We start from the raw sequence: 144,179 nt of genomic DNA on the forward strand, positions 1-144,179 counted from the left end.
CATCTAGTGTATTTGTTGAGCTTTCAGTAAATGATACTGAAGGCCATGCCCAAATGCATGATGGGAAGTGGAACCATGACTGTGCGTAGTGCTACCAATTGATATATCTTCTCTGCCTTGGGAAATAACATAAGGTGTTAAGAAAAAGATCAATTGCTACCTTGCTTCCCCACATTGCTTCCCTTGATATTTCTAATCGTAGGGAGAGGGATTGTCAGGCTTTAGCCAATTAAAAAAAGGCTCCAAAGACTGCCAAAATTCACTCTACTCATTTTACGCTGCCTTTTATCTTTCTATATAGGTAAAACGGCGCCATTACAGATTTAGCGCGGCAATGCGTGAGTGAGTCGTGCAGCGCATGCATTAATTGCGTTAAATATTTTAACGTGATACATTTTTTGAAAAATTAATTACCGCCGTTATCGGGATAAATTTGATAACCCTACCTTAAGCCTAAACTAAAGACACTGGATGAGTGTAACATATTATGTTTGTAACGTTAAATACAATTAGAAAACGATTTAATTAAAAAAAAAAAAAAAAATTAAAAAAAGGCATGGCCGATATTTTTTTGCCGATTCCGATACTTTGAAAATGACGTGATTGGGTATTGGGATCGGCATCCCGATCGATCGGGACATCTCTAATTCTTAATATACATTATTAAAATATACATATACTGTATATATACATAAGAATATGCAGTCTCTAATTACTAGGGCTAGGAAACGGTTATTGGATTTAATTGCAATTAATCACACAAGAAACATCTATTAATCGCGATGAATCGCAATCAAATAATGACGTGAACCTTTAAGCATTTTTGTTTGATCACAGCGCAACATAACCACAAGTGGGAAACAATTTTCTATGGTAAATATGATTTATTATAGACAATAGGAGAATAAATATGGTGACAGAAAAAGTATAAAAAGCAGATGAACGTGAGTCAGGTAAAAATTTATTCCGGTCAAAATTGCATACACTAATTGAGAATACATCACGCATACGTCATATTAAAAAAACACATCCTACTGTACAAAACTCAATTGGCTCAGACTGTTGTTGCAACTCTGACAGGTGGAGGAGGGACAAAAGTGGGCGGGGCCACTGAAAGAATGGATGATGTCTGCAAGAAGAGAAAAAAACTGCTTACCGATTGTTGTTTTTTTCATTAAACACAACAGAAAAAGACTAGAAGAAACACCTGACGCAATCTGTTGTAGTCAGGGGGGGACTTGGGGGCTCCAGGCAGCAAATTGTGAGGTGCTTGCATGTGGGGTGTCGTCACCTGGGAATCGCAGTCAGTAAGATGGTACAAATAGGACAAATTTTGGGTATGAAAATTTCATAAACAAACAAAAAGAAGTATTCAGACCTTCTCAGCAGTTCTAGTGACTGGATATCTTGTCTGCCGTCTTTTGGTCTTGCTCCAGTAGATGGCAAAATAAATGAGGCCGCACAGCAGAAGCAGGAAGAGAATACTGCACGGGATACCAGCTGCGATGCCCGCGATTGCCGGGCCGCTTAGACCCTCAGCTGGTTGACACACAGATATAACAATTATTTGTCCGATAATGACTTTTTAACCGATGAACCGATATTGTCCAACTCCAAAAATCTGATAATGATATTAAACCGATACCGATATATGCGGTGCTGGACTGAACATATTCATTATATTTCAATCATTTATTGTTCATTGAATTGTTGCACTATGAATGGAAATGTTCTGCTAACCATAACAAATCCCAATGATCTTGTTTGGAGACATGTATATTTGAGATTTAGTTAACATATTAAAATTCATATAATGTTCATCCATCATGTAATAGAGCTAAAGAAAGATTAATTAACAACATTAATGAATGTGTTAGACAAATATTCAGGACATTTTCCCCAAAAAATTAACAGTAAATAAAGCACATTAAAAATATATTTTTTCCCCGTTTTAAAGAATAAACAAGCATTTTATTTTTTCAATACTTTTTATGGTTTACATTTTTTTTCTACACATAATTACGCACATTAATGTCAAAAATGAGAGGATTGGAATTGGGTGAAAAGGATCGCGTTTTTAATTTAAAAAAAATACATATATATAGACACATATATCTCAAACTGGCTGCCATCACACCCATTATAAAGAAAACTGGTTTAGACCCGATATCCCGACCAACTATCGAATCGACCAATTTCAAATCTGACTTTTCTGTCAAAAATTCTGGAAAGGGCAGTTGCGTCACAACTCCGAACCCTCCTTACTGACAATAAGCTATTTGAACTTTTCCAATCTGCCTTCCGCTCACAATACAGCACCGACACAGCACTTCTCAAAGTAACCAACAACATCCTCCCCTCCTCGGACTCCGGACAACTCACATCCTCATCCTCCTGGACCTCACTGCTGCTTTTGACACAATCAACCACACCATCCTGCTCTACGACTAGAGTCTCTCCACATTACTGGCACTGCACTTTCCTGGTTCCACTCCTACCTCACCGGCCGACAACAATTCATCAGCATTAACAACTGCACGTCCCCTGCTGTTTCCCTACCACAAGGTGTCCCCCAAGGTTCAGTTCTTGGCCCCCTCCTCTTCATTCTTTACATCCTACCTCTTGGTCAGATCATCCGTAAATTTGGACTGCAGTTTAACTGCTACGCTGATGACTTCCAAATATACATCTCCACAAAAACCATCTCACAAAGCACCAAATCTACACTTCACAACTGCCTCAGCGAAATTAAATCCTGGATGCAACTTAACTATCTTCAACTCAACAGCAACAAATCGGACATAATCATCTTCGACCCTACAGCTCACATCAAAAACAGTCAATTCACCCTTACCATCGACAAATGCACCCTCCCTCTCTCAACACACTCCCGCAACGTAGGTATCATTTTCGTCAATAAACTAAGATTCGACCAGCACATCAACCACATCACCAGAACTGCCTTCTTCCACCTCAAGAACATAGCCCGCCTTCACATTACCCCCGCCCTCCATAAACTGCACTGGCTTCCCATCTCACACAGGATATATTTCAAAATCATCCTTCTCACATACAAAGCACTCAATAACTTGGCTCCTCCTTACCTCACCGACCTTCTCTGTCCCCTCACCCCCTCCCGTCACCTCCGCTCATCCAATGGAAACATTCTCGCACTGCCCCCACAAATAACACACCGTACTTGGGGGGGGACAGAGCCTTCTCCGTTGCTGCCCCCTCACTTTGGAACGCACTCCCTAAAACCATCCGCACCTATTCTGATCTTCCCACATTCAAACAATTGTTAAAAACTCACCTTTTAAAATTGGCTTTTAATTTCTCTGTATTGTTTTGTACTGCCCACGTGGTGTAAGCTTTTTATTCATTTATTGTTTTTCCACAACTGTAAAGCGTCTTTGAGCACCGGTAAAAGCGCTCTATAAATAAAATGCATTATTATACATATATATATATATATATATATATATATATATATATATATATATATATATATATATATATATATATTAGGGCTGTCAAACGATTAAAATTTTTAATCGAGTTAATTACAGCTTAAAAATTATTTAATCGTAATTAATTGCAATTAATCGCAATTCAAACCATCAATAAAATATGCCATATTTTTCTGTAAATTATATATATATATTCTGTAAAATAAATTGTTGGAATGGAAAGATAAGACACAAGATGGATATATACATTCAACATACGGTACATAAGGACTGTAGTGGGCATTTCACTCTACTGTCATTTAAATCTGTCTATGCTGTCCTCACTCCGAAGCGTCTACTTTTTCCAAAGCTAGACAGCTAGTGAACGACGCCATAATAATCAGACTTCTTTCTTTTTCATCTGATTTATTAATAAAATGGCTTCAAACCATTGTCCTCTTTAGACCGTTGTAAAACTACAAAAAAAAAGTACACAAGCATTGCATTAGCAACAACGTTAGCTTAGCACGCTATACAGGTTCACTAAACATAAACAAAAAGCGTCTCATACAAAAAATATAACATTTCGCTTACTAACATAATATGTACATTATTTACAACAACCATACTTACGGACAAATCTCGTCCAAGGATCATATAGGCACAACATTACAACGTAGGCGTCAGCCCGAGACGTCGTGCAGCCATATTGAACTGGCAAGACAACAATAAACCATGTCGCAAAGCGACCACAAGAGTTCGCTGTTAGACAGCACAAAAAGCCTTGCTGTAAAACTTACCAAAAGGCAGAATACTGTCTGAGCAGGACAATTGCGTTAATTGCGTCAAATATTTTAACGTGATTAATTAAAAAAATTAATTACAGCGCGTTAACGCGATAATTTTGACAGCCCTAAAAAATATATATATTTTACACTCCGCAACACTCTCAACTAGGGAACTTTTGATCAAATAAATAAAGAACTTTTTTTTGGTATCGGATCAGGACTCGTTATCGACAGCTTCTCAAAATCAGGTGACTCGGACTCAGACGCAAAAATACGCGATCGGGACATCCGGAAAAATAACACCATGAATACTCAATATAGTATGATTTAAAATAAAACCACTTGAGAACATAAAATATTAAAAATGACATTTGAATATAATTCGCATAAAATTATATATTTGCCATTATGACAGTTAAAACTAGACTGTTTAGGCTTACGTGGGCCCGCACGGTCAGCTCTTGTTGGCTGGCCTTCCGTCATCAGCGCTCTGGGAAGAACCCGGAATCGATATGTGGATTTGGGATCCAAGTGGAAGACGTCTGCACTTCGGGCCGAGCCGGGTTTACGCAGGATTGTGCGGAACTCATCTGCGCCCCCTTTTGTCCGACTCACATTACCGTCTACAATCACCAGGGGAGGCCCCTTCATCTGGATGTCAAAACCTGCATTGCAAAATTCTCTTCAAATAACATTTGACGCCTGTGACGTTAACTCTACTTTGCATGTGTTTCTCCCCAAACACAACAAGACACACTATTTACACAAAATATTTATCCTCACGTTGCTTCCTTACACACTTTTGCTGAGATGAACACATCGGAACGAGTCAGGCAGGTTGCTACGGTAACAGATTATTTATTTTTTTACCTGTGACGATGGAGGTAGGTGGGACTTCCCATGTCAAAGTGACGATGGTTCCTTCCTTGTGCGGGAACAGACTGAAATCGGAGATGGATGGTTCTGGAGAGATTGAGTGAAGAGGCGGAGTCAACTTGTTAACAGTTCAGTGCTTTGTTGAAGAGGAAAATGCAACCATAGGTATTCGGAGTTTATCAGAAGCTTCTTTGTTGTCTTTTACTTTGGTCAGGTTAGTCACTGAAATTAGAGGTCGAATACAATAGAAGCCTTATACTGGAAAATGGCTTTAATATTTGCTGATTGACAGATTAGGATTCCAAGTATGCTGATAAAAAGTGAAAAAGGAAGAAAGGAAAAGTGTGGTTTTATTCATTCAGGATAGCTTTGACTCATTGGCTGCAATTGACTGTGACAGGCGTCCAATCCATTTGAACTGGGAGGGTTGGCAACGTCAATTTCAGTGAAGGACTCAAAAAGTGACACTATTATATGAAGTAATAAGAGGGCCACAATGAAATAAAAACGTATAAAACCACAACATAAATGGAGTTTGTGTTTTTTATAGGTGGATACTATCGCGTAAGCAGCCAAATTCAAAGAATCGCCATATTTGGTAGAGTGGGCATTCCCTTTAAGTATAAAAATTTAACTTATCATGTCACCTAACCCACAAATTTGCGTTAAATTGGTAAATCCGTAACAAAAACATCTCAAAATTCCTTTTATGACCTCTGTGACCTTTGACCTTATAGCCCCAAAATTTAATCACCTGTTCTGTTTCATATTACAAATATATCCTGCAAGTTTACCAGTAATCCCTTTATTCGTTCTTCAGTTATTTTGAACATAAACAGACAAATGTAAACTGATACATCACACTGTAGAAGTATTATGAGGTTAGCAGGAATAAAGTTATGACAAGTTTTAATTAGCTGTTTTTAGTTTCCCAAAAAAGGAAAATTAAATTATTCTACCACAGAAATAAAGTTGTACTTGCCCAAATTCTTCAGAAGTTATGATGTAAAGTCATATTTTTGAAAGTCAAACTAATACAGTATACAGCTGGGCGATCAGGCGAAGAAAAACATTTTTCTTTCTTAATATCATCCGATTTTTATATATTTTATACATACATATATATATCTATTAGGGCTGTCAAAATTATCGAGTTAACGGGCGTTAATTAATTTTTTTAATTAATCACGTTAAAATATTCGACGCAATTAACGCAGATGCCCCGCTCAGAGAGATTTAAATGACAGTACACGGTGAAACGCTCACTTGTTGTGTTTTATAGAGTTTTGCTGCCCTCTGCTGGCGCTTGGGTGCGACTGATTTTATAGGCTTCAGCATCCATGAGCATTGTGTAAGTAATTATTTACATCAACAATGGCGGGCTACTAGTTTATTTTTTGATTGAAAATTTTACAAATTTTATTAAAATGAAAACATTAAGAGGGGTTTTAATATAAAATTTCTTTAACTTGTACTAACATTTTTCTTTTAAGAACAACAAGTCTTTCTATCAATGGACCGCTTTAACAGAATGTTAATATTGTTAATGCCATCTTGTTGATTTATTGTTATAATAAACAAATAGTCCTTATGTACCGTATGTTGAATGTATATATCCATCTTGTGTCTTATCTTTCCATTCCATCAATAATTTACAGAAAAATATGGCATATTTTATAGATGGTTTGAATTGCGATTAATTACGATTAATTAATTTTTAAGCTGTAATTAACTCGATTAAAAATTGTAATTGTTTGACAGCCCTAATATATATATATATATAAAATATATATTTTTTTATATTTTTTTTTTTACTTGATTTTATCATTTATTTTTTAAAATGAGTATGAAGATTTTTTTTTGCAACAAAATGCCATAATCTCATGATAAAGGTTTTATTTTTTGGTATGAAAAAATTGTAACACAATGAGATGAACCAATTTTAACTTCCAAAAGAGAAGCATTTCTTTTAAAAGGGAAATAAAGTTGCATCCTCCCAAATTTTAAAAAATAAGATAACATCTCATTTTTGTAAGAAAATGTTCAAGTAGCACAATATAGTACAAAAACGATCCTTTTTTCCCTATCCGATCTCAATTATAAAGATTTTTTAAACGTAATTTTTAACAGATTGTTTAAAAAAAAAACAAAAAAAAACGAAAGTACCGAAAACTTATGAAACCAAAGTGTAATTAAACGTTTTATTAGCATATGGTATAGACATTTTTGAAAATTAATGAGAAAATATGCTCAGGGCTGCTCATAGAAATTGACCTAAAATTTTTCGTGACCAACTATCACGATCATATAATCGCCCACTTCTAATAAAACTATATAAAGATTTAAGTCATATTTTGTTCTGGGGGGAAAAAAAGTCACAACAATAAAAAACTAGCATGACAGAACAGAATATGTTCAAGTAAATAGTGCAGTGGAGTACCTTGCAAATGAATGCCTTTGCTTCGGCCCCCGAGGGGGTTGCGGCTGGTGCAGGTGTAGTTTTGAAGGAGGAGAATGCTGGCGTTGTGATGACGGACTTCGAGGCGGGTGGTGTCATCGCTGATGAGGTTCCCATCGCTGACCGGCTCGCCGCCTCTGAACCACGACACCACGGCGGGAGGCTCAGCACGGCTCAGGCAATGGATGCTGACCACTATTTTGCCTTCAGAGTCTACGTCAGTGCTCACGGTCGGGAGGAAGTTCTGCGGACTCCCTGATTGGAAAAGAAATGCTTTGTGTTTATTATTTTGGAAATGGAGGACCCATCACATGCTGTGCTCAGGAATAATTTGATGAGTAAAGAAAGCCCTGGGGAGTAAAGTGGTTATTAGTTACAACTTAAATGTGGGTAAAAGGGAACGTATAATAACAATGCAAGTAACATTTCACACTTTTTGGGAGGAAAAACTGTCACTGGCAATATTGGAAAAATAACTTTTGAAGAGAAATGTTCGTATATATTAATGGCAATAAGGTAATCCATTACCTCAGAGAAAGAAGTTGCAATTTGACATTGAAATTGTGTTTTGGTACGGAAATTATCAAAGGATTTTAAGAATAAGACATAAAAAAGTCTGAAATTTATTGCAAGATTAATTTCTATTTTCTATTTTTTTTTAAATTACGGTACATTATAATCATAAAAGATGAAAGTTAGATTTTGCGCGGAAAAAGGTTACAATGTTAGAGTCGACTTTAGTATTTGTTATAGTTCCTATTTCAGGATGCATTTATACTAGGGCTGTCAAACGATTAAAATTTTTAATCGAGTTAAATACAGCTTAAAAATTAATTAATCGTAATTAATCGCAGTTCAAACCAGCTATAAAATATGCCATATTTTTCTGTAAATTATTGTTGGAATGGAAAGATAAGACACAAGACGGATATATACATTCAACATACTGTACATAAGTACTGTATTTGTTTATTATAACAATAAATCAACAAGATGGCATTAACATTCTGTTAAAGCGATCCATGGATAGAAAGACTTGTAGTTCTTAAAAGATAAATGTTAGTATTAGAGATGTTGCGAGCCGATATTTGGATCGGATCGGACGTCGATGTGGGCAAAAAAATGCGCATCGGTATCGGATCGGAACACGGAAAAATTCCAATCCTGACATCCGATCCAGTTATTTCCGGGTTTTCCAGCACACCAATTTACATAATCCATTCCAGTTTCTGCTTCGGTTTCCCTAAAATCCGGTCCGCATTTTACAGCACACCTTCAACACACTACATTTACATTACCGTCTCCCAATTTACCGAGAGACATTATCCGTAAAAATGTCAGCTGTGTGGGATCATTTCACCTTAAAGGACGATAAAGACAAAGAGGCAGAGTGCAACGTATGCCATAATAAAGTCAAGCTTTAATACAACCAACCTAATCAAGCATTTAGCGAAATACCACCACAAACAATATGAGGAGTATGTTAAGAAAACCGAAGACAAAAAGAAAGGTCCAACGCAACTAACACTGGCAGAAACTTTTGCTATGCGTGACAAACTGGCACTGGACAGTTCCAAAGCCCAGGGAATAACAAGAGTCATTGCCGAAGAATTCATTCTGAATGACGAGCCATTATCTCTCGTGAGTAAAGACGCACCATCCAACACTTAGGACCACGGTACAACATGCCCAGCCGTCATTACATCCTTGAGCGATTTGGCCGTGGAAGTTTCGAGAACGATTCACAAACATCCAACTTTCGATTATTGAAATATGTCAAGTAAAGCGGAACTAATACACAGCGCGGTCTTCGGGACGCAATGACAAACTGACCGCATTGCGTCCCGAAAGTAAACATAATGCTTGTCATAGACCCAGGTAATGCCAATGCTCAACTCACGGCTTTAGCTCAACTCATGCCGCTGGATAAAAAACACAAGAATACCTGACTGCTGCTGACAGCCGCTACAAACTACGTCAACGTCGTCTTACTGGAGATAATAGATATCATATGTATATAGAACTAGATGCAAAACGACAGACTCGACTGCGTTAGCAACATTGAAGTATTGAAAACCAGATGCGTTAGTAAACAGCCGCCATCTTAAAGCAGAAGACTTCCCTAGTAGGTTGTTGTGAACCTTCCAAGCGAACCTAATTAACTTTTTATCTAAAATACTCCTAAATCTGCAAAATCTTGACTTGAATCTATCTTCAAAACAGTTTTAAAACTTTCACATGTCGAAAGTAGACAGAAGGGAAATTATGGAATAACGGGAGCAATTTTAACAACTTCAACAGTTGATTCGCAAAATTAAATGAACTGAATGTAGTTTAAAGCTGCTGATACAGAGTGGGGACTTGAGTATTTTATTTACTGTTTTAAAATGTTAACTTGATACTGAAATAGTCGTTTATTTAAACCTGAGAGGCTTTTTATACAATTTTTGTAACTAATGCACGAAACATTAAAAGCATCTAATAGCTTGGTGGATTTGTGGGATTTTCCACTGAGGTTGTTGGTGTGTTTTGCTTTTTTAAGACAGTTTACAATATTATTTGCCCGTTTTATTGACTGACTATGCCATTTCTGTTTGTTATTCATAATGTTTTGTGTTTGTCACACAGGTCAGTTTCTTGTTACCAACCGTTGTGTGTTATTCAAACTCACCTAATTCAGCTGGCTAGTCAAGAGTACTAAAACCTTTTTCAACATGAGTCTGACAACTAAGTAAGGAGGCTAAATAACTTTAAACTTTAACACATGCTCAGATAGGTCGGTATTGGTATAGGCCAGTATCGGTATCGGATCGGAAGTGCAAAACAATATCTGTATCGGATCGGAAGTGCAAAAACCTGGATCGGGACATCCCTAGTTAGTACAAGTTATAGAAATTTTATATTAAAACCCCTCTTAATGTTTTTGTTGTAATAAAGTTTGTAAAATTTTCAATCAAAAAAAAAACTAGTAGCTCGCCATTGTTGATGTCAATAATAATTATGGTGCTGAAGCCTGAAACCCATAAAATCAGTTGCACCCAAGCGCCAGCAGAGGGCGACAAAACACCAAAAAACAAGTAACAAGTGGACATGACACTGTGCTGTCATTTTAATCTGTTTGAGCGGGGCATGTGCGTTAATTGCGTCAAATATTTTAACGTGATTAATTAAAAAAATAATTACCGCCCTTTAACGTGATAATTTGACAGCCCTAATTTATACCTGAAACAAATCACAATTTTCCAAGATTAAACTTCTTTTGAAAAAAATATGCTCATTATAGAAAGTGAGAAATACGGACTGATTTGCTGCCATTGGCGGCATAAGACATTCAATCCATTTGGACTGGAGGGACTGGCAGCGACTGAACGATAGCTGCCAGCCATTAATTTTTTTCTTTTGTAATTCAAAATATTAAAAGATGAAAGCACCCAAAAGTCACCTACTAGCCGTGATGTTACACTCGCTATGTTCAACGGGATGCTGCGCCTGGCAGGTGACCATTTTCCCATCCATTTCAACTGATGCGTTGACAGTCAGCAAGAGGTTTTCCAGGCTGTTGCCTTCACCGAAATCAGGGAAAGACAGTCTCGCTGGCGGCGTTCCACCCGACCACCGGCACTCATACTGTAAGCTTCGGTTGTAATTCGACAGCACAGAACACTGCGGACTTCCCGCAGGTCTCTCTGCACCCAGGAACATGTATAAAAAACAGCTTAAACATCTTTCTTATTTTTAATTTTCGATAGAAAATAAAAAGTCAACATACCATAAACAAGCAGTTCGATGCTCTGGTGTCGTCGCACTCCTGTCATTTGGTTGCGTAGCTCGCATGTGTAAATGCCCCCTTGACTGGTCAGCACTCTGCTGAGATTTAGGACGCCCGTGTGACTTTCAGTCAGGGTTTCGCTACCGAATGTCCACTCCACGAGAGGCTGCGGTGACCCATCTGCCTGGCAGGATAACGTGAGTGAATCTCCTGATACATAAAATTCCTGAAGTGGGTTGATTTGGATTCTGGGCTCATCTGGACCATCTAAAATGGAAAACATAAAAAAGATAAAACCTTTTTCTCCTTCTGCAATTAGATCTAATTCAAGGAAAATACATCATACACAAAATGGTGATGTTCAAGTGAAGCGTCACACTGCTGAAGGGGTTGGTCAATGACACCGTGTAACGTCCCGTGTCACTCCGGTGGGGCCCGTGGACCGCTAGGCTGCCGGGCTGCATTGAGTATCGCGGGTCATCTTCTTCTGTGATACGGCGGTCGTTGAAGAACCACAGCTGGTGCTCCACCACGCCGTGGAGCATGCTGTACTGCAGCAGGAACTGTTCGCTGCCCTCTATGATTAAGTCGGGTGACACGGTCAGAGTTACGTTTTGGAAGGACTCTGTGGAGGGAAAAAAGCAACTCAGTTCAGTGCAGATGTAACATTACAAGATTAAATTATTAAGAGAAAAATCTGATAACACAAGACAAAAACTTGCAAACTTATTAAAATTAAGACATATGACATATTAAAACATATCTTTGGAGGGGAGAAGGTGAAAAATTATAAGATTAAGGCTCTTTTTATTGATAGAAAAAGATTACAATTCACTATTTTCAGAATTTTTTTTCACTAGAAAGTAAGAAGAAACTTTTTTTCTAAAATGTACGTACTGGTTGGGTTTGTTTTTTTCTGAAATTAATCATATTCCCAGAGGAAATATATGTTTATTCAAGTTTGTTATATTTTTTTTAAAGAAAGAGCAAGTTCAACATGTACTTAGACATGTGCCGATTACCGGTTTCAAGGTATAGACCCCACTCACATGACGTCACAACTACGCCTCCGCGCCATATTGTCCGTCAGCTCGTTGTGTTTACGCATTACCGCTACGTAAATTCCTCCTATTATGGCATGTTTTTCTGCTCGTTAACATTAATAATCAAAATGGTGAAGGCGTGTGTGGCAGTTGGTTGCAGTAACAGAGAAGATAGACGGAGAGACTTGAAGTTCTACCGTATTCTGAGAGACCCGGAGAGGAGAGCGAGATGGACTGCTGCAATTCAACAAGAAAACTGAGCACCAAACGATCACCACAGAGTATGTAGTAGTCATTTTAGACCTGGTAAGATGCATTTAATAAATATTTAGAGGGTTTTGGGCTGACAACCACAATTGAGATCATTGCGAGGCTAATCGCCGACAACATACAGCTTCAAATTCAAGATGTTTATTTCTTCCGCCATTATTATTTTTTGAATAATATTTAGCTGGTACCAAGTGAAAGAAGCTGGCCTCATCTACGGATCATCAGTTAAACAGGGGTGTCCAAACTTTTTGCAAAGGGGGCCAGATTTGGTGTGGTAAAAATGTGGGGGGCTACCTTTGCTGATTTACGTAGAACAATATATTTAAACAATTTTAGCAAGCCCTTCTGTGTGTCACATTTGCTTTATTATTATTTTTTTTAAATTCATAATTTCAACAATCTCGCCTTTGTGGCATTCTCTTTCAACACTCGGGCTCTTGCGAAATACTGCTGCTGTGAAATTAAACTAGCTTCAAGTTGCTATAATTTTTCGCTGCGTATCTTCCTTGTAATGTTGTCGTACATGTCAGCGTGTCTTGTTTGTAATATCGCGTCACATCGAACTCTTTGAAAACAGCGAATGTCTCTCTGCAAATGAGGCAGACACAGTTGTTGCGTATTGTATTAAAGAGCTAGTCCAATATCCACCTGTCCTTGAAGCGTCGGCCATCGCAGTCAACTTTTTTTTTTATTGATTGTCGCCATTTTAGAAAATTGAAAGTAAAGGGTCACACCGGGTAATGTTGCTTAGAGTGCTGCTCTCAAAGTTTTTCAAAGTTTCGTGAGAATAGGCTGAGTTTCTGTGGACAAGATAGTTGTAGATATCAGGGTAGCAGATGTCAGGCAGAGACGGCGAAGACAGCGGGTCGAAAAATATCGATTTAGGCATCAAATATGGCTCTGGCGAATGGATAGACTGTAGCTTTTCCACATAACGCCTTTTATGCAACGCATCCAATGAGTTTACAGTGTCTGAAATCACCGGGGCTTCCATGAATTGCACTATAAATTGCACGACAAATTGAAACCGTTGAGAATACGGATAAACAATGACGGACAATATGGTGGCCGGATACAGCGACACGTCATTGTGTGACGTTGGTGAGTGGGGTTTATACCGTGGTATGAAAAATTTTCCGTCATACAGTCCCTACGGTATTAGCTAATTTTTATGTCCCAAAAATGCAGGGAGAAGTCCCTCTTTTGCAGCTGCAAGGCTCAACCCTCCCCCACCGGTTGTTACTCAGTTGTGTCCGTGAGTCACGTCCTACACGATGGCTGGACGAGGTGAAACTCCTGAACTTTTTCCCCCATCGAAGAATACTAAATCGCAGGTATGGGAGTACTACAGAAAAGTTAGACGGGCACGGTTTAGAGGAGGAAGGCCAACCGATGTAAAAGATGTTTGTGGAGGGTGGACGCCGAGGAGGCAATACCTCCAATATGATTTCGCATTTCCAAAAATTAAAGGTTAGTAAACACTGTCATAAATGTTTCCTACCAGCTATGAGAGTTAACTCAAGCGTGTTTAGCAGTGGTAAAACGTGGTGTTTTTTTCTCTCTGGCAGCTGTCTGTGTTGAGAAAGAGAGTGTGTGTATAATGTAAAGATACACAATAATATCGGTCGCCGATAATTATCGGCCGATAATGGCAATTATGACGTCACACAGATAATCCAGATAATAAAAAATTTCAACCGATAATGCAATCCGATAATTATATACTTGATTTAGCCTCCGAATGTGCACAACTTAAGAATTCAGCACGCCGCCTCCTCAACCCCTCCCCTCTCTGAAGCCCCTGAGGGAGGAGGGGTTGAGGAGGCGGAGTTACACGACAAGAAATAGTTGAATATTATGGCGGCTGTTACTAAAAAAACGACGCTCTCGCCATCTGCGAAACATGTACCGCAGAACTTCCACGAGGCCGAAAGAAAGCGTCCTCATTCAGAACCACTAACCCAGCATCCATTTAAAACTGCATTACAAAGATTTTTTGAACGAATACGAGGCTGCTGCTGCTAGCGGGAATGCTAAAGCTATTGTAAACACTAAGTTAAACTACGGGGCTTGTGACGATACAGAGTCGGGTTGTTTGCGAAAACAGCCCAAGGCGGGTGGTAAACCCGCATCTAAGGCTAAACACCGGCATGACTGAAGACCGATAGTCGGCAAGTAGCCGTCTTCCGACGTAGCCCGCTGCATGGCGAGGCGGGCACGCCGGGCAGAGCCCGGTTCCCCGGCTTCAGGACCTCCGGCGAACAGCCCGGTTTCGCGAGCGTTCCCTCACGGCGTTTGAGCAGAGCCAGGCCCCGAATACGCCGCGGCGAACCGGCCGGTGCGGGCGGATTATCCGGTACGAATGTAGCCGCCGCCGAGACGAGACACGATTTTTTTTTTTACCGAAATGACCCGAGAGCTAAAGCCCTGGATAAAAAAATAATGCAGTTTATACCACCACCATTCATCATGAAAAACATGCCAATCACATTTTCATCACTACATTTAGAAAAGTGATGTCCAGTAAGCAAGCTTATCATGATGGCACAGTGGTTAGATGATAATTTAAACACGGAGAAAACGAAGTCAGCCAGTCAATAATGCATTCAGTATGTAAAATGACGAGCGGTCAGATGACTTTGTAACGCTGCCTTTATTTTCGGCTTAACAAAACTCAGGCACAAAACAACACGCACGGAGATGCGAGCTCCAACTCCATCCAAATAGTACTGCCATGTATCAGTTTAGCTGCTGTAAAGCAAATGTCGTGAGTGCCGCAAATGTAAACAAAGCGCTGCAGAATGGGTACATGACATCTCGCTCTTTTGAGTCAATCATTTTCACAGTGTGCAACAAAGCATATAACATTAGCAATCACTTTTCAAATTAATTTAACTTATTTGTCTGCTCAATTACAGTTACAGTAGATAATCAAAACTTATTGGCACTTATTAACACTTTATCAATTTTTATATGCACATTCCTGCTGTAATGAAATAACAATAATATTCTGTAGCCACAAATATTCAAAATCTCTCAAAAGTTTTTTTTAGGATTAAGTATAATAATGTATTGCTTAAAATAAGGCTGTTAAGATTATTTTCAGCTAGCTATTTTTCTTCCAAGAAATCTGGAATACACTTGAAGCGCTGGCAGATAATTTCACTTATTTCCAATAGATTTACACTTAAAACTGACTAGTTTTAAGGAAGTGTGTTTTGCAGTGTATTAATGTTATATATGTTAGGAACGGCTTACTTTTAAAGGCATTTTTGTGCAACTTAGGTATTTACTCTGTAAGTAATTGTTGCCAAAAGTTTACCATTACACAATGTCAGACAATCTGTCATTATTTAGATGTTGGAATTGACGACTTGTTCATATTTTATGTTGAAAAAAACAGCAATAAATTATATTTTTGCACAGTAATATTTTCTTTTGTGTATACTTTAAAATTTTACATAATTCTTTTAATAGAATTATCGGCTTGACATTATCGGTTATCGGTTGGAATGAGGAGGAAATTATCGGTTATCGGTATCGGTTGAAAAATGTATTATCGTGCATCACTAGTATAATGTAAACATGATACGAGTCATACACACGTGCTTTTTATGGAAAATAATTCAATTATTTTTGTTCTTATGCTAGTAATGTCTAGCTGTAGCTGTGGGTTTATGCTCATCTATAGGACTGCATATATTTTAATTTTATTTAGAATATTTCAGTTATTTTTTGTTATTTTTAAAATTGATTTTAGCATTATACTTATGTTCCAATTTGCTAATATCTTTTGAAAAATAAAAATCCTGTTCAACTGCTTTTTTTTTTTTTTAACCCTAGATATCTAAAATACGGGGTGAAACTAAATACACCTTATTTTGAAGGTCATAGGTTTTATTGGTTGAATTTACAACAAAAAATATTTGTTCCTTCTATGACAGATTTTCATAAATGTTCAGTATGAGTGCCGCCTGTGACTTTGCACACGTCGAGTCGGTAGTCGAGCTTGTGCCAAACTCGCTGTAGCATGTCTTCAGTAACAATTTCCAGTGCAGCTGTAATTCTCTGTTTCAGTTCAGTTGGTGCCTTCTTTGCAAAATTTCTGAAGAAGGCACGCTACACTGTCTTCGGTGACTGTGTCCGAACATACTTTAACAAGCAAAATGCCTTTTCTTTTGAAGTGAACGGCATTTCTTAACCTGAAAAGATAAAAATGCCAAACGTTACACACAAAAACTTGAAACGTTTCTACACAAGGTGTGAAAAATTGAGGTCATTCCAACGAAAATTGTCAAAATTTTGTTGTCAAAAATTGTTGGTACCACCTCAATGCTCTCTAATTTCCATAAGTTCTTTATTACAATCAACAATTTACCGATCTTTCCTTCGTCTCAGGTTAAGAGTCTGGGTGTCATCCTCGACAGCACACTTTCCTTCCGGTCACATATCAACAGCATCACCAGATCAGCCTATTTCCACTTTCGCAACATTTCTCGCCTCCTCCCTTCTCTCACCCGCCATATCGCTTCCACCCTGGTCTGTAATCTAATAACCTCCCGGCTCAATTATTGCAACTCACTGCTCTTCAGTCTCCCTAACAAGTCCCTCCAGAAACTGCAGCTCCTTCAGAACTCAGCAGCACGCCTCATCACACGAACCCCCGCAACACACCACATTACCCCATCCTCCGTCAACTTCACTGGCTTCTCGTCCAACAAAGAATCAATTACAAAATCCTCATCATCACCTTCAAAATACTCCATGCCCTGGCCCCTCCCTACCTTTGCGATCTTCTCCGTCTAAACAATCCAACCCGTTCACTTTGCTCTACCACTATTCCTCCCCTCTCCATCCCCCGTGTCCGCCTCTCCACCTTTGGTTCCAGAGCTTTTAGTCATTGCGCCCCCCAGCTCTGGAACTCCCTACCCCCTGATCTCTGCAGTAGATCTACTCTATCACTTTTCAAATCTAGACTGAAAACACACCTGTTCACTCTTTCTTACCCACCATAACCTCTAGCTGTCATATTTTTACTTCTTTTTATTGTGCTTTTAATTTTCTATCCTTTTAATACCTTTTTATCGTACTGTGATTCCATGTCTCTTGTGAAGCGTCTTTGTGTGTTTGAAAAGCGCTCTAGAAATAAAATGTATTATTATTATTATTATTATTATTAAAATTACTGGCCTAGGAAATGGAGTCAAGCATTTTGGAACACCCTGTACATATATGGCCAGGAGACATGAAAAGCACAACGGAATAGTGTGAGTGCCGTCTACTGGCCAAATAGGAATCTAGAGGCAACAATAAGTCCAATATTAGTTAATGAAATTATTCGGCACTGGGACAAAAAAATTACGCACTGAGGGTTTAATTGTTTATGTGAAAAATGCATGACGAAAAGAATTATTTTCATTTAGAAACAAAAAGGCGTATAATACAATTTTTAAAATCATACTTTGAGATGAAATATACAGTATTTGTAAAACAAAAAGTGTTGCTAGGTTCAAATGTAGTTTAAAAAAAAAAATCTTTTTAAATTCTGTTTTAATATTTAAGAAATGACACTATACTTTTATGTTCAAAATAGTCAATAAAATTGAAATATGTAATGTAAGAAAACTTGTCTTTGGAGAAAAAATTTTCGATTGTCAGTTTTTTCATGGAAAAAGTTTGAATATGAAGTTGTCAGTTTTAAGAAAAACTTTTTTCAACTGCTTCAACTCACCAAAAACCCTCAGAGTGAAATTGACAGAGGCTGTTCCAAGTCCAGATTTAGTCATCTCCACCGAGTAGTTGTCCCCGTAATCCAGTGGCACGTGGACAAAACTGAGGGACCCGCTGGGTTCCAGCCTCAAAATTTCCTTGTATTCCATTGCCACATCCGGGGGAGCATCTGAGCCGATGGTCCAGGTTACGATGGGCAGGTGGCCTTTGAACCATGTCACCGCTGGGTCTGCTGCCCCGCTGAAGGACACGGCCAGGGTGAGATTGTCACCTGCTGTTGTGTCGACTCTGGTGGCACCTTCTGCGGACACCAGCAGCTTACCTTGTGCTCCTGATGGTATGAAACCAAGTAAAACAATGTTGAAAAAATACAGTCTCAAGTTCTCAACCATATTTTGCAATCCAGTCTAGGCTTGAAATGATCCTCTGTTCTCAATTGTGCAGCCACAAACCAATGTTTTGAGAGTCAATTAATCTCAGAATATTTTTGCGATTAGTCAAGTAATCCGCAGAAATCTGAATATTTGGTGTTTACCCCCCACTAGTGTTGTTTTCGTCAACGATCACGATAATGAAAATATTTCGGCGACAAACAACTTTTTAATGACGAGACAATAACGAGCTAAAAACGTGTTTTGGGAGACTAAAACATAATGAGATTAATGCCGGTTTTCGTCTGACGAGACGACAACGAGACGAAAATACGCCTCAGTTTCCGTCATATGGCGGAAAATACAGACAAGACTGAAAAAGCAGTTTCTGCTCTAGCACTCCTCTTTAAAAGAAACTGCTGTAGTTTAAGCCAAAACAACTGTTGTGTTTGATAGAACAACATGTCTATATGCTGCCACAGCAAATTCATGGCGCATTAAGCCCCCGAACTATTTTAAATTTGTCTGTTTTACCCTGAAAACCCTCGTTTACAGACGTCGTGCAACCACTTTTGTTTCAACCCAGCCATAAAACAAAAGTAATTCATTATTATTCAAAATGTCTGTCATTTTTAGCTTACAATCATTAATTGAGGTCTCATATTTCGTTAAAAAAAAACGACTTGAAAAAAGTATTCATTTTAAACTTTTAAACAAACTATGTCACAATGAAAAAAATGGCGTCTGTAAAAAAGTCACAGATATCTACCTCATAACTATCGCTTAATTTTATTTTTTTTTGTGACTGTCGCATTTTCTCCGATACGTTAGATGATAAATAATCGATCCAAACAAAGCAAAATTGAAAAAAAAAAAAAAACGTTTAAAGGGTAAATATATAAAAAAGAAAATCTCGACCACTCCTTGATGTCTGCGAGTTCTGCATCGCGAGCCTTGTTATATGACCAGGTTTCACCCATAAAATCCCAAATAAATCCAGCTGTGGCCATTCACAGCTGTGTCTTGACAGACAGTAATACATGCTACATGGAGTTTTTGGATCGAAACAAGGTAAGTACGCGATAATATCTCGATAAAGTCATGGCGTCTGTACTTCTGCTGTTGCGTGCTCTCACTTCCAGATAGGGTTTTGCCATTTAAAAAAAAATCTTTTTTAAAAAGGCCCTCCTGTTCAAAAATTTTCTTCCCCCAGAAAATTGAGATTTTAAGCTTTCCAATGATGTATCACACATGCATATCGGACAATTTTGAAAGTTGGCCAAATTGGGGGTGTCTCAGAGCGGAACTTCAAGTCACCTGAGTGTTTTCCGCCATATATTCACAATGTGTGACATTTTAGTTGTTTTTTCAGAAGACATTGTAGTTAGCCTGCATCGTAGCAGTGTCTGGTCGTGTCACTCATGTGACGCGCTGCTGCTCTCCAGTCTCCTGGCTTGCACACACGGTAAAAGATTTTTTCTCATATTTGCCTGGGAGAATATCCAATGTTGCTTGAGCCTGTAATGGTCTATGCTGAGTGATCATTACACACTAAATGTAGCCCCTAGCGCTAGCACAGCATTTGGGTTTAACGCTATGCTATGCTCAAGTTAGTATTAAGCTAATGCTAATGGCAGGCGTCATCGTAAACTCTCTGACAATTTTTTTTTTTTTTTAACATACAGTTTGTGGTATCCATCCATCATCCAAATGGGTATAATTATTTGAAAATAATAATTTTCCTGCCGAGTGTGTATTATCACCAAGTTGGCGTTGTCCTTGTAGATGGTACAATATGTGCTCATATGCCAATGTTCATTGGAAATAGTTGGAAACCTTGATTTTTGTAAAGCAGGGGTGCTTGGCAGTGCCCACCCACGGACACGCTCTGCCCACCCAAAGAAAAATGGATGCAGTACTAACGGCAGTCTGGGCACCGCGTATGGTATCCCCTTCTTATAGTACTGATGTGTGAAGTTTTAACCTTTGCGTTGTTACCTCCTCTTTCACAAGAAAGAAACGAAATTTTGGTTTTGTTCCTAGGGGGCGCTACCCACATTTACGCATATGTTTCTTTGTTTGTTTTTTTTTTTAAGAGTTTTTACCAGTGTTCACCTGGCTGTTGAGTTTGGTGAGTTTTGAAGCATTCTGAGGGGGTCAAAGTAGGGCTCAAAGCGTCGGCAGACAAAGAATTACTGCTAGGGGGCGCTACATAGTGTATTTGGAATTTGTCTTTACACGGTAGCAAAGATTGCACCTGTCTTGACCTGCCTGCCGATTTTGCTGCATTTTGAAACATTCTAAGGGGGTCAAATTGAGCTCAAAGGGGCTGCGGAACAAAGAATAACTATAATAATAATAATAAAACCGAGCAACCACAAAAGGTTACCTAAAAAAAATATTGTCATCTGCATGTCCATACTGTTCAGTTATGGATGTGTTATAAGCAGTGTTGTTAATTTTACTTTAAAAAAGTAATTAATTACAGTTACAAATTACTTCTCCCAAAAAGTAATCGCGTTAGTAACTGTTACCTGAATTTAAGAGTAATTAGTTACTTCGCAAAGTAACTAGTGATAATTTTCATGTTTTTTTGTTTTTCACACAATGTGAAGTTTAAAGGGTTTTTGGGACAATTGGCCCTAGCCCAATTCTTTAGCCTCCACTTAACTAGACACAAGGGTATTGCGATAACTAGATAGTAACCTTTGCTATGTGTGGAAGTCATTTAAAGTTGTGAATCAACAGTTAAAGTTGTTAAAATTTCTCCCGCTTTTGCATTTTTTCCCGTCTACTTTCAACATGTGTAAGTTTTTAAACTGTTTCATCATTTAAAGATAGATTTAAGTCAAGATTTTGCCGATTTAGGACCATTTTAGATTTAAAAAAAAAAAAAAAAAAAGGTTCGCTAGGAAGGATTTCTACAACAGAGCCTTCCTGAGAGGTCTCCTGCTTTAAGATGGCGGCTGTTTACTAACGCATGTAGTCCTTAAAACATGTTGCCAATGCAGCCGTGTCTATCATTTGCATCTAGTTCTATAATAAGTGATATCTACCGTATCATGTGGGCGTAGTTTGTAGGCTACAGTCAGGTATTATTGGAGCCACCTAGCATCGCGTTTGCAACGGCGTCTTCCCGACTCCTGCTCTGCTCTCTCGTCTCCGTGAGTCCATCTCTGACTTTTTTTATTCAACCAACTTAGTAACGCATAGTAACGCACGCCTTTCCCGCCTCAGTAACGGTAACGGCGTTACCAAGATGAGAAAAGTAATTAATTAGATTACTCACTTATGAAAAAAATAACGCCGTTAGTAACGCCGTTATATTGTAACGCCATTATTAACAACACTGGTTATAAGTCAAATAAAATAAAATCAACTTTTATTTGTTTAGACCAAATCACAACAACAGTTATCTCAAGGAGAAAATAAAACATGTTTTAAGGTGAGGTAACCCTACGCTGGACTTCGACTTACTTTAGCATTGTACGAAGATTAAAAGGGCTGCCAAAAACAACACTGCCCCCAACTTTCACACACACACACACACACAAAAATATATATATATATATATATAAATATATATATATATTTACCTTTTTTTTTTTTTTTTTTTTTTAAATTATAAATATGCAATGCAAGGTGGGAAACTTAGAACAGTCATATTTTATTGTAGCAAAGTATATTTTGAATGGAATCATCCATTCAATCGCGCAACTACCCAAAAGGACTAAAATTCCTCCTCCTAAGGACTAAACTACAGTCCGTGCAAGCGATTTCTCCCAGCAAAAACAAGACAATTCAAAGCTATTTTTAGTAATGAAAACAATAAAATTAAAATCTACTCATAAGAGTAAATATAAATCATATAATACACAGATTCTCTTTTAGTTTAAATATGTTTTATCAAGAGACTATCCAAAAGTTGTACTTACCAGGAAGAGTAAAGCCCAAAGTCATAATAATGGTAAGCCCAATTAAGCCATTGTGCGTTTTCATTTTTTAAAAACAAACAAAAAAAACTATTAAAAAATTATTTTCAACATAAAAGTATTTCGCATGTGGGTGAAAGTGTCCTTGAGTAGAGACCGAGGCGTCACCTGAGCATGGGAACCGAGTACCTGTGCTGCTCCATGCTGAAGCCACGCCTCTCCTGGTTCCTCATCCACTCATACACTACTTCAGGAAAAGCACCTTCCTACCAACGCTCTTTTAACTGCGCAAGTGTACCTTGTGAAATTGGCATGCAAAGTGTTTTCAATAAAACAATCACTTTAGTACTTGGAAATTCAATAATAATGTGGAGCAGTGTTTTTCAACTTTTTTTGAGCTATGGCACACTTTCCCCCCTTATAAAATTCCTAAGGCACACCACCAGCAAAAAAATGTAAGAATGAATTTCTGTAGCCAATATAAAGTCATGTACTGAATAGGTATCAAACAAGACACATTTAATCATACTTTTACTGACTCACTGCATGCCCTGTGAAAATTAACCCCACGCAGGGGTGAAAGTGGGCCAGAACGGTCAGATATGCAGTTCTGGTAAAAGATTCAAGGTCAGAACGTAGTTCCGGTACAAGATTCAGGGCCGGAATGCTCTTCCGGTACACGGTGCTTTGATTCCAAAAATATTACGGCAACTGTCAAAACGCTATGTAAAAAAAAAAAAAAAAAAAAAAAAAAAAAATGCTAAGCTGCCACACATGCATTTCATCTCCAAGAAGAAAACAATCTACCAACATCAGATTTACATACACAAGTGTTAACAACAAGCATAATAAAGTGCTTCTGTAGCGTAATCCGTTTCCACCAATATTTATTATTTATTTTATTCCACGGACAGCATGGAGGTTTCCCCAGCTGCTGCAGTAATCTGAGTCTGACAATGAGTCACGTGTATGTGCAAATGCCCGCAGCAAAGCAAAACGCCTAGACTCATTTATCCGTTCAATTGGCTGACATACTGACGTGATCAGCAGAGATAGTTAGCTCTGATTGGTTCCAATGTGCATGTTTTCTGGAAGAGCAAAAAAAAAAATAAATAAAAAGAAAAACAAAAGGGCAATGCAACATAAAATGGATCAAATCTTTGAGAGCAACGAAAGAATTGAGGAGGCTTATTTATCATATTTAGTTTTATTTACTCTGATGGGGAGGTACAGAACATCTTAGCTGTCAATGTGCACTTTGGACTTATATTTGTTCATTTATGTTAGAATACTTATTCATTTCCTTATGATTTAAAAAAAAATGTCAATGTTTGCGCGATCTTCAAAATATATCCCGTTTCACTCTGCGTAATATACTAGTAAGTCATTTGTACTTATTTTTCTGAATGTATGTTACTTATATCTTTATTATTAAAAAAAAAAAAGAGTAAATGTTTACATTAACTTCAATTTTAATAGCCATCCTATGTTCTTAAGTAGTTAAAATTGAGATTTTGCATTTAGTATGTGAGGAAATGAGGGAAAATAAAATTAGGAGATGGAGGTCGGGGTTATTGCTGTTTTGGTTAACTTTTATTTTGTAAATCATTGAAAAATACAATTTTGAATGAAAATCAGTTTTTGTATGTGTTATAGAAATAACTGCTAGTTTTCTATGCATTTCAGTAGTTTAAGAGGTTTGATCCCCCCCCCCCCCAAAAATAAAATAAAATAAAATAAAATAAAATAAAATAAAATAAAATAAAAAAGGAAAAAATTGAAAGGAAAAAAAATAAATAAAATTTCTGGCTCCGTGGCGACCTTCACGTCGGGGAGTTCCGATGTAGGTGCACTGTCCTATTCCCCTCACTATCCACTAGCGGGGGCCTGCGCTTGTCAGTGACGTTCCTTATTCTCGCTATATGTTTATACAACTTTAACATTTGTTAATAATACGCTCTGCGTGGAGTATCATCCATCGCGTTTCCTTTTTAAATGGGCACTTTTAAGCGAACGCAAGAAGTAACAACGGGAACATTTTTAAACAGGCATTTCACGGGACAGCATTTCCTCGGCCAATTATACAGCATTTCCTCGGCCAATTATACAGCGAGAGCGAGTGGATAGTGAGGGGAAGAGGATAGTGAACCTACACCGGCAAGAAATTCTAGCCACTTCCACTCCTGATCCCACGTACATCCAGTTCTTTTTTAGTCTTTGGTAAATCCCAATGAAAGATAGCTTTCGCTGTATTGCCTCATGCCAGAGACTTTCGACGAGGAAACACTCTTTGCTTTCTTTTGTCTGCCACTCATACTTCACCTTTGGTTCAGAAGTGTGTCCGGTGTCCAGTTCTCAGCTTTTTTCCTTCTCAAAAACTTTTCCATCGCTCCCATTATCGTAGTTTTGGTAGCGGCTAATACCACTGTCACCTCCACCTGACGCATCACTAAACAGATTAGCTACCTGTTGCCACCTGCTGACAAGGAAGAGTATTACAAGATTAACGACCATTAGCGCAGACACTCGGCAATAACATACAGTATTTGTGGGTTCATTTTCAAAAAAGTTTTAGAGCAATTAGGTGAAAGTGGATTAATTTCCACTTTATATATGTATGTAAAAATGTGAAAAATATACAAATTCGTCATTTTAAACAGTGATTTGACATTCTTTTAGCAATTTGAGTATTTTCTGAGAGACACACACGCAATTGTCTCTTTAAACCAGATTTTGATCAGGAATAAACCATACCTGGGACATTTTTTGACATGAACTTTCTCTTCATAATACAAAAAAAAAAAAAAAAAAAAAAAAAAAGGAATAAATAAGGAGCCACTTCTTTATGGCTCTTCCAGCTGAAAAGACATCCATTCAAAACAGATTACAAGGAGCTCCATAACACAACTGCACTTCCTTTACCCTTAGAGCAGTGTTTTTCCAACCTTTTCTGAGTCACAGCTTTACATTGGAAAAAATCTCACGGCACACCACTAACCAAAACTGTTCCAAAATTATTTTCTGTACAGTATATTTAATTATGAAATAATTTCTCAGTATTAAGTGTGAAACTTGAGCCTGTTTAGATGAACACAAAGCCAGTATCCTGGCCGGAATCATCATCAACAGCTCTCAGTCTGTTTTTTTTTTTTTTTTTTTTAAATACCAATCAGGCTTGAAAAGCTCAGAATTATCAGACAGGGGTACTTTAGCAATGTCTTTAACCGCATCAGGGTCGAGTATCTCACTGACAACAGCTTTGCATGCAGGTCTCTGCCACAGAGTGGGACTTTTTTGATTTAGCAACACAAGGTTACTGGCTTCGAGGGCTTTCTCATTTACCTTTGTAGTTTAAAAAAAAAAAAAAAAAAAGTTGCCTGTTCCTCTGTTTTTTCACAAGCCGAACAAAATAGTCAATAGTTTGAAGCGACATGTGTTTTGTTTGGACATGACGTTTAAGAAAGCTGCTTGTGTCGCGTTCAAGAACTGCTTGGATTTCTAGCCATTTTGCTGTGCTCGACAATGTTTTGGAATAAAACACAGGGGAAGGATTGATGGTCGTCACATATGGATAAAGTGGAAAGGACACTTGACGAGTCTAATCAAATGATGTACAGTAGACGTGCTGGGGTCGACATTGTCGCGGACAGCAAAGTGGTTGATGGCTAGAAATCCGAGCAGTTATTCAACACGACACGAGAAATACCTCGCTCATCTGCACACAACAGCAATTTACGCCTTCCTTCCTACTGCAACTCCGCCCGATGATGTAAAAAAATGCGATATTGGATCGTTTCTCGCGACACACCTGACGATCTCTCACGGCACACCGGTTCAAAAACACTGCCTTAGAGCAAGTGACTACAATGTTTTTGGTCAGTAAAAACAAAGCAAAAACTTTACCCCATAAAGACCTGAGTCAACATACATCACATTTGGGTCATGAGCAATGGTAGGCATGTGCCGGTATGAGAATCATCTTGAGCAAAAATATCACGGTTTCACAGTATTGCAATTACAGCTCCAAAATGTGTGACTTTGAGATATGTCGGTTAAAGAAAACAAAACCTTTTTCCATTGAACAGGATTTTTATTTTTCAAAACATTAGCAAATTGGAACATAAGTATAATATTAAGTTAAAATAAAATTTAAAAATAAAAACAACGGAATTATTCCAAATAAAATAAATGCAATCCTTTAAGTGAGCGTAAACCCACAGCCACAGCTAAACATTATTGCCATCAGAACAAAAATCATTGAATTATTTTTCATAAAAAGCATGTGTGTAGGACTCGTATCATGTTTACATTATACACACACTTTCTCAACACAGTTGCCAGAGTGAAAAAAAAAACACATTTTACTACCGCTAGACACACTAAACACGCTGGAGTTAATTCTCGTAGCTGGTGGGAAACGTTCATGATAATTAGGGTTGTTCCGATCACGTTTTTTTGCTCCCGATCCGATCGTTTTAGTTTGAGTATGTGCCGACCGCGATATTTCCCGATCCAATTGCTTTTTTTTCTCCTGATCCGATCCCGATCGTTTTAGTTTGAGTATCTGCCGATCCCGATATTTCCCGATCCGATTGCTTTTTTATGCTCCCGATTCAATTCCAATCATTACCGATAATTTTCCCCGATCATATACATTTTGGCAATGAATTAAGAAAAAAATGAATAAAACTCGGACGAATATATACATTCAACATACAGTACATAAGTACTGTATTTGTTTATTATGACAATAAATCAAGATGGCATTTACATTATTAACATTCTTTCTGTGAGAGGGATCCACGGATAGAAAGACTTGTAATTCTTAAAGGACAAATGTGACTTTGTATATTGTGACTAAATATTGCCATCTAGTGTATTTGTTGAGCTTTCAGTAAATGATACTGTAGCCATGCCCAAATGCATGATGGGAAGTGGAACCATGACTGTGCGTAGTGGTACCAATTGATTTATCTTCTCTGCGTTGTGAAATAACATAGGGTGTTTAGAAAAAGATCAATTACTGTCTTGCTTCCCACGATAGCTCTAATCGTAGGGAGAGGGATTGTAAGGCTTTAGCCAATTAAAATAAGGCTCCAAAGGCTTTCAAAATTCACTCTACTCATATTACGCTGCCTTTTAGCTCTCTATATAGATAAAACGGCACCATTACAGATTGAGCGCAACAATGCCTGAGTGGGTAGTGCAGCACATGTATTAATTGCGTTAAATATTTTAACGTGATACAATTAAAAAAAAAAAAAAATTACCGCCATTATCGGGATAAATTTGATAACCCTACCTTAAGCCAAAACTAAAGACTCTGGATGAGTGTAACATATTATGTCTGTAACGTTAAATACAATTAGAAAACGATTTATTTAAAAAAATATATATATAAAAAAAAAGGCATGTCCGATATTTTTTTGGGCGATTCCGATACCTTGAAAATGACGTGATCGGACATCTCTAATGATAATGTTTACCAACCATTAATTTTGTAATAATGCGAAATCGTATCGGAGGTATTGGCTCCTCAGAAGCCAGCCTCCGCAAAAATGCTTTACATGACGGTTGGCCCTACTCCTCTAAGCTGCGCCCACCTTTTCAATAGCCAAAGTACTTCCATACCAGTGTATTCGTTTTTTTTTCAATGGGGAAAAAATTCAGTAGGGTTCACCTCCTGTCATTGTGTAGCACAGCTGACTCACTGACACTGAGCATCAACCGGTGAGGGGGAGTTGAGCCTTGCAGCTACAAGCGAGGGATTTCTCCCTGCATTTTTGGGACATAAAAAAAGCTAATATTGTAGGGATGGTTTGACAGAATTTTTTTGCGGTATTGAAAGAGTGACGTTTTCATACCACTGTATACTTTAAAACCATTATGGGCACATGTCTAGCCATGTGGGCATAAAATTATCAATATTTTTTTATATCCTTTCAAATTAATAAAATTATACGTGAAAACTTAATAAAACTATTTTACTATTAAAATTAAAATGAATAAACAGACACTCTGGTTATGGCCTCCATTAACAGTCTAAAGTTTATTTTTTTAAAGGATCTCTCATAGTATTCAGTTCTTGTTTTCCATTGACGGACAGATGTTCAGTTCATTTAAGCTAGGAGGACTGGCTGCGAATGCTCAAGTTTCAGTGCCATTGACGGCGCAAGACGTCCAGTCGATTCCATTAATTATCTGTCAATGTCTCCCAGTTATAATGGAATGGAAGTCCAGTGCCGTCAATAACAGCCAATGAGTTAATCCTTAGTTGCGTACCCATTTTAAACTGTTGTCCATGCATGCCATACAAGACCAACCACAAATAAATTTGATTATGAAAAAAACAAAAACAAATGCTGCTTTATTTTTCATGATCACGTACAATCGAGGCGCTTGTGGCAAAATTTCAGTTTGCAGGTACTGAGATACACCGTCCTGAATCCAGCTAATATGCTCTGCATGTGCGGCATGCTTGTCTCTGTATATTTTATTTACAATCATTTACAAGCTCGGCATGGCTGAAACGTTTCGCTTCAAAGTTTCGTTTATGAGGCAAAAACCAGGTGGTTTTGTACAGACTCTTTAAGTGGATCCTTAGTTTATAGTCCAGATGTGATGATTTTAAAAAAACACACAAGTTTGTGTGGCTATCCAGCAGCAGTCGCAGGGCTGTGTTTCTCAGTACTTGTCCTGTGAAAGAAACAGGAGAGATGACAGACAACAATTACAAGGACATAGTCACAACTACAAAAACTCATTTGTTACCTTGGGGTAGCAAGATTGAAAATGTGTTTAGTAAAATGATACACGGGCTTACTGCGTGCGCAATAAATTTTCTATCGTTCTATATGAGTGGAACATGATTCTGTTCAATTTTCAGTACAAAATATTGAAAATTTGTGAACCTGAGAACTATTAACGCAGGTCTGCTAATTTCTCTTAACTCCTGTGTTTTCTTCTTATTCTTGGAATAACAACTACGCAAGAGCATACACATTAACAGATGTAGTCAATATTTAACAATTTGATAAGTGTGATTACTAAAAAGCCACTAAAAACAATACTTTTTGGTGATTTTGACACTCAGTGTGCGTATATTGGTAAATAAAATAAAATTTTGCAAGTAAAATGACTTTAAAAAATCTTGTTTAACTTGTTTTTATTTGGAATTTGGAAATAAACTACTGCTAAGATGTTAAACTTATCATGAATGTTTATAAAATGGCATTAAATTTGTCCTTAGTTATATGTTGTTGACATAAAAAGCTTGTTTTCTGTTTTTTGGGAAAAATGACCAGATTTTGTAAAATCTAGCCACCTTGTCCTGTCAATCACTCTGATTGGGGAATAATGTAAAATCTTTGCTTTCCCGGGTAGTTATGTTGGAAAACTATTTTAATCCAGAAATCAGAAAACAGTTATTTTTCCTTTTTAGATGAATAAACATTTTTTATACATTAGTGAAATACTATATTTTAATTATAAAAATGTTAACACAAAAATAAATATGAAGAATATGTGAAAAAACAAAAGATTAAAAAAAAAATAAACATTTCCCCATTCGGTTTTCATAATTTCAAAAAATGTACACACCCCACAAAAAAAAATTTTTTTTTTTTAAATTGCAATTATGAGGCTCCAAAAAAGAGGATCTAGACAATTTTCATGTAAGCAATTTCTCTGATGAATCAAATGAATGAATCAAAATGGTTAAATATAAAATCCATTAATCCTTGAAGCCCTATATTTGGCAGATATAACAGCCCTCCGAGGGAACCCATTATAATGATGTGGCCCGTGACAGATATGAGTTTGACACCCCTGAGCTACACATACAATTTTGAATATGAGTACAACTCCTCTTTGCACATTTGCCATATTAACATTTTATACTTCTGCAATTTACTGCTACTTACCATGTTGTTATCTCCATTGGGTTTTATATGCCCTCAGGACTTTGTTATATGCATCCCGTTTCCTTGAGTTTGCCCACCAAGTCATCCACCGTCTCCACTTTGATGCCAGCTTGCCTCTGTGGGGGCTCGTCTACCTGTAGCACCTCCAGCCGGGACGTCAGCTCCACGCCCAGATCGGCTGGCTTCACGTTGGCAATTTTCTTCTTCTTTGCTTTCTGGAAAAAGGGTGAGGAAAATGTTCAGAGTCCTTCTGTTTATGCCATCTACATACTAAGCTTGAGAACGATAAACCGATGAGACCGGAAATCCGGTTTTACAGGTGGGAGATACAGCTGTATCGATAGTAAAGTTACCATTCGACAGTAATTAGCCATTAAATATTCAATGAACCGATTGTAGAGATAGAATTCGGCTATCGCGAGCACAAGAATCGGCTTCTAATGCCTAGTTCAATGCATTGCTTAATATGATAACATTTTAGCTTTTACTTCACATGCTGCACTTGTGTCATTCACCACACGACGCACTTAGATTGAGACCGCACGCACAACTTCCCCTGCATTTCAGCAGAACTGCTACTAGTCGCCGTCATTACCCGATCGTCACGGGCGTGTCATAACAACGCGAGAGCTAACAAAACCACTGTAACGCACGCTGCATAGCGTTTTGTTCACAGCCCAAAACGAAAACGAAACTAGTAGTGGCAACGAAGCAACATGCTAAAACAATGGACAGTTTGAGCACCGACGCCAGCGATGTGCAGCGATTGATTTTCAACGCACCCAGCAAAAACAAAAGTCGGACTTTGAAGTGAGGAAGGCAGCCAGATCTGTTCGCATGGGACAAAGCTAGTGTGAAGTGTGGAGCGGTACAGAGATCGTGAGTTTCTAACCCTGAAAAATAACCTACTACAATGCTGGAAAGGGCAGCACGACCCTCTGGAGATTTTTTTTTTCCACAAAACGCAGTCTACTTAAACATTAACATGTGGATTAGTTGATCTTCCTCAAGAAAAAAATCTGCCCCTCAAAAAAGATATGGACAGTGATGAGGAATAAAAAAATGTGGAAGCACAGGCATAAGTGAAAGACTCTGCTGTGTATAAGGTTAAAGTAATGATTATTGACCTGTCTGTCTAAAATACCATGTTTTTATTCCCCCAATCATACCAGTGGTAAAGCACAATTTATTATTAATTTATGATAACATTGCAGGTTTAATTCTTTTTTTCTAGAGCTGCTGCATATATTAATATTTTTTTGTTTGTAAGATGTTTACGTTGAAAGTTTGCACTTAAATTACTTACCTCTTGAGTTCGAAACACCAGGAAATGCAGTAATTGAATTACTGCACTTTATTGTTGTCTGTCACTGGAGTTTTATTATCAATCCCATCCAACAAAATGACGGTCATATAGTAAGCCTTACTTTTTTTTTTCCCATAAAAAAATAAAACACAACATTGGTATGAAATTTTGTTGTTTCATTTTGCTATTAGAAATGTGGTCTTTTTTATACGTTTAAAATACTGTACGAACACAAACAACAAATGTTTACTATCGTATCGTTTTCACTCTGTATCAAACCGTATCGTTCTTAAACTGTATCGAATCGTATCGAATCGGTCGGCCTTAAAAATGTATCGTGTTTGAATCAAATCGTAACCTGTTCATCTAGATACATATCGAATCGGCTTCATGCCAGAGATTCCCAACCCTACTACATACCGTAATTTCTGGACTATAAGGCGCACCTGACTATAAGCCGCCGCCCACCAAATTTGACATGAAAACGGCATTTGTTCATAGATAAGACGCACTGGACCATAAGCCGCAGTTTTCCTCATTGTATTATGGGATATTTACACCAAAAGATATTAACTGGTAACACTTCATTTGACAATGGTATCATAAGACTGTCATGAGACCAAATGAACCACCATTAAGCTTTGAACTAATTGGCTGCAAAGCCTATTGTTTCTAAAAGCTTCATTTGGCCATCACTGCTCCCTTGGGGGAGAAAGTCAACCTCTGCTGCCACCTGCTATCAACACTGTTATCATCCAACATTCCTCCTAGCATGCAATGCGGCGCTACAGATGTAAATAACAATCATGTTCTGTGCTAATTATTTCTTCAGTGACAGTTGTTTCATTAATTGCTAGTTATGGTATTTGGTAACATTTTCTTGGATAGTGGTGCCATAATAATGTTATAAGACAGTCATAATTATTACATGACACTGTCATAAGCATTAATGAATGCTTATAATAGATGTCGGTTAGTGTCATCCAGCAAATTATCTCACTTTTGAATGGACGTAAAAGATCTGAGCTGGACATAAATGGAGTTAGTGACATAATATGCCACATGACACATAGGCTACGTTCATACTACAGGTCTTAATGCACGAATCCGATTTTTTCGTGTTTTTCCGACTCGAGTGAGGCATTAACTTGACGGTCTGAACGTGACAAGTCGCATAGAACGGGACCATTTCAAATCCGATCTGGGTCACTTTCGTATGTGGTCTAAATCCGATCTGGGCCACATTTTTCCAGACTGTCGCGGCGGTCTGTACTGTCCAGTCCCGCAAATCGGATTTAATGCAGCAATTACGTCATCAAATAGCCAGAGAGTCGTTACCGTAGCGATGCACCTGTGCGTTATCAGCGCCTAGCTTGCAGTGAACACGGCTTTTGAGGAAGAGCTGAGCTTGACAACAGTCATAAAAAATAAAAATGGGTTGAGGATAAGCCTGAGAATGCTCAGTTTTCTCTCTGTTCCAAGTGAGCAATATTTCAACATTGCCTCCACGGCCGAGAGTCGGGACAAACTGCCCGTATGTGTGTGTGACGTGCACGGACAGTGCGTCCATGCTATCGATCCATATAAACTTTGAATATTTGCCTAAACGGGGATTATTTATGTCTGTTATTTGTGTCCACCTTTTGAAAAGCAAAATATGATATCCCTGGAATGACGGATGACGTCTGTCATTTGTTTTGATGGTTCTGCGCATGCGGGTCTTCTTGCTTAGCGGGTGTCGGACTGCGAATTAGTGCGCATGCGTAATACTTGAACGGTCTCAATGGATAAAGGCAGTCTGAACGGGCACGCCAAAAAAACGGATATGATAAAAAATCGGATTCGTGCATTAAGACCTGTAGTATGAACGTAGCCATATTGACATCCGTCATAAGCATTCATCACCTCCCATGATAGAGTCATGTCATAATTATGATGTCCTTATGACAGTCTTATGATGCCGCTGTCAAATAAAGTGTTACCTATTAACCCAAATAAATCAACAAATAAGCCGCACTGGACTATAAGCCACAGGATTCAAAATGAGGGAAAAAACGTAGCGGCTTATAGTCCGAAAATTAGGGTACATGTATATGCGGGCAGTATTACCTACCATGATATTAGGCAGGGTGGCGTAGCGTGGCGTGTTGAGTCGGAGGTCGGCGGTGACCACAGCAGGCGTGTTGATCTTGATGGTCTCCAAGCCGCCGTCAATCTCACGCACCACTTTCATTTTGTCGCCTTCTAGCGTCACCTCTGACGCAAACGTGCCCTGTAAGAAAAGATTCAAGCTTTGCTGCGAACTTTTGATATCTGTGATAAATTTGAAAATATATCATCAAGTTGTGTGATCGTTGAGAATGTTATTATGTAAAGCAGTGCTCAAGCGTTTGTTATACAGAAATTGAAAATATATCATTAAGTTGTGTGATCTTTGAGAATGTTATTATGTAAAGCAGTACTCAAGCGTTTGTTATACAGAAATAATAGGGAAAAGGAAATGTTTATTCAGCTTGTCCTGCGCTCAATCTATGATCCAGTGCGCCACCATTTGGCCAATCTCTGAACTTCACCCTAATTTGTTTGGAAAACTTTGACCTGCTCTGTGCTGGTTTGCGCAGGATTACTGCAGATCTTTTTTTTTTTTTTGAAGCTCAAATTGATAAGATTGCATGGACTGAGGCAGTGGACGTCAAACATTTTATACCAACTGTACCCTCAAAAACAACTATAGCTCTCAAAGTACTAGCAAAATCTTCCCAAATGCTCGTAAAAACGAAAATAAGGAAGGATATTCAAACTTTTTTTTTTTTTTTTTTTTTTTTTAACTCAAGCCAGTTTCACCTCCTTACCTGAGGCCAGTCCAGTAGAGCTGCTGTCATTTGGCCCGTCTGATTGCAGTCATCGTCGATGGCCTGTTAATACCAAAACCATCTAACACGATTAAAAACAAAGTAAATGGAGGCAAAAGCAGATTTTAAATTTTTGGTCACCTGTTTTCCAAGGATTACTAGCTGGGCCTCTTCCTTCTTTGCCAAAGCAGCCATGATCTTAGAGACCTGGAGGGGTCCTAGGTTTTCGTAGTCCTTGCCAGACACCTCAACGTGTATGCCGCGATCTGCTCCCATGGCGAGGGCGGTGCGAATGGTTTCCTGTGGAGGGGGAGATGAGGTAAATCCGCAAAGAAGTAAGTCTAGGTCTGAAAAAACATTTAAGGAGGCCATGGCTATTGAAAGTCAAGTCAAAATCAATTAATCATTGACTCCACTGTTTAGACATGGATGCAAGACGCCCACCTGTGCCTGCTGAGGCCCACAGCTCACTGCCACAACCTCCTTGATGAGCTTCTTCTCCTTCAGCTTGACCGCCTCCTCCACGGCGATCTCGCAGAAGGGGTTCATCGAGTGCTTCACGCCATCAGTCACCACGCCGCTCTTGTCCGGCTTCACCCGGATCTGAGGGTAGAGGGCAAATGGGGACAGTTTCACCTTTGAACATCTACTCATGCTAGTGACATGAAACAGGCAAAAGTATAACTTTTTAGATGAGACATTTTTCTTTAGTGGCGTGCCATGAAATTTTTGTGCTGTAGATTGCACTAAACACGGTGCTGAGCCCAAGAAAAAAAAAACTGGTTGTTGAAGCTTATCACATTTCATCTCAATGAAGTGGAAAGGACAAGGGGTAGGGAATCTATTTTACAACATTACTACACACTGCAGTGTAAATAATAATGTCAAATAAACTGAATACACATGAATGCTCAGATAAAATCAATATAAACGGTAATGTTTCCTGAAAGGTGATACGCCCATTTGAATGCATGCTTTCCAACATATTGTCATACTTCTGTTAAGCAGTGTTAGCATGGGGAGGCTAGCGAGTAAAACAAATAAGTCAAGCGTGATAAACAAAATATTCATACAAGCTTATTATTTGTATTACCTTAACTGCATAGTCAATGACTCGCTTGACTCCGACGAGAACGCGGCCAGACATTATAGACAAGGTGGCAAGAACTTGTGGACAGCGGACGTAACCGAGTCACCGCTGGTGAACCTTCACCCAAGGAGGAGTCGGAATTCTTTTAGTGTAACACCACGTAGAGTAGCCGGGTGGGCCGCTACCGATTCAACCAATGAAAAGCAGCAATGCTCAACATACGCCCCATTGATTGGCTAAATCTCAGATGTACGTCTCTACAATAAAAAATGTATGATATCGCCGTACTCTGACAACAAAACATAATTGTAGGTTATAAATAGCATTAAGTATTGTTTTCTTGTCTGATATATATTCCAACATGTGTTTTAAATACAAAACTGTTTGCAAAAATTCTGTGGCACTTCTTTTAAATTCTACCGTGTAGAAAACTAAACGAGAAAAGGTTCTGACTTTGTGTGTCAAAGGTCAAACAAATAAAAAACGTAATGTTTACTCATTGCTGTATTTATAGGTACTTTAAAAAAAATTTTTTTTTTTACAGAAAGTTTTTATATCATAGGGCTTAATAACAAAATTATCGAAATAGATACTCATGGAAAAAACTAGGTAATATAATAGCGAAGCATTTTTTAAACCAAGAAAACCTAGAAAATTGTTCGATATTAGTGGTTAATTGAAATTCGTATTATTTTTCGGCATGTTTGACAAAAATAATTTCACTATTAATTTTACCAGGCATTTAAAAATGTACAAGTCTTTGAAAAAAATCAAGTATGCATGTGGCAAATATATGATGTATCGATTTAATCAATCCAAAAAATTGGCAGTTTCCCTCAACGATTATGAGTAGATATACAGAACTTGTGAATACAATAGCAAAGAGTTTATTGTAAAACTATTTCATGCCATCAGGTAATGAGTTTTTATTTACTTGCATTGGACTAATAAACACAGAAAATCACCCGTTCAAAAAAAAAAAAAACCAAAAACAAAACCCAACAACAACAACTACAAAAACCATGTGGCCCCAACAATATAGACCTGCATAGTAAGTAATGTGAACCGTACATTAATATAACACTAATTGTTAACGGAGGCGACCCGTTCAAGTGTCGTGGTAGATCTTGCTACTTTCTAGCAAAGTCATCAATGAACAGCGCTAAGTGATAGAATCACAATGGTAAATATAGCTTTGATGTTGTGTTAAGGGTTGCACATCCACAGTGCGAAAATGTCGAAATCTATTCCTTCACTGAATGTTGTATTGTAGCTAAACTTCCGTATTTGGGCACTACAAGTCATTTTGGGACGATTTATTTGCCGCGGACTTTACAAATTACAAAATAGATAGACAAAATAAGCGAGGTTGCAGTGACACTGCTTACCCAGCCTCAGCGGCCGCCCCGCCGACCTCCATTTTGCCTGCGAAGCCGAGCTGCGTCTCACGTGTCCTGGGCTGTCTCCTCTCACATGACCCGAGTGTTTGTTCCCGTGATCAAGCACTTCCATTTCCATCCGTGGCATTGAAGATCCATTTTTTAAAATTCCGACCCTGATGGATATGCTCGAACAGAGTCTGGACAACGCCAGGTAAAACCGTGTCCCAAAAAATGGCTAACCTACACAAGCTAAGCACAACATGCTAATAATCCTTCCCCGAGTGAAAAAGAAGAAAGTCATACTTTAGAAAGTGGAGGTTGTAGCTTCATACACTTCATCTTTGCGGGAGGCATGAGACTTTCTGAGACATATGGACAATTATAAATGCCACAAACTAGATGTTAATTGCGGATAAGTTACCAAAAAACAGGCTAGCAAAGTTAGCTTTTGCTAGCTTTTAAAACTAGTCTAATGATGGCAAGTCATTTTTTTGAATTCATTTGGCCTGCAATTCCATTGATTTTCATTCTTCTTCTTCTCATTTAAAAAAAATATGTATAAAATCACCCAAAATGACGTTAAATGAAGGTTATCGAATTAAAGTAACAGTGTGTTTATCTGCAGCCAAGATAAACAAGAAGAGGCGGTGCAGGCATCAGACGGTAAGAAAAATTAAGAAAAATTGGAACTTTATCTCATAATTCTTCTTTTTGTTTTTAATTATTTATATGACTTGTAACAGTGTATTTATATAACATTTACATTGCTTACATTGGCCTTTAAGCTCATTGCAGCAGACTTTGCATTCTCCACAAGTTTTTTAGTCAAATTCAAAGTCATTTAGTCAAATCCATTGGCCTTGTAAGCGATTACTGACAACAAGAAAAAAGTGTAATTTCTTACTTTTCCTGAGTTACAAGTTCCGTGCATGTCAAGACAGCTCTGTATTTTCACTGGAGATGCATTATTGGGCAGTATCACAAAGCCTCAGAATTACGCTATTTCAAGTAGTGTGGTACATTCATGTATGTAGTGCATGAAGCAGGCAATACCAACCCCGCCATACTAAGATGACAACATTACCACACAGGTAGTGTTTTTGTTTGTTTGTTTGTTTGTTTTTCCTTCTGGGCGGAAGCATTTAAGTTCAGCGTGACCTATGATAAAGGTCGTTTTGACATGTGGGTATTTGTTTATTCTTGTAGAACTACTAAACTCAGAATAAACAATCCAACTAATATATATATATATTTTTGAGTTCTTTTAGACGGAACTGGAGACGAACAGACAGCCGTCACTATACAGCAGGACACAACGTTTGGGGAATACCAGTTCCGCACTGAGGGTGGTCAGGTGAGTTGAAGCTTGATGCGAGTGGGAACTGATTCTTTTCTGATATAGGTAGAAATGTCAATTTCTTGGTTGTCATAAATTCAGAAAAAACATCACATGTATTTTAAAGTAACATTTTTAAATGTAAAAATAATCTGACACCAATGTCGCTCACCAAGCTAGGCTCCACCTTTCAAAGCCCTTCACACTTAAAGTAAAAGATATGTGTGGAACATGAGGTAGGCGACCCCGATTCGGGAAACGATAATACTGAAACCATTTTAGTGCATTAATGTAAGTCATTTGCTTCCATTGACAACTATTCCCTTTTGACTGGGAAAGGCTGGCGGCAGTAGCGGATCAAACCCTGCCACACAAAAAAACACTACAAATGTGCTGACTGCTTTACGGCATACGTCACTTCCCCCTTTCCCCATTCATTATAAAGACAAAAGTCGATGTGGCCGATTTCGCGCGAATTCTGGAAAGATGGCAGAGCAACAAAGAGACAAAAAGTTTTTGTCTGAGGAGGAAAAAAAAGAGATGCTGCCAGGATATACAGAATAAACATTGGCCCGGCTTTCACTCACTGGTGTGACTCCCCCCTCAATCGAACTTGTCAGCACTAACGAGTTCGCTTGGAGTGGGGGGGGGGTACCCACACTTTAAGCCACACGGTTGCTAACCGTCATATGCTATTGATTGGCCACAACTGGATTCAATACCTTATTACCAGTGTTGGGCACGTTACTTTTAAAAAGTAATTAGTTATAGTTACTCACTACTTCTTCCAAAAAGTAACTGAGTTAGTAACTGAATTACTCTATAGTAAAAGTAACTAGTTACCAGGGAAAGTAACTACTTCCGTTACTTTAAAAAGAAGTTGTTGTATGTCAAAGAATTGGAAATTTTCTGAGCAGTATTCGAGTCAGTTGAATAGAGAAAAACAGACAGGTAGTTGTGTTATAAAACCTTGTAATATTTATTGCACCTCACCAGCAACAGATTTATCCTACACTTGAAGTGCAACAAAAATAAACAGATTTGAATTGCTTACCACAGATGTCGACAAAAGCTTTGCCCCTGGACATAAATTATACTTTACATGCACGTTCTTTTCTTTAATTTCGGCCAACTTGAAATAGTGTTTATATCTCCACCTCGTAAAGGACAAATTTTCGTCTGAATGCTCTGCCATCATATCCCTCTGCATCTGTTTTGCGTGTGTGTGTTTGCCAGACGCGCTGTTCCGGTTTGTGTGTGAAAACACCGGCTCTGAAGTACGTGCGTTATTAGGTTCGAGCGTTTACGTCACAGAATGGGGGAACGTGAGATTTGACAACAACGCAGCCATATTGGAAGCAGGTCTGGCTCGCGGGACATTAAACTTTAAACTGCCAGTTCGATAAAGACACAAGCTCGTTACTTAGGGGAAGAACAGATATTGTGATCAAACTTAAGGATGTGAACAATGTTGACCCTGACGAGCAAGCCGAAGACAAATGGAGTAAAGATGTCGACGGGCTTCCACAATTACGCCAAATGGACATTCTGCTATATTTATTGTTTGGTGTATGTTACTAAACTTATCAGCGATTCCGAAATTACAAATCGCTACAAAGCTACGAACAGTTTTGCTGGGGATGGGTGCAGGACCTGTACATTATGACCGTATCAAACGGCAACTCCATCGTTCTTGCAAAGGTAGGCTAGGAGTGTTTACTATTTTCATTGTCATGAACCTGAACGCACCCCAAGTTTTGGATGACAAATAAACAGAGCAGAGTAGACTCGCTACGGCTGGTAATTTCTTGAATTTATTCAAAGTAAGTCATGCACCGCTTTTGACCGTCAGTAACGGTAAAGGCGGAAAAAATAATTAGTTAGATTACCCCGTCACGGAAAAAATAACGGCATTATTCCCAACACTGCTTATTACTTATTCATCCTTCACATAGCCGCTGGAAACAGAAATGTTGTTTAATCCATCTGCAGGCAACCGGGAGATAAATTTTTGATTGATTGATGATTTTACGATACTGTGCGGGTGTGCGCTGGTGCGCCTCAATGGAAACGCAGCGCTGGCCCTCAAGGGAAACAGTCTTCATTAAGGCAAAACATTACCGCGCTTGTCCACTGGCGTTGCTAAAACCGGCCAAGTATTGCTTTAAACACTTTATTACAGCTGTGCGCATCATCTTGCTTTTCTGTTAGACGCTCCCCTCGCCTAACCACACCCACTTTACGCCCATAAACTGGGGCCATTAGAGGCCCGGGCCCAAAAGGGGTTGCACCCCTAGCACCCCTCTGAGTTCTGCGCTGCCCAGTCAATTTGGATTGGATGTCTAGCGCTTTCAATGACACTGAACATGAGCATCCACAACCAGTCCTCCTAGTTTAAATGAATTGCATATACAGTGTATTGTTTCAATGGCAGGACTGAGTTACTCACATTTAACTCAACATAAAAGTAATGATGTCAGTGCATTGCCTTTGATGGGAATGTCGACCCTACCAATATGGCCGCCACATAGGCTTGTCATTTTACTACAGAGTGCTCACTTATCTTGTTGACGTCTGAGAAAGGTGATCATTCACTATCATGACTGATGATGTGACATTTAGTTAAAAAAAAGATACACTTTTTGTAAAATAAAAAAATAAAAAAATCTAATTATTATGGCCATTGGCCGCCTTACCCTTCTCAATAGTAGTATAGATCAATTTGTACTAGTAAATTAGTGTGGCATTCGAGTTGTTACACGGTCATCTGGTCCGTTTTGGCGTAAACATGGTTTGAGAGGGAGAGAAAAAGCATGAGCAGTATCATGTGATATCAGTCCGGGCCGGGATTGGCATGAGGCCGCCGTCACATGTTTGTCAGGGGAGGGTGAGAGTCACATGACGTGGGGTAACAAATTGGGTCTCCCTTGCAAACAAGGCCATTTTCAGTTTGTGTGAAATTCAGTCTGAAGCATTCTGTGTTGGACCTTGTGGGAGATGATCAACAAATCTACCAGCCAGGTATGCATTGTGTAGACACAGTACATCTTTTACTTTTTTACTTTTTTTCTTTGCACCTTTGCAGGTGACGTACCGGGTGGTCCAGGTCACTGACCAGCACCATGAGGGACGGGACGACAGTGACGGAGCGGTGAGCGTTGTTTCCACGGCGGCCTTCAGTGGTGCTCCGCAGGCTGTTGCTCAGGTACCAACGTTCTTCCTTTATTAGTATTTATTTTGCTATTTCTTTTAATTGTATTTAATATTTTATGTTTCAAATGTCTCACCACATGTTGAATCTTTTAATATCCTCCTGAATATTGAATGCAAACATGAAATACTGTGCTGTACCATGTATTGGGACTTTTCGAGTGAGGATTCATTGTTATTGTATAGGCTTCCTTTGGCCTTTAGAGGGCGTCGCTCACCTGTGCGCTGACAGCACATTGGACAACCACTTTATTAGGTACACCGACGTAGTCAATGAGGTAGATTTAAAAAAAAAAAAGTATCCATGTAAGTATGTAAAATAGGTTATTTTGCAAAATAAATATATTTAATCTTGTTGCAAAAAAATACTAAACCAGCTATTTAATATGTGAAATTGATCGTTCATCAATGTTCTTTTACTAGAGTGTAAAACAACCATATTGAATGAAATAATGAATACATTTCATTCTTTTCATGCACAGATTAGTTTTTTACCCCTTAAATTTTTAAAAATACATTCTCATAGAAGAAAGCAACTCTTGAATAGATGACTACTGTTCCTGAAGGGGTTAACTATCAATTTGGTCTGAAAAATAAATAAACAGCAGGGTCTTATAAAGTCTTAAAAGTCTTAAAAAGGCTTTGAATTCTTTCTACTCTGTCATACTCAAATTTTGGACGGCGCTGTCTGGCAAAATTTTCAGACATTCTTGTAGTATTATTCATATTTTGCAAATTGGTTGGCCTTGAAATTTCCTCTTGGATTGAATCTGTTCTTGGCGAGCTTAAAAAATCTTAACTTTCACTTGATAAAACCTGTAGGAAAACTGCTACTGAATCTCAGTATAAATGTTAGGTGGGTTGAATTGGCAAACAGCCATACTTGGCCAACTCATGGTTTCATCAGAATTCTGCTCATGCCCCTGCGGGGACAGAACTTATTTACATTTAAAAAAACAAAAAAAAACAACAACTTTGTTTTTAATCAATGTACAGGTAGTATCTGGGTTTCAACGTACCGTAAATGTAATAATTATGACATAAGAGAGATATATATAAAAGAAAACAATGATTTGTACATGTGTATACATGCATGTATCTTAACATTTTTAAATACTGTATTTTTTTTTAATTTAAAAAAAAATCTACTATGGACTGAGGGCGCGAAGTTTGAAACGCGAACTACCGCAGGATCACTGTATTACATATGTACGGTGGAAATATGTGCGTCTGTTGTGGCCAAAACTGCACTGCATTTTAATAAGAATACACTGAATATACACTTTAAAACAGAGTGTTATCTTGTCAAGGCGAAATGTTCTGTTTCCAACCTCTTGTTAGATTGCGTAGGTGTACCTAATGACATAGCCACCGAGTGTATAGCTACAGAGGCACTTTAATTTGGAGTGCTCTACCCTTGAACATTCATACGAGGAAGGACTTAATGAGAAAATGGATTCCTACTGACCTTGAATGTAGGCAAGGCATGCTACCTCAAAATAGGTACCCCCACACATCTAATTTAGGCCCTGCGAAGGCTTTCTCAGAATTGCTGTTTATTTGATGGAATAAATAGCTTTTTTTAAGGCGGCACGCCTGGTGAAAATGTATGTATTTTAGGCCTTGCAGGCACAAATGTATTACTTTGCTCGCTGCCAGTGACGACGATGAACACTTAATCCATTTGACCCATTACAAATGTGACATGCATCAAGTCGTGTTGCAACGTAAAGGTATTCAAAGTTAAGCGAAGCGGCACATTTGCATACCTATTTGTGCAAAAATGTGAAAATATTAGGGCTGTCAAACAATTAAAATTTTTAATCGAGTTAATTACAGCTTAATTAATTGTAATTAACCGTAATTCAAACTATCTATAAAATATGCCAGATTTTTCTGTAAATTATTATTGGAATGGAAAGATAAGACACAAGATGGATATACACATTCAACATACGGTACATAAGTACTGTATTTGTTTATTATAACAATAAATGAACAAGATGGCATCAACATTATTAACATTCTGTTAAAGCGATCCATGGATAGAAAGACTTGTGGTTCGTAAAAGATAAATGTTAGTATAAGTTATAGAAATTTTATATTAAAACCCCTCTAAATGTTTTCGTTTGAATGAAATTAGTAAAATTTTCAATCAAAAAATAAACGAGTAGCCCGCCATTGTTGATGTCAATAATTACACAATGCTCATGGGCGCTGAAGCCCATAAAATCAGTCGCACCCAAGCGCCAGCAGAGGGCGACAAAACTCCAAAAAACACAAGTAACAAGTGGACATTGCACTGTCCTGTCATTTTAATCTTTTTGAGCGGGGCATTTGCGTTAATTGCGTCAAATATTTTAACGTGATTAATTAAAAAAAAAAAAAAACGCACGTTAACACGATCATTTTGACAGCCCTAGAAAATATATAATTATCTACTAGTACTTGTAGTTGATTTGAACTATTAAGACTTTAAAAGTGAATGTGACATGATAAAAAAAATCTTAAATCGCATAACAATTGGAATAAAACCATATTTTGAGACTATTCGACTACGGACAACAATTTGGCAAAGCGCAGATGACGAGAAATGAGTCTTTAAATCTGCCGTTTAGCTCCTATCTTTATAGCTCTCTGGTGCCTCCATCTTGGTGATGATTTCAGAGAAAGCGATTTCAGCGGATTTAGCATCGAGCCCAATGGGGGAGGACGTTTTTCAGCGATTCTGGTTCAAGTGTGGATTTTTCAAACGATACTGTCGATCCAGAGGAAGTTTGTGACATACAGCCATATATTGTTTGAGGCATATTTAGAGGAGGAAGAAGTTCAGAATGAGAAAAAGATGACAGAGACAACAAACATGAGGCTGATGATTAGAGTAGACTGCAAAATGTCATCATTGTTTTTTATCGCTCCAATATTTTTCCAGGATGTTCTTTGTATCTTAAGTATTTTCCCTAATTGTTAAATAAATTGCGTGGTCATGACACATAACATTTCCCTGCCAGGGACTCGGGGACGGAGGAAAAAGTGTAAACAAAAGGGGTGGATGAGAGCTAGGCTACATGCTAACCCGAACCGAGAGGTTCTTTGAAGTCTCTTCCTCGCCTTTCGAACACAAAAAAAATCACACAAAACTACCCTGACTCATGTCACACACGGCAGCGGGGATGATTGCCTTCACCGATCGGCCAGCCCCCGGCGGCAAGCAAGTTTCGGCTCATCGTTCCCCTGCGGCGACCCCGGCAGTCAGGCAGTACTCGTCGCTGGGGACGCAGCAGGGGAATGAAACCTGAAAACTGCGTATTCTCTAGGAGTGGGAACCTCTTGGTACCTGACGATATGATACGATTTGCGATACAAAGCTCACGATGACGATAATCTGACGATATGGCAATACAACGATTATCGATACATTGGTCAGGAAATCATTCTAGGATATTTTACAAACAACTAATAAAAAGAAAAACAAGCTTCTGCTGTGAATTGCAATGAGTTTATCACTAGTAGACGTCCAATCCATTTGAACTGGGAGGGTGGCAGCGAATGAACATTAGTTCATCCATCCATCCATCCCTCCCACTTCAAACGGATTGAACGTCTATGGCTGTCAGTGGTAGCCAATGCCAGGCAATGAGGTAATTTTGGGCCATATAAGGTCATTTACCTGTTGATTTTCAGTTACTTCCTGTTGATTTTGGGTTACAGAACAGGAAGTGACCTGGGAATCACCCAAATGAATAGGCAGTGACTCAAACTCAACAGGAAATGACCTCTAAATGCCCTAAAATGAACAGCAAGTGACCTGTAAATGCCCTAAAAATCACAGAATGACTGTGAATGCTCTGGTTTCGAATCAACGAACGTTCCTAGTCTAAATGGATTGGGCGTGGAGCACCATCAATACAGCCTTAGTTTTAACTGAGACACTATTATGGTGGAAGATTTTTATTTTTTTAGACATTGACAGCTTTTTAAAGCAATATCTCAATTCTTGTCAGGAGCATATCGATACGCTTTTGGGATACAAAGTATCACGATATATCACCATTTTGATATTTTGTCACTTCCCTAGTATTCTTGGTGTACAAACCGGTCGATGTCAGACCGGTCGGGTGCTTGAGCCCAAGCCGAGTATAGCGCTCTCTAGGCGGGCATGTGAAGAGCGGGGTGGAAGTCTCGACACAATCGAGAACTGGAGACGAGAGTGGGGTGCTCCCCGAGCCCAAGTGGAGTAATAACGCTCTATAGGTGGGCACGCAGAGAATGCCAAGCTGGTGGAAGTCTTGACACAATCGAGAACCGGAGATGAGAGGGCGTGGCTGCCTCAGCACGGGCACGCCCGCCTACATCGGCCGGTGACCAAGGTGTGCGACAAGCCGGCGGTCGTCGGCCGAGGGTGTCTCGGTGGACAGGGAGCATTGTCACCCACAAAATGCAAGCAACCTCTTTTTTAAAAAATGTGTGCCATGATCCCAGTATTTGACATAATATAAAGCACCTAGCTTACTCACTTGTTCGTCTGTCTAATGGTCCCTCGCTTGTCAGACTTGTTTTGGCCATTCTTTGCGGTGAACGGGATCTTTTGGAAACCCAGAAAGGCTCACACCACTCTCCTTGGTGTAGCAACAAAAGCCTGCATTGGGCTGGCGTGATATGAAAAATTAGTGAATTAACCCGCAAAATCAGATGAATCCGCAGTCCTTTTGCGTACAATAGTATGGCTGTATAGTCAAGATGTCTCCCTTTGACTTCACATCCACCATCTTCCTCAATCCGAGTCTTTGGCCGAAAGTCTCTCATTTTCATAGCGCCGGATAAAAAAAATTGAATAAATATCTCATCTCAATCGCTTCAGCACACATCCAACTGGTCTATTTAATTCAGGGGCATAAAGTACCACGTGTAATATGAAATAAACATGTTTTTTTGTGTCACAGGCACTTTAAACACAATGTTGTCAATTAAATTGAATTTAGGGCTGCAGCTATCGATTATTTTAGGAGTCAAGTAATCTGGTAAGGAACATAAAAAGTTAAAATACCTGAGTTGAGCCTCAAACGGTATAAAAAATAAATGAGGATCTATGTACAGCAAAAGAACAATTGGCTAACTTACGTAGCAAAAGTCAGCTAGCTTAAATGCTAAAAAATGCTAACTTTTTTTTTTTTTTTTTTACATTGCTCTTAACAAATGGTTCAAACACATATGCCCACAAAAACGGCTAAATATACCTATAAAGTAAATTACATATACATTTACAAAAACATTAGCTCAAACAAAAACCTAGCTTATGTTGGTCTTAACAGGGAGCAGCTGCATTCAGCCATGTGAAATGAGGTGGACTGGAGGGCAGTGTATCCACCCAAATCAATACAACTAAATGCAAACACTTTCAAAACAAACCAATACAACGCCACTTTAACTAAACGAATACTTGAAGCAGCAAAATTTAATTTGATTCTTTTTTTCGAATCGAATCCTCGAGTTAATCGATTAATTGTTGCAGCACCAATTGAGTTGTCTGTTTTTTTTCTTTGGGTTAATTTTCCTGCGTTGTTTTGTCTTGAATGCATCACATACTGCATGTTTTGCGAGGGAGAGTGGTCAAGACTCCTGGCATGCATCGCCTTTTGTAAAACTTTATCAATAATTAATTAAATTAATTAATTGAATAATTGTATTACGGTATTTTTGTTAGTGGCTAATTCCCACTCAGTTTAGTAGGAGTGGCTGCCACTTTTTGTGATCACACATCTCATAATGTATAAATTTTTCCATTAGCTGTTTTATTTATGCACCATTAGTTTGAGTCGTGTGTTGCCTGATGAGACTGTCAACAATTGACTACTGACATTTATGGATTCAGAGACATCTAGTGGTTGTTCCTCACTATTGCTGATAGACGTACTAACTTTTTAGTATATTAAATGGTCGGTGTACATAGCCCATGCTTTAAAAAATGACAATAGTAACGATAGAGGGGAAATATGACTAGAGTGAATTATAATTAATACCAAGCACTTAAAATGGGTTTGCTTCCTCTTTAAAAATGGGTCAATTTGATCTGCCACATAGCAGGAGGGTTAATGACTTGTCAAACTCGCAAAGTGGAATGGAGGGTGAAACATTTGTCTGCCAAGGGTGAAAATTCTAAATTAACTGTTGGGTTTGAACCAGATTTGTTCGGCAGGAACGGTGCTTATTTTAGCTCTAGCCCACTTCCTTTTTTCCACTTTATCGCAGCTGTCAAACCACTTTGCCGCGCCAGGGATGGGCGGGGGGTCTCGCACAGCACAGACTCGCATTTGGTTTGACAAGAGAGCGAGGCGGTCTTTTTACCTGCCGCCCGCTCATGCTCGCCTCGTCCGCCGTCTGTCTCTCTTTTATCTGTCACAGGCGGTGATCCAGAACCCTTTCAGTAATGGAGGAAGCCCAGCAGGGGAGTCGGCGGGAGGTGAGGCGCGCTTCGCCTACTTCCCTGCAGCGGCGGTGAGCGACGGGACCGTCTCCGTGCAGGCCTCCGCCGCCGACCCGACCCTCACACAGGCGGGAGGTGAGTGCCTGAGGGGGTCTCACGCTCAATTTGGGGAGAAGCACACTAAAGACACTGTAACATGAGGCGGGGTGGGGGTGGGGTGGGGGGGGGGTTCTTTCATTTTATGACATTTCAAGTTTTTTTCTTGCCTTTCTTAAAGACCAAATGTGAAGTAAGGTTGGCCAACCATGTTTTTGAATAATATCAATTATATATAATAACAATTATAAGCATATTTTCGGTATTTTTTTTAACGCAACCCTTCCAGATTCTTTGTTTAACCCATTGCAAAGCCCTTGACAGCGAAAATGCTTTTCTTCGACAATCTTCAGAAATCACGTCACACAGAGAACTGCAAGGGAAGTCAGCCATAGAACAGTATTGTTGCATTGCTTCTCGGTAAGATGCCACGGCGGTGTGTGGCGATGTGTTGTTCTCAATCTTAAAGAAAAGTTGTATGAGTGGCCAAAGGCTAGTCGAGCACGTAAATGGACATCTTTCGTTCGCACGAAGCGAATTAATTTCTCGCCATCATCGAGTAGTGTTCTCTGCTACAAACACTTCGAAGATGCCTGCTTCCTCAACCGGTCTGCTTATGATCAAGGATTTGCAAAAACGTGTGATTTTTGGATAGATGACTGATTACTTTGTCAAAGCAGAGCTGCTAGCTGTTGTGGAATGAACAGTAGAATGTAGCGACATTAGCCGAAAGGTAACTTGAGGCAAAACCCCGATCGTGTTGTTGAATGAACAGTAGAAGCTAGCGACGTTAGCCGAAAGCTAACTCGTACCAATCCCCGATCATAGTTGTATTGAGTTCATTTTGCCTCACTTATAAATTCGTCAAAACTTTTGTTTTATCCCAGGCAATAGTAGGTGGTTTATTTACCCGACATGTTTCGGCGAACACTTCCGCCTTCGTCAGAGTCCGAAGGCGAAAGTGTTCGCCGAAACATGTCAGGTAAATAAAAGCTAACGTTGCTAGCTTATACTGTTCATTACACAACATGATCGGGGATTCGTCAAAACTTTTCTTTTATCCCAGGCAATAGTAGGTGGTTCATTTACCTGGCATGCTTCAAATCATAAAAATAATAACAGCCAAATCTTACCAATCTTGTAATCTCGATGGGTCTTGTCTCCATTCCATGTCAGGTAGTCTGGGCACATTGTTTGCATCCTGATTAGCGTCTGGCTAATACATGCACGGTCCAACATAAAATTCCAACCTCCTCCTCTTCCTCCAACTCTTCAAAATCTTGGATCTCCTCACTTGCACTCGATTTTTCGCTTATATCGCTGTTTGAATTATTGTTTGAAGGGCTTTGTATGGCGGCCGTATGGAGCGCTGCCATCTCTCTTCTCGGTGTGACGTATCACTTCCGGGTTCGTCTCCTTTCAGGCTTGAACTTGGGAAACGCGATTATTTTGTCAAATATACAACATATAAATCATTTTTTCATGCTTTATTTGTTGGACAATATTTAATTACATTAATTGTGACCCTGTTTGGCATTTTAAGAAATTACTTCACATTTGGTGTTTAACAATTTATTTCCTCTTGCAACACCATTCTTTTTGCATTCTAGCATTCTTACATTTATCGATTTATTAAGCATCTTCGAATGGAAATTGATCAAAACGTAAACATTGATTCATATCGTCATCATTTTGAAATGCTGTTTTCTTAAAAAGAATTGTTTTTATTTGAATATCTGAAAAGAATTATTAACAACATTGTTGAAATATTAAAATTGCCTGGCTTGTATTTTTTATTTCTTTAGGTGAAATGGATCTGATTGCATTAAACGTGTACATAATATTGTATTGACTGAAGGGCCTTGAATAATATCGAATCTTTGCAAAATGTAATACTGGAAATTTCTGTATTGCTCAAAAAAAAAAAAGAATATCGTATCATCATAAAACTTGTGATTTACATGCCGAGTTTGCACCCGCTTTTGGCCCACCCATTATTCCTATTCTACAAAGTTAATTGAGAATTTATAGACATACAAGGATAGTGCAAAATCTTAATGAGTCACTCTGAGATGTGTGTCTGTGTGTGTAAGCCAATTCAGCGTACAATTACTTTAGATGTGGTATGATTTATGATTGACAGTTACGCTAATCCAACCGTCTTAAGTAGCAATTTACAACTATGAGCTAATTTCATTACAGGCGCATCACATAAATACATCACTGATACACTCGCATATTTGTGAAGTGACATATAGTGGGACATCTAGTCATAGGACATCATGGATCTAAACTTCTATAAAGTTACGTTCAGTTTTAAAACGTGGTGCCAAGAAACTGATTAAGTGAATTGAGTAGCTTTGTTGAAAGGACTAAATTACACGCAAATTTCCGCTATTTGTGGCAGAGCTCAGCCCCTTTTCCAGGTAAATAGTGGGACATTACTGTATCCCATATACTTAATTTAATTCACTACACATGCTACGGTGGGTTTCCGCTTTTTTAAGTTCTAATCACATGTTTACTTGGCATCACATGAGTCCACATTGCACGGCTCACCAATTGCTCATCTTCTGTCTGGGATCAGATGCATCCAAGCTTCAAAACTAGTGATGTCTGGATCTGGTACTCCAGTTTCTGCGCCCAATACAGCTATTTAAGGAGTATCAGACAGTTTCGGATTTGGTGACAAGTAGGGGTGTGACAGAATATCGAAATGGTGATATATCATGATAGAGTGGTACCTCAACATACGATCGCTACGACACACTATCTTTTCGACATCCGTTGTAAAATTTGACTCGCCATTTGTTTCTACATCCGATGACATGCTCGAAATACGACGATTTATGGCAGCGCCGCAAGACGGACGCACGGCAGATTTTCTTGTGAGAGAAATCAACTGGGGTTCCAAAAAGGTTAGTGCAGGTGGTGAAAAAAGGAAAAAGCTGACGCTTACCATTGAAATGAAGATGGAAACGATAGAAAAACATGAGCATGATGTGCGCATCCGTGAACTGGCTCGACAATATGGCCGTAGAATGTCTACGATCTCGATGGTCTTCCTCCGACCTCCGTTCGCCAGTCCTTATAAGCTAAGGTGACAATTACAGTGGGGCAAATAAGTATTTAGTCAACCACCAATTGTGCAAGTTCTCCTAGTTGAAAAGATTAGAGAGGCCTGTAATTGTCAACATGGGTAAACCTCAACGATGAGAGACAGAATGTGGGGAAAAAAAAACAGAAAATCACATCGTTTGATTGTAAAAGAATTTATTTCCAAATTAGAGTGGAAATTAAGTATTTGGTCACCTACAAACAAGCAAGATTTCTAGCTGTAGAGGTCTAACTTCTTCTAACGAGGTCTAACGAGGCTCCACTCGAGTCGTTACCTGTATTAAGGACACCTGTTTTAACTCATTATCGGTATAAAAGACACCTGTCCACACCCTCAGTCAGTCAGACTTCAAATTCCACTATGGCCAAGACCAAAGAGCTGTCGAAGGACAGCAGAGACAAAATTGTAGACCTCCACCAGGCTGGGAAGACTGAATTTGCAATAGGTAAAACACTTGGTGTAAAGAAATCAACTGTGGTAGCAATTATTAGAAAATGGAAGACATACAAGACCACTGATAATCTCCCTCGATCTGGGGCTCCATGCATCCTGTTTTTCTGCAAAGGGACCAGGACGACTGATCTGTGTAAAGGAAAGAATGAATGGGGCCATGTATCGAGAGATTTTGAGTGAAAATCTCCTTCCATCAGCAAGGGCATTGAAGATGAGACGTGGCTCGGTCTTTCAGCATGACAATGATCCCAAACACGCAGCCAGGGCAACAAAGGAGTGGCTTCATAAGAAGCATTTCAAGGTCCTGGAGGTCTCCAGATCTCAACCCCATAGAAAATCTGTGGAGGGAGTTGAAAGTCCGTGTTGCCCAACAACAGCCCCAATGCATCACTGCTCTAGAGGAGGTCTGCATGGAGGAATGGGCCAAAATACCAGCAACAGTGTGTGAAAAGCTTGTGAAGAGTTACAGAAAACGTTTGGCCTCTGTTATTGCCAACAAAGGGAACATAACAAAGATTTGAGATGAACTTTTGGTATTGACCAAATACTTATTTTCCACCATGATTTGCAAATAAATTCTTTAATAATCAAACAATGTGATTTTCAGTTTTTTTTTTTTCCACATTCTGTCTCGGTTGAGGTTTACCCATGTTGACAATTACAGGCCTCTCTAATATTTTCAAGTGGGAAAACTTGCACAATTAGTGCTTGACTAAATACTTATTTGCCCCACTGTATTCTTGTGGTGAAATCACCAGCTTCATCAGGTTTTAATCATTTATTTCAGAGCTTGTGCAACACCCATTCTGTATGCCACAGTTGACACCAACAACAAAACATTAAAAGAGAAAGCGAAATCTCTTTAGCACTTTTCTCACTCTGTGACGTCAGCCACGTGGTGCGTTCAGGTACAGCAGGCAAAATACGTCCGGGACATTAGAACCCGATTTGTTCGCATTATTACAATAATTATTATAGTATATTATTCTGATTTTTATTTATAATTTATTTGTTTTGCTCTGTGTAATCGCCATTTGTAATAGTACCAGCAGTATTTATTAAAGATTTAGTGTAGGTTTTATGGTTGTGGAACGAATCAATGGAATTATAATGTACAGTATTCTTATGGGAGAATCCTGCTCGACATACGACCATTTCGACTTACAAACAAGGTCCTGGAACAAATTAACTTACTATGTAGAGGTACCACTGCACTTGATATCCCAAAAGATTATCGATATGCTCCTGCCAAGAATCAATATATTGTTTTTAAAAAGTGCCACTGTTTAAAAAATAAAAAAAGAACGAAAAAGTTGCTATCAAGATCTTCCACTAGAATAGTTAACTCAATGGCTGCCATTTACGGCGCGAGAGGCCCAGTCCATTTAGAGTGGGAGTGGTGAATGAATGTTCCTTTATTCAAAACCAGATCATTCACAGCAAGTCTTTTAGATATTGGGGGCATTTATAGGTAACTTTCTGTTCAATTTAGGCCATTTACTGGTCACTTCCTATTCTGTAACCTAAAAACAATAGGAACTGACCCATAAATGTCCCAAAATCAACAGGAAGTGACTCAAAAATGCCCAAAAATCAACAGGAAGTGACTGAAAACCAACAGCAAATGACCTGAAATTCCCCAAAATTAAACTCATTGGTTGCCATTGACTGCCATAGATGTCCAATCAGTGTAAAGTGGGAGGGATGGCAGCAGATGAACCCAATGTTCATTCGCTGCAACCCTCTCAGTTCTAATGAATTGGACGTCTACTGGTGATAAAACTCCAATTGACTGGTGATAAAATTCAATTCACAGCTTAAGGATGAAAACAGTAAAGAGTAAAATATTGAATAATTATTTCCTGACCCCTTTATCGACAATTGTTATCGTGAGCCTTGCATTGCAAATCGTATCGTAATGTACCCAGAGGTTCCCACCCCTAGTGAAAAGATCGGATCCGATCCAGTGTTTTCAGTACCAACGTGCTTTTCGGCTGCAGAAAATCAAACCACTAGGCAAATATGTCCACTGACTGAGACTACTGCTGTATAAAACCTAATGAGACTAACAGGGCATCATGTAATATTGATGAGGAAGTACCAGTAGAGCTCGGTTCATTACAAAAAATGTTTTTTTTTGCATTGCTTTTACTGGTTTAAAATATAGGTTTCATATTGGATCAGTATCGGCAAAAGCATATATTGAAAAAATTAGATTGAAGGGAAAAAAAAATCAACATTGAGACATCCCTATTCTAAACATAATGATAAGCAAATATACTGTGTCAGGAATCTTCAATTTGGTTCAGCACATGATATAAATTAATTTAATCAAAAGGCTCTTTTAATTTCAGATAAAATTACTTTCCACTGAAGTCTATTACTAATTTCCGCAAATGAAGTCATGATTGAAATATAAATATTTGTCTGCTAAACACTAGTAGGCTAAAAATGACTTAAAAATACAACAATACACGAGTTTCGGAATGTGACGCAATATTTTTGAGGTCTCTGTTTTGACCGTTAAAAATGTTCTCAAAACTCTCTAATTTGATGTCCTTTAGCCCACAGACACTCGTCTTTTGGCACATAGCGCTGATAAACGACACTCGAGCTGCCCATTGTGTCTCTAGTACATATTTTTTAGGACCGCGTGACACACGCACATGGAGAGGACAAATGAAAAGTGAGTAACGGCGGCAAGCGATCCACGTGAATGGATGGGCCTCATTTGTCACAATTGTAGCGCCGAGTCATGTGAGAGCGGCCGGCTGATGTGTCATACTTAGCAGTGAATTGTTGCTCAAACGGCCGACAGGTTTCTACTTGTTGATTTTTTTTTTTTTTTTTTGGGTGAAAACACATACCACTTTAAAAAAAATTAACAGCAGCATCTGGATAAAAACACGAACTAGGAACTCAATTTTCTTTCTAGTTTTATTCAACAGTGGTTCACTATTTTTAGACCTGTGTGACAGCCAGGATTGTTATAATGTTATTGAAAAAAACATTGCCATGAGAGGTAATAAATGTTATATGATGATAAGTGTGTACTCAGATACCGAGTGTCAGTGTGTTTGATGGGAGCAGATTAACTGATGCTATGCCTTCCATAGGCCAGTTCTACGTGATGATGACGCCTCCCGACGTCATTCAGACGGGCGCCACGAGAAGCATCGCCCCGCGCACGCAGCCCTTCCCTGCGTGAGTATATCACATTTCATAGAAACGCATAACAACATGACATATTTAGACTGGAATATATTTTTATTTATGTTTTTAAAAAGATTGGTGTATATTTTAATCAGCATTCTGGATGCCTTATTCTTTTCCAAAGATATCAAATTCTAACACATTTTGCTCCTATTTAAGATGCCCTGCCATTTATTTTTTAAAGAGTGGAATTTTTAAGCAATCTACTACATACACAGCAACAGTCGCTTGATGCACACTCCAAATACAAACAGAATGAATGAAGGTTGTTTTACACTGCTGGCATAAAAATCTAGAAGAGCACAGCCATATTTTTATATTTTTTAAGGTAACTCATAATATTTTATTATATGGGCTGTTAGTCAGGTATAGAGCTATAAAAGCAACTTATTGCCTATATTCACGACAGTTTCCTCGCACCATCCTACTTTTACACCCAATCGTGTTTCTGCTTTCATTTCTTCCTACTGTTGTTTTAGCTCTAAACTAACCTGATGCATCACGACAGTGGCTGGAACCTCTAAAGCAGAATGAAACCCGTTCCATCAAGATTGTTTTTCCACATAGACAATAATCTCAGGGAACTGGTTTCAGGGTCAAACGCTCATGGTTATGGAAACCTTTATTAACTGTGCAAGTAAGTGTCAAAGAAAGTAAAAAGAAATATTCGTTGGTTTTCTTTCCTGCTAATAGAGCAATTCCCGGCTGATTTTGGGCGACAGCCTTTTATATTGATGTTCACTCATTGTTTAGAAAGCCTAACATACAAATGATGTATGGAAAAGTTAACTAGAAAACTAGATAAAATCCAATCCTGCCACAGTTACTGTTAGCACCTACTTAACAATTATTTTGTTTATTCCCACTGTGTATTTACAGTGGGGCAAATAAGTATTTAGTCAACCACTAATTGTGCAAGTTCTCCCTCTTGAAAATATTAGAGAGGCCTGTAATTATCAACATGGGTAAACCTCAACCATGAGAGACAGAATGTGGGAAAAAAACAAAAACAAAACAGAAAATCACATTGTTTGATTTTTAAAGAATTTATTTAAAAATCATGGTGGAAAATAAGTATTTGGTCAATACCAAAACTTCATCTCAATACTTTGTTATGTACCCTTTGTTGGCAATAACGGAGGCTAAATGTTTTCTGTAACTCTTCACGAGCTTTTCACACACTGTTGCTGGTATTTTGGCCCATTGCTCCATGTAGATCTCCTCTAGAGCAGTGATGTTTTGGGGCTGTCGTTGGGCAACACGGACTTTCAACTCCCTTCACAGATTTTCTATGGGGTTGACATCTGGAGACTGGCAAGGCCACTCCAGGACCTTGAAATGCTTCTTACGAAGCCACCCCTTTGTTGCCCTGACTGTGTGTTTGGGATCATTGTCATGCTGAAAGACCCAGCCACGTCTCATCTTCAATGCCTTTGCTGATGGAAGGAGATTTTCACTAGAAATCTCTCGATACATGGCCCCATTCATTCTTTCCTTAAAAAAACAGCTCCAAAGCATGATGTTTCCACCCCATACTTCACAATGGGTATAGTGTTCTTCGGATGCAATTCAGTATTCTTTCTCCTCCAAACACGACAACCTGTGTTTCTACCCAAAAGTTCTATTTTGGTTTCATCTGACCATAACACATTCTCCCAGTCCATCCAAATGCTCTCTAGCGAACCGCAGATGGGCCTGGACGTGTACTTTCTTCAGCAGGGGGACACATCTGGCAGTGCAGGATTTGAGTCCCTGGCGGTGCATTGTTTTACTGATAGTAGCATTTGTTACTGTGGTCCCAGCTCTCTGTAGGTCATTCACTATGTCCCCCCGTGTGGTTCTGGGATTTTTGCTCACCGTTCTTGTTATCATTTTGACGCCACGGAGTGAGATCTTGCATGGAGCCCCACATCGAGGGAGATTATCAGAGGTCTTGAATGTCTTCCATTTTCTAATAATTGCTCCCACAGTTGATTTTTTTTACACCAAGCGTTTTACCGATTGCAGATTCAGTCTTCCCAGCCTGGTGCAGGTCTACAATTTTGTCTCTGGTGTCCTTCGACAGCTCTTTAGTCTTGGCCATTGTGGAGTTTGGAGTGTGACTGACTGAGGTTGTGGACAGGTGTCTTTTATACCGATAATGAGTTAAAACAGGTGCCATTAATGCAGGTAACGAGTGGAGCCTCGTTAGACCTCGTTAGAAGAAGTTAGACCTCTTTGACAGCCAGAAATCTTGCTTGTTTGTAGGTGACCAAATACTTATTTTCCACTCTAATTTGGAAATAAATTCTTTCAAAATCAAACAATGTGATTTTCTGTTTTTTTCCACACTCTGTCTCTCATGGTTGAGGTTTGCCCATGTTGACAATTACAGGCCTCTCTAATCTTTTCAAGTAGGAGAACTTGCACAATTGGTGGTTGACTAAATACTTATTTGCCCCACTGTTTGTACCCATCATCGCATGCACCTGTGCTCGTCTATCGGCGTGTATGTACGTGGGTATAACTGACGCCACAAAATGGCTGCGCTCATAAACAGTGCAATGTTTTGTGTTTAAACTTTGTTTAAAACCATATTTTCTCCATTAGCAAAGGTTGAATAAATTTTCTATCCGCATACTTGAGTACTTCAACTGTCTTTCACTTGAATGTCATTTATACTCGGGGTTGTCTGTCCCTTTAGCTAGCAAGATAAGTATTAAAAAAAATGAAAAAAAAAAAAAAAAACAGACATCTTTTTAAAGATATTTCTAAAGAGGAAAAACACCAGCAAGGAGACAGAAGAGCCTATGACTAACAAAACGAAAGCTACATTGAACAGACACATGAGACCTTTTCCAAATATGAATTTATCGCGATGGGTGATTCTCACGCACTAACCCTCTCAGCATAGTACGCAGTGACCACCTCTCCAATGAGGCAATAAAGCCTTCAAAATTGCTTGGTCTTCAAGTGTCAAAGTAATCTGCATTAAAAAAACAACCCCTTTGGGCTATTTATAAATGAAAAAGAAGGAACACGAAGTACAAAAACAATTACTGAGGTTCTCTACAAATCTACTTTTACAAATAAGAGCATCATACCTGGTGGCGACCCGTATTGCTAAGTAAGAAATTCATGTTGTATTTACAAATTATCATTTTCTGTGTTAGTTGTGTCATTTTTTGGGCAGGTATACTGATTTACATCACCCTAACTACTAGTCGATGAAAATATCTGACATTAATCTGTTATGTAGCGCAAAAAAGTTGGGGACCATTGGTATTGCCCTAAAAGTAATCGCCACAAAAGTGGATTAAAAGTACTGCTCCCATGCTGACCATGTCTGGCAGACAATTTATAGAGAATTTTTCAGCAGTGTTAACATATTTAAACTTTTCGGGCTTTCAACTTTGGAGGTTCCACCGCATACTGTATTTTGTTACGTATACAGCAAATCTATTCCGACTTAGTAGCGCTTCTCACGTGAAGCAAAATTAGCTGCCTTAAAAGGAAAGTTTTCCCCCGTCAGGGCAAAGCCGCTTACCTCGGCAACAAGCACATGACCAATTTTCAAATCGAGTTAAGTCAATATCGCTAGTCGTTAGCGTTTAGCTGCTACTAAAAAGTGCTGTTGTTGTTTGGCCACAAAAGACTCATTGTTCTGCGTTAACCACATGACAAACAGGAGGCACAGCATACGACAAAATGATATTTAAGGGTGTGTTGTTGTTGTGTGCATGATTGTTCCCGCCCGAGCGTTTTCCCGTTTTTGAGTGTGAACTAATCAACAGTGACATTCCCGTTTGCCAAAGTGAAGTAAAAACCTCCCCACCCTATGTGCCATCCGCAGAGATGAAAACCAGACGCTGCGGCACGAAGGTTTAAACTGGTGAGGAACGCTTTCCACATTTCCCCCTTCCTCCTCTTCCTCTCCTTCCTCTTTTTCCCATCACCACCATCACAGCAAATTCCTGTTTGCCGCAAATGAACTAATCAAATTAGATCCCGAGCCGAGAGAAGCAGCCTCCTCTCCTTCCCTTCCATCCCTCCCCTCTCCACCAATCCCCGGTGATTCTCCTCGCTCTTGATGTGTGAGACGCAGATGTAGCGTTCCCTCAGCGCTGACCCTCATCCATTGTTGTTAGCCCAGCAACTCATTCCCCCGTCAGGAATTAGAAATTAGGTCGCTGCGCTGCGTCTGGAAACAACATCTCCAGACTCGCTGCGCTTTGGCCTCGCACGTGTCTATATCGGCTGTATTATTTGTCCTGATAACGAAATGATGCACACTCGCCAGACAATTTATTAGGCTGGCAAGCTGATGGGATTCTGTTAAAAGCCTATTTCACATAGAGATCCTACAAAACGCCCATATTAGAGCCGTAACAAAAGACTGAAAAAGGGGATGTGAAAAGAGCTATACATAAAGTACCGTATTAGTTGTATTTAGAGTGTAGGCAAAGAACAAGCATTAAACACTATAGTATTTATAATCACCATATAATCGAGAAGAACAGGCTAGATACACTGCTGGCCAAAAGTATTGGCACCCCTACAATTCTGTCAGATAATGCTCGATTTCTTCCAGAAAATGATTGCATTTACAAATGCTTTGGTAGTAATATCTTCATTTATTTTACTTGCAATGAAAAAACAGAAAAGAGAATGGGGGAAAAAAATCAAATCATTATCATTTTACACAAAACTGCAAAAATGGGCCAGACAAAAGCATTGGCCCCCTCAGCCTTATACTTGGTAGCACAACTTTACAAAATAACTGTGAACAACCGCTTCCGGTATCCATCAATCAGTTTCTTACAATCTATTAGCACCCTTTGAAAAATCATGTGATTCTTCTCTAATTTGTGTAATGAACAGCACCTGTTACTTAACTGTGGCACATAACAGGTGGTGGCAATAACTAAATCACACTTACAGCCAGTTAAAATGGATTAAAGTTGACTCAAACTCTACCCGAGAAAGCCAAAAACGTTTTGGAAGAATGTTCTCTGGTCAGAGACAAAAGTAGAGCTTTTTGGGATAAGGCATCAACATAGAGTTTACAGGGGAAAAAAACGAGGCCTTCAATGAAAAGAACACAGTCCCCACAGTCAAACATTGCGGAGGTTCCCTGATGTTTTGGGGTTGCTTTGCTGCTCTGGCATTGGACTGCTTGACCGTGTGCATGGCATTATGAAGTCTGAAGACTACCAACAAACTTTGCAGCATAATGTAGGGCCTAGTGTAAGAAAACTGGGTCTCCCTCAGAGGTCATGGGTCTTCCAACAGGACAATGACCCAAAACACACTTCAAAAAGCACTAGAAAATGGTTTGAGAGAAAGCACTGGAGACTTCTAAAGTGGCCAGCAATGAGTCCAGACCTGAATCCCATAGAACACCTGTGGAGAGATCTGAAAATGGCAGTTTGGAGAAGGCACTCTTCAAATCTCAGAGACCTGGAGCAGTTGGCCAAAGAAGAATGGTCAAAATTCCAGCAGAGCATTGTAAGAAACTCCTTGATGGATACTGGAAGTGATTGTTCGCAGTTATTTTGTCTAAAGGTTGTGCTACCAAGTATTAGACTGAAGGTGCCAGTACTTTTGTGTGCCCCATTTTTGGAGTTTTGTGTAAAAGTATAATCATTTAAAAAAAATAATCCATTCTTTTGTGTGTTTTTTTATTGCAAGCAAAATAAATGAAAATATTAGTACCAAAGCATTTGTAATTCCAATCATTTTCTGGAAAAAAAATGAGCATTATCTGACAGAATGGCAATGGCAGGGGTGCCAATACCTTTGGCCAGCAGTGTATGTGTCTGTTTATTTGACATATTAACAGTAAAATTGTTGTTGTAAAACTTCTGTTGATAAAAGAAAAACCCACAATGGTAACTGAAATCACTTGAAACTTACAAAAGTAACAATAAATATGTTTCAGGTCTTTCCACAGATGCTCAATAGGGTTTAGATCGGAGCTCATAGAAGGCCACTTCATAATAGTTCACTTTTTTTTTTCTAGCCTTTCTTGGGTGTTTTTGGCTTTATTTTTGATCATTGTCGTTGAAACACCCAGTTTAGGTGGCTCAGACCAAGCTTTCTGACACTCGGCACTTGCAGCACGTTTCTCTTAATAATGCCTTGATAGTCTGGAGATTTCATTGCACCTTGCGCATATTCAAGAAACCATGTGTCAGATGGAGCAAAGCAGCTCAAAACATAACCGAGCCTCCTCCACGTTGTGTCGTTTTTCTGGTAAAGCACATTGACAGATGGGCAACTAAAGCAGGAAAATACCACTTTCACACAAAACACGGCATACCATACTCTATTAGTTAAATGATTTATCCAATAACTTTTGAACAGAAACATTTGCTTTCCCTTAGACGTCAAAACTCAGTTGACATTTTCACCCTTAAAGTGATCCTCTAACTTAAATACATGTAGGCTCTAATAAACCACAATTGTTCTCTTGTACTAAAATATGTTGTTAGAAACACACAAAATGTTAAATCAATGTTTTTTTTAATAATATTTAGTCCATATTTTGACCGTTAGTTGGCGCCATGGTTTGCGGGCTCGCAGTGATGACGTCATTGGTACCTTTCGTGTTCAACAATTGCTTATTGCTGCCTAAACTCGCGAAGTAAAATGCCACGATGTGCTGCTTTTGGATGCAATTTCCAGTCAAATGGAAACAAGGGAAGTGAAGTGAGTGGTCAAGGTGGAATTATTATTTTTACTGAATAATGTGCATAAGTGGAAGCTTCTCCCCCTTTTTGGTCCCTGTATGCACGCATCCTACCCACCACGCGTTACAACTAGCGCCCGAACATTTTCCCTGGATCCTCAGTCAAGTAAGGGATCCGTCTATTTTCTGGATCCGACGGTCCAACCGCGTCTGCAATATTGGTTTCGGACCTGTCCATTTTTTCGATTCGTCGGTCCCACAGCGGCTTTTCGGATCAGTCTATTTTGTGGAATCAACGGCCTAATCGCGGCTGCGACATTGCCATGGTATCGGTGTAATTCCTGGATCTTCGAGTGAGTAAAAAAACGCAGATTTGGATTACTATTGCTATCTTTTTTGTTGACTATTCTTTTTGGGAGTTTTCCCCAAATCATACTAAATAATTAAAGCTCTATGGCACGCTACAGTGACGACAGTGACTCTGACGTGGACCTTACAACAATGTTGGGAGTTCGTCAGGGAGCGCGTGTTTGCGTACTGCTGAGCTCCCGAGTGAAGAGTGGTCAAGGTGGAAATATTATTTTTTGTGAATAAATGTGCATAAGTGGAAGCTTCTCCCCTTTTTGGTACTTTTATACACATATCCTAGCTACCACGCGTTTCAATGTACAAGACATGGATTACACAAGGTGTGCTTTTTGGCCTGTACTGTATGTAAAGCGCACGACAGCTCTGGATGCTAACAAATGTACATAATTATATTGGGATAAGTTTGAAAACGCAATATGCTTACCTTGAATATCTGCTAATAAAACCGGACATACACTCTCGCTCCCAACCGGACTTCCCAACAGGACTCTCTCGCATCACCAGTTTTGCCCAACTTTTGTCTTATCAGGTATTTGGTGCACGCATTTTACCCTGAAGCTCGTCTTGTGAACGACCGACAGTGCTGTTCTGCTCTTCACTTTTCAGATCTGGTTCAAATAGGAAGGGTAGAACTGAAGATATGTTGGGAAAGCTAACGAGTGACCCGCTGGAATTTCCGCAACGGGACCAGTGACGTCACGCACTGCGACGTAACAAGAATGGCGACCTATCACTCAAAATAATTTTACAAACTTTATTAAAACAAAAACATTAAGATGGGTTTTAATATCAAATTATTATAACTCATACAAACATGTATCTTTTAAGAATTACTTGTCTTAAAAACAGAGGAACAGAATATCCCTTTAATTCTGTAACGTTGCCTTTTACACACACCGGTGAGGTCGTGGGTGTAGTAATGGTGGCAAGGACAGCAACTGTGTGAAAGAGAATACTAGCCTTACTTTTACTGAAATATGTTGAAATCAATTGTCACTGTCCATTAAGTACTTTATACCTCACACTAGAACCTGTTGTCACCTAATTATCTGATTGCAGGATCATGTGTCTCTGAATGTAAGGACCTACAAAATACAGCAACGTCCCGCTTGGCTGAGTTTTGTGTGAAAGGCAGAGTTTGGCAAATCCCCCGCTACTTTTTTCAAAATTAGTAAAAGATAGCGAGCGGGGCTTCGTCAAAGAAATAGGTCATTAATATTTATACGCAGAGGTGTTACCAGACCCCTTCATGGTTTGCTGCGCGGTTGGAAACGGTTTCATTGCCGCGTCTTAATTAACGGAATACCTGAGGGAAGACGCCCAGACGAGAGACAGTTGTCTCATTAGCCGGCAGCTCAGGATGCCAGCAGACGGCTCACTCTATCGTCACCGTTGTTTTACGGCACAGTAAAACGGTGCGCTCCCCTTCAGGGCCACACCTGGGAAGTGGAAAAGGTTGTTGGCGCTCCAGGCGGACATTTAGGACAGCTTGATACAAGCCAGGTGTAGGTCCTGCGATTAGAAAAGACATTGTCAAAGATAAACAGCTGAGAACAGTTGTTAATAGTCTCGGGGATTAGGTGAAAGTGAGGGCTGCCTGTGTGTGTGTAGGACAGAGATGTGCGATATTGTGGCGTGTGAAAAACAAGCGCGTGTGTTTTGTTTCTCTGAAGGAAAATGGAAGGCCCGCGAACACCGCGAGATGAAAGAAGGAGAGCGCAGCATAATGAAGGTTGGTAATTAGCCGTGATTGCGGCCTTTTCACTTGTCTGACAGGGCAACACAATACAGGCGCCGTTTAGAAATTGATGTGTGTGTTGCTGTGACAGGCTTGTTTTCAATAAGAGCACTAGAGGTTGCTGTGGAGCTGTCAACCACCGGGATCTAATGATGCCTTTTTCATTTTTTTTCCTAAGTTGAAAGGCGGCGGAGGGACAAAATCAACAACTGGATTGTGACACTCTCCAAAATCATCCCTGACTGCAACATGGACAGCACCAAAACTGGAGCAGTAAGTTGTCATTTCAATCACACTACTCCAAGATCAGATTCAAAGGGTCTGTAGATGCTTGAAAAGAAAAATAAAATATTTAGGATATGAGTTATATCTTAGTTCAAAATTGATTGGTAATTTAAATTAAACTGTCACTTCAGCAGTAATCCCAATTAGACCAAAGTTGGAAAATCCAATAAAGTGAAAAGGAACAACAAAAGCTTCAAGTGCAGCATTTGAGGTTAACTCAAAGAAATATACATCTGATCCCAGCAGGGAGAAAAGACCTGGCATACACATATGTGGACATAACGTTTGGGGTGTGGCCTGGACTCAAAATGTAATTTCCACATTAGTGCTCCAACGATTAATCGATTAACTCGAGTTATTCGATTAGAAAAAAGCTTCGAATCAAATTTTGGCGCCTCGAGTATTTGTTTTAGATTGGTATTGTAATGGTTTGTTTTGACAGTGTTTGCATTTTGTTTTATTGATTTGGGTGGATACACTGCCCTCTAGTGGCAACAGTGAATATGACATAACTCATTTAACATGGCTGAATCCAGCTGCGCCCTGTTCAGACCAACATAAGGTACATTTTTGTTTGAGCTAATTCGTAATTTAGTTTATAGGTATATTTCGCCATTTTTTTGTGGTAATATGTGTTTGACCGATTTGTTAGGAGCATTGTAAAAAAAAAAAAAAAAAAAAATTAGCATTTTATAGCATTTAAGCTAGCTGTCTTTTGCGATGCAAGTTAGCCAATTGTTCTTTTGTTGTGCTTATATTCTCGTTTATTGATTTTTAAATGAAAGTGCAATTCAGCATAGTTTGAAGAAACACTCGGGAATTTTATTCTGTATTTGCATTTAATTTTGAAAGTGCAATCTTAGTTTTACATCTCCTAAAATTGATTCTGCAACGCATTAAATGTTCCTAATCCCATTACTCGATTTTTCGAACTAACTAGCTGATAGATTAATCGACTACTATAATAATCGATAGCTGCAGCCCTAGTCCACACAAGTGGGTACCAGGTCTCAAATATAATTACAGTTAATTAATTTTATTTAATTTTTATTGTTAATCAATATTGGAGTTTTAGTATGATTTATCCAAACACAGCTTATTATGAAACAAAATAAAATGGTAAATTGAGAAAAAGAAAAAAAATCAAATTGAAATGAATAAAAACAGAAATACACTCTGGTTACGAACCCCAATAACTTTAAAGTGAATATTTTTAATTTTCATAATATTTAACATTTTACCTGCCATTGACAATAACAATTCATTTAAACTAGGAGGACTGGCTGTGTGAATGCTCATTTTTCCGTGCCATTGACGGCACTTGACGTGCAATCCATTTTGATTTGGAGGGTTGGCAGCGATCATTTGTTGCCTTACTTGTCAATGGCAGACAATAAGTTAAACAAGTGGTCTATAAAGAGTTAAGTTTTTTTTCCCTGTTCGTAGGCATGTAATGAATAATGCCAGTAATAATTACAATACACTTATGGCGTGGTGGTATCCATGCAAGAGGGAGTATGAAACTGACAGTGATATAAAATGACATGGTGATGACTTGCATATGAATCACACTGTAAACATTATTTTGTGTATGCATTATGTCCTCCATTGAAGTCATGTGTACACTATATATTAATTTGCATAACATTGCTTGTACATGAATAATACAGTCTGTAGATATTATTGCACACTGTGTTCATCACACCCAAACGGGAATTTCTGCATTATGTAACTGAATATAGGACGATATGAAATGATGTTCTAAACCCAAAGTTATGAACTGATTCTGACCCAGATGTTGATCCATGCGGACCTAGGCCTATAGCCAAAAAAAGAAAGATTAAAAATGTTCTTCTGACTTATTTATTGAGTGGTACAGACATTGTAGGTTTTATGGTAGTGGTTTAACAAATGCCAGAGTATGCAGACCATTTACATGACAGTTAAAGTAATAGACAACACCTTGTATCATTGACCTTCATGTTTAAGTCTTAAGAATGCAAACTGTGTATTTCTTAGACCTCTAATAATGTTTAAACACAAAAAATGACACCGATTGTTTGATGAACGTGATGTTAGTCATGCCACGTGTTTAAGGCACATGATCGCTGATATGCTTGAAACAGGTAAAAAGTACCAAAGACAATAGGCACACATTCTTCATATAATCTGTACCTGTTCATTCAGTCGCCGTCTTTCGCGTGTAAGCTTGTCAAGTTGCGTGTAGCACAGTGGGTAGCCAATGCGTGACAAGTCGGCGGGACAATCTGAGATATTGACATTGTAGTGGCATTTAATAGTTATTTTTGCCGACTTCAAGGGAAAATCAACTTTTATTTTTGTTTTTCTCCATTATTACACATCGGGAAACTGAAATTCTGTCTTTTCACTTTATTAAACAAGATTCTTTCCCCTGGGATGCATATGATCAAGGTGTTTTCTATCCCTTTAAGCAATCCAATTTAACAGTGGCAGTTTCCTTCTGAGAACATCTCGATTAAAGTGCTACAGATGTTTGGTACTGTTATGTTGGTAGGTGTTGTCTTGGTTTAATGTTTTTGAAATGTGAACAGCACCGAGGAGTGTTGTATTAGCAATTTGTGTTAAAGCAGGTAATGTATCTTTCCATTTATCAAATACATGTTGTCAATTTGGCCATTAAGCTTCTTGTTAGAGGACAGTAATTTCACCCGAAAACTCGATATTGCCAACTTTTTGTGTTGTGTTTAAGTGTTGTATAAGAGCAAATTGACTTTTTGTTTGTACACAAATAAGTCGGTTTTCTGGAGTGACTACTCACCCATTAAGTGTGAAATTAAACAACTAAGTAAATCTGAAACATGCCCAAGCACTGTTCATTCATTTTAGTCTGGAAACAGAGTTGAACAATAATTCCAATTACTCCACTTGTTTCTTTTAAGTCAGTGGGTAACATTGACAGCGATAGACGTCCAAACCACTCGAACTGGGAGGTTTGCAGTGAATGAACGTTCATTCACTGCCAAACCCTCCCAGTTCAAATGGATTGGACGTCTACTACTGATAAGCTCATTTCAAATCACAGCGGAAGGATGAACATCTAGCACTGTCAATGGCAGCCAGTGAGATAAAAATTGAGTACCCTAATTTTGGCACTATAAGACGCACCTACCTGACAATAAACCGCCACCCACCAAATTTGGCACGAAAACAAAATTTGTTCATAGATAGGCTGCCCTGGACTATAAGCTGCAGCTGTTTTCACTGTATTATGGGATATTTACACCAAAAGATATGAACCGGTAACACTTTATTTGACAGCAGCATCCTACGACTGTCATAAGACCAACTTTGAACCAGTTGGCTGCAAAGCTTTATTCAAGAAGCTTCATTTGGCCATCATTGCTCCCCTGGGGGAGACAGTCAATCTCTGCTATCACCTGCTGTCAACACTGTTGTTGTCTAACATGCCTCCTAGCATACACTGCAGTGCTACAGGTGTAAATAATCAAAAATCATGTTCTGTGATAAACATTTCTTTAGTTATTGTTCCAGTTTTTTCAATAATTGCTAGCTATGGGATTTGGTGACACTTTGTTTGACAGTGGTGACATAAGACTGTCATTAGACAATCATAATTATGACATGACACTGTCCAAAGTAGGGGTCCCCAAACTACGGCCCGACTCCACATTTGGTCTGGCCCCCTGAACAATACCAGAGAGCAGTTTGACTTTTTTTTTTTTTTTTTTTTCAATAGCGTTATTTATTTCTTGGCTTTCTTTCTGTGAAGAACCCAGAGAGGATTATTTGGTTATTATCTATTTAATTAATAGTGTTATTATTATTTGTTATAATTATATTATATTATATTATATTGTATTATATTGTTATTATTATTTTATTTACTTTTGTTCTGTGAAGAATCCAGAAAGGGTAATTTGATTGTGACTTTCTGAAAAAACAATAAATTTTTACATTTCGGCACTCCTGCAATCGTCATACTTTTTCTGTTACAAACTGACCCCGGCCCCTCATCAGAGAAGGGAAAAGTTATGTGACCCTCACAGGAAAAAGTTTGGAGACCCCTGGTCCAAAGCATTAATGAATGCTTATAACAGATGTCATTTAGTGTTAACCGGCCAATTATTTCACTTTTGAATGGATGTAAAAGATCCAAGCTGGATTTAAATGGAGTTAGTGACATAATTTGCCAGATGATACTAAATGACATCTGTCACAAGCGTTTATTAATGCCCATTATAGCGTCATGACACAATTATGACGGTCTTATGAGAGTCTTATGACACCGCTGTCAAATGAAATGTTACATATTAACCCAAATAAATCAACAAATAAGCCGCACTGGACTATAAGCCACAGGTATCCAAATGAAGGAAAAAAGAGCGGCTTATAGTCTGAAAATTACGGTATATTTCATAATACTAAACTTCTTTAAAACATATTTTTATTACGTTTAAAAAAAAAAAAAACTAATTCAATTTAAATACTTTTAATGCTGCGCTGATATTGATTTTTGTGTGATGTCGTTCCAAAAGATTTAACATGTACTGCTGAAAGCATAAAGCTAGCCAATATAGCCTCTGGCCAGTGGCTGAGCTGCACTGTGTTTGTTTACAGAGCAGATGTGTGACGGTTGAATTTCCCCTCCCATATCTGTGTTCTGTTTTGGATCTCAGAACATCACTGAACTGTTTTAAAAGTTCCGTACTGAAAAAAAATCTATTATATTTTGCTATACCATTAAGACATTTTACTAGAATGTTTATTATTCTTTTTTTATCGTCACTTATAAATAGTGCTATATAAGAAAGGGCAAATGTATTATGCAAAATATTAAGTCCATATTACCCATATTAGTCAATGAGATCCCCTAGATTTAATTAAAGGGGCTTTTAAAAAAAGGTCTTAAAATATATTACATTAGGCTTTCATAAAACTGCAGTTACCCAACCATTATAATCAGTGATGGGGAAACTTGAACTCAAAACGCGAATGTTTTGTCATTCCAGAGCAAAGGAGGCATCCTGTCCAAAGCGTGCGACTACATTCGTGAGCTCCGCCAGGGCAATCAGCGGCTGCAGGATAGCCTGAAGGAAGTGGAAAGAATCCAGGTGGACAATGAGCTGTGCAGGCAGCAAGTAAGGCAACGCTAGATGGAAATGGCGTTTCAGAATGTTTGAGGGATTAACCTCCATAATAAAATATATTGGTTATGACTAGGTGCTGTTGTTTTGACATATAGTAATAAATAATACCAAATTTACTAATACAATGACAAATATTAAATCTTCTCTTGACTGACGCCAACGTAATACATCACAATTAGTGAAGCACTTTGCAAGAAACTACCCATTACTACCCACAGGTGTCAAACTGAAGGCTGACAGGGCCATTATGGCCCGCCAAGTCATTTTGTGTAGCTCGTGAAAGTACCGTATTGGCCCAAATATAAGACGGCCCTGATTATTAGACGACCCCCTCTTTTTCAAGACTCAAGTTTGAAAAAAGACTTTTTGAACACCAAATTAATTTTTATGCAGAAAATAATTACAGTACATCCGAAACAAATGATTACAGCAATATATTTGAGAGAAAATGCATATTATTTTGCCTCATTCAAATCTTAATATCTGAACATTTAAATATGTAAACTAAAGTGCAATCACATTCGTAAATGAATGGCTTCCGTTTTTGAAATGTAAGTAAACCAATCTATTGTGATAAAACAACAAAATTACAATAACTGCATTAACCATCGAAGTGAAGTCTAACTATAACTGTAGTCTTGAAACAAATCTGAATAAGGAAAAGCATTGCAATAAAATAATGCAAACTGGTTAAACACATCTGAATAAGGAAAAACATTGCAATAAAATAATGCAAACTGGTTAAACTTGAGAGTAGCTGAGATCTGTCATGACAGAACATCGCTTCAATGATATCTGGTGCCATCTAGTGTCGTGAAAGGGTATAATGTCGAGACCGCGAATATAAGACGACCCCCTCTTTTTCAGTCTTATTTCAATGCAAAAAAAAACAACACTGTTTTATATTCGGGCCAATACGGTAAGTCATGGTCATTGACTTTGTTTTTTATCTAGAATATATTTAACATTTCTGTACTCCTCAATCTTTCATTGTTAGAAATTAACAAAGAATGTTTACTGTTTTTTTTTTGTTTTTGGTAAGAAAAAAAAAATGAATAAAGAAGCGTTTTCTAAGGTTAAAATAAAAATAATATTTTGTCCCCCCCTTTTTTTAAATAAAAGAAAAGAAAATACGTTATTTTCGGACAAGTTGCAGTTTTTTTTCATAGTTTGGCCACTTATGTGTTAAGTTATTAACACACTATTACATTATGTTGCTTGTTAGCATGTTCTTTATGCTATAGTTATTTGAATAACTCCTAAAAGTTATTTTACTTTAACATACTGGGCACGTTCTCAGTTCGTTGTTTATGCCTTATGTACCGTTAGAATACCGTACACTTATTCAGCCTGTTGTTCTCTATTGTATTTTTATTATAAATTGCCTTTCAAGATGACATGTCTGTTCTTGGTGTTGGATTCTATCAAATAAATTTCCCCCCAAAATGCGATTTATACTCCGGTCCGAAAAAAACATGTACTAGTATGTTTTTTTTTTCCTCTTCATTGCCCATTTTTCTGGTGCGACTTATAGTCCGAAAAATTCGGTAATTTATTTTTTTTAGAAAATACATTGAAAAAAAAATTAAATATAAAAATGACTATTTACTGTATATTCTTTTTTTCTCAATTAAAAAAAAAATAAGAAGAAAATATTTACCACCGGTCCCCTTTTTGTGAATAGATTAATTAAAAAAAAAACAATGTAAGAGAGAATATTTCCTATCGAAAGGGTCCTAGAAGAGCATTAAGACAATATTTAACATGACGACATCTCAAAAAAATGAATCATCCACCAAAATAGATGTTGATCCATTTCATCATCCGTTAGTTGTTGATTAGTTAACTCTGGTTGGAAGACCCTCCAAAGAAAAGAGAAAACACAGTTTGCCTGATATGCTTTTCCCCTCCTCCAGCACATACTACTATGTGTTTTAGGGTTGTTCCGATCATGTTTTTTTGCTCCCGATCCGATCCCGATCGTTTTAGTTTGAGTATCTGCCGATCCCGATATTTCCCGATCCGATTGCTTTTTTTTGCTCCCGATTCAATTCCAATCATTCCCGATGTTTTTTCCCGATCATATACATTTTGGCAATGCATTAAGAAAAAAAATGAATAAAACTCGGACGAATATATACATTTAATATACAGTACATAAGTATTTTATTTGTTTAGTATGACAATAAATCCTCAAGATGGCATTTACATTATTAACATTCTTTCTGTGAGAGGGATCCACGGATAGAAAGACTTGTGACTTTGTATATTGTGACTAAATATTGCCATCTAGTGTATTTGTTGAGCTTTCAGTAAATGATACTGCAGCCATTCAACCCAAATGCATGATGGGAAGTGGAACCATGACTTTGCGTTGTGCTACCAATTCATATATCTTCTCTGCGTTGGGAAATAACATAAGGTGTTAAGAAAAAGATCAATTGCTACCTTGCTTCCCCACATTGCTTCCCACGATATCTCTAATCGTAGGGAGAGGGATTGTAAGGCAAAGCCTATTAAAAAAAGGCGTCAAAGGCTGCCAAAATTCACTCTACTCATTTTACGCTGCCTTTTATCTCTCTAAATGGGTAAAACGGCGCCATTATGGATTGAGCGCGATAATGCGTGAGTGGGTCGTGCAACGCATGCATTAATTGCGTTAAATATTTAACATGATACATTAAAAAAAAAAAATTACTGCCGTTATCGGTATAAATTTGATAACCCTACCTTAAGCCTAAACTAAAGACTCTGGATGAGTGTAACATATTATGTCTGTAACGTTAAATACAATTAGAAAACGATTTAATTAAAATATATATATATTAAAAAAAAGGCATGGCCGGTATTTTTTTGCCGATTCCGATACTTTGAAAATGACGTGATCGGACCCGATTGACAACTCTAATGTGTTTATTGCCAAGTTAAAATCCATCGCAACAGTTTTGATATAACAAACATTTTATTAAGTAACATGCAGAAACATGCAAATGTTTCTCAACATTGATTTTGAGTATGAGAACAGTCGAACATTTATTAGTATTTTCCCCCTAGCGGCAGCGAAGATAAAACAGGTTAAATAGACTCGTTTGCTCCGGCGAGCTTCTTCAAGTCTCCTCCCCACAAGAGTGAAATCCACCAGCTCCCTGGAGTGTATCTTCATTTCTTTTCCGAGTGGATCCCTGAGTGGTTTTGGTGGTTAGAGCCTCAATCGTATCCTCCCCAACTATCAAAGCGCTCGCTACTACCGGCGAGAGGCGGCAGGAGTGAAAACAGTCAGGCAGCCAACTTGCATTCTGATCTACTCGCAGAATACTGTATAGAGTTTGGCTGTAGACCCCCTAGACACCTCTCACCCACTTCTTAAAGCTTAACATGATCTTTTTTGGAGTCCTACTCAAGAGGTAGGAGGTGAGTTGACACCCAGCGGAGTTGACGCACCGCGTCATTCGGTAATCCCGTTGCGGGTTGCCTTGATTCTTATGGCCCACTGTGTTTAATCTCTGTTTACGTCACTGAACAGAGGTAATGGGCACATAGAAGGAGCAGCTGTAAAGATTTATGAAGACTTACTTAGCTCTAAAGAGAGAAATGTGAAACGCCATTGACTCGCTGAAAATATCAGATAGGGCTGCCATGATTGATCGACAACAAATCAATTATCAAATTAATTGACTTTTTTTTTTTTTTCTAAACAGTTGAATAATCAATTAGTGACATTCACCTAAAAATTGTCCAAAATCTCAATTATGCAGCCTTTTAATAGTACGTATATTCTTATATTTTAAAATTTATTATTATTAGTAATAGTAGGCGGCACGGTGGCTGAGTGGTTAGCACATCTGCCTCACAGTTCTGAGATCAAGGGTTCAATCCCGGGCTTCGGCCTTCCTGTGTGGAGTTTGCATGTTCTCCCCGTGCGTGCGTGGGTTTCCTCCGGGAACTCCGGTTTCCTCCCACATCCCAAAAACATGCATGGTAGGCTGATTGAACACTCTAAATTGTCCGTAGGTATGAGTGTGTGCGTGAATGGTTGTGTGTCTCCTTGTGCCCTGCGATTGGCTGGCAACCAGTTCAGGGTGCCTACTGCCTGTTGTTAGCTGGGATAGGCTCCAGCACCTCCGCGACCCTCGTGAGGAATAAGCGGCATGGAAAATGAATGAATGAATATTAGTAGTATTATTATTATTATATTTTTTTTTTTTTACATTTTTAAATGCAGAAGGTAAAACTATTAAATATTTTCAGATACTTGAAGTATAAAGTAAGGGGAAAAATACATATTTTCTTAATTCCTAATGAAACATTTTTTTCTAATATTTTTTCATTATTTGTATTTAATCAAAATTTGATATTTGCAAACATATGCTTTTGTTTTGTATGAAGTAGTTACATAGTTGGATAATATTTCAACTATTGAAACTATTGGTTGTAATGCACATTTCCAGCTAAAATGTAAAACCCAGTTAATTTAGTCCACTATTTGCAAAATTAATCTGTGAATAGTCAAGCAAAAGATACTTGAATACAAACAGTGCAGCAACACAGACAGACAATATTGAGAAACACCTGCATCTAAAGCTTATTTCGTAAATGGTACACTGTAAAAAACAAACAAACTATAGAATTTACTCAATAAAAATGAGGTAACAATTTATACTCAGTTAATAGTGTAAAGTTTAGCCAATTTGATTTAGTAAATAGTACCTTAATGCGTTAACAATAATATCCTCAAATGATTTCGGTAAGGTTAACTTAACCTTTTGAAACAGATTATATCACTTAATACCTATTAAAATTGAGTATTATTTACCCATGGTTGTAGTGTATTGGATTGTATATTTAATTAAATGTTTTTTTTTATTTTTATTTTTTTTAATAAATATCAATTTAAATATCAACTTAATTATTACTATTGTAGATTAGGTTTGTTTTACCCTGAAGTCATTGTACACAAGAAAAACATTTGATTGTCAACTGTTTTTATCGACAATTTGCTCATTAAATTTAACATTTAACCAATTGTCTGCCCAACATAAATTGCATGGAAGCAATTTTTCATCATAGTATAAGTTCAAGTACAGTATTCAATTCAACTGATGAGTGAAGAACACGAGGGCATCAGTCCAAAATAAGTAATGTGCAAACAACATGAGTTTTGGATACGTTTTAACTGAACAGTGAACAACACGAGTGCAACAAGCATCTTTCAGTTTGAAATACAAATAAGGCAAAAATACTGTACCATAGATGTTTGAACCTAACAGGGGTGCTATGTTGTAACATGTTAAACATGTTAGAGCAGGGGTCACCAACTCCAGTACTCGAGGGCACCTATCCAGTTCGTTTTCCACGTCTCCTTCCACCAACACACCTGAGTCAAATAAGCAGGATCATTATCAGGCTATTGGATAGCTGGCTGATGAGTTGTTCCTTAATACATATTGACTAATCAGAGCTGTGGTAGCCCCCAGTGGTTGCCGCCATTACTGCCATTTACACGCATTAGCAGCCCAGCGTCACTCAATTATACTGAAGGGTGAAACGTTTGACAATACTGGACGCTGTAACTGAAAAGTTAATTAGAAAATAAGGTTAATGGTTCAAATAGAGCCACATTATTATCAGCAACTCATGTTGCTATGCTCTGAAAAACAGCTAGACTTTAGCTAGCTCTCAGGAATGACTGTCGAAAGCCAGGAATAAAATATAAAAATGTTTTCACTATGGGGCTTCTTAATTTAACATGAAGCGTATCAGGCTTGTTAATGTTTTCGCATTGTCAATTTTAAAAGAAACAGTAAGTTCACACTTACCTGTTACTGTACGATGCCATCCAAGTTGGAGTCTCTCGCCAAATGAAGTGGCCTTCCGTTTCAGTTTCAACGAAGACGCGCCTTGAGCACACACCTAATATTTTTGAGTAGATATTATCTTGTTTGTTCAAGTTAAAGTTTATACTGATTAAATCTGGGTAAAGGGAGTTAATTTTAATCAATTTAATACAGTTCACTTGCTTACCGAAATACTTTTAGTATAATTTATACAATCTACAGTATATGGATCATAATTACCGTATTGGCCCGAATATATGACGGTCCTGATTATAAGACGGCCCCTCGTTTTCAAGACTCAAGTTTGAAAAACCTTTTTGAACACCAAATTAATTTTTATACAGAAAATAATTACAGTACATCTGAAACAAATAATTATATCAATATATTTGAGAGAAAAAGCATGTTATTTTGCCTCATTCAAATCTTAATATCTGAACATTTAAATATGTAAACTAAAGTGCAATCACATTCGTAAACGAATGGCTTCTGGTTTTTGAAATGTAAATAAACCAATCTATTGTGATAAAACAACAAAATTGCAATAACTGCATTAACCATCAAAGTGAAGTCTAACTGTAACTGTAGTCTTGAAACAAATCTAATACGGAAAAAAACTGCAATAAAATAATGCAAACGGGTTAAACTTGAGAGTAGCTGAGATCTGTCATGACAGAACATCGCTTCAATCATATCTGGCGGCATCTAGCTTTGTGAATTGGGAGAGTAGCTGAGATCTGTCATGACAGAACATCGCTTCAATGATATCTGGCGCCATCTAGCATCGTGAATGGGTATAATTTCTAGACCGCGAATAAAAGACGACCCCCTCTTTTTCAGTGTTATTTCAATGCAAAAAAACACCGTCTTATATTCGGGCCAATACGGAATACCTACAAAAATCATTTTTTATAGTGTACAGGAGAAATATGCGCCTAACCAAGTCCTTCTGTCTTGTCCGTCAAGATCGAAGAACTGAAGAACGAAAACGCCTTGCTGAGAGCGCAACTTCAGCAGCACGGCATCGACATGGTGGGGGAGACGCCGCCGCAGTAGCGAAGTCGGAGCCTCTGCCGCCGCGCTACTTGGGAAAACTAGGACTTGTGAAGAATCACGTTCGGCGAACTTGCCAGAGATGCCCTCCTCTCGGCCTCACCCAGGCTAAGCTCGACTCTTCCGAAAAGAGGCACCCGCCATGGAGGCAACTCACTCAAGGACGATGACATTTAATTTCATTAAGTCTACCCCGCCCATTCCCACCCCTCACAGGATGTCGTTATCATTACTCTGGACTATTAGTTGACGCTTTCTGACTTCTTTATTAATGTCCCTTTTTAGCTTCTTTAATTTATTAGTCTGCTTGGCGACAGATTGCTAGCAAGGATAGCACTTACGCCAGCCAGACCACCCCCAAATAGTCTATCACTCACTCGCTATCATTGGTGCAGGCCTTTTCTCAGCGTGCAATCGTGAAGCTCGACCGGGACGTGGGGAGCAAATACTTGAAATGTTGGGCATTTTGCAGAGGAATTCCGCTGTGGATGACACGCTAGGAAAATGAGGTGTAAGCATAGGAAGCGTGGATGTGCGCCTCAAAAGACATGCAAAACATCTCGCCTTCGCTCAGCCACACAATAATTGGTTGAATACGCAGTCACTGCGAACCAGTTTTTTCTCCCCGCGTGAATAAAAATAACAGCATGTCTATTTTTTATTTTTATTTTTTAAAACGTCTCCACTGACAGTTTTCATTACTATGTAGGACTCCTGAGCCAAAGCAGAAAAGATGGATGCTTCCTGCAGAACGTGAAGTCAAGACTAAGAATGCAAATGCTACACAGACATTCACTAATTTGCTAATCATCAAAAGGTCGTATTGTGGCTGATTGGTCCCCACCGCCTGCCCTCAAATCTTCTTCTGAAAGGGCAAAATGAAGAAGACGAACTATCCCCAATACACCCCGCTCTGTAGCAGGCTCACTGTCTCTCAGGTTAGATTGTAAGACATCTTTTCTATGTAAAAATGGTTGAAAATAAACCTTTACCTAGCTATTATCTTTAACATGGCTTGGTTGTCACTTAGCTACGCACCCTCCGAAATGCTGACAAGATAAGGAATGAACTATTTGTATCATCTGTAAAATATTGGTAAGCTTTTGTGATATTTTTAAACAAAATACAACTAATTTGTTACATCTTAGCAAACCTTCGTTTGATTGCGTTTCCTCCTCATTTGTTGCTTGGCAGAATTTGTTGGGGACAATGATTTGTGGACAGCAGAGAAAGGACAAGGAAAGTCAGTGGGGATAGTCAGAGTCAGGTATGCATTAAGGATTTTATAGTTGTAGGGTTTTCTCAGATAATTTTGGTAAACTCATTCACCGCCATAGACAGTTAAATCCTCCCAGTCAGAATAGATTGGAGGCCTATTAGGACCGTTTACATGGTGACACTGCAAAACCAAGACGCAACAATTGTGCTGCGGAATGACCTCGCTTTTATATGGTGACAGCAAACACGGAAGGCGCACACGGAAAGCTTTGGGGCCGTTTACATGGTGACTCTCCAAGAATACGAAAAATTTCAAATTTGCATTTGCGTCTCCATTTGAACAATGTCACAATTCCGCAGGAAAACGATGTAGTATTCATGCCAGGCCCTAGGGGGCAGTGCAGATTTACAGGGCGACAGCGAATGATGCACTTTGACTCCACTAAGCGCCCTCAGCCCGGAAAAAAATATGCCCGCCCACTCGACGCAATGGCATTTTTCTTTTGTTCAAAAAGGCACAAAAATTGAAACAGTCAACATATTTGATTTAAAAATATTATTAAAACAGTAAATTAAAGCCGACATTCTGCCATATTTGCTATTTTTAATGTTTAGTAGCACCGCTGCGCACGCCCAATGTGACGTGTGCGAGGGCTGACGTTAATGGCGTGGTCTCGCGCCGCGGGAGCCTTTGATATGCATGCCGAGGAAGCCCCCCTCATTCCCCCGCAATCGGATTCTTCCAATTTGGAGGCAGGATTCAGAATTTTTCGTCTTCGCCGACACCATATGCACGCGACGCGAGTCCGCTGCTCAGTCAGTGCGTCTTTTTGTCACAGAGTCGCCATGTAAACTGCCCCAGAGTCAGGTATGCATTAAGGATTTTGTAGTTGTAGTGGTTCTTAGATTATTTAGGTACTTAACTCATTCACTGCCATTGGCAGTTAAATTCTCCTAGTCAGAATAGATTGGAAGTCTATGCCGCCGTCAATTGCCGCTTTTGGACTGTACGAACCTGAGTACTTTGAGATCTGATCTTTGTCAAAATCGCAGAGATGTAAAAACTGTGTGCTTTAACTAAAACCGCCCAAACATTTATTTATAGGTTTTCCTATTTTAATGAGGATAGCATGCAAACAATGTCAGAAGGGGGGAAATAAATAATTGAACCCTCTGCCCAAGGCGACTTAAAGAGCAATTGAAACCAATTTTTACCAAACAATTAAAGTCAGGTGTGTGCCCAATCACTGATGAGTGGTTTAAAGCTGCCCTGCCCACGATAAAACACACACCTGGTAAGAATTGTATTGATGAGAAGCATTGCCTGATGTACAGCATGGCTCTGTCAAAAGAGCTGTCTGAAGACCTGCGATCAAGGATTGTTGATTTGTATAAAGCTGGGAAAGGATACAAAACCATCTCTTAAATTCTGGAATGTCATCAATCGACAGTCAGAAAAGCTGTCTACAAATAAGAGTTTGGCATTGTGGCTTCTCTCCCAAGGAGTGGCCGTGCACTAAAGAGTTCAGCGCAGAAGCCTCAGGGAGGTAAAAAGAACCCTACAGTGTCTGCTAAAGACTTACAGAAATCATTGGAACAGACCAGTATATCTGTGCACACATCAACTATATGGAAAACTATGGCCAAAAATGGTGTTCATGGAGGAATCGACTGCTGTCTAAAAAAACATTGTTGCTCGTTTAATGTTCGCAAAAAGGCACTTTGACACTCCACAAAAGCTTTGGCAAAATATTTTGTGGACTGATGAAACCAAAGTTGAATTGTTTGGGATAATATTAAATGTGATGGTTCACTTACTTATTTTTTCCTCCTTCTGTCATTGTTTGACAGTTTTTTCCATCGGTGTGATTTTCACAAAGATCAGATCACGTTTGATGGTGAATATATGCAGAAATGTTAGAAATTCCAAAAGGTTCAGATACTTTTTAATACAACTGTACTACTTTCCTTCGCCAGGCAGTCGTGCCCACACATGGGTCCCGCGCCTGATACGAACTGCTGTGGCGTTGCAGTCTGCGCCAGTGATGGATATTTTTTTACTTGCCACACCCACCAATGAAAAAATAAAACCGCAAAAACTAAGCTGAACGCAAAACAACAAATAGATCATCAAGGACACAGCAGCACTTCTTGCATGTTTGAAGGAAATACAGTGGGGCAAATAAGTATTTAGTCAACCACTAATTGTGCAAGTTCTCCCACTTGAAAATATTAGAGAAGCCTATAATTGTCAACATGGGTAAACCTCAACCATGAAAGACAGAATGTGGGAAAAAACTAGAAAATCACATTATTTGATTTTTAAAGAATTTATTTGCAAATCATGGTGGAAAATAAGTATTTGGTCTATACCAAAAGTTCATCTCAATACTTTGTTATATACCCTTTGTTGGCAATAACGGAGACCAAACGTTTTCTGTAACTCTTCATAAGCTTTTCACACAATGTTGCTGGTATTTTGGCCCATTCCTCCATGCAGATCTCCTCTAGAGCAATGATGTTTTGGGGCTGTCGTTGGGCAACACGGACCTCACCCCGTGGCGTCAAAATTATAACAAGAACGGGGAGCAAACATCCCAGAACCACACGGGGGGACCTAGTGAATGACCTACAGAGAGCTGGGACCACAGTAAGAAAGGCTACTATCAGTAACACAATGCGCCGCCAGGGACTCAAATCCTGCACTGCCAGACGTGTCCCCCTGCTGAAGAAAGTACACAGCCAGGCCTGTCTGTGGTTCGTTAGAGAGCATTTGGATGATCCACAAGAGGACTGGGAGAATGTGCTATGGTCAGATGCAACCAAAATCGAACTTTCTGGTAGAAACACAGGTTCTCCTGTTTGGAGGAGAAAGAATACTGAATTGCATCTGAAGAACACCATACCCACTGTGAAGCATGGGGGTGGAAACATGCTTTGGGGCTGTTTTTCTGCAAAGGCACCAGGACGACTGATCTGTCTAAAGGAAAGAAAGAATGGGGCCATGTATCAAGAGATTTTGAGTGAAAATGAGACAATGAGCCCAAACACACAGCCAGGACAACAAAGGAGTGGCTTCGTAAGAAGCATTTCAAGGTCCTTGAGTGGCCTAGCCAGTCTCCAGATCTCAACCCCATAGAAAATCTGTGGAGGGAGTTGAAAGTCCGTGTTGTCCAACGAAGCCCCAAAACATCACTGCTCTAGAGGAGATCTGCATGGAGGAATGGGCCAAAATACCAGCAACAGTGTGTGAAAAGCTTGTGAAGAGTTACAGAAAACGTTTGGCTTCCGTTATTGCCAACAAAGGGTACATAACAAAGTATTGCGGTGAACTTTTGGTATTGACCAAATACTTATTTTCCATCATGATTTGCAAATAAATTCTTTAAAAATCAAACAATGTGATTTTCTGCTTTTTTCCCCCCACATTCTCTCTCATGGTTGAGGTTTAACCACGTTGACAATTACAGGCCTCTCTAATATTTTCAAGTGGGGGACCTTGCACAATTATTGGTTGACTAAGTACTTATTTGCCCCACTGTAGTTTCAATTGACGAGGAAATCCAGCGTCTTAACTACGAGGCTAGTTTTTTTTTTATTTTAAATATGGCAACTCCTTGAGAGGAGAATCACCAAACACCTACGTAATCAAGTTTCTACAGTCCCACTGAAATTCCTAAAAAGTAGGGACTAAAATAATTATCGGAACTCAAGTTCCTGGTCCCTAGTTCCAATATCTGCGAACACAACCCAAAATGACATCATCTTCCCCTTCCCAGTTCTAGGAACAGCAGATAGTTCCTACTGTGTGAAAGCGGCTATTGGCAGCAAATGAGACAATTACAGGGTATTTTTTCCCAATATGGTTGTTTCCAATCAAAGGGTGCAAAACCTTTGATAAAATAATTTATTAGCAGCTTAATGTCCACAATCCCTGTAATTATGTAGTCATTATGATTGGGTCTTATATGGCTGATGATCAAAAATGAAATGAACACCTGTGCTTCTCTTATTTTAACCTGCCTTTTGAGCTAAACAAGGAATTTTAGATATTAAGAAATATAGTAAATATTTTCTATTTCATTGATAAAATATTTTTTCCATTCATGTAATTATTAATATTTTTATAGATTGAGAAATTAGATATTTTTAAGTGCGTCTAACAATGAATATTAATTAGAAATGAATATAATACAATATGAATGTTATGTTGTTGTTTTTTTTTTTATTTTAAAAAAAAATTCCTTTAGGCAATAATGCATAAATTAAAAAATATACAAAAATAAACATTTTGTGGACAAATTTAAATGACTACTACTAAAAACTCATTAAACAAAATATATTAATTTAATTGGATTTCCTATTATTATTTAAGTCAAATCTGCCTCCACTATTAAACTATTAAAACTAATAGATATTTAATGTTCAAAAATATTTGATGAGGTCTTGTTTATCGTTATGTATTTTAGTTTTTTTTTTTGTGAAGCAAAACTGACACTATTTAAAATAAACACATATTCTAATAATCCAAATATAATAAACAAATACATTGTATGTGCAGTAATTCTGTTTTGTACATGACCCCATTTCGATTTATTTTTATCTGCCTCATTTCCATTGAATAATTGTTATATATTATGATCATATTTTATTTTACTTTAAAAAACTACCCCCCCCCCCCCCCACACACACACACACAATTTTTTTCTGCTTCTTGTGCAGTCTAAGGGAACTTTGCTTTCATTTTCTTGGAAGTGATGCTAACAATGGAAGTTCCACATTGAAGAACAAAAAGTGTTGCAACATCGTGGGACCCTCTAAAACTTTCTGGAAATTCCTCTCATGTGCACTTCCTTTTACCCCTCTCCCTTCATTACTCCCTGCTTACCGGAAGCATCCTACTGCATTTTCTTTCACAGATTGACCTCCTTTGCCTCGCTTTGTGTTTGACTGACAAGGTGATGCAAAGTCAGAGTGGAGGTTTTTTCGGGGTAAAAACAGTGAGGGTTTGCGTAACCGACGGGGGCGACGGCCTCAATGAGAAGGACCACTGTGGCGCCTGCTGAGGTGAGTCTGGCCGCCTCCGTGGTGCCTGGCTCTGTTTGGCCCTCTTGCTGATAGGCCACCTGCCAACAAAGCACAGGTCCAAATGTACACCCCAGTAGACGGTCATTAGCTACACCAAAGCAAACTCGTAACATGTACTGAACTGTATTTGATCCTTGATGATTAGGTCTTATAAGACTAGTATAACAACAACAACAACAACACAATTTTTTAAAACTATTTTGGTACCCAATGTAATATGGGGGCCCCTCCAGATAACTGGACAACACACTATATTATAGTATAATCTTATCTTTCTGTTTGACCCTCCCCTTTGCTTAACCACGCCCACTCTACACCCGGTAATTCCACCCTAATTTCGTTAAATTTTTGTCTTTTTTAAAATTAAAACTAGCACATTATTAAAATGAGATATGGCACCCTTTAGCTACCCTATATGTATTTGATCAATTTATTTGTGTTATTTTCACAAATGATTTTCGAATACACTCTCACCTCAGAAACTTTCACTTCATAGTTTATATTCTAAACCAGGGGTCCCCAACCTTTTTTGCACCACGGACCGGTGTGATTTGGGTCTTTTTTTTTTTTTCACGGACCGGCAATGCGCGGCAGAAAAATATAGCAAATATAAAATAACACGACAGGGCTAAAAACAAATGTTAAGTGCAGGGAAAATATAACTCATCCACTAAATCAGTGGTAGGCTTGAGCTTGTTTCGTTGAAACGAGATGGTCCCATCTCCAGTGGGGCAAATAAGTATTTAGTCAACCACCAATTGTGCAAGTACTCCTACTTGAATACATTAGAGAGGCCTGTAATTGTCAACATGGGTAAACCTCAACCATTAGTGACAGAATGTGTGGGAAAAAAAATCACATTGTTTGATTTTTAAAGAATTTATTTTCAAATCATGGTGGAAAATAAGTATTTGGTCATTAACAAAAATTCATCTCAATACTTTGTTATGTGCCCTTTCTTGGCAATAATGGCGGCAGAACGTTTTCTGTAACTCTTCACTCTTCGCTTGGTGTAAAGAAATCAACTGTGGGAGCAATTATTAGAAAATGAAAGACATACAAGACCAATGATAATCTCCCTCGATCTGGGGCTCCATGCAATATCTCATCCCGTGGCGTCAAAATGTCCCGTGGCGTCAAAATGATAACAAGAACAGTGAGCAAAAATCACAGAACCACACGGGGGGACCCAGTGAATGACCTACAGAGAGCTGGGACCACAGTAACAAAGGTCCTTGACAAAGGTCAGTAACACAATGCACCGCCATGGACTCAAACCCTACACTGCCAGATGTGTCCCCCTGCTGAAGCCAGTACATGTACGGGCCCGTCTGCGGTTCGCTAGAGAGCATTTGGATGATCCAGAAGAGGACTGGGAGAATGTGTTATGGTCAGATGAAACAGAAATAGAACTTTTTGGTAGAAACACAGGTTCTTGTGTTTGGAGGAGAAAGAATACTGAATTGCATCCAACGAACACCATACCCACTGTGAAGGATGGGGGTGGAAACGTCATGCTTTGGGGCTGGTTTTCTGCAAAGGGACCAGGTTGACTGATCTGTGTAAAGGAAGGAATGAATGGGGCCACGTATTGAGAGATTTTTAGTGAAATTCTCCTTCCATCAGCAAGGGCATTGAAGATGAGACGTGGCTGGGTCTTTCAGCATGACAATTATCCCAAACACACAGCCAACGCAATGAAGGAGTGGCTTCGTAAGAAGCATTTCAAGGTCCTGTAGTGGCCTAGCCAGTCTCCAGATCTCAACCCCATAGAAAATCTGTGGAGGGAGACGAAAGTCCGTGTTGCCCAACAACAGCCCCAAAACATCACTGCTCTAGAGGAGGTCTGCATTGAGGAATGGGCCAAAATACCAGCAACAGTGTGTGAAAAGCTTTTGAAGAGTTACAGAAAACGTTTGGCCTCCATTATTGCCAACAAAGGGTACATAACAAAGTATTGAGATGAACTTTTGGTATTGACCAAATACTTATTTTGCACCATGATTTGCAAATAAATTCTTTAAAAATCAAACAATGTGATTTTCTGGTTTTTTTTCCTCCACATTCTGTCTCTCATGGTTGAGGTTTACCCACGTTGACAATTACAGGCCTTTGTAATATTTTTAAGTGGGAGAACTTGCACAGTTAGTGGTTGACTAAATACTTATTTGCCCCACTGTAGATATAAAAAAAACAAGATGTCCTGCTAGGGATACTGGTGCGTTAAGGGGCACAGGCCAAAGTTAATTCGACCAGAATAAAGTCGTTAATAAATTATTTATTATTTCTGTGCGGCCCGGTAGCAAATGCGCCACGGACACGTACTGGTCCGCGGCCCGGTGGTTGGGAACCCGTGTTCTAAACGTCTAATGTGCTCTTGTAAGAAGACTTATCATAACCATGGAGAAAACCGCTCAAAATAAAATTTCAAAATATGATCATAATTAGGGCTGAAAGCCAGTTCATTTGAATAAAACACAGTTGAGAAATATAATTTGCCAAAATTTCATCATGTTTTATGGTCACTTTATTAACATTTTTAAGGTGAATTTTCAAGAGTTTTGAGAAAATCGGCAACAATTTTTTCCCACTATCTCTGGGTTTGGTGAAATGAAAAATCTTTAAAGCAATGATGTCACCGGCATAAGTATATACACAAAACTATGTTGTTATACTTTATACTTAAGTACTTGATACTAAATTCATCATGGGAACTGGATCATTTCCAAGTACAATTTATGAGTATCACTGTCCTAGAACATCGTATCATGACATCATCATATTCGTCAATTGTTTATGGCCATGAAAACACGGGACGTTGCGTGCTACGTCTTGGCGGTCAAAAGTCCTAGAAAAACGTTTTGATGTATGACGGCGGGCCGAACACATGTTGGGAGGCCCCCTTGGCGCTTTGTTGACAGTGATGCAACCTCGGCCGCGAGGTTATCAGTAAGCGAGACAGACCGGCGCGCGGTCGCCGCCGGCGCTCGGTGGCCACCGCCACAGCTAATTGAGTCTCTGCAGGCAATTTGTGGGCACTTTTAAGGTGAAATGAAAATTCAAACGGCCACTGATTCTATCTATGCTTTATCTTTAGTTACCCCCTCCTCACCCAGCAATGCCCATCACCCCCTCCATTTTTTGTTATTTCACTTCCACCTTTATTGATCTTGGTGTTTATTCCACTCGCAGGTTAATTAACCATCGGTTGTTTATCGCTCTCACTCTGATAAGAGGAAATAAAATAATCCTTTTTGATTTGTTTGCGCCCCAATCTACCTTATTATGCTTATCTTTTGTCATAGGATCCGGGCTGTTTTTATGAAGCGATGAATTATTAGCCGTGTGTCATTATTAAAAAACAAACACTAACACACAAAAGAAAAGACTGCACGAACACTGCGGCATTCTTCAAATTTAATGGATGTTAAAAACCACACAGAATTCCAGAAAAACTTCACAAGGTCATAAATACAATATCAATAAATATCACGAACCATGTGGAAATACTGTACGAACTGAACTGTATCAAAATATTACTGCAAATATGATTCCAAGCCATGTTGTGGTAATCAATACGATAATCAATGATACAAAATAAGGAACGTAACCATGTATAAATTATGAGAAATTCGAAGGAAATGTGTAAACATAGATAAATTAGGTGTGGCACTTGATTTAAAAAAAAAAAAAAAAAAATCAGCGGCTTTGTAATTAATTAATTTTAATTAAAAGCCTTTTAATCACACAACGCTATTTGCCCCAATATCCAGTATATACAGTGGGACAAATCAGTATTTAGTCAACCACCAATTGTGCAAGTTCTCCCACTTGAAAATATCAGAGAGGCCTGTAATTGTCAATATGGATAAACCTCAACCATGAGAGACAGAATGTGGAAACCCACCCCAGAAAATCAAATTGTTTGATTTTTAAAGAATTTATTTGCAAATCATGGAAAATAAGTAATTGGTCAATACCAAAAGTTCATCTCAATACTTTTTTATGTACCCTTTGTTGGCAATAACGGAGGCCAAACGTTTTCTGTAACTCTTCACAAGCTTTTCACACCCTGTTGCTGGTATTTTGGCCCATTCCTCCATGCAGATCTCCTCTAGAGCAGTGATGTTTTGGGGCTGTCGTTGGGCAACAAGTACTTTCAACTCCCTCCATAGATTTTCTATGGGGTTGAGATCTGGAGACTGGCTAGGCCACTCCAGGACCTTGAAATGCTTCATACGAAGCCACTCCTTCGTTGCCCTGGCTGTGAGTTTGGGATCATTGTCGTGCTGAAAGACCCAGCCACGGCTCATCTTCAATGCCCTTGCTGATGGAAGGAGATTTTCCCTCAAAATCCCTTGATAGATGGCCCCATTTGTTCTTTCCCTTACACAGATCAGTCGTCCTGGTCCCTTTGCAGAAAAACAGCCCCAAAGCATGATGTTTCCACCCCCATGCTTCACAGTGGGTATGGTGTTCTTCGGATGCAATTCAGTATTCAGTATTCCAAACACGAGAACCTGTGTTTCTCCCAAAAAGTTCTATTTTGGTTTCATCTGACCATAACACATTCTCTCAGTCCTCTTCTGGATCATCCAAATGCTCTCTAGCGAACCGCAGACGGGCCTGGACGTGTACATTCTTCAGCAGGGGGACACGTCTGGCAGGGCAGGATTTGAGTCCCTGGCGGCGCATTGTGTTACTGATAGTAGCCTTTGTTACTGTGGTCCCAGCTCTCTGTAGGTCATTCACTAGGTCCCCCCGAGTGGTTCTGGGATTTTTGCTCACCGTTCTTGTTATCATTTTGGACGCCACAGGGTGACATCTTGCATTGAGCCCCAGATGGAGGGAGATTATCAGTGGTCTTGTATGTCTTCATTTTCTAAAAATTACTCCCACAGTTGATTTCTTTACACCAAGCATTTTACCTATTGCAGACTCAGTCTTCCCAGCGTGGTGCAGGGCTACAATTTTGTCTATGGTGTCTTTCGACAGCTCTTTGGTCTTGGCCATAGTGGAGTTTGGAGTGTGACTGACAGAGGTTGTGGACAGTCGTCTTTTATACAGATAATGAGTTAAAACAGGTGCCATTAATACAGGTAACGAGTGGAGCCTCGTTAGACCTCATTAGACCTCGTTAGAAGAAGTTAGACCTCTTTGACCGCCAGAAATCTTGTCTGTAGGTGACCAAATACTTATTTTCCTCTCTAATTTCGAAATAAATTCTTCTTTAAAAGTCAAACAATGTGATTTTCTGTTTTTTTCCCCCACATTCTGTGTCTCTCATGGTTGAGGTTTACCCATGTTGACAATTACAGGCCTCTCTAATCTTTTCAAGTAGAACTTGCACAATTGGTGGTTGACTAAATACTTATTTTCCCCAATGTATATATTTTTTTAATTTAGAGATACACTGATCCCATTTTTTTTTTTACTCCTGATCCAATCTCGATACCTGAACCAGGATATTTGTCTGTACCGGTACGACTCCGACACTAGAGCTCATCTTTCTTAAATAGTTTTCAGAACTGGCCTTTTGAAAAATCCCAGGTGAGCCATCAACAACTCTCCTGATGAATATGCTTAGGATAGCAATTTATTCTCCTTCAGCCCCCTCCAAATACAGTACGTTTAATAAATAAATAAAATAAAAATAGTCAGGCCTTGTAATACAACTTTAATTTCTTCTGTGACTTTGCTCGTAACTCGAGAAACACCTATCTCAATTACAAATACAGTCATGTGAAAGAATTAGGACACCCCATTAAATATTCAGTTCGTTATTAAGAAATGTTCACATATCAATGTCTGATTTTTTTTTTCTTATCTCTGGAAAAGAAAGTGATTTAATTGCAGGTAACCAAACATTGTTTTATTCATTAAACCAAATATATAAACAAAAATGCATATTCTAACTGAGGAAAAAGTTAGGACACCCTACCACCTAACAGCTAGTGTTTGCACTTTATGCTGAAATACAGTAACTTCAGTGGGACGCTTTTTGTAGCCATCTACCAGTCTTTGACATCGGTCTGAAGAAAGTTTGCCCTACTCCTCAACGCAGAATACTTTCAGCCGTGAGATGTTTGAGAGGTTTCTTGTATGTACAGCCAGTTTCAAGTCACCCCACAGCATCTCAGTGGGATTAAGATCTGAGCTTTGACTCAGCCATTCCAGGACTCTCCATTTCTTTTTTCTCAGCCAGTCTTTGGTGGATTTACTGGTATGTTTTGGGTCATTGTCATGTTGCAGGGTCCAGTTTCGCTTTAGCTTTAATTTTTTTCACGGATGATCTCACATGTTCCTCAAGCACCCGCTGGTACACAATAGAATTCATGGTGGATTCTATGATGGTGAGCTGGCCAGGTCCTGCTATAGCAAAGCATCCCCAAACCATGACACTTCCACCTCCATGCTTCACAGTTGGTATGAGGTTCTTTTCCTGGAATGCTGTATTGGGTTTTTGTCAAACATGTCCTCTGTTCTAGTGTCCAATTAATTCCATTTTAGATTCTTCTGTCCAAACAACATTATTCCCGAAGTCCTGGTCTTTGTCTACATTCACTCTGGCCTCCATGTTCTTCTTGGAGAGCAAATGTTTCCTCCTTGCACGCCTCCCATGAAGGTTAAACTTGTCAAGTCTCTTTCTGATAGATTTCTGATCACATCAACAGTAGCAAGAGCCTGCTGTGGGTCCCGTGACGAAATTTTAGGGTTTGTGGGAGACTTCTTTTCGCATCCTGCGGTCTGCTCCCCAGTGAGACAATATCGGGATATCGGTTAAAAAGTCATTATCGGACAACTTTAGGCAAGGCAAATTTATTTGTGTAGTTCAATTTAACACAAGGTAATTCAAAGTGCTTCACATCACAGGAACACCCACAAACGGATAAAATGATATGGAAAAATCACATTAAATCATCAAGAAAATTAAAAACAAGACAACTGAAACATAAATAAAACTAGAAAATGAATACCGTAATTTTCGGACAATAAGCCGCTACTTTTTTCCTTCATTTTGATAACTGTGGCTTAGAGTCCAGTGCGGCTTATTTGTTGATGTTTTAGGTAACACTTTATTTGACAGTGGTGTCATAAGACTGTCATAAGATCATCAAAATTATGACATGACACTATCATGGACATTACTGAATGCTGATGTCATTAAGTGTCATTTGGCAAATTATGTCACTGAATGCTGATGTCATTAAGTGTCATTTGGCAAATTATGTCACTAACTCAATTTTTGTCCATCTTGGATCGTTTGCATCCATTCAAAAGTGAGATAATTTGCCGGATAACACTTAATGACATCTGTTATAAGCATTCATGAATGCTCAGGACAGCGACATGCCATAATTATGATTGTGTAATGACAGTCTTATGGCACCACTGTCAAATAAGGTGTTAGAAAATACCATAACTAGCAATTAATGAAACAACTGGAGCAGTAACTGAAGAAATATTTAGCACAGAACATGATTTTTGATTGTTATTTACATCTGTCGCGCTGCAATGCATGCTAAGAGGCATGTTGGATAACAACAGTATTGACAACAGATGGCAGCAGAGGTTGACTGTCTCCCCCAAGGGAGCAATGATGGCCAAATGAAGCTTCTTGAATAAAGCTTTGCAGCCAATTGGTTCAAAGCTTCATGGTGCTTCATCTAGTCTTTTGACAGTCGTATGATGCCGCTGTCAAATAAAGTTTTACCGGTTAATATCTTTTGGTGTAAATATCCCATGATACAGTGAGGACAGCTGCGGCCTATAGTCCAGTGCAGCTTATCTATGAACAAATGCCGTTTTCGTACCAAATTTGCTGGGCTGCGGCTTATAGTCAGGTGCGCCTTATAGTGCGAAAATTAGGGTATATATATATATATATATGTATATTAAAAATTGAAACAGGACATAAAATGATACATAAAAATCACATTAAATCAAGAGAGTTAAAAAACAATTGAAATCAGAAATAGAAATAAAACCAAAAAATGAATAGAAAGCAAATAACTTGAAATTTTAAATATATAGGCAGTTATGACTATGCTGTGTTAAACGTTTTAGCCCTGATTTTAGGAGCTAATAGTTTGACCACATTTCAGACCTTAAAGGTAACCTGCTCCACAAGTGAGGAGCATAGTAACTTAATGCTGCCTCACGTTAGCTATAACCATCAATGGCAGTGTTTTAGCACTTTATAGTACTGTACTAATAGAATCACACGCAAAAAAAATAGGTTGACATGTCATGAATTCAGTAGTGAGACAAAGAAATATTAAGTCTTTATACTGAAAGAAAAAACTGCCGGTTAATGTTTGCGTTTTATGCAATAAAACAGCAGGGTTGACGGCTCCCTTAGATTAGATTACATTAACTGCGGTCTAATGGATCAACAATAACACTGAGTGTGTTAGCACCCTGCTGGGATGGAATGCTGGAATTCTTTCTGCAGGTTTGCTGAGTATTACGCAAGGAGGAAAAATTCATATCCTGGTGCTAATTATTTCATTTGAGATGGGCTAATTACGTCATTTCGAGAAAGCAATGGAGACTAGGTTATGGGAGAGATATTGCATTGAGCAGATGCACCAAATGATTGAAGAATTGTGGGGTGGCGTGGCTCAGTGGTAGTGTAATTGTCCCCCAACCTGGAGATTGTGGGTTCTATTCTTCACCCTGATGAACTCGTCTAAGTGTCCTTGAGCAAGACACTGAACCCCACGTTGCTCCTGGTGCTGTGTCATCAGTAGGTGGATGGTGAGATAGTGTAAAGCGCTTTGAGCGCCTTGAAAGGTGGAGAAGCGCTATATAAGTGTAACACCATTTACCAACAATGTTGTTCTATTGCATGGCAGCCTTGTAACAAAATGTTTGGGACTGAGCGCCACTTGGCGTGCTAGGGCGTGGTAGTGTTTAAGTGTTAAAATATCTCTGCCAGCCGCGTTGCCAGTTGTCTGGAGGGGGCAAAAAAATGTCCACTCTTATCAAACAAATACGCAACCACATACACAGCGGACAATTGTCTTCAGAGGCCTGCAAAAATGTGGAGTGGCTCGCGAATTATTGTCCACTAGCAACCCCCCAGACCCCCCACCCCCCACCCCCCCAAGACTGAAAAAGTAGGGGTCGTCTTATATTCGTGGTCTAGACGTTATACACATTCACGACGCTAGATGGCGCCAGATATCAATGAAGCGATGTTCTGTCATGATAGAGCTCAGCTACTCTCAAGTTTAACCAGTTTGCATTATTTTATTGCAATGTTTTTCCTTATTCAGATTTGTTTCAAGACTACAGTTACAGTTAGACTTCACTTTGATGGTTAATGCAGTTATTGCAATTTTGTTGTTTTATCACAATAGATTGGTTTATTTACATTTCAAAAACCAGAAGCCATTCATTTATGAATGTGATTGCACTTTAGTTAACATATTTAAATGTTCAGATATTAAGATTTGAATGAGGCAAAATAACATGCTTTTTCTCTCAAATATATTGTTATAATCATTTGTTTCAGATGTACTGTAATTATTTTCTGTATAAAAATTTATTTGGTGTTAGAAAAGTCTTTTTTTCAAACTTGAGTCTTGAAAAAGAGGGGGTCGTCTAATAATCAGGGCCGTCTTATGTTCGGGCCAATACGGTACTCCACACGAATACTCGTTTGTATTTCCTTTACATGTGTTGATTTTCAAATGCATTTAGGTAATTTTTATATTTCCTTGGACTTCTTCTAATACCGAATTCTTCTTTTTTTTTTTTTTTTTTTTTTTTTTTTTTTAATTTTCAAAATTATTAGATTTTTTTTTTTTTTTTTTTAAACTAATTGACTTAGTGAGAAGCCTTTAAAATATTATGAATGCTCATAAGCAGTTGTTGTTTTTTTAACATAGTATCATTTATTTAAACATTATTTTTTTCATTTTTCTGTTTGTTTGTGTATTTGTTTGTGAGGAAAAGAAGTTATTGAATTTTAGTGTATAATTTTCTAATTATTTTATAATTTAGCATTTTTATTCATCCAAATAATTTGCTAGAGCAAATTTTAATATGCACATCAATTCATTTTGTCTAATAAATTGTTTTGATCTTTATTATTTTAATTCAAAGCTATTAAACTTAGAATACTGAACCAACCCATGCTTCTGCCCGCCGGCTGTGGCGCAGTTGGTATCACCAGTTATCCTGTGACAGAAGGGTCGGTGGTTCGATTCCTGGCTACGACTGCTCACTGTCGAAGTGCTCTTGCGCTATATAAGTACACTCAATTTACTATTTTAGGGGAAAAGCACTGCAAGATTTACACCCAGAAGAACCTCTTTCCTTGTAGTAATTCAAGCATACAAGTAGACTTCACCATCAGTTGACAAGACAGCTCACACAGACATTGTGCCCCACCTTACCATAGGGGGCTGACCCAGGCACAACGCTGAGTTCGCTTTCAATGTGATAAACTCAAACAGTGTGTTCTAACGCTTGATTTAGGTGGAAATAGGACGAAGGTTTTACTGCATACAAGCAGGTAGGAGTGTCTCAAGAGGGATTTGGTCGAGGATTCAAGGTAATTATCATATTAAATGGCACCATGCATGCACTTTGAAACGTGAAAAAAATTAATGGATAAAATTAGTGTTGTTGTTGTTTATTGTCATCATCATCGGTATAACGGTGTAACTTTGGCTTGAAATATTTCCATAAAATGAATGATAACTGCACTTTCTTTGTGTGCTTTTAACCAAGAATCTAGACTGTTTTACGTTCATATTTATGGAAATTCAGCTATTTAAGCATTTATTTATAAGAATTTTCAACTTAAAAAGCTCTGTTTTGTGACGGCCGCCATGTTGGATTTCACAATACTGTAACTTTTGCTTGAAATATTTATGTGAAATGAATGATAACTGCCTGTTTTTTGCTTTTAACCAAGGATCTAGATTGTTTTACGTACATTCAGAGAAATTCAGTGATCAAAGCATTTATTTACAATAATTTTCAACTTAAAAAGCTCTTTGTTTTGTGAAGATGATTGTGAAGATGATTCTGTATGCTTTCCTCAAGCATTAAGTTTCTGATATGAAAATTGAGTGATTTATTAGCTGTTGAAAAGTAGCACTAAAGTAAAAAAAAGTTTAAGTTGCTATTTTGGGAAAAAGAACCTGATATACATACATATGATATGTTAAATATTTCTATTGATCCTGAAACTATAGGTGATTATCTAGCATTTGGTGATTTTTGTGCATCTAGCGTGAAATTTGACAATTTTATAGCCATTTTAAGTTTTGGGATACCTGGATAAGAAAAATAATAATAGGGATTTTATTAAGGAACGATTTAAATTTTTTGATGTCGCTGCTCATATACAGTGGGGCAAATAAGTATTTTGTCAAGTTCTCCCACTTGAAAATATTGGAGAGGCCTGTAATTGTTTACATGGGTAAACCTCAACCATGAGAGACAGAATGTGGAAAAAAATAACAGAAAATCACATTGTTTGATTTTTAAAGAATTTATTTGCAACTCATGGAAAAAAAAAATATTTGGTCAATACCAAAAGTTCATCTCACTACTTTGTTATGTACCCTTTGTTGGCAATAACGGAGGTCAAACGTTTTCCGTAACTCTTCACAAGCTTTTCACACACTGTTGCTGGTATTTTGGCCCATTCCTTCATGCAGATCTCCTCGAGAGCAGTGATGTTTTGGGGCTGTCGTTGGGCAACACGGACTTTCAACTCCCTCCACAGATTTTCTATGGGGTTGAGATCTGGAGACTGGCTAGGCCACTCCAGGACCTTGAAATGCTTCTTGCGAAGCCACTCCTTTGTTGCCCTGGCTATGTGTTTGGGCTCATTCTCATGCTGAAAGACCCAGCCACGTCTCATCTTCAATGCCCTTGCTGATGGAAGGAGATTTTCACTCAAAATCTCTCGATACATGGCCCCATTCATTCTTTCCTTTACACGGATCAGTCGTCCTGGTCCCTTTGCAGAAAAACAGCCTCAAAGCATGATATTTCCACCCCCATGCTTCACAGTGGGTATGGTGTTCTTCGGATGCAATTCAGTATTCTTTCACCTCCAAACACGAAAACCTGTGTTTCTACCAAAAAGTTCTATTTTGGTTTCATCTGACCATAACACATTCTGCCAGTCCTCTTCTGGATCATCCAAATGCTTTCTAGCGAACTGCAGACGGGCCTGGAGGTGTACTTTCATCAGCAGGGGGACACGTCTGGCAGTGCAGGATTTGAGTCCCTGGTGGCACATTGTATTACTGATAGTAGCCTTTGTTACTGTGGTCCCAGCTCTCTGTAGGTCATTCACTAGGTCCCCCCCATGTGGTTCTGGGATTTTTGCTTACCGTTCTTGTTATCATTTTGACGCCACGGGGTGAGATCTTGCATGGAGCCCCAGTTCCAGGGAGATTATCAGTGGTCTTGTATGTCTTCCATTTTTAAATAATTGCTCCCACACTTGATTTCTTTACACCAAGCGTTTTACCTATTTCAGATTCAGTCTTCCCATCCTGGTTGCAGGTCTACAATTTTTTCTCTGGTGTCCTTTGACAGCTCTTTGGTCTTGGCCATGGTGGAGTTTGGAGTGTGACTGACTGAGGTTGTGGACAGGTGTTTTTTATACCGATAATGAGTTAAAACAGGTGCCATTAATACAGGTAACGAGTGGAGCCTCGTTAGACCTTATTAGAAGAAGTTAAACCTCTTTGACAGCCAGAAATCTTGCTTGTTTGTAGGTGACCAAATACTTATTTTCCACTCTAATTTGAAAATAAATTCTTCTTTAAAAATCAAACAATGTGATTTTCTGTTTTTTTCCCCCCACATTCTGTGTCTCTCGTGGTTGAGGTTTACCCATGTTGACAATTACAGTCCTCTCTAATCTTTTCAGTAGTAGGAGAACTTGCACAATTGGTGGTTGACTAAATACTTATTTGCCCCACTGTATATGCCTAAGTGAGGTGCCTGTTTTGTTTTTTTGGTAGCTCGCGGCTTTGGTTTAGAAAGTATTTGAATTTTTAAGTTTAATTTTAAGTTTTTGGAAATAGGCCCCCTCCAGATCGGCCCTGAGCCCCGCGTCCCGTCAACTGATAGTAAAGTCTATGATTCAAGGTAGGACCCTCCCAGTTCAAATAGCCTGGACGTCCATCACCGTCACTGGCAGCCATTAAGTGACCTCAACTGTGCATTGTGCACCGATCACTTGACAGGTGAAATTCTGTGCTTCCCAAGTAGCTCAAAGACCCCCCCCCCCCCCCCCACCCCTACACTTCTTCTTTTAGCTTTTATAGAAGTAAAGAGGTCAAAAACTTCCCCTGGTGGAGGTTAGATAACGCCTACCAGGAAAGAGGCCAGACGGACCCCCCCCGGGGGCTGATGAGGCAACAACACCAACCCTCCACCCCTCCTAGCGTGTGCGTGTATTTATACCAGCCACTACATCCACACAGACACATTCTAGAAGCGAGGAAGCACGAGAAAAAGCATCCTTACTGGACATTTGTCGGTGGCGCCCCATGAGAGAGACCACCGCTTCATTTTTTAGGATTTCCAGCACCATTTAAAACAAAGACCACCCACCTACTACTTAAAGATGAAGGCATTTAGCATTGCAGTTGCAGTGACACTCGTGCTCGCCTTTATTTGCATCGTGGAGAGCTCGGCGCTCCCCTTTAATGAGGTAAGATCAGTAAAAATTTGCTTTATTTTTTTAATAGCATTGGCTGCCATTGACAGTGTTAGACAAAATTGCTGCCAACCTTCCCAGTCCAAATGGATTGGTCATCTATCAACATCAATGGCAGTGATTGATATAAGTATAAATGTTATGTTACTTTTAATATTACATTTAATGGACATTCTTTTTTGTTTACAGGGGCAGCAAATGGAGGAGGCGATAGGAGGCGACACTCCAGTTGCGGGATGGCAGGACGATGGCGCCGAGCTTTGGACACCGTACCACGTGCGTCAAAAGCGGCAGAGCAACCTGTCGCTGTGCCGCTGGTGCTGCAACTGCTGCCGGTCCTACAAAGGATGTGGTTTCTGCTGCAAGTACTAAAAGAAAGATCGAAAAGAAAGAAGGCCATCGAATCATGTAAAGCAGCATAGGAAATGATAATTTATTGTGCTTTATGAGTGAGCTGTTTTTTTGTTTTTTTTTTTGTAGAGGAAAATTTCCAGTTGCACATGCTCTTTGTCATCAAAAGTGGTATTTATTTGTTGTTTTTAATAGTTGCAACAATTTTGTAAATTTTTTTTTTTTAAATTTCAAACTTGTATTCTAAATTAAGGCTGCCATCTTCATGTAGTGATGAATAAATGGATGTTTAAAATTCATTGCGTTCTTTAGATTTATTCTTCCAGATTTGTAAAATGTGGATTATAACAAAATAAAAGTTTAAAATATATGTACATACTTTATATTTGATCATTATTGAACATTTCTTCTTGAAATATTTAAATTAGGGCTGTCAAAATTATCGCGTTAACGGGCGTTAATTAATTTTTTCAATTAATCATGTTAAAATATTTGACGCAATTAACGCATACACTGAATGACCCGCTCGCATATTGCCTCAAACAGATTACAATGAGGCCGTTTATGGACATTAAGAGTGAAGAGAATGCCACCGGCCGCTTGGGGGCAGCGCCGTTCCATACTCATGTTATTTCTTCTAAACGTGGGAGAATTAGTAGTTGTGAGACGTTTATGCTGTATTCACAATGTAATGCAAATTGCTATTTGTGCTCCACACATATTTTGGTAAGTTTTCTTTCTTTTAGTGGCAATTATGTGTCTCTTGTTGTATTTTGGGTAAGATATGTACAGATATATGTTATACAGTAAAGGCGAGTGGACACAGGTGTTCTTTGGACCGCACCATTTATTGGCATTCAGCAACTCCTTCACAACAAACATAAGTATCGTTTTGTGAAAGCACAACAAAAATAATATTCCTATCTCACCCAAAAAAAATTCACAAAACGTTCACAAAAGAAAAGCACTTCAGTCTATAGTAATGAAGCCCTATTCTGACACACAGTTAAACAACAATGCAAAATGAACTGGAATTCCATATCAAAATAGCTATGCAAAATACATGTAAAACTTAGACTTTGGTCACTCTATTTTTATTATTGTTATTTTTATTCTTATTATTATTATATGACCTCTACTGTTGATTGAAAATGTTACAAATTTTATTAAAACGAAAACATGAAGAGGGGTTTTAATATAAAATTACTATAACTTGTAACTATAACATTTATCGTTTAAGAACTACAAGTCTTTCTATCCGTGGATCACTTTAATAGAAAGAATGTTAATAATGACATTTGTGGATTTATTGTTACAATAAACAAATACAGTACTTATGTACAGTATGTTGTATGTATATATCCTTCGTGTGTCTTATCTTTCCATTCCAACAATAATTTACAGAAAAATATGGCATATTTTAGAGATGGTTTGAATTGCGATTAATTGCGATTAATTACGATTAATTAATTTTTAAGCTGTAATTAACTCGATTAAAAATTTTAATCTTTTGACAGCCCTAATTTAAATGTTTTAGAGAAATTTTCAATCTGACTTGTAACTGATAATTCCTTTTTAAATACGATTTTATTCACTGATGATCATTAAATGTTTGTTCTAAAATGAGGCGGAAAACACAGACAAAACTGAAAAAGCAGTTTCTGCTCTTTAAAAGAAACTGCTGTATTTTAAGCCAGAACAGCTATTGTGTTTGATAGAACAATATGTCTATATGCTGCCATAGCAGATTCATGGCGCATTAAGCCCCCGAACTATTTTTAATTTGTCTGTTTTACCCTGAAAACCCCCTTTCACAGACGTTGCACAACCGCTTTTGTTTCAACCCAGCCATAAAATGAAGGTAATTAATTATATTTATTATTCAAAATGTCTGTCATTTTTAGCATAGAATCATTAATTGATGTCTAATATTTTGTTTAAAAAAAACAACTTTTAAACAAATTACATCACAATGAAAAAAATGGTGTCTGTAAAAAAGTCACGGATATCTACCTCATAACTAATGCTTAATTGTATTTTTTTGTTACTGTTGTATTTTCTCCGATACGTTAGGTGAAAAATAATCGATCCAAACAAAGAAAAATTGAGAAAAAACATTTAAAAGGGTTAATATATGAAAAAGAAAATCTCGACCACTCCTTGATGTCTGAGATTTCTGCATTGCGACCCTTGTTATATGCAGAGGCCTCACGTCCCATTAGGCAAACCAGGCAATTGCCTTGGGCCCCCAGCCAGCAGGGGCCCCCAGAGGGCCAACAGATATAGCACATGCAGCTTTACTGCACTGTCGCAGCGACAAGTGTAGGGAGCGTTTCAATACCATGGAATCATTTGGCATATTATCTAACGATTCTGTTACCAATCCCAATCAGCACTAACTATGTTACGTAGATTATACATGTTTAAGAAAGTCCAATCAGCTATTAATACCACATGATTGTTTAAAGAGTGACTCACCAAGAACTCTCTGTAAAGTCCTTGCCGAGTTGTTTTACGTTGATTTTCACAGGCCACCTCATTATTCTTGTAGCTACTTAAAAAATTGGTGATTTTTCCAAAAAAGTCTATTAATTGGTCTATCGTAGTCCTCGTCGAATACTCTATAAGAAAAATATAACATATATGCACCTAAAATAATCCAAAACGATTTTATTAGCAATTTTTTTACTCCTTTTAGCAAGGTTCCTTGGTTATGCGTACGTTCCCATACCAACCAGTCCTGTTATTGTCCTACGTCACAAGCGCTGCGTATTCTGGGAGCAAGAATAGGTGTAAGGTGCGCATTTCGGGCAGAGGACGGCCACCTGTTAAAATGTGTGCATCCATGAACGAATGTAAGTACATCTATATGAGTCAGTGTAAAGTGCTTAGTTTTCGCCACTTTTATGGCCAAGATGACTGCACGTGCACGCAGCGCGCACTCGCACCCCCTCACCTTTGTGTTCATTATACTGCGCGAGTATGTATGTGAGTCACGTGAAGGGCCCGATGTTGCTTGTTCCCTGGGGCCCCCGGGGACCCTTGCAACGCCTCTGGTTATATGACCACGTTTCACCCATAAAATCCCCCCAAAATCCAGCTGTGGCCATTCACAGCTGTGTCTTGACACTCAGTGATACATTCGACATGGAGTTTTTTGATCGAAACAAAGTAAGTACGCGATAATATCTCGTTAAAGGGCAACTGAAGAGCTTTCGGATTTCGTTCTTGAATGTTTTACTCGGTTGAATTGTATTAAATGCATCATTCGCTGTCTCAAAAAGTCACATAAAAAGAAAAAATAATAATTGACCGCGTAGTTTTTGAGTTATGGCCATAGCAACACCATAGCAACGAGGGAGGCGCCGCCCTGCCGACCACTACCTGATGACGTAACTTCCAGGGAGCGTCGCCACCACTCTGAACACGGAAATATAGCACTCGCGAGATTTGTCATGCCACCTCGATGTGAAGCGATGAATTGCTCACAGGAAGACTTGAGACTCCAGGAGTGGTCCAAAAAAACTTCTCCTGCAAAGGTTTGGACTGTTTTTGTGAGCATGCATACAGGTCCCCAATCGGCTCATTGTTTTCATCATTTCAGCGACGACAGCTTTGAAAACCTACAACAATGCAACCTTGGTTTTACTAAGACGTAAGTAGAGACCATTACTGGCTTTTCTTGAAAAACGAGGGGGACTCCTACTGCCTGTTTGTTAAAGTGCGACATTTTTTGTTGTTGCTGTTGGCCTGTCCTAAGTAGATAGGTTTGCTGACAGACTGATTTTATTACTATATCAATAGGTATTATGTAAATTCAAATGTCCCCAGCACCAAAAAGGTCCTTGGCTCGTTGTTTTTTGGCCTGTCACAGGGTAAATATAAAGCCTATATATAAAACAATCCACCTGCCAGGCCCTAATGTACCAAATACATCAACATCAAGGTCTGCCTATTTGAAGAAGGAACAATAGCATCAAATAGATGCTGTTTTGACTGTGGCATTATTATTTGATCACTAAGAAATTATTATTAAAAATTATTAAATTAAAATTAGGATTCATCCAATATTTTCATGCTGCTGTGATTTTTTTTTTTTTTTTTTTCTTTCCAGGAAGCCACACATAAAAAGTTAAGCGGCGGAAACCCTCAACGCGATGAAAAAAGCGTTGCAAGTCAGTCGCCACCCAGTTTCCCAAAATCAAGAGAGAGTGGGTCGAGCATATGATGACCCAAGTGATGCGGTGTCCAGCAATGACGACTGAAGAGATCCTATGAGGCCTGCCAGATGCTGAATTTCTTCCGTCTGCGACATCAGATGACGATGATTTAGGAGAAATAAATGTAGCAAATTTTGATGAAATTAAATCATAAACTACTCATATATACAGAACACATTTTTAAAAGAAAAATCTAGTTACCTTCATATTTTAATAATAATGATTTATCTTTGTATAGAGAATACTTAATGCTACAGAAAAGAGTAAATACATATTTCCCACTGCCATTATCATTTTTCAATATTGCGCTAGTCCGTTGCTATCCTAACTTTGTGTTGCTTACTAAATTTATGTTCTTTGATGTGTGCCATTGTTTGCTTGGTATAACTTGTTAACTTTGTTGTGTCCCAATCTGACAGCGAAAGCTGATGCTGATTCAACATAAATCTGGTATCACTTATTATTTTGGCCTATTGAATATTGTTTAGAATGTAATATAATTATAATATATTATATACCAAAAGATGCATTAAACAGTCAACAAAATACTGTATGTCAATTTTGTTTACAATTTATGTTTTTATTTTTTTTTTATGTAATTCATGCCCCTGTCAGTGCTTCAGCCTCCTCAAGTTTGGCTCTCACGTCTGGGATCTCCTGACGACACAGGCATACTCTTGGAAGGGTAATTACTTGAAGGTTTACAGCAACACCTGGAAAATAAAATCGTTTTGTCATTTATTTTGAAAAATCAATAACATACAGTGCCTTGCAAAAGTATTCGGCCCCCTTGAACCTTGCAACCTTTCGCCACATTTCAGGCTTCAAACATGAAGATATAAAATTTTAATTTTTTGTCAAGAATCAACAACAAGTTGGACACAATCGTGAAGTGGAACAAAATTTGTTGGATAATTTAAACTTTTTTAACAAATAAAAAACTGAAAAGTGGGGCGTGCAATATTATTCGGCCCCCTTGCGTTAATACTTTGTAGCGCCACCTTTTGCTCCAATTACAGCTGCAAGTCGCTTGGGGTATGTTTCTATCAGTTTTGCACATCGAGAGACTGACATTCTTGCCCATTCTTCCTTGCAAAACAGCTCGAGCTCAGTGAGGTTGGATGGAGAGTGTTTGTGAACAGCAGTCTTCAGCTCTTTCCACAGATTCTCGATTGGATTCAGGTCTGAACTTTGACTTGGCCATTCTAACACCTGGATACGTTTATTTTTGAACCATTCCATTGTAGATTTGGCTTTATGTTTTGGATCATTGTCCTGTTGGAAGATAAATCTCCGTCCCAGTCTCAGGTCTTGTGCAGATACCAACAGGTTTTCTTCCAGAATGTTCCTGTATTTGGCTGTATCAATCTTCCCGTCAATTTTAACCATCTTACCTGTCCCTGCTGAAGAAAAGCAGGCCCAAACCATGATGCTGCCACCACCATGTTTGACAGTGGGGATGGTGTGTTCAGGGTGATGAGCTGTGTTGCTTTTACGCCAAACATATCGTTTTGCATTGTGGCCAAAAAGTTCAATTTTGGTTTCATCTGACCAGAGCACCTTCTTCCACATGTTTGGTGTGTCTCCCAGGTGGCTTGTGGCAAACTTTAAACGAGACTTTTTATGGATATCTTTGAGAAATGGCTTTCTTCTTGCCACTCTTTCATAAAGGCCAGATTTGTGCAGTGTACGACTGATTGTTGTCCTATGGACAGACTCTCCCACCTCAGCTGTAGATCTCTGCAGTTCATCCAGAGTGATCATGGGCCTCTTGGCTGCATCTCTGATCAGTTTTCTCCTTGTTTGAGAAGAAAGTTTGGAAGGACGGCCGGGTCTTGGTAGATTTGCAGTGGTCTGATGCTCCTTCCATTTCAATATGATGGCTTGCACAGTGCTCCTTGAGATGTTTAAAGCTTGGGAAATCTTTTTGTATCCAAATCCGGCTTTAAACTTCTCCACAACAGTATCTCGGACCTGCCTGGTGTGTTCCTTGGTTTTCATAATGCTCTCTGCACTTTAAACAGAACCCTGTGACTATCACAGAGCAGGTGCATTTATACGGAGACTTGATTACACACAGGTGGATTCTATTTATTATCATCGGTCATTTAGGACAACATTGGATCATTCAGAGATCCTCACTGAACTTCTGGAGTGAGTTTGCGGCACTGAAAGTAAAGGGGCCGAATAATATTGCACGCCCCACTTTTCAGTTTTTTATTTGTTAAAAAAGTTTAAATTATCCAATAAATGTTGTTCCACTTCACGATTGTGTCCCACTTGTTGTTGATTCTTGACAAAAAAATTAAATTTCATATCTTTATGTTTGAAGCCTGAAATGTGGCGAAAGGTTGCAAGATTCAAGGGGGCCGAATACCTTTGCAAGGCACTGTATATCATTTATTTAGCCACATTTGGGCTAGCTTTACCATCTTTAGATCGGTAGGAGCTATCCCATAACCTAATATCCAGTTTTAGCTATGTGGAGAGCATGGAAAATATATACAACCATGTAATCGCATTCTCTCAAATAGAAAAATCACGATGCTGGACTTGGGCTCACCACTTTCCCGTTCGTGAAGTGTCGAGCTGTCAGTTGGCGTCATGACAACATCTGTGTCAAGTACATCGTCGTCATCTGATGCCTCAGGTTTAAACATGTAGGGATTAATTGTATATCATCTTTCCTGGGAGCCTTTGCCATCGGTAGCGTCACGAAAGAGCGATCCTGAATGGTTACCTTTGGTGGAAATATCACTGATATAGTTGTTGCTGCTATGCTAGCTGTGGATACTAGTCTTCTGTTGCGTCGGGGAATCTACGTCACACATCCGGGTTTGCGAAGGGACATTTAACGGAGTGCAAAAAAACTAAAAAAAAAAAAAAAAACGCAAATTATCCTTGCAATTACGTGTTGATAATGTCATGGTTGTTTTGACGAACTCATCCAAAGTTTATTTTTGAAAAATACACCAAAATCCAGAAAGCTCTTCAGTTGCCCTTTAAAGTCATGGCGTCTGTAATTCTACTCTCGCGTGCTCTCACCTCCAGATAGGGTTTTGCTGTTTAAATTTTTTTTTTTTTTTTTTTTTTAAATGCCCTCCTGTTCAAAAGTTTTATTCCCCCAGAAAATTGAGATTTTAAGCTTTCCAATGAGGTATCACACATGCATATTGGACCATTTTGAAATTTGGCTAAATTGGGGGTCTCAGGGCGGAACTTCAAGTCACCTGAGTGTTTTGCGCCATATACATTTGCACATTTTCAAAAATGTTTATATTTTAAGTTTTTAATTCTTATTTAGCTCAGTTATTTAATTTTTTTCAGATTTATTCTGTTTAAACCGTTTTTAAATAGGAATTCCAACTTGAATTATAAATTAATGCACAACTCTTAATCTTAACATATTATATTAAAAATAAACTAAGACATTTTTGTCCATACAGTAATATAACCTACATTTAAAAAATATTTTTCATTTAATGTATTTAATATACTAATGTATTCGGTTTATAAAATTAAAACTTTAAAGGATTAAACCATGTTACAAAATATTATTTTAAAATGAAATTCCTATTGCAATACTTTCTTCGAAAGAGTTCTTGCATAATCACAAGAAGCAATCTGCTCTACTGTCGCCCAATTACTAGTTACATAATTCTCATGAGTCAAATCCTCGATGACTCTGGCTCAGATATTTGGGATCCCCATTTTTACTTTCAGACTTTTATTTTTTCTTGCTATATTAATTTTTCATCCATGCAAACTCTCATACTTTGCAGTTCAATATCATCCAATTGTCTTACCACAGCCTGTCTGAATAGGAAAGATATCCAATAATTCCTCACCAATTCAAGATCTGAGCTTCGTATTTCATGGCCAATTGTCAGAATGATGAAATCTCCATACTTTCGCTATTAAGCCGCTTCCAATTCGGTTGTGATCCTTTGAATCCCTTAGGAAGTATTTGTTCATGCTTGTCACACACTGTATTATATAAAGTGCAAACACTGATAGTGGGAAACAATTGTTCAATCATTGTGTCAATAAACAATTTCCATGGTAATCAATAATTCATTACGCAGTCTTTTTCAATCTACTTAATTATGTTTTTCACCATCACATACACTGCTGGCCAAAAGTATTGGCACCCCTGCAATTCTGTCAGATAATGCTCAATTTCTGCCAGAAAATGACTGCAGTTACAAATGCGTTGGTAGTAATATCTTCATTTATTTTGCTTGCAATGAAAAAACACAAAAGGTAATGAATTTGTTTTAACATCATTATCATTTTACACAAAACTCCAAAAATGAGCTGGACAAAAGTATTGGCACCCTCACCCTATTACTTGGTAGCACAACATTTCGACAAAATAACTGCGATTTGAAGGGTGCCTTCTCTAAACTGCCATTTTTAGATCTTTCCACCATAAGCGGATTTGAAGGGGGGGGGGCAGGCCCCCCTGGTGGCCGAAAAGTGTCATTGCATGAAACTGACTTTCCTATATACTGTACATATATATATATATATATATATATATATATATATATATATATATATATATATATATATATATATATATATATATATATTAGGGGTGTCAAACGATTACAAAATTTAATCGAGTTAATTACAGCTCAAAAATTAAATAATCGTAATTAATCGCAATTCAAACCATCTATAAAATATGCCATATTTTTCTGTAAATTATTGTTGGAATGGAAAGATAAGACCGAGATGGATATATACATTCAACATACGGTACATAAGTACTGTATTTCTTTATTATTACAAAAAATCAACAAGATGGCATTACCATTATTAACATTCTGCGATCCATGGATAGAAAGACTTGTAGGTCTTAAAAGATAAATAAAAATAATAGATAAAACATATAAATAAATAAAAAATATAAATATTTATAAAAATGTATAGAAAATAAATAAAAGATAATAACTAGTACAAGTTATAGAAATGTTATATTAAAACCCCTCTTCATGTTTTCGTTTTAATAAAATTTGTAAAATTTTCAATCAAAAAAATAAACTAGTAGCCCGCCATTGTTGATGTCAATAATTACTTACACAATGATCATGGATGCTGAAACCTATAAAATCAGTCGCACCCAAGCACCAGCAGAGGGCGGCAAAACTCTGAAAAACACAACAAGTACACCTTTCACTTTGCTGTCCTTTTAATATGTTTGAGCGGGGCATTTGTGCGTTAATTGCGTCAAATATTTTAATGGGATTAATTTTAAAAAATTAATTACCGCTCGTTAACGCGTTAATTTTGACAGCCCTAATATATATACATATAGATACATAAGTTGTAAAGCAATAAAACTGCAACAAAACTGAATGAAATGAAAAAAAAAAAAAACATTTTATAATGGGTCAAAATGATTTTTCGAACAGATCATGTGACTAGCACCTTAGACGGGCATATTAATGATTTTAATTTTATCTTTCAAATGATTTTTTTTCCTTTGATTGAAAATATTTTTTTTGATTGAAGCAACTTTTTTGGGGATTGAAATAATTTATACACAAACGTCCTACCCATAATATGGCCCAAACACAAAAAGGATTGCTTCAATCAAATAAAACATTTTCAATAAAAAATTAAGTGTTCAAATGCAAATTTTTCGATCTCAAATAATTTTTCGCATTCAAAAACGTTTTCTATGGTTCAAATTTTTCTTTTTTTTTGATTGAAGTGATTTTTCTTTTTGAAAATATATATTTTTTTGAAGCAACTTATTTTTTGATTGAATAATGAAGACAAAAACGTCCTATGACATATGCCGCCGTAAAGCAGTCAGCACATTTGTAGTTTTTTTTGTGTGTGGCAGGTTTCCTGCCACCCTCCTCAAAATTAATTAGTGCTGGTGAAAGCGACACAGACCCCCTCAAGATAAAAGTGTTGCTTTAAATGTCCTCAAAATTCATTGTGGCAATGTTTTCTTGTTTCATTGCATTGTAAATGATCTCGTGTTATTTGTACATAATTTATTTTTGTTTTTGTGAAGTTCTTCTTGTGTGGTTTTTGCATATATATATATATATATATATATATATATATATATATATATATATATATATATATATATTAGGGCTGTCAAAATTATCGTGTTAACGGGCGTTAATTAATTTTTAAAAATTAATCACGTTAAAATATTTGACGCAATTAACGCACTCCCCCCGCTCAGACAGATTTAAATGACAGTACAGTGAACTGCTTGTTAATTGTGTTTTATGGCGTTTTGCCGCCCTCTGCTGGCGCTTGGGTGCGACTGATTTTATAGGCTTCAGCACCCATGAGCATTGTGTAAGTAATTATTGACATCAACAATGGCGGGCTACTTGTTTATTTTTTGATTGAAATTTTTACAAATGTTATTAAAATGAAAACATTAAGAGGGGTTTTAATATAAAATTTCTATAACTTGTACTAACATTTTTCTTTTAAGAACTACAAGTCTTTCTATCCATGGATCGCTTTAACAGAATGTTGATAATGGTAATGCCATCTTGTTGATTTATTGTTATAATAAACAAATAGTCCTTATGTAATGTATTTTGAATGTATATATCCATCTTGTGTCTTATCTTTCCATTCCAACAATAATTTACAGAAAAATATGGCATATTTTATAGATGGTTTGAATTGCGATTAATTGCGATTAATTACGATTAATTAATTTTTAAGATGTAATTAACTCGATTAAAAATTTTCATCGTTTGACAGCCCTAATATATATAAATATATGTTACAGTTTTTAGAAATATTTTAATAATAATTTTCTCGACTTTATTTCTGTTTTTTATTTTATTTATTTTTTATTTAAGGATTTTTTTTAACCTTTCCCTATCTACTGTATTTTATCTTTGTTATTTTGTTGTTGTTTATTTACAGTGATCCCTCGCTACTTCGCGCTTCAAACTTCAACCTGATCGCGGATTTTTTTTCAATTAAAAAAAAAGTTTCTCCTGACCCAATCGCGTAGTTGGTCAGGCAGTGCATTGGAGTTGCTCATTAAAGTTCACGATGATTGACAGACGTTTAATGTTTGATCTTGCCACAGATGCCTGGAAGCCGAAGCTTCAAAGTCACGCATGCGTCAATAATCGTTTAACTTGTTAAACAGTTGCTGTGGCAACTCATTGTGTAAGTGTACAGGTTGAGTGGATTTGAGTGGACTCACTCAATGAAGCATTTAATAAAGATGACCATTTTTATACTGTATTCTTGTTTACAAATAATTCGGTGGGACAGTAACATGTTTAAAACTTATAATTAGTACATTTGAAGTGCTTAAAACATTTATTAAATATGATTAATAACATATATTTTTTAAATTATAATTTGGGGTATTTTTTTTTTTTTTTTAAACTTTTTTTCTTGGTTAATTATGGACAGCTTAGGTAAGAGGTGCACTCCCCTACTTTGACACATTTGTGATGTTTAGTTTGCCGGGCTTAAATGCAAAGTCAACATTTTCACAGCTGATATTCATGAAGCGCGGGAAAAACGTAATTCAATTTTTTGTTTGTTTGAGCCTTACAACCATGCATGACATCATCATCTATTGTCCAGTGCTGGCACCCATTTTACAATCCATCATGTAGAAAATTAAAATTCTGCTTCCAGCTATGCTCATTTTTTCCCGCCTTGCTTCAAATCCATTTTTACTCAACCATATTTTACACAGCAATAGAGTATCCAAACTACCAATTTGTCATAATTATGACTGTGTGCGTGTTGAGTTATGAGTAGATAACGAAGGTGGGAATGTCGGGAGGGAGGTCTTCCCCATTGATTGGAGGAAAAGGAACATTTGCATTTAGATGGGCCCCTTTGCTTCCTTGTGTGTGTCAATACTGTGGTGGTCTTCCTTGAACATAATGGATCTGTGTGGGTGTGTGGGTGGTTATGAAGCCAAACAAACCGGCGCAATATGCCATCGTTTTTTTACCCGGCGACAAGCGACACTGCCCGTCGTTAGTTTTAATTACACGGAGGTGAACCAAACATGCGCCACATGCCCAGTGCCACAGACTCAGTGGCCATAATTTTTTGTTAGTGAGAAAAAAATCCTCTGAAGTTTATATACTACTGTATTTGGGGGGGGGGGGGGGGGGGGGGGAATAGATGACAACATTTCATACAAAAGCAAAAATAGTATATTAAGGTGAAAAAATAGAAGGAAAAATTCAAACGGGATGCAAAAATATGAAGGAATATAAATAGCATTATTGGACATTAATTACAAACATATCAGATGAAAAATATTGGCATATAAGACGCAAAATACATTAAAAAAATAAAAGTTTTCAACATTCATTAAACATATTCTTAACTTTGTGATTAAACATGGACCTGTTAGGTTTTGTGTTGGTTCCCACCTAGTGTGTCCCTGTGATTGCCCATTGATTTCACCTGTTGTGCCTGCTCCTAGTGTATCCTCCAATCTGCATCCTTCTGTGTCACCCACCTGTTCCTCGTTGTCTCGTTACCCCTTGTCTCTATGTGTATATAAGCTCCCAGTTTCTTTTCACTCCTTGTTGCGTCATTGTCAATGTCCATGTGCACATCAGAGTCTGTTCTCGTCGGTTTTCTCCAAGCCCTCGCGCTCCCCTCAGTAAGTTTTTGATAGTAACCTGTGTTTTGTTCTTCTGTGTTTTTTGGGATCTCCACAGTATTTGTTGGTACTTTGTTTTTTTTGTTTGCCTTAATTAAATCATTTTTGCACTGCCGGTCTGCATCACCTCTTTTCCAGCAATTGGGTCCACACCGCATGCCTGCCCGCAAACCCTGACAGGACCAGTGTTTTTTTTTTTTTTTTTGTCAATAATGACGATAATGAAAATATTTTGTCGACGAACAATTTTCTCATGAAAATGACGTGACGATGACCAGCTAAAAACGTGGCTTGGGAGACTCGGACATAACGAGACCAATGCCAGTTTTCGTCTGATGAGACGTCAACAATACGAAAATGCGACATAGTTTCTGTCATTTGTTCACAATGCGTGTCAAAACTACTGAAATGCAAAGAAAACTGTTTTTGTCAGTTATTTCTATAACATACAAAAACTGATTTTCATTCAAAATTGTATTTTTTCAATGATTTGCAAAATAAAAGTTAACAAAAACAGCTATAACACCAAACTCCATCTCCTAATTTTTATTTGCCCTCATTTCCTCACATACTAAATGCCAAATCTCAATTTTAACTAAAGAACATAGGATGTACCAGTATATTAAAATTGAAGATAATGTAAACATTTACTTTTGTTGTGTTTTTAATAATAAAGATATAAGGACCATACATTCAGAAAAATAAGTACAAATGACTTATATTTCACAGAGTGAACTGGAATATATTTGGAAGATCGCACAAACATTGAATTTTTTAAAATCATAAGGAAATGAATAAGTAGCCTCACATAATTGAACAAATATAAGTCCAAAGTGCGCATTGACAGCGAAGATGTTCTGAACCTCCCCATCAGAGCAAATAAACCTAAATATGATAAATAAGCCTCCTCAACTCTTTCCCTGCTCTTAAAGATTTGATCCATTGCATTTGCACATTGACGTGACTCGTTATCGTCAGACTCCTGATAACGGCAGCAGATGGGGAAACCTGCATGCCGTCCGTGGAATAAAATAAATGATAGATACTATTGATGGAAACGGATTACGCTACAAAAGCACCCCATTATGCTTGTTGTTAACACACTTGTGTATGTAAATCTGATGTTGGTAGATTGTTTTCTTCTTGGAGATGAAATGCATGTGAGGCAGCTTTGTATTTTGTCTATTTTTTTTTTTTACATGGCGTTTTGACAGTTGCCGTCATATTTTCGGAATCAGAGCACCGTATAGACCCTACCCACGTGACGTCACAACTCCGCTCTCTTGAATGGTACCGCCCAATCGTCCGTCAAAACATAGTGTTAACCTGTTACGGCTACGTACATTCCTCCTATTTACGGCGTGTTTTTCTGCTCCTTAACATTAATAATCAAAATGGTGAAGGCGTGTGTGGCTGTTGGTTGCACTAACAGAGAAGATGGAAGGAGAGACTTGAAGTTTTACCGTATTCCGAGGAATCCAAAGAGGAGAGCGAAATGGACGGCTGCAATTCGACGTGAAAACTGGGCACCAAAAAATCACCACAGACTATGTAGTAGTCATTTTATATCCGGTAAGATGCATTTAAGATATACTTAGAGGGTTTTGGGCTGACAAATAACCACAATTAAGATCATTGCTAGGCTAATCGCCGACAACATACACGTATGTATGTAGTGAGAGTGCTATCGCTAAACCATATAAACATTAAAAGCCTTAACTCCATTGACAAACGACATGAAATACATTAGACTTGACAGTGGATGTTAGCAATAACAAAAGATTTTGAATTGAAAATTTCGTAACTCACCTTTCCAAGCACAAGATAGATTCCTGCCGAATTTTCGTGGACGAGGACCTGTTTCACCCAACCAGCAACGAAGTATTTATAAGCCTCCAAGCTCTTGAAGTTTTTCAAATTTTCGTGAGAATAGGCTGTTTTTGTGTGGACAAGATAATTGTAAATATCAGCGTAGCAGATGTCAGGCAGACAGGGCGAAGACAGTGGGTCGAAAAACATCGATTTGGGCATCAAATATGGATCTGGCGACTGTATAGAACGAAGCTTTTCCACATAACGCCTTTTATGCAACACATCCAGTGAGTTTACGGCATCAGAAAGCACCGGTTGTTCTTCCATGAAATGCATTTTAAATTCCTCGATCAATTGAAACCAATGCTAATACAGAGACAAAATGACGGACAAGTGGGCGGAACCATACAGTGAGCACGTGGTTTTGTGACGTCGGTGGGTAGGGTCTATACCAGAACAGCGTTTCGGGCCTGAATCTTATACCTGTACTGCGTTCCGGCCCTGAATCTTATACCGGAACTGCGTTCCTGACCGTTCCCGCCCACTTTCACCCCTGGTGAAAAATGATATGATTTCTAAGGGCTGATGCCCTGATGGCTCCCACAAAGAAAATTAGATCATTAGGTAATCGTTTGCAAATTTAAATATTAATCGTTATAATTTCAATAGGAAGAAAACAAAGGGTTTCTTTTTCTTGGTTTGTTTTTGGCAAAAAGTAAACACCCAGAGAGCTTATGTATTTCCAGCCACCATCACCCCCCACCAACCTAAGTATTTTCATTAAATGGTTTGGTCTGCCCTTCCTTCGATCAGACCGGGAGCAGCGGTGCGCCATTTACACCATTCAATGACTCGGAGCTGTAGCCTGTAGTGGAGATCGCGAGTTTCCAGATGGGGCTAAGCCTACTCCATAATGAAATACTGTAATTGTTTGCTAGCTAGTGTTCGCTCCACTTTTAGCTTACATTTAATCAGTACAGCAGGCAAACCCTTAGCAAGCTCTTCATACTAAAAAAGTTGTCTCTGCCCTTGCCCGTTGTAACAGGCACAACTCCTCTTGCTGCGTATGGCTCAGCAGCCCTGTCTCCTGACCCCCTTTATGAACCAGCCTCATCTTTAATCCCAACTGAAGGAGGTGAGGAATTAATTCGAACACTGCCAGGGTTGTTAATAACGGCGTTACACTGCCACGAGCATTAATGATTTCTTATGACAGATGTCATTTTGTGTCATCTGGCAAATGATCTCACTTTTGAATGGATCTCAAAGATCTGAGCTGGACATAAATGGAGTTAGTGACATAATTTGCCAGATGATACTTAATGACATCTGTTATAAGCATTCATTAATGCCCATGAGAGTGTCATGTCATAATTATGACGGTCTTCTGGCAGTCTTATCACGCGCCATCAAATAACGGGTTGCCTATTAACCCACATAAATCCACAAATAAGCCGCACTGGACTACAAGATGCAGGATTTAAAATGAGGGAAAAACTAGCGGTTTATCGTCCGATAATTATGGTATTAGTTTCTCTTAGTCATGTTTTAGTTATTTCAAAGTGTGTTCATCTTCGTCTAGTTTTAGTCAACGAAAAGTCAGGCAAATTTCGTGTAGTTTTAGTCAACAATTCTCAAAATGTTTTCGTCCTTCAAGTTCAAAAGTTTTAGTCCAAGAATAAATAAATAAATAAATGGATACATAAATAAAAGGTTTCCAACAATTTTGAATGAATATTGACAGACGAGCACATAACTAGAGTCTGTTTGTTTTGTGGCAAAAGGTGGGTTTTTCAGATGAATATTCCATTGTGTTACACCACAATCACCGCAAATATTGCAGGAGACCTACTGGAGCCCGCATGGATCCGAGATTCAATCAGAAAACAGTGAAGTTTGGTAGTGTCAAAATCATGGTCTGGGGTTACATCCAGTATGGGGGTGTGCGAGAGATCTGCATGGTGGAAGGCAACATAAATAGTCTGAAATATCAACAAATCTTAGCTGCCTCTTACATTGCTAACCATAAAAAGGGACAAATTCTGCAGCAGGATGGTGCTCCATCGCATACTTCAATCTCTACCTCAAAGTTCCTCAAGGCAAAGAAGATCAAGATCCTCCAGGACTGGCCAGCCCAGTCACCAGACACGAACAGGATGAAAGGGGAAGCATAGAAGATGAAACCCAAGAATGTTGATGAACTCTGGGAGGCATGGAAGACTGCTTTCTTTGATGTTCCTGATGACTTAATCAATAAACTGTATGAATCCTTGCCGAACCGCATGGATGCAGTCCTTCAAGCCTTGCCAAAATTTGACCTTTATGTCTTTATTAAATGATAAATGTTTTTTCAGTGATATAATAATGTAATATATTTTTGTACATTCAACATCATTTGGGAGGGTCTTATCTCATATGAGCCATTTTGGAAACCAATTGAATAATTAAAAGTCAGGTTATTATGAGCAATTGTTTCTACAAAATGGATAAGCGACAAGACTTTTGTCAGGGACTGTACAGCGCAGAGGTTGCGCTAGACATTTTCGTTGTCTGTCATTTTGACTAACAGGGTCATAAAAATCCGGTCATAATCTATTTTTACCCGTCACTTAAATTTTTAAAATGATAACGATGACATATTCAATAGTATTTAGTTTTCATTCATTTTTAATTAATATTGTAACGCTTGCTTGGCGGCGAAAAATTAGACACGGAAGTCGTGGTATTTTTCTCCCTCTTTTTACTCTGCTTACCGCCAACAACACCAACAAAACAACAACTCCGCCCCCAAAGAAAAAGAGGCAACTATATAGACCCCAATCACCAACGTCACACAATGATCTTAATTGTGGTTGTCAGCCCAAAATCTTCTAAATATATATTAAATGCATCTTACCAGATATAAAATAACTACTACATAGTCTGTGGTGATCGTTTGGTGCCCAGATTTCTTGTCGAATTACAGCAGTCCATCTCGCTCTCCTCTTCGGGTCTCTCAGAATACGGTAGAACTTCAGGTCTCTCCGTCTATCTTCTCTGTTACTGCAACCAACCGCCACACACTCCTTCACCATTTTGATTATTAATGTTAACGAGCAGAAAAACATGCCGTAATAGGAGGCATGTACGTAGTGGTAATATGTAAACACGACGAGCTGACACACAATATGGCGGCTCCAGTCAGGGGGGCGGAGTTGTGACGTCATGTGATTGGGGTCTATACACAGGCGGCAATCTAGTCCACCAATTGGATGACGCGCTGGCCCACCGGGTGCACCAATAAGAACCTCGCGTTGATGTGTCAATCACGGTGCCGCCGCCAGACCCCGGTGACGCTACAATATTCTGACAGAATAGCCAACGACGTCATGCATTAAGAGAGACAATAGCTAATTAATATGCTCACTCGCCACCCTGTGGTCTGGGGTGTGAATTGCAACCTGTTAAAATGACGGACGGACTTCAGTTTTTTCCGTTACCGTTTTATAAAACCGGTCAACGACGGAAAATATTCGGTTAACGCGACCCCTGGTACAGTTTACAGTTTCAAATGGATTGGACGTCTACTAGTGATAGACTAATTGAAATTCGCTACAGAAGGATGAAAGTAGCCATGTGATTTGACGTCTATCATCATCAATGGCACTGAATGTGTTTTTTGTGTGTACTTATTCCGATTGTGCGAGAGTACCCAATACTTTTGACTGTAGAGGCGTTTCAAAGGCGTATCATTATGCTGCTCGTGTCATCTCATTGTGTATTAGTGACACGCTCAGGCGGCGAGGCGCTTTTGTGTGAGTAACGACGTGCACGTGAGGAGATACATGGCCGCCGGGCAGCCCGCTCGCTCACATTTGAAAAGATAACACCTCAAGGCAGTATTCGACACAAGATCTCATTGGAATTTAGTAGGATTTTGTACAAAAAAGATGTTTATATGGTAGCAAATGAAATGCTTTTTTGGTTTGTTTGAAAGACAATGTCATCTTATTATTTGATGGTGGTGTTGTGGAAGTAACCCCATGTTTTTGAGGGAGGTTTGGAAAAAACCGCAAAGGTGTTTAAAATTTGGTCCAATGTAAATTGTAAGGTTATTTGCAAAAGTAATACAAATAAAAACGAGTTTCATAAATGTACAAAATTAACATAGGATTGATAAGAAAATATATAATTTTTCCAAACTATAAAAAGCTTTTAAAAATGTCAGTTTTTTTAAATATCTCAAATTTTTCATTCATCATTCCTTTGTATAAAAAAATCAAGATATACTCTAACGTAACACGTTGTAGATCTGAATGAATGGGATATTTTTGTTAATTACTTTGTTCTTCCCAATGCTGAATGTGCTGAAAACAATGTCACACAAATATTATCTATGAAAATCAAATTGTATCAACTAAAGATGTCCCGATCGATCGGGATCGGGTCCGATCACGTCATTTTCAAAGTATCGGAATCTGCAAAAAAATATCGGACATGCCTTTTTTTAATATATATATATATTTTATTTAAATCATTTTCTAATTGTATTTAACGTTATAGACAAAATGTCTTACACTCATCCAGAGTAGTTTTGGCTTAAAGTAGGGCTATTAAATTTATTGCGTTAACGGCGGTAATTAACTTTTTTTACTTAATCACGTTAAATAATTAACGCATGCGCTGCACGATCCACTCACGCATTGTCGCGTTCAATCTATAAAGACACCGTTTTACCTATAGATGGCGCTAAAAGGCAGCGTATAATGAGTAGAGAGGATTTTGACTGCCTTTGGAGCCAATTTTTACGTGGATAAAGCCTCACAATACCTCTCTCAGCAATTAAAAATAATGTGGGAGACAATGTGAGGAAGAAAGGTAGAAGTTGAACAATTTCTTAACACCTTATGTTCTTTCCCAACGCAGAGAAGATATATCAATTGGTGCCCCTACGCACAGTCATGGTTGCACTTCCCATCATGCATTTGGGCAGAAGTTAAATGGCTGCAGTATCATTTACTGAAAGCTCAACAAATACACTAGATGGCAATATTTAGTCACAATATACAAAGTCACATTTATCCTTTAAGAATTACAAGTCTTTGTATCCGTGGATCCCTCTCACAGAAAGAATGTTAATAATGTAAATGCCATCTTGAGGATTTGTCAGAATAAACAAATACAGTACTTATGTACTGTATGTTGAATGTATATATTAGTCTGAGTTTTATTCATTTTTTTTTTAATGCATTGCCAAAATGTATATGATCGGGAAAAATTATTGGGAATGATTGGAACTGAATCGGGAGCAAAAAAAAAAGCAATCGGATTGGGAAATATCGGGATCGGCAGATACGCAAACTAAAACGATCGGGATCGGATCGGGAGCAAAAAAACCATGATCGGAACAACCCTAGTATCAACCAAGGGCGAAAGTTTGGTCATAATATTGGTAGGGGACAATATAACAGCATAACCTGCATGTCCACTTTTTGCTGGGGACGGGACATTACTGTATTGGCCCGAATATAAGACGGCCTTGATAAAAAAAGACGACCCCCTCTTTTTCAAGACTCAAGTTTTAAAAAAGACTTTTTGAACACCAATTCATTTTTATACAGAAAATAATTACAGTACATCCGAAACAAATGATTATAACAATATGTTTGAGTGAAAAAGCATGTTATTTTGCCTCATTCAAATCTTAATATCTGAACATTTATATATGTAAACTAAAGTGCAATCTCTTTCGTAAATGAATGGCTTCTAGTTTTTGAAATGTAAACAAACCAATCTATTGTGATAAAACAACAAAATTGCAATAACTTCATTAACCATCAAAGTGAAGTCTAACTGTAACTGTAGTCTTGAAACAAATCTGAATTAGGAAAAACATTGCAATAAAATAATGCAAACTGGTTAAACTTGAGAGTAGCTAAGATCTGTCATGACAGAACATCGCTTCGATGATATTTGGCGCCATCTAGCGTCGTGAATGGGGAGAGTAGCTGAGATCTGTCATGACAGAACATCGCTTCAATGATATCTGGCGCCATCTAGCGTTGTGAATGGGTATAATGTCTAGACCACGAATATAAGACGACACCCTCTTTTTCAGTCTCATTTCAATGCAAAAAACACCGTCTTATATTCGGGCCAATACGGTAATTAGACCAAACATATTTGAACGGCTAAATGATCAATGCAAAATAAATCTTCATTGACCTATACTAACCCTTACACGGCAAATTTATAACGTCTTAATCTGATAATTTTTAAAGTTAAAGGCTAGTTAACAGATTATTGTGTCAGATTCTTCCACTTACATTAAGTAAATATTACTATTTGTTCATATTGAGCCCATACATCTAAAAGTTGGTCATTTTTCACCTATATCAAGAAAAAAATTCTTTGAAATTATGTTTTGAACAATATTCTTGAATTAAGAACATTTCTGACGAACAAGTTTTTCTTTTAAGATTAAATATACAATTTTTTTGCTTAAAGTAAGTCTGTTAAGCTTATTTTCAGCTAGCTGTTATTTCAAGAAATCTAAGTGAGTAAAACTGACTTGAAGCACTGTAACAGTAGCAAAATTAGTGCTGTGTTCCCCACTTCCACAACATTGACGTCTTTTTACATTACTTACAGTGGCTGCTGCTGGCGGGAAAAAAACTTCTAATATCCCTCAGGGTCGGGGGAGGCAGCATGTTGTATTTCTGTCAGGCTGTGAATGCGTGTGTGTTTGTGGAGTGGGGGTGGGGTGGGCTCAAGTCATCAGCCAATCAAATGTGCGTTTGAGTAAAAAAAAATGGACTGGCACATTTAGCGAGTGAAAAGGGGTCAGCATAAGTCTGAACATGATGAAAGTACTGTAATTCACTTAATCATGGTAGGGTCAATTCTATCCTTAAGTTATATAGGAACACAGATCTAATGACCTGTATAACTGAATTCATTATATAATGCAAATAAGGTTGCTTAAAAGTTGGTGCGGAAAATTTGAGCATCCTGAAAAGTTGGTAGTGTTATGTCCCTACCGTCCCTATGCAAACCTACGCCCTTGGTATCAACACATGGAGGTCCGTATTTACACTACAGGCTGATCCAATAATCCATGTAATGTCCTTTCAACAAGTCAAAATAAGGCTCAATAGTGTGTGTGACCTCTGTGTACCTGTATGACCTCCTGACAACGTTTGGGCATGCTCCTGATGAGTTGGCGGATGTTCTCCTGAGGGATCTCCTCCAAGATCTGGACCAGGGCATCCATGGCTCCATAAGGATGGCCTGAAGGCCTGACATCCTGTCGTGAGCCCCGTTCTCACTGCCAATCACTGTAGAGGTCGACTGGAATTTGCAATGGACCATCAGAATTTGCAAGTACGCCACTGACTCTGTGCTCTTCACCAATGAAAAAAGGTTCAACATGAGCACATGCGACAGACATAAAAGGGTCCGGAGATGCCGTGGAGAACGTTATGCTGCCTACAACACAAGGGCGTAGGTTTGGTCTCAACATTGGTAGGGACGATATAACAGCATGCAGACTTTTTGCTTGGGACGGGACATTAAGGAGACCAAACAGATTGGGTGAACGGGGGTCAGGGATACATTTCTCACGAATATGAACCTAATAAATTAATAGGCTAAATGATCAATGCAAAATAAATCTGTATTGATTTATACCAACTTTCATACAGTGGGGCAAACAAGTATTTAGTAAACCACCAATTGTGCAAGTTCTCCTACTTGAAAAGATTAGAGAGGCCTGTAATTGTCAACATGGGTAAACCTCAACCATGAGAGACAGAATGTGGAAGAAATCCCAGAAAATCAGTTTGATTTTTAAAGATTTCCAAATTAGAGTGGAAAATAAGTATTTGGTCGCCTACAAACAAGCAAGATTTCTGGCTGTCAAAGAGATCTAACTTCTTCTAACGAGGTCTAACGAGGCTCCACTCGTTACCTGTATTAATGGCACCGGTTTTAACTCATTATCGGTATAAAAGACACCTGTCCACAACTTCAGTCAGTCACACTCCAAATTCTATTATGGCCAAGACCAAAGAGCTGTTGGAGGACACCAGAGACAAAATTGTAGACCTGCACCAGGCTGGGAAGACTGAATCTGCAATAGGTAAAACGCTTGATGTAAAGAAATCAACTGTGGGAGCAATTATTAGAAAATGGAAGATATAAAAGACCACTGATAATCTCCCTCGATCTAGGGCTCCATGCAAGATCTCACCCCATGGCGTCAAAATGATAAGAAGAACGGTGAGCAAAAATCCCAGAACCACACGGGATGACCTAGTGAATGACCTACTTAGCTGGGACCACAGTAACAAAGGCTACTATCAGTAACACAATGCGCTGCCAGGGACTCAAATCCTGCACTGCCAGACATGTCCCCCTGCTGAAGCCAGTACACGTCCAGACCCGCCTGCGGTTCGCTAGAAAGCATTTCGATGATCCAGAGGAGGACTGGGAGAATGTGTTATGGTCAGATAAAAGCAAATTAGAACTTCTTGGTAGAAACACAGGTTCTCGTATTTGGAGGAGAAAGAAGTTTTATTGCTTTAAAATGAGTTTTGAGCATTGTGCATTACAGTTTAGGTGCAACAGAACCTAGAGATGCCTCTTGTAAAAAAAAAAAAAAAAAAAAAAAAAAAGACGTATAAATACGTTTTTGGGACAATGAAACAATTAAAAATAGAACGTATTTATACGTTTTTGGGAGCAAATGAGTTAAGGACCCGCGCTTAGTTATGGACATTACAGTATGATCAACATGTGTTGTTCAATGTTGATGAGCTGAAGGTCCAAAATCAAGCAATCCAGCTTCGTTGGCATTGTTGTGTAACCGGAAGAAAACTAGAGGAAGTCGACAAGAGTCCCCCCAAACTATACAAACACAACGCCACACCCCTCTAGTGGCTTGGCGGTGAATAAGAGATTTATGCGTTCCCTTGCCGCACAACTATCGAATGCTCATTGACGCCGTAGTCGCTATGCCGTCACCGCAATGCAGAAGCATAACTCAGGCTTATGCAAGCAGTTTCTGAAGGAAATAGGAATTGATAAGATTGACTGGCCCCCACATTCGCCTGACCTAAATCCAATAGAACACCTCTGGGACAATATGTTTAGGTCAATCCGGCAGAGCCAGGTTGCTCCTCAGACTGTCCGGGAGCTCAGTAATGGCCTGCTCCAGATCTGGGAGGAGATCCCCTAGGACAGGGGTTTTCAACCCAGTCCTCAAGGCACACTGTGGGTCCTGGTTTTTGTTCCAGCCGATCCAGCAGAGACAGTTGAACCAATGAGGCTTCTGCTAAAACAAGCCACACCTGACTGCAATCAACTGATTGCACTTGTAAAACACCAGATTGGGGAAAAAGTGTTGTCATCTTGTTTGGTAAGAATGAAATCCTGCACCCACAGTGTGCCTTAGTGGAATAGGTTGGGAACCCCTGCCCTAGGACACCCTCCGTCATCTCATTAGGAGCATGCTCAGGCGTTGTAGGGAGGTCATACCGGCACGCGGAGGCCACACACACTACTGAGCCTCATTTTGACTTGTTTAAAGGACATCACATAAAAAGTTTGATCAGCCTGTAGTGTGTTTTTCCACTTTCATTTTGAATATAACTCCAAATACAGACCTCCATGGGTTGATACATTTGATTTTCATTGATATTTTTTGTGTCATTTTGTTGTCAGCACATTCATCTATGGAAAGACGTATTTAATAAAATATTTCATTCATTCAGATCTACAATGCGTTACTTTAGTGTTCCCTTTATTTTTTTGAGCAGTGTATTATCAATGTTATTTTCATATTTATTTAAAAAAAAAAACTTACTTTTTATTCATTTAAAAAATGCATTGTTATTATTTAAAATTTTGTACATTTATTTTACCACTTTTTCCCTGTCAATATTACTTAAAAAAATAAAGGGGAAAAAGACAAAAATGCCAGAATGTACTGTAATAATAAATAATAACAATGAATAAATGTCAATATATATTTGCAATAAATCAAAATTAAATTATTATTAGTATAAAAACTAAATAACTCATTCATATGATTTATATGCATTAAGCGATTATAAACTAATTCAAATATTTTTCATTTAATTAAATTTTTTTTTAATTTAAAAAAACAACTTGAGAAAAAGGTCAAATTTCTTGATTTTATTTTATTTTTTTAATGAGTCCAACTAGAGAAACCCTAACCTGATTGATCGGCATTCCGATCGATCATGTCCGATCACGTCATTTTCAAAGTATCGGAATCGGCAAAAAAATATCGGCCAAGCCTTATTTTAATATATATATATATTTTTTTTAATTAAATCGTTTTCTAATTGTATTTAACGTTATAGACATAATATGTTACACTTATCCAGAGACTTTAGTTTAGGCTTAAGGTAGGGTTATCAAATTTATTCCAAACATGGCAGGAATTAATTTTTTTAAAAAATGTATCAAATTAAAACATTTAATGCAATTAACGCATGCGCTGCACGACCCACTCACGCATTGTCGCGTTCCATCTGTAATGGTGCCGTTTTGACAATATAGAGAGCTAGAAGGCAGCGTAGAATGAGTAGAGTGAATTTTGGCAGCCTTTAGAGTCTTATTTTAATTGGCTAAAGCCTTATAATGCCTCTCCCTACGATTTGAAATATCATGGGAAGCAATATGGGGAAGTATGAGAACAACTGATCATTTTCTTAACACCTTGAATTATATCCCATCGCAGAGAAGATATATGAATTGGTCGCGCTACGCACAGTCGTGGTTTCACTTGTCATGGTTCCACGTCCCATCATGCATTGGGCATGGCCTTCAGTATCATTTACTGAAAGCTAAACAAATACACTAGATGGCAATATTTAGTCACAATATACAAAGTCACAAGTCTTTCTATCCGTGGATCCCTCTCACAGAAAGAATGTTAATAATGTAAATGCCATCTTGAGGATTTATTGTCATAATAAATAAATCCAGTACTTATGTACTGTATGTCGAATGTATATATTCGTCCGAGTTTTATTCATTTTTTTCTTAATGCATTGCCAAAATGTATATGATCGGGAAAACTTATCGGGAATGATTGGAATTGATTCGGGAGCAAAAAAAAGCAATCGGATTGGGAAATATCGGGATCGGCAGATACTCAAACTAAAACGATCGGGAGCATAAAAACATGATCGGAACAACCCTAATTCCAACAATTGTTTTGGCCCTATAAAACACATTTTTAATATTAAAAATGATAATCAAAGAAAGTTAATGACTTATGAACTAAAAATACAAGAATGAATTTAAAATCAATGACAATAAATCTCACTGGTTTTAAACGTTTAAAAACTGATTATTATTATTATTATTTTTTACTTCAATTTATATTTTTTTTAAATTGTAATTTTATTTAAATAATTTCATTCAAATAAACTAATATGAAATTGAAGTCAGTCCATGACTGAATGTTCATATTCAATTTACCTTAACCTACAATGATTTTGAATTCTTTCTTTTCATTGTATTGAGGAGTATTTACATCATGTTCATTTCCGTCCAAATTCCTTGGAATATTGTGAAAATGATGAAGTCGCGTCATGTAACATTGCAGTGAAATCCTGTCTGCCTCTGCAGCCCACTCCTTTCTTTTGTGTGTTTCACTGCAGCGCATCTTACTCGCTCCCTCCCCGGTCCATGTCGATTATATCAAACAATATGCAGCATGAGTGGAATGCGTAAGGAGCGAGCCCGAGCGTCCTGTCATCCCGGAGAGAAAGAAAGGCGGTCGGGCTTTATCTGTTCGCTCTCTCGGTATGGAGCCACCCTGAGGTGGCGAGATTGTGGGCCGACTTGGCACGAAGCTGCCCGGACTCCCCGCTGCGTCTCCTGTTGGCGTTGCGACTCCAAATAATCGTAGTGCCGGCGATTTGTCATGCTGGCTCACTTACGCAGTTGCTGAAGCTTGTTTACTGCGTGAATAGATCTGAATTGGAACACTACAGTAAATGACAAAACGGCATCATAGGGTTACTTCAAAATTGACACGTTTCACTAATGTAAAAAAAAACTCAAGCAAACAAACAAGCAATCTCAAACAATGTATACCATCCATCTTTAATCGCTTATCTGAAGTCAGGTCGTGGGGGCAGCAGTTCTTCCCTTTCCCTGGCCACATTAGCTACCTCTGACTGGGGGATCCTGAGGCGCTCCCAAGCCAGTGTCGAGATACAATCCCTTCACCTGGTCCTGGGCCTGCCCAGAGGTCTCATCCCAACTGGACGTGTCAGGAACACCTCCTGAGGGAGGCGCCCTGGCGGCATCCTTAGCAGAAGCCTGAACCACCTCAACTGACTCTTTTCTAGGTGAAGGAGCAGCAACTCGACTATGAGTCTGTAAAGGAGACGCCAGCTATCCGCCTGAGAAAACCAATTTCGGCCGCTTGTACCCGCGATCTTGCTCTTTCAGTCATGACCAGTGTTAGTAATAACACCGTTATAAATAACGTCGTTACATAATTGTGTTATTTTTTTCAGTAATGGGGTCATCTAACTAATAATTTTTTCCGGCGCTACCGTTACTGACGGTCAAAAGCGGTGAGTTACGTACTCTGAATAAATTGAAGAGTCTACTCTGCTCTGTTTATTTGTCATCCAAGACTTGGGGTGCGTTCAGGTTCATGGCAATGAAAATAGTAAACATGCATAGCCTACCTTTGCAAGAGCGATGGAGTTGCCGTTCGATACGGTCATAATGTGCAGGTCCTGCACCCATCCGCAGCAAAACTGTTCGTAGCTTTGTATCGATTTGTAATTTCGGAATCGCTGATGAGTTTAGTAACGTACACCAAACAATAAATACAGCAGAATGTCCATTTCGTGTAATTGTGGAAACCCGTCGACATCTTTACTCCATTTGTCTTGGGCTTGCTCGTAAGGGTTAACATTATAGATGTCCCGATGTCCCGGGATGCCGATCGATCGGGTCCGATCACGTCATTTTCAAAGTATTGGAATCGGCAAAAAAATATCGGACATGCCTTTTTTTAATATTTATATATTTTTTAATTAAATCGTTTTCTAATTGTATTTAACGTTACAGACATAATATGTTACACTCATCCAGAGTCTTTAGTTTTGGCTTAAGTTAGGGTTATCAAATTTATCCCAATAATGGCGGTAATTAATTTTATAAATCAATGTATCACGTTAACATATTTAACGCAATTAATGCATGCGCTGCACGACCCACTCACGCATTGTCGCACTCAATCTGTAATGGTGCCGTGTTACTTATATAGAGAGCTGAAAGGCAGCGTAAAATGAGTAGAGTGAATTTTGAAAGCCTTTGGAGCCTTTTTTTAATTGGCTAAAGCCTTACAATCCCTCTCCCTACAGTTAGAAATATCGTGGGAAGCAATGTGGGGAAGCAAGGTAGTAATTGATCTTTTTCTTAACACCCTATGTTATTTCCCAACGCAGAGAAGATATATCAATTGGTAGCACTACGCACAGTCATGGTTGCACTTCCCATCATGCATTTGGGCATGGCTACAGTATCATTTACTGAAAGCTCAACAAATACACTAGATGGCAATATTTAGTCACAATATACAAATTCACATTTGTCCTTTAAGAATTATAAGTCTTTCTATCCGTGGATCCCTCTCACAGAAAGAATGTTAATAATGTAAATGCCATCTTGAGGATTTATTGTCATAATAAACAAATACAGTACTTATGTACTATATGTTGAATGTATATATTCGTCCGAGTTTTATTCATTTTTTTCTTAATGCATTGCCAAAATGTATATGATCGGGAAAAATTATCGGGAATGATTGGAATTGAATCAGGAGCAAAAAAAAGCAATCGGATCGGGAAATATCGGGATTGGCAGATACTCATACTAAAACGATCGGGATCGGATCGGGAGCAAAAAACATGATCGGAACAACCCTAGTCAACATTGTTCAGATCCTTAAGTTTGATCACATATCTGTTCTTCGCCTTAGTAACGAGTTTGTCTCTTTATCAAACTGGCAAGTTAAAGTTTAATGTCCCGCGAGCCAGACCTGCTTCCAATATGGCTGCGTTGTTGCCAAATCTCACGTGATCCCCCCTTCTGTCACGTAAACGCTCAAGCCTAATAGCGCATGTACTTCTTATGCCTTAACCCTAACCCTTTCCAACGCCTGCTAACATTTCTGTGTTTGCTACACCTGAATGCTAGCCTCGTTCCCATCCCCCACTGTCAGCCAGCAAGAATGCTGCTTCCATCCTGACGGCAGACGCTTTGAGGGTGACGGGAGGAGTAGGGGGACGAGGCTACCTGAATGCACCCCCTGGATAGATGCGATGGAAGTGATTGTGATTGGCTGAGGGTTAGAGCCATGTGTGTAAGCCAATCAGAGCCGGTGTTTTCACACACACAAACCGGAACAACGCGTGCGGCAAACACACAGACGCAAAACAGATGCAGAGGGATATGATGGCAGAGCATTCAGAGGAAAATTTGTCCTTTACGAGGTGGAGATATAAACACTATTTCAAGTTCATCGATATTAAAGGAAAGGACGTGCACGTAAAGTGTAATTTATGTCCCGGGGGCAAAGCTTTTGTTGACATTTGTGGAAAGCAATTCAAATCTGTTTATTTTTGTTGCTCTTCAAGTGTAGGATAAATCTGTTGCTGGTGAGGTGCAATAAATATTACAAGGTTCTATAACAAAACTACCTGTCTGTTCTTCTGTATTCAACTGACTCGAATACTGCTCAGAAAATTTCTAATTCTTTGACATACTACAACTTCTTTTTATAGTCACGGAAATAGTTACTTTCCCTGGTAACTAGTTACTTTTATTATAGAGTAATTCAGTTACTAACTCAGTTACTTTTTGGAAGAAGTAGTGGGTAACTATAACTAGTGTTGCACCGATACCATTTTTTGGCCCTGATACCGATACCTGGCTGTGCCGTATCGGCCGATACCGATACCATACCGATACCACCCCGTTTATATATATATAACCCCCCCCCAAGAACTACATAATTGGATGTGAAATCCTTGCTATCAAGGCTTTGTCAGGCTGTTGCTTACCTTTGCAAAATAGGAAAAAGACTAGTACAAAGTATAATACTAGCCCAACAGTTAGAAAGTAAAAATAAGTTCATAATAATAAACTCTGAATGAACTGAGTAAACTTTTTTTAAACCTCTCAAAGGCCAATCAGTGCAACTTTCATGAAATTATTGTCACATTCTGCTGCTGGTTAGATCGTGTTTTGTTGCTGGGCTGTTAGTGGGGGCGTTCCTGACGTCGCACCTGAATCCAATGCGGGCTCATCAATGCAGCATTTAAGCACGGGTGAGCTCAGAGAAGGCTGCCGAGATATTTGCTTTGCTGATCGCCATTTGACATCTCGCACTATAGTCTCGCTACATTTGCTTGTTACGCCCCTGCATTGGGTTTTTTCTGTTAGTGTGCTGCACTCGTTTGTAACCTCTACCCTGTGCAGGTATTTGAGTGTTTTTATTTTGGCTTTTTGGCTCGCTGCCTATCGTCTTAGTTAACCTTCGAGTTTGTAGTATTGAGCTCCGTCGACCTGCTGCCACGGACTCCTTTTGTTATTTCTACTATCCCGCGTTCGCGTGTTATTTTTTGTTTGCAATCATTAAACCCTTGTACGTATCCCCCGCTTGTTGTCCGCTTCGAGGTCCAACCTTGTTTCCGCATTTGCGGACGCTAACAATTATAAGTAATAATAATTGACCACAGCATGCCGTCTCTCTATTAGCCTCCTTTTTTCGGAAGGGGGGGGTCCCTTATTTCTATTTCTGAAAGGTGGCAACCCTACTTTGGAAACAGTTCCCAAATTACTGCAGCATTTCTTTAAGTAAAACACAAGTAAAGTTGACGTAGTGAACTTACCAGAGATTGTTGCACCTATCCAGCGCCCTTCCTCTGGATAGCAGTCCTGCTCTTGCAGGCTCAAACTCGTTGTGTTCGTTCACGTTTCGTCTTCAAACGTTTTATCAGGTTCGAGGTATTGAGACTGGCCGATTTAACTCCACATCTCGAAACTTTCAGGCCGCGAATCTTGCGTGCAGCCATTGATTTTAATTGACGGGATTTCTATTTTGAAATATTTTCCGAGCGCCGCCATGTCGGCGCAGCCAAGCGGCCTTGTCATTGGTCAGGCGTGGCTATTGGCCCGTTCTCATTGGTCTGGAGCAGGCCAATAGCGATAGCTGCTTGGTGTTCACGTGTCATCACACAACACAGAGACAAAGTGTAGTGAGCGCCAGGAGAAAAAAAAAAAGGCTGCGGTCAAGTGTTATAATAATGGACGGGTAAATGGTATCGGTGCCGTCTTTGTTGGTACTCGCCGATACCGATACCACCATTTTGGGCCGGATCGGCGCCCCCTACCGATACTAGTATCGGTATCGGTGCATCTTTAACTATAACTAATTACTTTTTAAAGTAACGTGCCCAACACTGGTCATGACCCATCGCTCATGACCGTGAGGGTAGGAATGAAGGAATCTATGGACTAACTATTGGCCAAATCAATAGCGACAACAGCAGTTCCCCTAAATCATAAATGAGTTTGACTCTGGTGGGTGGGGGGGCTTGTTGACAACCTCAAAATGCAGTGTCAGCAATAAAATTACAAGATATTTGCCTTGTTGCTTTTGGACAAGATCGTTGTTGTTCATTGAATATGGCAGGTTACATGGTTGCTATGTTATATAGTTAACGTCTACAGTCCCTGACAACAAAGTCTTGTCGCTGATCCATTTTGTAGAAACAATTGCTCATAACCTGACTTTTAATTATTCAATTGGTTTCAGAGATGGCTCATATGAAAGCTAAGACCCTCCCAAATGATGTTGAATGTACAAAAATACATTTGTTTCACTGAAAAAGGATTTATCATTTAATGAAGACATAAAGGTCAAATTTTGGCAAGACAAAAGTTTTGTCGCCTACAGAAAGTAGTGTGGAAATTGAACAAAAAATGTACTTCAAATACAAAAATATGTTACATAACATAAACAAATTAAGTAGTGGTGCTGTGAGATCCAAATTTAATATTTTGTATGACTTCCATGGGCTTGAAGGACTGCATCCATGTGGTTCGGCAAGGATTCATACAATTTATTGATGATGTCATCAGGAACTTTGAAAAAAGCAGTCTTGCATGCCTTCAATAGTTCAGGGTTTCGTCTTCCATGCTTCCTCTTTCATCCTACCCAGACATGCTCAATGATGTTCATGTCTGGTGACTGGGCTGGCCAGTCCTGGAGGATCTTGATCTTCTTTGCCTAGAGGAACTTTGAGGTAGAGATTGAAGTATGCGACGGAGCACCATCCTGCTGCAGAATTTGGCACTTTTAATGGTTAGGAATGTAAGAGACAGCTAAGATTTCTTGATATTTCAGATTGTTTATGTTGCCTTCCACCCTGCAGATCTCTCTTTTGCTACCACCAAACTTCACAATTTTGTGGCAAAAGGTGGATTTTTCAGATGAATCTTCCATTGAATTACCCCACAGTCGCCGCAAATATTGCAGGAGACCTACTGGAGTCTGCATGTATCCGAGATTCACTCAGAAAACAGTGAAGTTTGGTGGTGGCAAAATCATGGTGTCCCATGATCACTCCGGGCTCACGCAGCCAGATTTTGGGGGATCTAACGTAGCCCATCTAGGTTGCTATTTGATGATATCTAGTGCGCTTGTGTTGTCGGAGCATTAAAAAACTTTAACATATACCGCAAAAGTCACATCTGCTTATTACTGCACAACACCAGCGTATGATTGGTGACTGTCACCGTTTCGCGCAATGCGCAAAGGAGTATAACGAAACTTTTTATTTTTTTAAAGATTTGTCTGTAAGTCAGATGCAGCTGTCAAAAGAGCCAGATATGGCTCACGAGCCATAGGTTCCCGGCCCCTGCCCTAAAGTGTAAAAAAAAAAAAAAAAAAAAAAAAAAAAAAAAAAAAAAGGTGACCAAATGTATATTGCTGTGTGTACCTGTCATTGACTAAATATGCGCTACAACATGCTCAACTTTTGTTTAGAATCAGCTTCTTATAACTGGTTACGACGCAGCTTTCTTTTCACACATTTGCGCACCTTCACAGTGCTTTAAACAATGTGGAGGTAAGCTGTCTGCACTGATGAAAGTGGGTTGCTCCAAAGTAGACATGTGCCAATTACCGGTTTCAAGGTATACCGTGGTATGAAAACATCAAGGTTTCAGAACCGCAAAAATTTTCCGTCATACTGTCCCTACTGTATTAGATATTTTTTATGTCCTAAAAATCCAGGGAGAAATCCCTTGCTTGCAGCTGCAAGGCTCAACCCTCCCCTACTGGTTGTTGCTCAGTGTCAGTGAGTCAGCTGTGCTACACGATGGCTGGAGGAGGTGACACTCCTGATGGTAATAATGTTGAGCTGTGGCTGTGGGTTTAGCCTCACCTAAAGGATTGCATTAATTGAATATTATTTAGAATATTTGTTGTATTTAAAAAAAAAAACATTTTAACTTACCATTATGCTTATGTTTCAATTTGCCTTTAAAATGTTTTTAAAAATAAAAATCCTGTTAAATTGATTTTTTTTTTTTAACCCCGATATCTCAAAGTAAGACATTTTAGAGCTGTAAATGCAATTCAGTGATTTAATTTAAAAAAAATTTTTAACCCAGATATTTCAAAGTAACACATTTTGGAGCTGTAAATGCAATACCGTGATACAATGAAACCATGATATTCTGGTTTAAGATTATCATTTTGTCAGAATCTCATACCGACACATGCCTAAATCAATGAAACGAGACGAGTCATCGAATTAATACATGGGCTTGTCCCGCCTATAGAACGCCAGACGTCTCTGGGGGGGGTCAATGGGCAGTAGGCGCTTGCACTTATTGAATGATGATTGGATGATCTGTCTGAGGCTGAGTCCCTTTTTGATTGACAACGAAATGAGCGAATCAGCGATATTGTGATGGAAACGTCTGTGGTAGCACTTTTAAGCTTTCATTCTGACAGTTGAACTGGAGGCTTTCGTAATCATCTTAGCAACATTTTCTTTGTTAAAAACGACTAGTGAAAATTTGAGCTAATTTATGGTGTTTTTTCCTATGGTAGTTGCTGTGTTTTGAGACTTGACTTCTGGCACTCTAGTTTCTTTCCTTATGGAGCAGTGGGTGCTGCTGAGCCCCTCCACCGCCACAAGCACTCACAGGCGGGCACACTTTGAGCTTCCCCTCATTGTAAAAACCAGCATTTGCTGATTGCAGAACACAAATTTGGAAAATAACTAAATAGATAAAGAAAACTGCAATCATTTAGTTTAAAATAAATACATAAATAAACAAAAGAAAGACCGCTTGTGTTGAAAAATACAGAAACCTGAAATTATTTGGAACATAATTTGGAAATAGAACGAAAAGTTCAACATTATATTTTTTGTTTGTTTGAGTAATCATTAAATTAATTATCTAAAACAAGAAATATAACAATAGTCAATGCCAACTCCAACAATACAAAACATAAAAAAAAAATTGCAAAACACAATTGAAATTTTTAAAAATCAAATAAAAAATTCCAATATTTAAAGGGAAATACAACAACACATAGCCTGAAATACTCGTAAAAAATATACAAACATACTGTTTATTGAGAAAAACTGTTTGAAAAGAAGACTAACAAAAACACATAACATTTACCGTATAAAAAGAAAATATTCAAATTGGGGAAAAATAGTGTTTAAAAAAAAAAAAAAAAAGTGTTTAAAAAAAAATAAATCTTACAAAACCAAAATGCGAAAATGTAAAAATATATAATAAAAAAAAACAACAACAAAAAAAACATGAAAAATACAAAAATGTTTTGGAAAAAAATATTACAGACAAAAATTAAATACTAAAGACAAACTATTAATGTTAAGATGAATGAATGAATGAATATTAAAAGGCATTTAACTTCATTAAATTTTCAAATAAAACAAAGTCAGTTGCAGTTTGTTAAAAAAAAAAAAAAAAAAAAATCAAAATCAAAATGTGAAAATGTAAAAATATGTCATTTAAAAAACATGAAAAATACCAAAATGTTTGAAAAAAATTAAAAATATTAGACAAAAATTAAATACTTAAAAAAAAAAAAAAAAAAAAGATACTACAAGGCATTTAACTTAGTTACATTTTCAAATAAAACAAAGTCAGGTGCAGTTTGGCTTCACAGGTTTCCCCATATTCAATTTGAATTTAAATTCCCTGAGGCTAAAATCGAAGCGGTAAAAATCCTCCTCCAATTTAATTTTCTCCAAGCAAAGTCAAGGGATTGGATTTTCTCTTTGCGTCCGTGTTCAGACTTGAGAGAGTCAAATAAGTCCACAACGTATCGCCAAATGTATACACAGAATATAGATTGCACTCAAATCATGCATGGCTGCATTTTAAATGAATACCATAATGCTCTAAACGACTTGCTTAATGCGCTCCCACTCTCCTTTCGCTTTCATTGGCATCCGTCAGCGTGATCGGCCTCCGGCCTGAAGCAAGCCTGCCCTGCCATAATGGATGGTCCCGATTAGCCGGCTCTAGACGCTCGCCACGCCGGAGAAGCGGAGCGCCGGCAGTCTGGTGATTTGTAAGGTCGTGTAAGGTGCCGCGAATCCGCAAGACGGATATTGGCGTCTTGTCCCTGGGGGGAGCCGGCCGTGTTTTGTGCTGATGTCATCGAAACTGAGGCTTATGAATGAGTCTTTAGTCATGGGGCCCATTGATTCCCCTGTCTCTGAATCCAATAGGGGAAGAAAAATACATAATGTCTAGAAAATGACACATTTTTTTGTGCAAAATCCCACCTATTTTTAGGTTCTATTTAACATAATGGCTGCGGCATTGGCTGCTATTCACTTCGTATTTTCCAAAGTATAGTCGCACTTTTTGTCATAGCTTGGCTTGGCGAATTATATGCTGATACTTATACTCCACGCGTGCCCTTTACTTCGAGTTGGTGTAGTTGTTCAAACGTTATCCTGTAGATGAAGACTGAAATGGATTTGGGAGTAATTTTGAGTGAGATAGGGAGTTGGTTTTGTTTATAGTTATCTGAGTAACTGTTAAAATGTCTACAGATACAGTGTATCACAAAAGTACACCCCTCGCATTTCTGCAGATACAGCGGGGCAAACAAGTATTTAGTCAAACACCAATTGTGCAAGTTCTCCTACTTGAAAAGATTATAGAGGCCTGTAATTGTCAGCATGGGTAAACCTATACCATGAGAGATAGAAGGTTGGAAACTTTTATCTATGATAATTAAAAAAAAAAAAAAAAAAAAAAAATTATAGAGGAAAACACATGTCAAAGAAGATGAACTAGAAGACAAACACATTTAGAGGTGATCAAAATATTAAAATATGACTAAAACTAATGAGTATTGCCAAAAACAATGCTGCTGCATACATAAAATAATTAAGGCTGTCAAACGATTAAAATTTTTAATCGAGTTAATCACAGCTTAAAAATTAATTAATCGTAATTAATCGCAATTCAAAACATCGATAAAATATGCCATATTTTTTGTAAATTATTATTGGAATGGAAAGATAAGACACAAGACTGATATATACATTCAACATACTGTACATACAGTAAGTACTGTATTTGTTTATTATAACAATAAATCAACAAGATGGCATTAACATTAACATTCTGTTAAAGCGATCCTCGGATAGAAAGACTTGTAGTTCTTAAAAGATAAATGTTAGTAAAAGATAAATGTTAGTACAAGTTATAGAAATTTTATATTGAAAACCCCTCTTAATGTTTTTGTTTTAATAAATTTGTAAAATTTTCAATCAAAAAATAAACTAGTAGCTTGCCATTGTTGATGTCAATAATTACACAATGATCATGGTGCTGAAACCCATAAACTCAGTCGCACCAAAGCGCCAGCAGAGGGAGACAAAAACACAAGTAACAAGTGGGCATGACGCTGTGCTGTCATTTTAAAATGTTTGAGTGGGGTGTGTGCGTTAATTGCGTCAAATATTTTAACGTGATTAATTTAAAAAAAAAAAAAAAAAAACGCCCGTTAACGCGATAATTTTGACAGCCCTATAAATAATTAACATGGAAAAAAATTAATGTCCAGCATGAAACATTATAGTTTATACAGTTTGTTAGAAAATTAACTGTCCATTTGCCATGAATTCAGGGAGTTAAGAATAGAATGAGAAAGTATCTCAAAACCTTTGACTGCAGCTGTAGATTTGGTTTGTGCATAACACTGGGGGACAATTAAAATGAAAATCTATTGAGTTGGATTTGTATTTTGAGCAAAGGTAAAATTGCCATGCTGATTCTAAAATTGCAGTCAGTTTTTTCTCCACAGGTGACCTACTGACTATTTTGTTCCGACTTGCACACAATTATAATTACACAACACTTATCCTTTGGAAAAACAGAGTTATACTAACATTGCAGTTGAGTCATGCTTATTTTTTTCCGTATTTGATTGTATGCAGGTATTTAAAAATTCTTTTTAAAGTGCATATGCTAGAGGGACAGACAACACCTGGTATAAATAAACTTTATGTAAAGAGACTAAAGTATTTAAGTATACAAATTATTATTATATATTTTTAGCTCTGTTTAACCCTAGTGACAAAAAACAAACAACAATATAAAGACCCGTTCATCCACGCACATGGAAATCACGTTTTGGGTTACGTAAGCCGCAATATTATCACTTGGTACACAAGTGACCCACATCACCCCGATGTAGATGTCAGGTTTCAATTATATTATTATTTTTTTTACTTATTATCAATGAATATTGTGGTTTTTAATGTTATTTTTTTAAAATGTATTTTTTATGAATAAATAAAATGATAAAGTAATAAAATGTTAGAAATAACCACGTTAAATTAAAGGCAAGGCAAGGCAAACTTATTTATCTAGCACAATTCAACACATGGCAATTTAAAGTGCTTTACATCACATGAAGATCATAAAAATCACACTAAACCAATAGAACGTGAAAACAAAGACAATCGAAACAGGAAATGAAATTACACATAAAAATCGCATTTAATCAGGAGTAGAATAAAAAAAAAAAAATTGCTACTACTAATAATAATTGAAATCAGCAATGGAGATAAAGCACAAAAGGAATAGAAGACAAATAGATTGAAATATAAAGACAATTATGGATATGCTGTGCTAAACAAAAATGTTTTTAGCCCTGATTTAAAGGAGCTAACAGTTTGAGAATTCTTAAGAAGTAAAGTAAAGTATTTCTAGTTTTATTCAATTTATTTTAATTTGTTACGACTGCATTAAAATTGTATTAAGTTGATTCAGAATTTTTTTAGGTAGTCCCCGGGTTATGTACGAGTTCCATTACTACACTGGCGACGTAACCGGAATTTCTGCGTAAATCTGAATTAACCCTTTAAAAATTCAAAATAACTGTCCAAAAAGTCAAAAAGTATTGTATTTTGTTTAATGGTGGAGGGTACACTTCCCTCTGGTGGCAGCGTTGGGTCTGGCTGGACTGTTGTTCAATGATTCTTCCATACAGGAGCACTCAGACATCTCACATGGATAAAGGACAGCTGCGCTCTAGTTTGGCCCACATAAGGCTGTAAGTTGCTTGAGCTAATATATGTTTCAGTATGAATTTGTCATGAAATTGTGGAGTTAAGTGTGAGCAATTTGCCATGAGAATTGTAAATACGTTAGCATTCGTAGCATTTAAGATAGCAGACTTTTGAGACGCAAATTAGGATAATTTAATCTAATATTGATCAGACTAGATGGACGTGACAAGTATTTTGTCAAGCACTAATTGAGCAAAGTTCTCCCAATTGAAAATATTAGAGAGGCCTGTAATTGTCAATATGGGTAAACCTCAACCATGAGAGACAGAATGTGGGGGAAAAAAAAAACAAAAAACAGAAAATCACATTGTTTGATTTTTCAAGAATTTATTTGCAAATCATGGTGGAAAATAAGTATTTGGTCAATATCAAAAGTTCATCTCAAAACTTTGTTATGTACCCTTTGTTGGCAATAACGGAGGCCAAACGTTTTCTGAAACTCTTCACAAGCTTTTCACACACTGTCGCTGGTATTTTGGCCCATTCCTCCATGCAGATCTCCTCTAGAGCAGTGATGTTTTGGGGCTGTCGTTGGGCAACACGAACTTTCAACTCCCTCCACAGATTTTTTATGGGGTTGAGATCTGGAGATTGGCTAGGCCAATCCAGGACCTTGAAATGCTTCTTACGAAGCCACTCCTTTGTTGCCCTGGCTGTATGTTTGGGATCATTGCCATGCTGAAAGACCCAGTCAGGTCTCATCTTCACTGTCCTTGCTGATGGTAGGAGATTAGATCAGTCGTCTTGGGCCCTTTGCAGAAAAACAGTCCCAAAGCATGATGTTTCCACCCCCATCCTTCACAGTGGGTATGGTGTTCGTCGGATGCAATTCAGTATTCTTTCTTCTCCAAACACAAGAACCTGTGTTTCTACCAAAAAGTTCTATTTCTGTTTCATCTGACCATAACATATTCTCCCAGTCCTCTTCTGGATCATCTAAATGCTCTCTAGCGAACTGCAGACGGGCCTGGACGTGTACTGGCTTCAGCAGGGGGACATGTCTGGCAGTGCAGGATTTGAGTCCCTGGCTGCGCAATGTGTTACTGATAGTGTCCTTTGTTACTGTGGTCCCAGCTTTCTGTAGGTCAATTTTGTGAATTGGTACCAATTGTGCAAGTTCTCTTTTTCACAATTGGTGAATTGGCACCAATTGTGCAAGTTCTCTTACTTCAAAAGTTTAAAAAGGCCTGCAATTGTCAACATGGGTAAACCTCAACCGTGAGTGACAGAATGTGGGAAAAAAACAGAAAATCACATTGTTTGATTTTTAAAGATATTATTTCCAAATTAGAGTGGAAAATAAGTATTTCGTCACCTACAAACAAGCAAGATTTCTGGCTGTCAAAGAGGACTAACTTCTTCTAACGAGGTCTAACGAGGCTCCACTCATTACCTGTATTAATGGCACCTGTTTTAACTCGTTATCGGTATAAAAGACACCTGTCCACAACCTCAGTCAGTCACACTCCAAACTCCACTATAGCCAAGACCAAAGAGCTGTCGAAGGACACCAGAGACAAAATTGTAGACCTGCACCAGGCTACCAGGACGACTGATCTGTGTAAAGGAAAGAATGAATGGGGCCATGTATCAAGAGATTTTGAGGGAAAATCTCCTTCCATCAGCAAGGGCACTGAAGATGAGACGTGACTGGGTCTTTCAGCATGACAATGATCTTCGTAAGAAGCATTTCAAGGTCCTGGAGTGGCCTAGCCAGTCTCCAGATCTCAACCCCATAGAAAATCTTTGGAGGGAGTTGAAAGTCCGTGTTGCCCAACAGCAGCCCCAAAACATCACTGCTCTAGAGGAGATCTGCATGGAGGAATGGGCCAAAATACCAGCAACAGTGTGTGAAAAGCTAGTGAAGAGTACAGAAAACGTTTGGCCTCCGTTATTGCCAACAAAGGGTACATAACAAAGTATTGAAATGAACTTTTGGTTTGACCCAATACTTATTTTCCACCATGATTTGCAAATAAATTATTTAAAAATCAAACAATGTGACCCCCCCACATTCTGTCTCTCATGGTTGAGGTTTACCCTTGTTGACAATTACAGGCCTTTCTAATATTTTCAAGTGGGAGAACTTGCACAATTAGTGGTTGACTAAATATTATTTGCCCCATTGTACACACTGATAGACTCAAGCACAGATGCAGGGGACAATGGGTATTAATGACATCATGAGGAAGGACGCAAATCTGGGATACTCCCATTTGATTGGCTAAAATAGTAATTACAATTCATACACTGTTTTCATGTTCATTGAACTTAATGCTGAGCATTGAAAAATTGGTCAGAAGTAGGATAACACAAAAGGTAAACTGGGCAAACAGGTTCAAATCCAAGTTGTAGTTTTCACCCCCACAGTTGTGTAAATAAAGGTGTCAGGACTTAGATGTTAAGCTGCAATGATGATGATGATTTGCGTTGTATGGTCTCGGCGGGGGTCGGCGCTCCACCGAGTGCCGTTCCCGTTCGTCGGTGCTTCCTCACGCATGCATAAAAAGCGGCCTGTTTTTGTTTATGTATTTTTGCCAAACAAACGCACGACGGGGGAGTTTTTCTCGCTGATGCAAAGAAACGGGAGGCGATGATTTGAGCGAAGCCTATGAATATATTTGGGCTTTATGAGCTGATTTACGCTTGGAATATCTTTTACTGCTCTCCGGTGCTTCTCGGGAATGCTTCATTAAGGCCAACATCGGAAGATGGAGTCGCTTCTGCGCAACCTTACGTCATTCTCCAAATCATCCCCCTTTTTCCTGTTGTAATTGACTACTTTTGATGGAATAGGTTTTCATGTGATTTCAATATATTTTTCTAATAATCAATACTGTACAGTCCCTGACAAGTCTTGTCGCGTATCCATTTTCTAGAAACAATTGCTAATAACTAGGGCTTTCAAAATTAACGCGTTAATGCGCGGTAATTAATTTTTTAAATTAATCACGTTAAAATATTTGACGCAATTAACGCACATGTTCCTCTCAGACAGTATTCTGCCTTTTGGTAAGTTTTACAGCGAGGCGTTTTGTGCTGTCTAACAGCGAACTCTTGTTGTCGCTTTGCGACATGGTTTATTTTTTTCTTGCCAGTTCAATATGGGCTGCACGATGTCTCTGTTGTGCTTATATGATCCTTGGAAAAGATTTGTCCGTAAGTATGGTTGTTGTTAAGAATGTACATATTATGTTAATAAGCGAAATGTTATATTTTTTGTATGAGACGCTTTTTGTTTATGTTTAGTCAACCTGTATAGCGTGCTAAGCTAACGTTGTTGCTAATGCAATGCTTGTTTACTTTTTTTTTGTAGTTTTACGTAAACGGTCTAAAGAGGACAATGGTTTGAGGCCATTTTATTAATAAATCAGATGAAAAAGGAAGAAGTCTGATTATTAAGGCGTCGTTCACTAGCTGTCTAGCTTTGGAAAAAGTAGACGCTTCGGAGTGAGGACAGCATAGACAGATTTAAATGACAGTAGAGTGAAATGCCCACTGCAGTCCTTATGTACCGTATGTTGAATGTATATATCCATCTTGTGTCTTATCTTTCCATTCCAACAATTTATTTTACAGAATATATTTATAATTCACAGAAAAATATGGGATATTTTATAGATGGTTTGAATTGCGATTAATTGCGATTAATTACGATTAATTAATTTTTAAGCTGTAATTAACTCGATTAAAAATTTTAATCGTTTGACAGCCCTACTAATAACCTGACTTTTAATTATTCAATTGGTTTCAGAAATGGCTCATATGAAAGCTGAGACCCTCCCAAATGATGTTGAATGTTCAAAAATATATTTGTTTCACAGAAAAAAAGATTTATCATTTAACGAAGACATAAAGGTCAAATTTAGTTTTGTCGCCTACAGAAAGTAGTATGAAAATTGAACAAAAATGTACTTCAAATACAAAAATATGTTACATAACATAAGCGAATTAAGTAGTGGTGCTGTGAGATCCAAATTTGATATTTTGCGTGACTTTCATGCGGTTCGGCAAGGATTCATACAATTTATTGATGAAGTCATCAGGAACATCAAAGAAAGCAGTCTTGCATGCCTCCCAGTGTTCATCAACATTCTTGGGTTTCGTCTTCCATGCTTCCTCTTTCATCCTGTTCATGTCTGGTGACTGGGCTGGCCAGTCCTGGAGGATCTTGATCTTCTTTGCCTTGAGGAACTTTGATGTAGAGATTGAAGTATGCGATGGAGCACCATCCTGCTGCAGAATTTGTCCCTTTTTATGGTTAGGAATGTAAGAGGCTGCTAATATTTGTTGATATTTCAGACTATTTATGTTGCACACCCCCATACTGGATGTCACCCCAGACCATGATTTTGGTAATGATGTAACCACCAAACTTCACTGTTTTCTGAGTGAATCTCGGATCCATGCGAGCTCCAGTAGGTCTCCTGCAATATTTGCGGCGACTGTGGTGTAATTCAATGAGAGGTTCATCCGAAAAAGCCACCTTTTGCCACTTTTCCTGCGTCCATCCTTTGGACAGGCTGTGGGCCTTGGCAAATGCCACACGTTTTTTTAATCGTCTACGCCAGACATGTCCAAAGTCCGGCCCGGGGGGCCAATTGCGGCCCGTGGTCAAATTTCATCCGGCCCCCAGCCTCTGTCATAAAATCAATAACATCTGGCCTGCACACAGACTTAATAAATTCGTCAGCAGTACTGCAACCAGCATATGAAGTAGCTTACACACGAAATGCTGCTCCTCATTTACCCACTAAAAGGCAGCAGCACTTTAACCCTTTATTGCCAAATGTATCACATCTGATACACCTAAAATTTCATGATTTTCAGACTAATTTAGAATTTTGACATTTCTTTTTGAAAAAAAAAAAAATATATATATATATATGGATGCAAGTCAACACATGCATCTGCAGGTTCCATGAGAAAAAAAACATAATTTAGCATGGGTTATAGACATTAGAGCGCTTATTACACATATTCATTTGGACTTTTCACAAATTTGAAAAAAAGGTTTAATTTGGACCTTATTTTTCAAATTTTGGGATTCTCTGATAATTGCTTCATGTTTGCAGGTATTTAAGGGCTAAGCAATGTTACTCCGTGTGACCCTCTACTTCCAATTTTCTAAAATGGCGACAATCAACAAAAAAAAGTTGACTCTGACGGCCGACGCTTCAAGGATGGATGGAAATTGGACAATTTCTTCACTAAAATACGAACAACTGTGTCTTGCCTCATTTGCAAAGAGACAGTCGCTGTTTTTAAAGATTTCAATGAGGTGATATTACCAAACAAGACACGCTGACATGTACGACAAGATTACAGGGGAAGATACGCAGCGAGAAATTGAAGCAACTTGAAGCTAGTTTAATTTTACAGCAGTAGTATTTTGCAAGAGCCCGAGAGTCGAAAGAGAACGCTGCAAAGGCTAGTGTTGAGGTAATTATCGAGGGTTGATTGAATAAATATTTGCTAGATTGATTGAATATTTGCTTGTGCTCATATATACCATAAATAATACATATTGCCATATTTTTCTTATTGATATAACCAGTAAATGATTATTGCTTGCTATACTAGGTTGTAGTATAATGTTTAAGTGTTACAAAGAGTAAAGAGGGTCTGGATGACAACTGCCTTGCTTCATGGCCGCATCATTGCGTAACTAGACCTTCCGAGACATCTTCAGCACCTGGCGTCTGGACTTTCGTCTAGACCTTCGAGGACAATTTTCCATTCGAGGACATCTTCCATGGCCGCAGCGTTGCATAACTGAAGTGTCTGGGTCATTTTGACCGTTGTTTACATGTGCCTTTGCTTACATACGTGTACTTAGTTAGTTCCACCTACATGCTCACACATATCCAACCAAAATCACATGGGTGTCTCCAGCTTCCTCCCCCCTCCCTCAGAGCGGCACCCTTTTGTGTTAGGACAAACCCCTAAATAAAAATAGCAAGGAGGGTTTTTCTTTAGATCAATTTTGGTGACTAGACAGCGTAATCTAGCATTCCTATGGCTAGTCACTCTTTTGCTCTCCTTGGCCAAGAAAACTGAGTGTCTTCCTGGCTTATTTTTGGGTAATTTTACAAATGTCTACCTAAGGGTCTATTTTTGAACTTGACAGCTAGTTGCGAGATTGTTGAAATTATTCATTAAAAAGATTATAAAGCAAATGTGACACACTGAATGGCTTGCTAAATTTTGCTTAAATATATTGTTCTATGTAAAGGACGTCAGCCAAGGTCGGCCCCCCGCATTTTTACCACGCCAAATCTGTCCCCCTTTGCAAAACGTTTGGACACCCCTGGTCTACGCCCTGATAAATAAGTCTGAAATATAACAACTCTTAGCTGCCACTTACATTCCTAACCATAAAAAGAGACAAATTCTGCAACAGGATGGTGCTCCATAGCATACGTCAATCTCTACCTCAAAGTTCCTCAAGGCAAAGAAGATCAAGATCGTCCAGGACTGGCCAGCCCAGTTACCAGACATGAACAGAATAAAAGAGGAAGCATGGAAGACGAAACCCAAGAATGTTGATGAACTCTGGGAGGCATGCAAGACTGCTTTCTTTGATGTTCCTTATGACTTCATCAATAAATTGTATAAATCCTTGCTGAACAGCATGGAAGTCATACAAAATATTAAATTTGGATCTCACAGCACCACTACTTAATTCGCTTATGTTATGTAACATATTTTTGTATTTGAAGTACATTTTTTGTTTAATTTTCACACTACTTTCTGTCGGCGACAAAACTTTTGTCTTGCCAAAATTTGACCTTTATGTCTTCTCTTAAATGAATAAATCTTTTTTCAGTGAAACAATTATATTTTTGTACATTCAACATAATTTGGGAGGGTCTTAGCTTTCATATGAGCCATTTCTGAAACCAATTGAATAATTAAAAGTCAGGTTATTAGCAATTGTTTCTAAAAAATGGATAAGCGTCAAGACGTTTGTCAGGGACTGTATATGTTTACCAACGTCAGTTAGAGAGATATACGGAAGGTAAAGGTTATGCTTTTGGTTCCATATGTCTGTTTGTCTATGTTTGTGTTCAAAATGGATAAAAGGATTATTATCAAACTTGCGGGCTGTTTTTATTGTTTTTTAGTCACAGAAGTTAAACCAAATTGAGTTAAACCCTAACCCTGGCATGCATCTTCAAAAATGAGATCAAACTCACAAACTGTGCGACCACAATGTATGAGGGAACAGTACCCCGAAACAAAAAAACCCGAAGCAAAAACGCCCTATACATACCAGTCCCACAGAGAACTCCCCAAAAATCAATGTACAACAATCTATGGCGGAAAACACAGACAACGCTGAAAAAGCAGTTTCTGCTCTTGTAACCCTCTTTAAAATAAACTGCTCTATTTTAAGCCAAAAGAACTGTTGTGTTTGATAGAAGAACATGTCTACCTGTAGCAGTTTCATGGTGCATTAAGCCCCCAAAGTATTTTTAATTTGTTCGTTTTACCCTGGGGACCCCCGTTTACAGACACCGTGCAACCGCTTTTGTTTCAACCTAGCCATAAAAAGAAGTAATTATATTTAATATTTGAAATGTCTATCATTTTTAGCTTAAAATCATTAATTGATGTCTAATATTTAGTTAAAGACTAAAATTACACACTCTCATATTTTAAACTTTTAAACCAATAACGTCACAATGAAAAAAAAAATAGTGTCTGTAAATAGGTCACGGATATCTACTTCATAACTATCACTTTATTGTGTTTTTTTTTTTGTTACTGTCGCATTTCTCCCGATATTTTAGATGATAATCGATCCAAACAAAGAAAAATTGGAATATTTTGAAAAACAAAATCTCAACCACTTCTTGATATCTGTGTTTTATGCATTGCGACCCTTGTTATATTTCCGTGTTTCACCCATAAAATCCCCCAAAAAGTCCGGCTGTGGCCATTCACAGCTGTGTCTTGTCTTGGTGAGACATGCTACACTGAGTTGTTTGGATCGAAACAAGGTAAGTACGCGATAATTTCTCATTAATTAAAATCATGGTGTCTTTAATTATGCTCTCTCATGCTCTCACCTCAAGTTAGAGTTTAGGGGTTTACATAAAAAAAGAAGAAAAAAAAATTAAATGCCCTCGTGAGCAAAATTTTTCTTTCCCCAGAAAATTGAGATTTTAAGCTTTCCAATCGTGTATCACACATGCATATAGGACAGTTTTGAAATTTGGCCGAATTTGGGGTCTCAGAGCGGAACTTCAAGTCACCCGAGTGATATCCGCCATTTTCATATAAAATTATTGTTATTATTACTTTTGGGTCCAGTGGGATGAGCGACCATATACAATACATCACTGATGAAGAAAAATCATGAATCGGGAATCTGAGGGAAATTTAGGGCCCTGGCATACATCATAAAAGTGTAAGGTCCCCTGCTTACTGATCCCTTCTCCTCTTTGTGTGCGTGTTGATTGCAGGATTGGACAGATGGGTGAGCCTGGGACCAGGTGTAGTCAATCATAGTTAACATCCTACTTAAGCCAGTCCCTGGCCTCACTTCGTTGCCAGATCAACAACTCCACTCCACAAGTTTGTTACTCTAGCTATTGAATATTCCCGAAATCTGTATTGCCTCACTTTGCTCATTTTGCGTTTGTTCACGGATCCTGCATCGCTCGCCTGTCTTCACAGCTCACTCACTTGTCTGCCCGCCTGACTATTTGGACACAGACTGCTTTCACATGCTTCAATAAACAATAGTTACCACTGCCACCTTGCCTTCTTTCTCTGAGCTTGGCCGATCACCCAGAAACCTAAGAGATAGAGGACCATCTTGCATAGAATTTGGTTTTAGAACACACCGGATCTTCTTTAAGTGAACACAATTCAAAATTTGCAGTGTTGATTAAATTTTACTCATTACAATTTAATTAAATAACAATAGCACCACTATGTTAATAGGTAGCAAAGGCGTTTAGTAATGTATTTTTTGTTCTTGTTAGTTCTTCTCCTCTTTTGTCTGCTTATTCCCTTTCTGTACCCCTACACCCCTTTCGCTGCTTTCTCCTAGTAAATAAAATAATGAAAAACCACAACGGGAGTACAGTAGTACCTCTACTTATGAACGTCTCTAAGTACAGAATTTTTAGGTTAAGAAACTTAAGACACGCCTCAATGGGAAAATATCGCCTCATGTTACGAAAGAAATTCAGGATACGGAGGGCAAAAATACATTATGCAATATGTCAATTTCTGCGTAATGGC

At 38.3% G+C, this 144,179-nt stretch overlaps 4 protein-coding genes across 8 annotated transcripts; 2 read left to right on the top strand and 2 right to left on the bottom strand.

Annotated features, from left to right (window-relative positions):
- Window positions 1–422: 422 nt before the first annotated feature.
- vsig10l (V-set and immunoglobulin domain containing 10 like) lies at window positions 423–25,134 on the bottom strand. Of its 2 annotated transcripts, none has more exons than XM_057834487.1 (11): window positions 25,009–25,134; window positions 18,385–18,714; window positions 11,687–11,965; window positions 11,341–11,607; window positions 11,018–11,257; window positions 7,554–7,826; window positions 5,108–5,200; window positions 4,678–4,902; window positions 1,379–1,539; window positions 1,208–1,291; window positions 423–1,129 (listed from the first exon to the last, which is right to left on the bottom strand). In XM_057834487.1, exons 2-11 carry the CDS (start codon window positions 18,530–18,532, stop codon window positions 1,055–1,057), a joined length of 1,845 nt encoding a protein of 614 aa, XP_057690470.1. In that variant the 5' UTR covers window positions 18,533–18,714; window positions 25,009–25,134; the 3' UTR covers window positions 423–1,054. The 2 variants fall into 2 exon arrangements, with proteins under 2 accessions (XP_057690470.1, XP_057690469.1); XM_057834486.1 differs by lacking the exon at window positions 25,009–25,134 and adding an exon at window positions 22,690–22,863.
- Window positions 25,135–26,786: 1,652 nt separating this feature from the next.
- Window positions 26,787–37,377, bottom strand: etfb (electron transfer flavoprotein subunit beta). Of its 2 annotated transcripts, none has more exons than XM_057834361.1 (7): window positions 37,245–37,377; window positions 35,211–35,369; window positions 34,908–35,066; window positions 34,767–34,829; window positions 34,028–34,186; window positions 30,609–30,823; window positions 26,787–29,382 (listed from the first exon to the last, which is right to left on the bottom strand). In XM_057834361.1, the coding sequence occupies exons 2-6, from the start codon at window positions 35,313–35,315 to the stop codon at window positions 30,653–30,655; spliced, it is 657 nt and encodes a 218-aa protein (XP_057690344.1). In that variant the 5' UTR covers window positions 35,316–35,369; window positions 37,245–37,377; the 3' UTR covers window positions 26,787–29,382; window positions 30,609–30,652. The 2 variants fall into 2 exon arrangements, with proteins under 2 accessions (XP_057690344.1, XP_057690343.1); XM_057834360.1 differs by lacking the exon at window positions 37,245–37,377 and adding an exon at window positions 35,860–36,016 and having other exon boundaries at window positions 26,788–29,382.
- Window positions 36,911–78,159, top strand: LOC130914828 (upstream stimulatory factor 2). 3 transcript variants are annotated; one of them, XM_057834357.1, is made up of 11 exons: window positions 36,911–37,449; window positions 37,864–37,901; window positions 38,507–38,592; window positions 41,660–41,779; window positions 48,187–48,343; window positions 54,992–55,079; window positions 58,921–58,959; window positions 63,801–63,859; window positions 64,044–64,138; window positions 69,163–69,291; window positions 76,101–78,150. In XM_057834357.1, exons 1-11 carry the CDS (start codon window positions 37,415–37,417, stop codon window positions 76,188–76,190), a joined length of 936 nt encoding a protein of 311 aa, XP_057690340.1. In that variant the 5' UTR covers window positions 36,911–37,414; the 3' UTR covers window positions 76,191–78,150. The 3 variants fall into 3 exon arrangements, with proteins under 3 accessions (XP_057690340.1, XP_057690341.1, XP_057690342.1); XM_057834358.1 differs by lacking the exon at window positions 58,921–58,959 and having other exon boundaries at window positions 36,912–37,449; window positions 76,101–78,149; XM_057834359.1 differs by lacking the exons at window positions 36,911–37,449; window positions 37,864–37,901; window positions 38,507–38,592 and adding an exon at window positions 41,492–41,595 and having other exon boundaries at window positions 76,101–78,159.
- Window positions 78,160–95,946: 17,787 nt separating this feature from the next.
- On the top strand, window positions 95,947–96,848 carry hamp (hepcidin antimicrobial peptide). Its single transcript, XM_057834242.1, has 2 exons — window positions 95,947–96,192; window positions 96,388–96,848. Exons 1-2 carry the CDS (start codon window positions 96,106–96,108, stop codon window positions 96,568–96,570), a joined length of 270 nt encoding a protein of 89 aa, XP_057690225.1. The 5' UTR covers window positions 95,947–96,105; the 3' UTR covers window positions 96,571–96,848.
- The last annotated feature ends 47,331 nt before the right edge of the window (window positions 96,849–144,179 follow it).

The sequence above is a fragment of the Corythoichthys intestinalis genome, chromosome 4 (genome assembly GCF_030265065.1).
Source record: "Corythoichthys intestinalis isolate RoL2023-P3 chromosome 4, ASM3026506v1, whole genome shotgun sequence".
In the NCBI taxonomy this organism is placed as follows: Eukaryota; Metazoa; Chordata; class Actinopteri; order Syngnathiformes; family Syngnathidae; genus Corythoichthys; species Corythoichthys intestinalis.

Bases quoted from the DNA above. Each gene is read 5' to 3' on its own strand.
- vsig10l (XM_057834486.1), bottom strand. From the start codon at position 22,753: ATGAAAACGCACAATGGCTTAATTGGGCTTACCATTATTATGACTTTG. The intron at 11,258-11,340 runs GTATGTTGACTT...TCCTGGGTGCAG, and splicing joins CATCGAACTGCTTGTTTATG to AGAGACCTGCGGGAAGTCCG. The intron at 4,903-5,107 runs GTAAAAAAATAA...TTTGCAATGCAG, and splicing joins ACCTACCTCCATCGTCACAG to GTTTTGACATCCAGATGAAG.
- etfb (XM_057834360.1), bottom strand. From the start codon at position 35,913: ATGTCTGGCCGCGTTCTCGTCGGAGTCAAGCGAGTCATTGACTATGCA. The intron at 34,830-34,907 runs GTGACCAAAAAT...TGGTATTAACAG, and splicing joins TAGTAATCCTTGGAAAACAG to GCCATCGACGATGACTGCAA. The intron at 34,187-34,766 runs GTAAGGAGGTGA...CTTTTCTTACAG, and splicing joins CTCTACTGGACTGGCCTCAG to GGCACGTTTGCGTCAGAGGT.
- LOC130914828 (XM_057834357.1), top strand. From the start codon at position 37,415: ATGGATATGCTCGAACAGAGTCTGGACAACGCCAG. The intron at 58,960-63,800 runs GTGAGGAACGCT...GTTTCTCTGAAG, and splicing joins CGGCACGAAGGTTTAAACTG to GAAAATGGAAGGCCCGCGAA. The intron at 69,292-76,100 runs GTAAGGCAACGC...TTGTCCGTCAAG, and splicing joins ATGAGCTGTGCAGGCAGCAA to ATCGAAGAACTGAAGAACGA.
- hamp (XM_057834242.1), top strand. From the start codon at position 96,106: ATGAAGGCATTTAGCATTGCAGTTGCAGTGACACTCGTGCTCGCCTTT. The intron at 96,193-96,387 runs GTAAGATCAGTA...TTTTGTTTACAG, and splicing joins CGGCGCTCCCCTTTAATGAG to GGGCAGCAAATGGAGGAGGC.